General features: G+C 37.1%; 1 protein-coding gene and 1 long non-coding RNA gene across 2 annotated transcripts; both read left to right on the forward strand.

Moving 5' to 3' along the window:
• Positions 1–20,637: 20,637 nt before the first annotated feature.
• On the forward strand, positions 20,638–91,158 carry LOC103506984 (protein spire-like; the record flags this gene model as incomplete). The annotated part of the gene is made up of 5 exons (XM_008471413.2): positions 20,638–20,750; positions 21,128–21,331; positions 31,819–32,061; positions 33,732–33,864; positions 91,029–91,158. Coding segments are annotated over 5 exons (818 nt in total), but the record flags the coding sequence as incomplete, so codon positions are not given.
• Positions 91,159–101,613: 10,455 nt separating this feature from the next.
• Positions 101,614–104,512, forward strand: LOC113466491. The gene is made up of 2 exons (XR_003390876.1): positions 101,614–102,141; positions 102,973–104,512. It is a non-coding gene; the product is annotated as an uncharacterized LOC113466491 (long non-coding RNA).
• Positions 104,513–113,396: the final 8,884 nt, after the last annotated feature.

Here is a 113,396-nt window from a genome sequence, read left to right on the forward strand (position 1 = left end):
CCCCATTTCCAGCCCCCCCCCCCCTGAAATATTTGAGAGACATGTTAACAAAAGATGTCGCCGACCAAAAGTCAGTCATTGCTCAAGACTTACATCTCACATCCAATTTGCAATACCAGCATATTGAAAAGGTTCTGTGCAAAGATTGGAAAGAACTAGAAGACTTAAATCTGCAACGGCATTTACCTATTTTTAATTTATCAGATTAGAGAAAACAGTAATAAAGAGAACATTAAACTTTTATTTGTCAGTTTGAGCTCGAGAATCATAAATTGTGAGGAAAAAGGTCATTTCCAATGTAAAAAGTTTTGTAATGCTAGCTAGCATCAGTATCAGAACACTATCATTTGTGTTTCAAGTGCAGTTCTGTGCTGTGGAATATAATAAATACCTGATCCAAATGCATAATGTAAAGTATTAGATGCAAGATAAGAAATACATATACAGGCGAGGTGCGTTGATTAAACTCTATCTGGAAACCTGTGAGAATTGTGGATTAGAATATAAGACACGAAGAATGTGTTTCAATTTATTTTCATTTATTTTAAATTGGATGAACGAGAATAGATTGAACTTTTTTGACACAATGGTCATTCCCACCTGTTTCGGATTATGGGATTGCGATACAATAAACTCGCGTCTGTAAATCATTTTAAATTAAGATCATGGAAAGGTACACCTTACAGCCAACTCCTTTATACTCCTGAAAGTCCTTAGCCTAAAAATTTCATCTCTCTGATCTGATCTCTTGCATCTGATGTAAGGAAGACAGTTTATATCGCTTGAGAGAATTGTCATGGTAATTTCGCAACCTTCACTCTAGACACAGACATTAGGAAAGAATCAATGAACTGAACACAAAAATCGATATTTTTTCCTTCTAGTTAGTAAGTTCGTAAATTATTCATAAAAACCAACAGGCAACTTTTCGAACGAGAAAAAAAAACTGTTGACTCAATTTTGTTGAATCGCCCAAGGAGACAACACACGACATGGGAAGTTACAAGGTGATCTCAGAGTGGAACCAACATGTAAATTAGGAGGATACCACCACTTTGCACAACTGGTTTCCATTAACGAACTTAATGCGGTCCAATCTGTCATGTTGTTTTCACGTGGTAGGCAATGAGGCACAAAATTAAGTTACGCAACGAGAAAAACTTCTAGAAGTTACCATTCGGCCGTGTGCCATACGGTCAAACTGATTTTATGTAAATTTTGTAAATGTTTAATTTTCTTGTGCGCTTTAAACGAATTGTTGTTCCCTAGTCTTAATTAGAACATCCTTAATTGAAACTCCTACACAACAACAACAACAACAGCAAAGGCAAATTAATCAAAACACATGTAGGTACCATGTTTGGTAATTATGCAGAAGTCACGTCCGTGGAAAAGAAAAGCTCCTTTTTGTATTTAACCTAACCCTATAATAACACTAATCACTGCTCTATTTGTGAAAACTCCTTTCTTGCGTTTACCTAACCCTATAATAACACTAGTCACTGCTCGTTTGTGCCAGTTCCTTTGGTAGCAATATTCCACGGACGTGACTTCTGCACAAATACCCAGCCCGAAATAGAGTAAGTCTTCATACCTCCTATGAACTCATGATGTAGTTCTATCGCGTGGATAGGACATACAACTAATATTCCCCTATATTTAGATGTTTAGGCTTGAACAGATATTAGCAATATACAAGATACCACGCTGTCACTAACAATAGCAAGAACGTCACTATATCAGTTCCCATTCAACAATGAAAGTGTCCACCCGTGGAGCCAGTGTAGGAGTTACTGATGGCGCAACATTCACATCTCAAGGAGAATCAAGTGTTTACACAAAGCTGAGACACTAACCCATAAGGGCCAAACTTTTTTGTTCGTTGGATCTTGGTGAAATTTAACCGCTTCTAACTCCGGACCGCTACTGAGTGAATATATCAAATAGTAGTGAAAATAGGAAATTTTAAAATAAAACTAAAATAATTATCGAGGAATAATTATTTAATTAAGAATCTTTAAGAATTAAAATTAAAATTTTAAAAGACAATTTAGATTCGACATTCAACTGGTGAAAATATTTGGTGAGCTTTCGAGAATTCTCAGATTCTCATCATCGGACCTATATATGAGCGCTGGAGTTGAAGTTGACTTCAACCTTCAACTCCCGCGCTCGTAGAGTAAATATCTCTCTCGCGATTTTTGGTCTGATGATGAGAATCTGAGAATTCTCGAAAGCTCACCAAATATTTCAGTTGAATGTCGAATCTAAATTGTCTTTTAAATTTTAATAGGAAATTTCATTTTCTAACTAATAGACAAATCCCCGATGCACTCTGACTTGGAGCGACTCAGATATTGGCGAAAAAGAGAGAAGGGTTTGGTGTTTGGTCATGTTTGGTGTGACTTTAATGTAGGTCTCGGCTCTCATGGGCTAAAAGAATAATGGCCGTCAATTGCAATAGATCGGCGGTGAAGCGCGAAAGTGCGTGCGTTTTGTAATAGATCCGGTGCTCATGAGAAATTTGTAAGAAATATCAGATCTGTTTACAATCACTATCACCAGGTACAATCACACCGACGTGAAAAATTCCGCCTGATGCAAGCGCGGCTTTGCTCTAGTTTAGCAATCCTGGTGTTTATTGATGTTAATCGCATAACTTTATTAACTTCATTATCGTTTATGGTCTGATCATTGGTTTCGTTGAATGCTTCCATAAACGGGTTTACGTCAGCGTTCGTGGCATTGCGTAAAAGTTTGTCTTTCGGGTAGAAAGCTTTTGAAGTAGACTATTTTAGACTCGAATAGATACGATTATCATCTCGAATTTGACATTTTGTATCTTGATTACCTATCTCGACCCTCAGGTCCCCAGTCTTTACATACTGATAATGACGCTACGTATTCAATCACTACATCAATAGCAACATCGTATGATGTCCTTTCAGGAACCCATAATTTCCGAGACTGTTGATTTTTATCTGCGATCAGATCACTATCACTCTGTCACCACACTGTCCCTGTCCTAGATAGTCAAGTTGGTTCTCGCCCAATCAAAACCACTCCATTGATTAGCAGCATTTGAAAAGGCAAAATTATTAACATACATAATTCCAGCGTCGCGTCGGCCTAACAATGATTACATAATCGATTAGTCATATGACAGCATCCCACAATGTGAATTATATAACAACCATCATCAAGGTCGGTTCGTAATGTTATCATTCAACACTTAGCATAACTTAGATGGGCATGCCTTAGATATCTATAGATATTGGTGCTAGTTCATATCTATTAAAATCGTTGCTCTGGTATCTTTATTGGTGTATGATTTGAATACTGAGTTGCATTCAGATATGCAGACTGACAGCCTTGACCCCTGGCAGGTACTGATACTGACAGACCAAAGTTTCCAAAACTGCCCATGTTGTGGTCGTACTGTCGGTCGTAGAGTGTATGACCAAATGACCATATCCTACAGTGGGATTGCTGTCATATCTCACCAGTGACAAGTGACACTTTGGGAATGACAAGTTTCCAAATTCAAACTTGCGAAGAAAAACTAGAAACCCAGCAATTGATATGATATTCGGAGCTCGGAACAAAGAAACGTCCTTTTCAGTATGCGACAGATTTACTTACGCAATTCAGACACAGATTGCCACAACAGTAGTAGACATTTGACAAATCGTCCGCCCACTTCTCAATTTCAAGAGCAATTTGCTCCTGTCAGTCCTGTCTGAATAAATATCTGAAAATAGTTCACTATTTGACCATCCTAGTTCATCACTGTCACCTCTAGATAGCGTCATCAATCAGTGGAGTGATGGGTGCGAATATCAATAGTGTTGACATAACAGCCTCCATTCATGCACAAACACCGAGGTGTGTACATTATACATAGGTCATATTACTAATAGTGCTGCTTAGTATGAATGGGGGACGTTGTTTGTCTTTTGTTTTTAATATTGACCACTTCAAGTGTGCCATTGTCAAGTTTTTAGCCTACTAGAAAAGAGAGAACATTAAATTTCACATTTGTTCTCGACGAACACGACACGGTCGAAAACTACGTATGGCACCTCTATTACATGGTGTTGCTGTTTGTTGACGACCATTATTACTTCATTACTGTACAAAAGAAACTCCCCGATATAAAGAGAGATTTAGACCTCAGAGTTTGAGTATTAAGATGAGATGAAGAAGAAAGAGGAGAACGACAAAAATCTGGAAAAGAACACTGAACAACTTGGATAGTTGGATCATTATTGCTCCGTTAAGAGCACATCATCAAAGTTCAATGAAAACAAACGGACAATCCTTCACATAACGGACAAGTTTGAGAGTAATTCACTTTTGTAAAACCTCAAAGCTCTTTTTCTGCTATGAGAATAACCATGATGGAAATATAAGTGAACCTAGAATGTGTTGGATTCAAGGGTCAAGACAAGTACAATGGGCAAGATGTTAATAACCTCTGACCATTATTGCCAGAGAAATATGCTGTGAAACTCAACCAGCTTCACCCGTACATGTGGCAAAACCGCAAAACAGACTGTATGTCGTGGACTTGAAATCAAAACTAATAAGAATAACGTTGTAGCCACCGGTGATAACGGGGGGAATGGACGCAGCAATACATCACCAGGTAGTCAATCTTCTACGAGCTACTAGTGGTGAAACCATCTGTCCATCTAAAGGATCTAGTGAGCTCCCGAGAAAACCAACAAATTCTGGTGTTATCTTCTTTACAAGTTACAACCCTCTATTTCCACATGAAGGGAGAATCGTTCTGCTTGTAATTCGATATCCACTAATATCCGGAAATTATCAATCTGTAGTCCTTCTCCAAACATGAAAACAATGGGAACACTTGAAAACATTCGTCCTTGAGATTCTATCAACTACAGCCTAAGCTCACAGCATCCGCACCACTGACTTTATCTAGGTAAGAACAATATAACTTTTGTAATTGAAAAACCGAACAAATCTGAAGAAAGAAACGTTAACGCTATTATTTGTGAAACCTCCTTATTCAATCAATGTGGCAGATTCAGCGAAATCGGCCGAAGAAAGGTGTATAATGAGAGGCCAATTTGGACTTGATTGGCTACAACACCTATCACATTCACACTTCATCAATCTTGAGTATGAGAGAATTTGGGAATCTCGGATATTTGAGTTTAAATTTATTGGTTCTCGCGTGATAGACCTACCTTTTGTGTTTGCGGAAGCTTCAGATTATATTTTACGGTCTAGTTAGTCTATACTATCTGCTGGTATAGGAAGGAAAATTCTGAATATATGAAATAAGAGGAAAAAGCTCTTGATGCCTCTTGCCTGTCTTTGTCATTTAATCAGACTTCTTTGCGATAATTTTCAAGGTTCGTTTTCTTATTTTTTAAAAAGGAAGGTACTTACGTAAGACGTATACTTTCAGTTTATGAAGAGAATTTGAAAAAATAGAAAAGATTCTTCTTGCGTAACTATTCAGTCATGATGACGCCAATTTTCTGCTGCCTCTAATAAGGCTCAACTCAAGCTCACTAATACCCATAACTAATAAACCCAAGGATTTGAGAAATTAAAGAAAGAAAATAGTTTTCGAACAGGGCTTTAACCATTTCGCTTTGGGTTTTTAAGAAATTACGCCATTATTGTTGGTAATATCCTAGACTTTAATCTCCGAGTACGGATGAGATGCTTATTACGTCTGTCTGAGACGCTCTTCATAAAGCTTGTCTCATTACGAAGGATAATAAAAGTGAGTACTCAAGCTCCCAAGCCAGGTTTTCAGCACATGGGTTTGTATAAGGGCATCACTGTCATAATTAGACAGGATAGGCTTGAGCTGAGGACATAATTTGTGACATTGACACTGGTTGACTAAGTTCCCAAGGTCTTCCGCCACTAATTGCTGGTAGTTTTTACTCAGTAGTAGTCTTAAGTACACCGGTGTTTTTTTATGTTGACACGTCAAGTTTCCTTCTTGGATACAATAAACGAGTTACCAGGTTGTATCAGTGTGAACTGAAATTCTTTGCGCTTTATCAGGTTGTAAATTAGTGTTAGTGAGACACTGCTCGCAGTTGAACTTTAAGGTCATCTGTTGGCTTTTCAGAAATGGAAAACAAGTTTGCGTGTTCGTCTTTACCGGGAAAGTTGAATCAAGGCGCAAAGGTTGTATTGAATTGTATTCAAATACTTCAAATATTGGTGAAATTCTATGTAAACAAGCAACGAACGCAATTGAAGTAACTGAGGAACTTGATAAATGATCGAAATCGTGTCCTGATTCCAGCATTCTATTTTACTTGAAAGTAGAAATCAAGTTCATGCGGGTGCCTCATCACTAGTTACTTTCCTTCCAGGTTTAACAATCCTTTGTGTCAAGGTGTCAACTGTTGAGTTTGCACTGACCTTTACATCATTAAATCATTATTGTCCGGTTCCTATTCAAATGTCCCCTCACCTTGGATAATGAATCACTCCTCACAATGCTAACAGCAAATCATCAGGATTCTAAATTTAAATACAATTTCACCTACTTACCACAGCTCTTGTCACAAAAGACAAGATAGTAAGATTGATAAGAACATGGGTAAAGTAGTCCACCGTGCCAGTCTTTTGTAGAAAACTGTGTCAATTGTATGCAAACATATTAGAGAGAGAAAAGTCTGATCTCTTGTCTTATGGTTCGAGTAAAAACAAAACAAATCTTAATTAAAGAGAAGAATGAAGATATAGGAGTATGAAAAGAAGCATGAGACTTTGTAGAATCTACTGCATGATCGCAGGTAGAAAATGTTCACTCAAACTTGTTAGAGACTTTAGAGAGCCTTGGACTCGGCAAAGCAGAATTCTCAAGTGAGGAAATATGAAAGTCATCTCAATCAGTGTATTTTTTGCTGGTGATTTGGCTAATTTGGGGAATAGTGCACCATTAGTTGTCGGCCTGACAAAGTACTAAATTTGGCTCTTGTCATCTGTAATCCCCTTGAAAAATATCCTCGAAGATGATTCAAGTGTTAACAGCTTCTCATGTCATACAGTGGCGAAATGGCAAATGGTTTTGAGGAAACTTAGCAAAAAATGGAGTTTTGAGTATTTCCAAAGTTTTTTCGTCATCTGAAATATGCTCTGCCTCTTGGTTATTGTATTGTACGTTGTATGTCTTATGAAATTTTTCAAGAAAATGTCTCCGGCTCAATATTTCTCTTAAAGATGAATAGGTTGACTACTCCAATTTGTCATTAAAAAGCACTGCAATGGTGAAATAGTGATATGGTCATTTCATTGGCCAGGTTCAGCATCAGCAAAAGATGTGTCCGAGGGAGTATTGAGCAGTCTATCTGAAACAAGTTTATGATTAGCGCGCGGATTGCTATTTTTAGACTCGGAAGTAGCCAGGAGTCATTCTTGCCTGATATGTCGATGTGGGTGCTTGGGATACATCTACTTACTATTACTTTCTTCGGCGCATTCCTCAACTTTCATAGTTAAAGATGCTGCGAGCAAGTTCGATTGTCCTTCCCTTAATACTCTATCGATTCTGCCATTATGGTAATACTTGCGTGTTTTTTTTTGAGTGATACAAGTGTTTTTGTGTGTAGGACTGAGGAAGTGCATTATTGAGGACAGGATTTTGCAATTTTAGTCCAATTTTGAGCTGGAACTTTTAGTCTTTCTTGCTCAGCTAAAGTGAGAAACTTTGGGAATTATCAAATACATCTACCCACCAATTAATGTATACTCGTAGTTCGGGGAATATATGTACTTTCAATTTTCAATCCAATTTTATGTAACACGTTCACTTGTTGGCTTGTTACGATTTCATATAAGAGTACTTCAATGCTTGTCTTATATGAGGGCAAGTTCCCTTTCAATTCAAGATGAGCTCTCATTTCAAGGCCTGATTTCTTCGAGATTTACATGATTTCAATATTATTTATTATGAAAACAGTGGTAGCTTTATCAGTACTAGTTTCTTCAAAGCCTCGAACTAGAGTTACATAAACGCGTTATCAACTCTATTACGTGCGTCCTATTAATTATTTCAAAAAAGGCTCTTGTATTTGAAGTTGTACTGTACATATCCCGATGACTGATGACCAATTGCTTTCATTAATCATTATCTTGTTGAAAATACGAGTAATGATTCGGCCTAAATTGAAAAACCCCATGGATTACAGCAAAGAAGATGTCAATTTGATACAAGATATTTGAAACCCTAACAAAGGAGATGGGAATATCAATATTGATTTAAAAGTAAACCCAAAGTCCCAAACACCCTGTCTCATGGACTCTTCATTTGGATTTGACCATACAAACTCGTATGGATCTGAAACTCTTCTCACAGTCCATCGTGGCATCATGGTGAACATTATCCTTATCTTGATAATCCTGCTCAGAACAATAATGAGGTCGCTAAGGTCAGTATGTCTTCAAATTTGAATCTTATCCTTCCCATCAGGTAGATGGGCATCATTATCATTCAGTTATTTACCGGTAATGATTCTTCATTCAGTTCCTAGGCCAATTTGTGAGCGGATCTTTGGCAAACGGAATCTTTCTCTTGACTGAGTTAAATTCATTTTCTTTTTTTTTTTTTTTTTCGCGTCCTCACATTCTCTCCGCATAGTTGTGTTTGATCTTGTTGCTTGTTGTGTGACGTCACACATTTAGGTCTACTTCTTTGTTTCGGGTGTATCAGATGTATGTTTCTAGGTTCGTTTTTAGAAAACCTTTCTTCATGTACATTATTTTCTTTGCATCTTTTGCGGAAAACAGTTTAAACCTGCTGTCTTTTTCATCATGAACCTTCGTTTTAGAAGTCCGGTCAATTTTTTTACGCATCTCCCTTTCATGCATATTAAATACAAGCCCAGTAATATTATGGTTACTGGTCTGTTTTAACTGGAATTCTCCTTCGGTGACACAGTTTTCAACTTGGCACCTAATGTCAATATTCTCCAAGGTAAGACAATCTTTACCAGTGAAGAAATAGGAGATGGTCTCAAGTGAAGGCTGAAGTTCATTACAATATTCATGCCACAGTCAAAGGCACACATTGTAGGTCAGTATACTTAAGTGTGTTATTTAAACAGGTGATAAATCCATCAGTAGTCCAATTAGGTATTGGGCGTGCAAGTATTTGTATTGTGCCATGATTAGGAGGCACGATCTCTTTAAATAATGCTTCTAACGACGAGCTATATTCTAAAGGACGAGCTATAATTTAAAGTAAGGTATTTAATAAGACACTTTGTAAAGTCGTTTAAAGTTTCTTCTTTTTCCTTCGTAATGCTTAGGTGTAGACTTTATAATGCTTGGTGTAGAATTCCTTTCATTTTCTGCGAAAAAAATCCACGAAAAAAGAATAAATTTAAGATCGAGACTTTTTCTGACAAAGAATGTTGCACTGGAGATGGGTTGCTGAGTACAGCAGTATTATTTCATCATTGTATAAGTTCATATTTCAATTTGGTAATGTTAACACTGTAGAACTCAGCCTTAAAAGTCTTTTTAAGAAAATTTTGCACAGGCTGAACGTTTATCCACATTTATTTCGTATCCCCCTACAGCTATTTATCATAACAAATTCCCAATCATACCAACATCAGAATACGGGATCACTAGGGATAGAAAGACGTTCTTTGACGGGTCCCCATCGAAAGGAGTCAATCATCTGAATTTTAAGTATGGTAATGGTATGGTACCCAAACTAATTCAGTTCAACTGACGAGTATTACACGCCTCGATTTCGGCATACTCAGTAGTCCTCGGTATTGAACTTCTTTGTTCATACAGAATTGCCATTAAACCTCAACTTGGGCATTATTAGACCGAAGATTTCTCTAGACTAATTTGGGTACATGATGGGATTCCAGACTTCTTTATGCTAAGTTATACTTCGAATTCTAATACTCTTGTAGTCCACTTTCCCTCCCGCAATATTAATATTAGCCTTAAAGTCGCTTATGGTTAAGACATATTTATGGAACGAAAGGAGAACATTATGAGTTCAAATCCTGACCGAAGACCAATTAATGCTACAGGTTAAACTTTAAAGTCCAAGGATGTTCGTTTTGGTGTTGGAACATTTTGCTGTTCGACTGAAAGTTTGGATATTTCGAAATGTTGTATTTCATTAACAACAAAATTATTCTCTTTCTCCTCTCCTTCTATCAAATGTCTTCGAAAAAAAAGAGAGAAAAATCCTTTGGAAAAAACGAAGAAACCATTCCCATTTGAAATAGGATCGGCTAGGTAGTGAGGTGTGGTTGTGACTAATTATCAGTTCTAGTAGGAATCATATCGTGTTAACGTGTTGTAAATGTTCTGTGCACATGCAATCTCATTCAATTCATTGATCAAGAAAATTAATTGTCTGCGGATTTCCGAAAATAAATCCTACTAGACTCATTTAGAGACGGAAGTATGGTGAAAAGTAAAATAAACAAAATCAGACATTGAATTCTTGGATCGAATTTTTTGTTTAAAATAATTGAATGATTTCTATTTCTCTGCTGTCAGGTACTTGGTTATTGGGCGGTTTGATTGTAAAAAGTTGTTCGCGAAAGTAGGTATGTTGAAAGACAATATGATTGGCGGTATGTTGAAAGAATTTTGCCACAGTTATCAGTGTTTATTTTGTTAGAATCCTTAGATAAATATTAGGTGAAAATCTTGAGGTTGACGAAGATTTGGAATGATATCAAACAATCCCTTCATCCAACTATCCAACAACAAGATCCAAAGTTTTCCCTCATTGGCTCATCCTACAAGTTCAACTGTCATTGTAGCATTGCGTGTACCAATCTCACTATAGCTTCCTGGATAATGTCTGCCAACCAGTTGTCATGCGAAACGTTATGCCAGTTGTCATGCCAAACGTTATGCCCAAAATCGAGTCACGTCAAATCCCACTGAAAGCTCATAGCGTGACTACATCCAAGTAAATAAGTACAGTTGAACATAGCCATAACAGCATCCAATAGTCCGCTAGAGTAGGAAAAAATTTACTTATTTGAGTTGTGTATTTACATACATGTTTTGTACGTTATTTTGAGCTAACAGGTTTTCTTCTTGTGCCGTGTGTCTAGTGTCTGTTAGAGTGTTAGACGTCTTGGTATGTTTGATGTGTATTCTAGTAGAAAAGTAATGTGTTCTGTTGGATAGTGGCGAAGTGAAATTTGGTACCATGAATGAGTTATTTGAAGTTCTAGAGACTTTTGGTAAAAGAATATTGCTCTTATTGGATAAAATCAGGGAAAAGGCAATGTCAGGAAGTCGGAGGTTATAAATGCATTTTGTTGAAAACATATGGACAGTACACAATAATTATTCTACAACACAAACATCTGGAAGAGATTACATTGACAAAACAGATTCCCTAATGACTTTTAAGAAAAAGACAGCAAAGGAAACCTCTATGAATAGCCTCACATTGAAATCATGCTGTGAGGAAGTTGCGAATGATTTTCAGTGTCTCATTTGTACGTCTTATTCTACACACATTTTCGAAGATAAAAGGAAATTTTCTCTTACATATTGTCATATTCTCGCACGGAATTTGGTCCGATCCATAGCTAAAACTATCCGTTTAAGATATTTGAACTCGAAATCAAAAGTGATTCAAAACCATCCAGGATTCATACATATCGTACATAGATCCACACTGAAACGACTAAATATCTTGAGATAAGAGATCTGATCTATGGATATGAGAGTGACCACAAGGTGTTCTACATCTAGATATTCTGGATCCTAGCTCTCTACCAGACCAGATACCAGTGATATGGTACCAAGGCAGCATTCATATCTAATAATTGGATTAATTAATATTGGATATTATTGATTCCCCTGCAGTTGTGTGTTTTAACCCACTAGCGTTCTAGGTGACTCTAATGTGATGGGTAATTTTATATCTTACTTACTCCGTGTGCAACTGTGCATGAGTAATCTTCTCTTCAGTATCCATTCTTAGATTCGATCAATGTGTTGTCTTTCTGTGTTAGGTCCACCCGATGTGATAGGGCTAGGATTCACTAAATAGGTTGAATTTGCTGATGGAGTAAACGACATTTCACAATTTCCTGACCTTTGGAATCGTCTTGCTCCAGTACTTGTGGAAAGTGAATTGATCATAACCATAACAGCATAACACACATCATCCTCTTTGGTATAATGGAGTGGTAGATGTAAGGGTTAAATACAATATGCACCACCAGAGTTGTGGAGCACGTACAAAACCAATGCAGTTGAAGATGAAGAAAGTGATTGAAATTGAAAATGAAACATTAAAAAGTGAATATCGAAATCAGAAAGATTAAAAAGTAAAACCTCATTGAAACTGAGAGGATACCCGTCGATACGTCAGGTAAAACTTGGCTGGAATAGGTATTTTTTATTAATTGAAATATGGATAATTACGGAGCTATTAATTGAAATTGATTGTTTTACCCTGTTTCAATAAAGAATGAATGACTTGGAATTGAAAACGATCCAAGCAAATGAAGTTATGTCAGACAAATGCATGTTGCACCTTCCTGAACGTACAGAAATTCCCAATAATCTCTCTTGGCCTCGAACCAATGACCCGGGATTACGAGATCTCGTTGTGAACTAGTGTAGCTCCAATTCCTAAGCTAATGTTTTGATTTCAGCCACTCCTTCCAGTCAGTTGTGGAAGCTATTAGATCTTCAATGGTATTTTCCACTGAGCTTTTCTTACCACTGTCAGTCTCTTGATGTCCGCTTTATTCCACAATCAGCTGAATGTTCTTGGTTCGTGGTATCGTAGTTCTAGAATCTAGATCCAAATATATGTAGAAAGTAATAATATTGTGAGAGCTAGATACTTCAGATAGGGTTTAGACTGCTGGGTTCAAGGGTAGTATGAACAAGGTCCATTCGATTCATATTCACTCACAAGATCCGTTAATTCTGCGGCTAAAAGGGCATAGGTTTCACTGTTAATTTGCTGATATGTTGATTTCAATATTAAATCCCATATCACTTTTTAACCTCTTTACCTTCGTTGGCATCATCAATTACCCGCTCCTCGATTGTCCCCAAGGACTGAACTTCGTTGGGCCTTCAGCAGTAGATTGTCCAGATGATTAATCTTTCAGCGACGCTTGACTTTAGCTTGACTTCCGTGATCGGTGGGAAACTGATGTGTCCAAAGACGCTTTGCCGGTGGCAGGAGGAACAATATCAAGATCTTCTCGAAATAGAAACTCCTGAAAAGACCGTTCACCGTGATGACCAATGATCCTAGATGGATAGGATATGGCAGGTCATCTCAAAGGTTGAGTCCAATATACACGACTTTACAGCGAATCATCATGTGTGGGGAATTGTTTGACCATTGTAGTGGTTATTCCGTTACTGGAGTATTTGATTGTTGATGAACAGGTTGGTTTGATATGCACTCGAGTATGCAATGGCTGGGGTAAATGTGATGAAACAATACTGGACCTAAAGGCTAAGGGCACATTGGTTGCACTGTGCTATTCAGAAGTTCTGCAAGTTCATGCAAAACACCAATTAGAATTAACTTTACAAATGCGCACGGAGCCTTCAGCCAATCACAGATCAATATATCATCCAATAATGACCCCATGTCACTTTTGATGGTCATTTCTGATTTGAGCCATCGTGATATATCGGTTTCTTCTCAGAAGAAAACTATTCACCTCACTCCACTTATCGATTCCTTCGAGCATCTTTTCTACCATTGCATCAGAATAATTTGCACACTTTCATTACTTTTTCCATCATGTGTAATTCAATTGCGGTCTACACGGAATTTCACAAGGCTGGTAGGCGTTGTCGATTTCTTCTTTGAACCCTCTAATTAAGTAGTCATGAAATTTATTAGTGACTGTTTGAACTTGGTAAGTAATCTGCTGTTATGTAGCTTGATGTTCATCTCGTCATATAACTTCATGCTCAAATAGTGCCCACCTCATAAATCACATCCTCAAAGATTAAACAGGGAAAAGAGAGACCTGAGTTGATCTTGCCTCTAGTGTGGGCTTCAATATCCACGGAGGAAATGGGGTAATGGGGATTTATGGTATCGCTCGTATTACTTCTACGAGATTGTTATAATAGCCTTAGCCTTCCTTGAAAAGAGATTAGTGAAGTTCTCTGTGGCAATTAATATCTTGCGCTTGTATAGAGATGTCATTTGAGTAGTGTCGAAGCTACGGGATCGTGAAGGGAGAAAGAGGAAGGACGCAATTTCGGGTGGAAGGAAGCACGAAAGAACACATCCCATGGTTTTTGCCTACCTAAGTTGCCACTATTTCTCTGAACATACAGTGTGTCCACTTTTAATGTGCGCCATAGGAAAAATACATGTAAAAACAGTTTTTCTTGTCTCAAAAGTCCCCATTAAGTATTTTAGTTAAACCAAATATGTTAACTCATGTATTTTTATCTGAGGAATTCACTGGTGGTGATTTCATACACCTGGGACTTATAGTTAAAAAGTTAAGGGTTCGAAATCCGAGAAATTGTTATGTTTGAAACTCAACATTTTTGTACAATTGGATACTCTATTTTATGTATTTTTTCACGAGAAATTGATTGGTAATATTTTCAATTACTTTGGGCTTAGAGTTAAAAAGTTCTGGGGTCGAAACCGAGTAATTGTGTTAAGTTTGAAACGAAACATTTTTGTAGATAACTGAATAAATACTTTATTTTATGTATTTTTTCTCGAGAAATCGATTGGTGATATTTTCAAACACGTAATACTCAGTTAAAAAGTTTCGGGTTCAAAACCCGAGAAATACCTGATATTTTTTAATTAATTTTTTTGAGGGGGCTTCACGTCTCTTTAATTTCAGAGATTCTTCGAGACGGGGGTTTTACCCTCCAGGCGTTGGCACAAACCAAACCAACTACTCACATTAACCTTACCCAGCCTGAGTGGGACCGGTAAAAGCCAGCAGTACATGGAGTACTAGTACCCAGATGGGTCACCCATCCAAGTACTATCCACGCTCGACGTTGCTTAACTTCAGTGATCCAACGAGAACTTGTGTATTCAACGTGACAAAGCCGCTGTCACGTTGACGTGAAGCCCCCCTCAAAAAAATTAATTAAAAAAAATCAGGTATTTCTCGGGTTTTGAACCCGAAACTTTTTAACTGAGTATTACGTGTTTGAAAATATCACCAATCGATTTCTCGAGAAAAAATACATAAAATAAAGTATTTATTCAGTTATCTACAAAAATGTTTCGTTTCAAACTTAACACAATTACTCGGTTTCGAACCCAGAACTTTTTAACTGTAAGCCCCAAGTAATTGAAAATATTACCAATCAATTTCCCGTGAAAAAATACATAAAATAGAGTATCCAATTGTACAAAAATGTTGAGTTTCAAACATAACAATTTCTCGGATTTCGAACCCTTAACTTTTTAACTATAAGTCCCAGGTGTATGAAATCACCACCAGTAAATTCCTCAGATAAAAATACATGAGTTAACATATTTGGTTTAACTAAAATACTTAATGGGGAATTTTGAGACAAGAAAAACTGTTTTTACATGTATTTTTCCTATGGCGCACATTAAAAGTGGACACACTGTATATAGCCCCTTGTGTAACTGACTCACTCACTGACTCACTCACTCATACTAATTCTAACCCACTTCTAGATGTGCTAGGAAGATGCGGTTTTCACCATTGGATTCCTTATTTTTTGTAGGTACTGGGAAAAATCGGAAAATCCCGAAATTCCAAACCGTTCCCGAGATATTGACGTTTTTTAGTCCCCCCATAAGAAATACACAGGGAACAGAGTTTGAGGCCAGCAAAACTTTTCCTACGTTTAATATTTTGCTCTCGCTTTTAGTTTTCAGTTTTCATTTCTTCGAGACAAGACTCAGGGACGATATTAGTTTCCAGGGGCGAAGCCAAGGGAGCGCGAAGCGCGACCTCATGCACACCCCGCGAAGCCCCGGGAGCGCGCAGCGCGACCCCATGCATAACCCCGCGAAGCCCCCGGGAGCGCGAAGCGCGACCCCATGCACAACCCCGCGAAGCCCCCGGGAGCTGTATCCTTGTCACATTTGTGAACTACATACCAAATTTGAAGTCTTTAGCTTATACCGTTCCCGAGATATTGTTTAATTACACCGAAAACCGCCAAAAAGGTAAAATGCCGCCAACCGTTGCACCGGTCTTAACCAAAAGTTTCGTGTCGCATCCTTGTCACATTTGACAGCTACATACAAAATTTGAAAAAAATCAGGTATTTCTCGGGTTTGAACCCGAAACTTTTTAACTGAGTATTACGTGTTTGAAAATATCACCAATCGATTTCTCGAGAAAAAATACATAACAAAATACCGCCAACCGCAGCACCTATTTTAACCAAACGTTTTGTTGTATCCTTGTCACATTTGTGAACTACATACCAAATTTGAAGTCTTTAGCTTATACCGTTCCCGAGATATTGTTTAATTACACCGAAAACCGCCAAAAAGGTAAAATGCCGCCAACCGTTGCACCGGTCTTAACCAAAAGTTTCGTGTCGCATCCTTGTCACATTTGACAGCTACATACAAAATTTCAAGTCTCTAGGTCTTACCGTTCTCGAGATATTTTGTTTACAGACAGACAGACACACACACGGACCAATATCTGAAACTTTGGATTTAGGCTCTAGGGACCTCAAAACGTATTTTGGCACTAAAAACTGACCATCGAAATTTTGACCCGATTACATTACTTTCCTTCCTCTAGGATAAGGAAAGTAAAAAGAGGTTTGGTAAGCTGTTAGTCGACCCCGTTGATCGACATCGACTGAAAGTACTCTCCCTCGACAACATAGATTCACCTCGTCGGACGACCATGTGTGGACACAGCTGTAGAAGGAACTGTAACAAAGGAGAACTTATCGTCTCGAAATCGAAGAGAGGAGGGCAGGATAGGAAAAATCGTTGATGACTAGTCCTTAGAGAAAAGTAAAGTCGGTGAAAACGGAGGAAGGCAATTGATTTCGAAAGAGCAATTTTGGTCATGGATTAGAAACACTAATAATTCAATTCTACATCCGTTGATTTCTCTACAAAACTCTCCTTCCAATCTAGCTCCATCCTTCAAATGAGTTTCTCCGCGCCACTGTTGCTGAACGGGTCCTCATGCTGTGATTTCATCCGGGGGAGAGAACCTAAGCTAAAACAATGGGAGAATTTTATTGTCACACAGTTCCGACTATAAACTACCTCCACGAAGAAATCCATACAGTGACTCGGCACAAGTTTGGATGTCCCCCATATTTGGACATTGTCACAATCTCTCTTCTCTCATTAGCACGGGACAGATCGGACTAAATTGTCGCTTTGAATATGGAAAGTGAGCCACCCACTATCTTGAGTAGCATAATTATTGCTAGTAATCTGATAACAATGGGGGAGTTGTATTTGAATAAAAATCTGGTGTGAACATCACACGGCTTTCCTTATCCTATTGAATGGTGCTTATTAGGGTGTTCTGTTGTAACATTTACAATATCTCTAACCGTTTAGTCGATATAGCTGAAACGCGGTATTCGCGACTTGTTCGCGGTATTCGCGATTTGTTCGCGGTACTCGCGACTCGTTCGCGGTATTCGCGATTTGTTCGCGGTATTCGCGATTTGTTCGCGGTACTCGCGACTCGTTCGCGGTATTCGCGATTTGTTCGCGGTATTCGCGATTTGTTCGCGGTATTCGCGATTTGTTCGCGGTATTCGCGATTTGTTCGCGGTACTCACGACTCGTTCGCGGTACTCGCGACTTGTTCGTGGTATTCGCGATTTCTTCAGAGGATCCTGATTTTCTAACGAATTTTTATCGATTCTTTTTGTCGCCGAAAGAAACAGACAGAAGGCTTGATTTTCTCTTGAGTGCAGCAGATTCAACAGTTATTAGACTAGATTATTTGATAAGTATAGTGGTCGATCCACGACCGTTGGAACCGGATTCTTAACCGTAAACCATCGTGGACTTTTCTAACTTCCCGTTTTGGCAGGAGAATCTAGCTGGTCCTCCTACCATTCGTAATTTGTGCACGACAAATTAGAAACTCGGTACAACTGACCACCTACGAGGAATGTCATGGATCTACCTGGCCCAAGTTCGTCCAGCATCATTAATTTGTCTCCGACGAAGTTAAATTTATGTTCTGAAACGATGTTTTTAAAAAACAATTCCCATTAAAATGCTAATGAAAACACTCGAGACAGTTAAGGACAAGATAATCCCAACACCTAATGATGTCTTATCTGATAATGAACACATTCTAAGTGTTGTCAGTGACTCTATGGATCTTGTGAAGCACATAAATAAGGCTTGACTTTTCAAGCATAAATAAAGGCAAATTTAATAGTAAATTTGTGAAGCATAATGCAAACTAGAGGAGAATCTGGAGAACTTCTCTAATTAAGATGCTAGGGAAACTCTGTGAAGTGCATACCAGAGTGTGTTCCATTGAGGAGAAAGTATTTGTAATGAGACTAATGAGGGTGTAAAATTTTGAGGATGTTCAATCTGCAATTGATTATTTGAATTCAGTTACCCAACCAAAAACGATATTGTTTGTCTTGAGAAGATTAAATAAAGTATTTTGAATGCCAAATTTACTTTTTTGAAGTATACAGTGCATTCATAAAGTCCCCCCCCCCACCTTAATTTTTGAACCGATGAATTTAGAATCCTGAAATCGGTTCTAATCATCGGTTCAGAAATTAAGGTTGGGGGGGGGGGACTTTATGAATGCACTGTATGCACAAAATCTAATCTCAGAACTGGGTAGAAAAGCTCACATACTGAAGTCGTACAACATAAGATTGGAAGATCCTCTCCAGCAACAATCGACAGTAAAAACTCACAAACAGACTAAAATCAAGGATTCCAGAGCTCCAAAGAGACAGATGGTCCACCCTGTAATATGGACAGGAAGCAATGTCTATTATATTGGGCAGTCAATTGTGAAGCCGAGGTATGCTCGCGGTGTTTTGAAGTGGTTCAATGATGTTATTAGCGTTTGGTCTACTGTCTCGTTGGTTATTGTTTGTTTTGATTGCTCCTGGCTTGATGTTCTAAGCGTCAAAACGTCGACGTGAGGAGCTTATGTATGATATTTCCAGTTTGTATTGTTATTGAACCAGTCTCAATAGCACGACGTATTTCCCCTGCATTTATCAAAGCGACATCAGTTGTTAGCGCGGTGTATTCCTTTAAGTTGCAACGTTGCTATTGAACGCTGTGGATTTCGTATGCGGATTTTAATTCATGAAATTTAGCACATATTGACTGCAAAAGACTAGGAGACCCTTTAATAATGAAGGAATATCATTAGAAACATCTAAACAACATTAATTGGCCCTGAAGACGAGCTATTTAATGTTAAATATGGATTCTGACTATTCTGGGCTATAATATTGTTTTGAATAACTTGACCCTTTGGTCATTAATAATCTCCATTGGCGATTACCCCGTGCTGGTTTGTTATTGTTGCTGCTCTCGGTATTATTCGGACAATATGACCCTCTAGTTTATCTCATATCTGGTTCACTACCGTGTACATGGTCAATGTCATTTCCTCCTGCAGTGACATCATGTCATGCATTGCTTGCCGCATTGTCCGAATGATTTGTATGTGGGTCCAATCTGTCTACGATTTTTCATGTCTATCTAATAGTCCACTCTTTTCTAATATGTTTTAGTGCGGAGTCTATTAAAAATAGAACTTTGGTAGTACATATTCCTTCCGGGTATCTTGTTCTTTTTGTTGGAATTATGTTGAAAGAGGACCAGCTGAATCCATTTCTTGAATATTGTGTTTTAGTTTAGATCTTTAGCACGTATGCTTTTGTATGTTTTTGAAAGCCCCTAACTCCCTATATGTGTGTGAAATCAAGTGATGGAAACATTGGAAACGGTCACACTTTATCTTTATTCATTTACCTTTACAGACGAAATTTACAACCAAACGTTTCTTTTGAAAGCTTTGATTCTCTCTGGTGTATTTTCCCTTTGTTTCCCTTCCCATTGTCTTTTGTTTCCGTGTGGCCACCGTTTTTATTACCATTTATATTACATTTCCCATGGCGAAATTTTGCCTTTTGTTGCTGAAACGGAGCCAGCTCTCCTCTGATAATTATTTATAGTGGCTTTTGATGCTATTAGGTTATTGTTGGTCGTTCTATTATTATACACATTATCTACATGTAGATTTTCTATTTTCATTTCTCGTCCCCTCTTGTAATATTGAACTCTCGAATACCTTGAAATTTCTGAAATTTTCACTGAACACTTTACGTTCTTGTGCATTTTCTGGTTTCATAATTCTGCCGAATTCCTCCCGAGACCGAAATTCCTAATATTTTATCCTTTGCTTTAAAATACCGCGACAACGCGACCGATCGACGGTCAAACGCCCGAAGATTTATGCCGGGGTTTAGCAATTTTTCATACAATAGCCTTTTTAATTTTTTACTCTCCTTATTTTATTTATCTTTTCTCACTTATTCGATTTTCTCTTCCGTTTTTCAAAATCTCAACTCCATTTTCTCTCTCCTCTTTTATTTTCTATTTCTAATCTTTTTTCTTAATTTCTGTTTCAGAAAAACCTCAGCCGGAGACGGATGACGAGGGAATAGAGAAAGACGCGGGAGATGCGTGTGAATGTGATGATGACGCCCAGTCCCTAACCCTGACCTTTGTACAAATCCTAGAAGTAAGTAAAGTTACCATAAAAAAGTTTATACTTGGCCAAATGTAATCGATCGACGAGGAGAAACTATGTTATCGAGGCAGTGTGGACGGTTCAGTCGATGTCGATCGACGGCCAGTCGACTATGTGTGGAAACTGCCAAGGTCTTATCGTCCCGAAAGCGAAGAGAGAACGAAGACAGGATAGGAGAAAGCCAGCCGTTACGAGAACGAACCTTATCTGTTTGGGATAAAAACTGCCGCGGGTGGGAATCAAATCCGCGACAGAGTGGTTACAAGGCAGATGCGTTACCCTCCAAGCTAGCTCTAGACTGGCTAATGGCCAAGTATTTTTCGAAATTATCCAATCAATTAACTATGAATTTTTCTCTCCATTTTCAGAAATGTGCCAGTCACCTGGGTGTGAAGACGGCCGCGGAGGCTGATAGTCAATACAGGGCCGTGTGTAGGGCCCTGGTGACCGAGGCCCTAGAATTATCCATGTTCCTAGATGTGGTGCAGGCGCAGGGCACCACAGAGTTGCGGGGCAACACCCTCGCCCTTGCCTCTTCCTATGATCTCGACCAGCTCAAGAATTCCGATTGGGTGAGTGTCACCTTTATGCTTGCCATTGAGGCCGGAATTCAAAATCAGTATCCCTTCCTTTGCTTAGATTCCGATCAAACGTTCCTTACGATAAACGGTTTGGTTCATTCTGACTTGCGCAAAGTTTTCTTTTTGTAGTAAAAGTAAATTATTATTGAACTTGAACTTGTGCCCATCCTATGTATCTCCTCTATCTTATGATGGTATGCCTATATTTTTGTAGTTTTTCTGTCGTACAACCGTCCTTCGCACTTCTGTCCTGAAAGTAAGAAAACTATATCATCCTTGACCATCAAAACGGTACCTAACCCCTATACCCTATAAGCTCCTTCATGATCCCATGCCACTAAGTAGAATAGAATAGAAGATATGTACCTTGTTTATACTACCAGCATAGCACTGAAAGTCCCTAAGTACACTGAGGTTTAACCTGTAACGCAAAAACCACAAGTCCAGAACCTGAACTGAACGCATGATTCGATTTTCCCACGGACTTGACTTCAGAATCGTTCAAGTGAGCAATCAAGCGGATCTAATGATCGGTAAACACATATAGTAAATATCTTGTCCGGATATTATAGTTGAGATATCACTAGACAAGTTATAACGTCAAAAAAGATATAGGTGTGAATGTTGAAGATGGTACATCTGAGGCATTTGTCCTAATGGGATGTGATGGGAATCGGATCTAATGATCAGTAAACACATGCAGTAAATATCTTGTCCGGATATTATAAAGATATAGTTGAGATATAACAAGTTATAACCTCAAAAAAGATATAGGGGGAAATCTCTAGACAAGTTATAACGTCAAAAAAGATATAGGAGTGAATGTTGAAGATGGTACATGTGATGTGAGGCATTTGTTCTAATGGTGATGGGAATGGATCTTGCGGTGGTTTTGGGTTATGAAAAGGTCAAGTCGAGTTTGTCTTTTGACATGTACCTACATATTATCTAATAATGTGAATAATGAACAATGAGAAAAGATTATAAATGCCCAATTTTTAAAAAAATACTGAAATTTAATGTATTATTCGTTGCTGAACCCTATTCTTTTGTTAAATTTATGTACTTTTTTATGGCAGTTGTGCTACCGTCTTTTGGTACTTGGCAGCTCCTATATTACTTTTCCCTTGTTCTACCTATCTTCTTTTCGGTGGAAAAATAATAAAGTAAAAATCTACACGTCTACGTTCATATGTACATATTTATTGTGGGTCCAATCAGTTGAAATGCATCGATGAATAGCATACATATATCAAATCGACACGTGTGAACACTATGCGTGTATGTGACTATATACTTCCTACAATGTACTATTGTAGTATTCGGTGCTAGTATAGGCAGTAAGTTACTGGTGGCTGGTGGGTTATTGGTACTCACCATTCGATAAATTAAACTCCCATGTACCGGGTGTTTATAAATCGAATAAACCAATCCTGTATATTGTATACAGATTTTCAGTGTTACAAAATGGAGGATTTTGATTTCTGAGAGATGTTAAACGAATCAAGTGAGTTCTAAAAAGATTGAGCTCGATGATTTTTTCAATTTATTTCTGTCCGTTCTTATGCGACAAGTCTCGGACGGGTGGTCCGATTTAAGCTTTCGATGGCATTCGACAAAAATGTTCAAGACCAGACGTACTTTCCTTTCGTAATTTTACTAGTGGAAAATAAGGAAATGACACATTGCCTGGCATTGTACCATTTCCCACCATTACCACCTGGAAATTGCAAAAGGAAAATTCGAGTACACTAAGGAAATTTGTTGCTTATTTTTTGGTGCCTCAGGGATCTAAGATTGGTCCTTTCCGCTTTCAAAATCCCAATGTTAAGTACCTACTTTCTAGTTTCTTTGGATTCACAGTTCAGTGAATAAATAGTTACTTCGGATCCACCCTGTACCGCAACGCATGATTATTGCCTATTGAAATGCTCCTCTCTGTTATTACTCAGGAGACCTTCCTGTACTTAATAATAGGCCGGGTCAATACGCTTTTACCGATAGGTACATGTGAACTTGTACTTCATCCGTGATTGTTACCTTTTATTGCCTCGGTGGTAACCTAGGGCCGTTCACAGCTTTTTTTTTCTAAACTAGGGGAAAGCTCTAAGAAGCGTAACAGACGTACCCGGCTGCGGTGCTAACTCAAACACTAGGCCCTTTCAACATTTTTTAAACACTAATTTGTTGAAATGTGGAACTTGACAAAGTTACTGAGTCCTCCATCAAGGTACTAATTGAATGTCTTTTCAGCCAGCCTAGTTAGCTTAGTTGGTAGTGCGTCTGCCTTATAAGCGCTAGGCCGCAGGTTCGATTCCCGCCCGGGGCGGATTTTATCCTGATGGGATAATGTTCGTTCTCGGAACGGCTGGCTTTCTCCTATCCTGTCTTCCTTCTCTCTCCGATTTCGGGACGATAAGACCCTAGAGTTACAGTTCCCTCTGTCAAACCTCTTAAAAAAAAAAAAAAAAAAAAAAAATAGAGAAGTGGTCAATGTAATCAAATTAAAATGCTCTATCAAACCTCTTATATATATAAAAAAAATGTCTTTTCCCTTCGGAAACTGATACGATACCGATGGCACCATCTTGGATTTCCTATGGTTTAGTACAGACGCTACCACGCCGAAAGAGGGGAAATTTCGAAAGGAAAATACGACTTTTCTAGGTGCATATGTAGTCGTATTTCATTTTGCTGTCTGGCACAAAACTGCTGGTTCCGGGCAGCCTGGAGGAACGCAAGCCCCAATGGACCCTTCTAAATACGGCCCTGTCTGTGGTAGCCAATTAAAACGTGACTTTTTACACCTGGACTGTACGGGAGACTGATAAAAGAACAGAAGGAGAAGTTCACACCAGTTGTACAGAAGTTATTAGGAGTTCAGAAATAGAGGGAGTTCACACAAAAGAGATGGTGATTGTGTGATGACGAGAGCAAGTTCACGAAGGAAGAAGAAGAAGAAATTGAGGGACGGGCCCAGCTTGTTCAAGCTTCAAGCAAGACATCACTTCTTGAGAGTGTTTTTCAAGCTCTGATTTCCTAATTCAATCGTAGCTTAATTACCGGCAGATGAGGTATAGCAACCTCCGTAATTAAATTAAACTGTCTTCTCTGTTTTCACGCAGTCCAATCAGAGGTTATGGAAAGCGCTGCAAGTACGTTGAATAATACATTTTACTTTTCCTCTTAATTTGGTTTTTGTGTTTTGCCCAGGCATGGATTCGAACCTGTATACTTTACATTGAATAATACGGGAATGTTTTGATTGCTTTGAAATTTCTGATTTTGGCGTCTCCACTAATAATACTTACCTACATGCTGGGCTAGTGCTTAACTTTTGTCCTAAACTAGGGGAAAGCTCTAAGGAGCGTGACAGACGAACCGGGCTGCGGTGCTAACTCAAACAATAGGCTCTTCCCCCTCAATATTTTTTAAACACTAATTTGTTGAAATGTGGAACTTGACAAAGTTACTGAGTCCTCCATCAAGGTACTAATTGAATGTCTTTTCAGCCAGCCTAGTTAGCTTAGTTGGTAGTGCGTCTGCCTTGTAAGCGCTAGGCTGCGGGTTCGATTCCCGCCCGGGGCGGATTTTATCCTGATGGGATAATGTTCGTTCTCGGAACGGCAGGCTTTGTTACAGTTTCCCTCTGTCAAACCTCTTATAAAAAAAATGTCTTTTCCCTTCGGAAACTGATACGATACCGATGGCACCATCTTGGATTTCCTATGGTTTAGTACAGACGCTACCACGCCAAAAGAGAGGAAATTTCGAAAGAAAAATACGACTTTTCTAGGTGCATATGTAGTCGTATTTCATTTTGCTGTCTGGCACAAAACTGCTGGTTCCGGGCAGCCTGGAGGAACGCAAGCCCAGATGGACCTTCCTAAATACGGCCCTGTCGGTGGTAGCCAATTAAAACGTGACTTTTTACACCTGGACTGTACGGGAGACTGATAAAAGAACAGAAGGAGAAGTTCACACCAGTTGTACAGAAGTTATTAGGAGTTCAGAAATAGAGGGAGTTCACACAAAAGAGATGATGATTTTGTGTGATGACGAGAGCAAGTTCATGGAGGAGGAAGAAGAAGAAGAAGAAATGGAGAGAAAGAAATAATATTGAGTTTTGAGTTCTTTTCGTAGAAATTGATGAAAAAGGAAGGATTGAGGTCTATCCAGCTATGAAAGTATCCTTACACAATCATTAGTAATGTCATTATTTCCAAGTAATGATGATGAAAAATCAGAAAATCCGGAATTCCATTATTAGTAATGACATTACTAATGTTGTGTAAGGTACCTATATCGGGCCATTTTGACATCTCTAAAGTAAACCTATTCTTCTAAAAGTTTCCTGAAAAAAGATGGGTGGGTAGGTAGGTATCCACTGTTATAAAGGTAATAGTATTACTATCGTACAACATAGAACATACTCCGAGTATATCATGGTCAAGGAATAAAAGAGTTTCGTTTTTAGCCCGTCCTTCCTTTATTATTACGATAGTAATAAAAAAAAAAGGTATAAGGGACGGGCTATTCTATTCGCTTCGGTGTCGTCTGTCAGTCTGTCTGTCCCCATAGAAGGACTTATCCAAACCTGGTCGACCTATATATCAAATTAAAGGTCTTTTTACCAGGATCACGAAAATGGTGGTGTACAATGTTATCCGAAAAACAAAAACAACTGGTTTTTGGGGGATTTTTTTCACATTTTCTCACACAAATGAGCTCTGATGCCTCTGAAATTCGTCGCGACGACCTATGAACTCAAAGCGAGAAAGTTTTAGATAACACTTCAGTCGTTATTTTAAGACCGATTTTAGCGACACCTATGTTAAGCTACGCCGAGCAAGGCCAATAAATGGATGAGTGACTTAAAAGGAATAAAGGAAGAACGGGCTCTAGTCTTAATTTTAAATCAGTACATGACAGTAAAAATCAAAAATCAAACCAATAATAATAAACTGAATATTAAACAAATTAGGTAGGTGCATAGGTACTGATTTTCTTACCCCACGATCGAATAAACTACGGGCTAAAAAAAATTCACGATCGAATAAACTACGTGCTGAAAATTCCCGGAGGGACGGGCCCAGCTTGTTCAAGCAAGACATCACTTCTTGAGAGTGTTTTTCAAGCTCTGATTTCCTAATTCAATTAATTAACTCACCGTAGCTTAATTACCGGCAGATGAGCTAGAGCAACCTCCGTAATTAAATTAAACTGTCTTCTCTGTTTTCACGCAGTCCAATCAGAGGTTATGGAAAGCGCTACAAGTACGTTGAATAATACATTTTACTTTTCCTCTTAATTTGGTTTTTGTGTTTTGTCCAGGCATGGATTCGAACCTGTATACTTTACATTGAATAATACTTGAATGTTTTGATTGCTTTGAAATTTCTGATTTTGGCGTCTCCACTAATAATACTTACCTACATGCTGGGCTAGTGCTTAACTTTTGTCATTTTGATATCCCCACTAATTTGAACGAAGCTGACAATTTCCACCAATTTAACGATTTTGTTGATTGTTTTTAATATGTTTGTTGGTTTATTATTTTACTCCTAGAAGCGCCCATTTTGGGGAGTTTTCCAGTTCATAAAATGTCAGCAATTTTAAATCCATTTAAGCTCACTCTATCCTTCCTATAAAAATCTAATAATCTGTTGGATAACCCCCAATTAAATTTAATTAAATCCTTTTTGAACATACTTTCATAACCGTAATTCAATTTGGAATTCTCTCTGGAGCTTAAATTCAACATTAACCCAATAATGTTCGCTCTTCCCACTCATAATTTCTTTTCGATGTTCATAACTTCATCCTTAGGAGCGAAAAATTAATCTAGGATAGGAACAGGAAACCTATTTGCAAGTTATATTCCTGTGTCCTAATGAATGCAAAGCTGATGAAGGAATTAATCGAGGGAAAATGGAAATGCCAGAAAGACTAGGACATTAGGGAATTATTAATGAAGGAAAAGGGGAATGCCAAATTTGTGCAGAAACTTGTAATTAGTTCATTATAAAGTTCGACAAAAAGTATTTAAAACAACTTTGTGATGACAGCGTAGTGTAGGGAATGCTTTGTGATGCATTCCTGTGTTATAACGACTTTGTGGTGCGTTACATTTTGCTGATGAAATAACATAACTGCATTTTGCTTTAGCATGTCATTTGCATGACTTTGGAACGTGTTGTTTTTCCACTAGTTTTAAGTGAATTATCGAATTCTTTCATACTTAATTAGGTCCGAATTCCGAAACAACATGCAAAATCGTCCTAAAACTTATTACACTTTCGTTTAACTACTTTGACTTTGTCATAATATGCCTTTTATTGTATTTACAGTAAATTTATTTATAGTTAAATTAACTTGCCGAAAAAGTGAATAGCTATAGCTTCCCCTTTGAAGTAAATTTCACACACACCGTTTTTCAAAGGGCATCTAAAGAAAGGAGAAAAAATGGCACAACTGCATGAACAGTAAACACCTATTGCATTACCTCAAACAGGTGTAAGAGAGTCTTTAGTTCTGTTTGACTAAGCAAAACACTTCGTGTGCAGTTAGTCATATCTCTCACAATGTTTTGGTTTTGTATTATTAATGGTCTTTTTTTCTTGCATAAGAGCATTACAAAAACGGAGTACGGACCCAAAAAAAAAAAAAAATCATGACTCCTCAGAGTAGGTACTTAACATGAGATTTGGTTCAGATCAATCTTTGGCACGAGCTGTGAGCTGTGTTCAGTTACAGGTTTTGCTCAGGTCGTGAGGATTGGGGTCTTGAATGTTTGGTCTCGTTTTCTGCACTTTGAAGTTATCTTTATTTTGCGAAAAAAGGAAAAAGAAGAAGAAATCTTACAACTAAAACAACTGAACAAAAGATGTGAGATAAATCGTATTTACAATCGTTTTACTTTGAAACATTGAATCCTTACACTCCAAGTTTAGCTGTGATTTTTTTTTTTTTTTTTTTTTTTTTTTTTTTTTTTTTTGTTTTTCCAAGGACCAAATTACATAATGGGATCACTAAATTTCCAAAGTTTTTACCTTAATAAGGTGGTGAACTGTGCTGAAGGTGGCCTTGTGGGCCAAACTAGTCCTCCTCTTTATAATGAGTGTCTTTTAACAAATAACAAAAACAATCTAATAATTATAGAATAGAATAGAATAGAATAGAATAGAATAGAATATACCTTGTTTATCCTGCTCGAATGAGACTAAAAAGTCCCTTTACCCCAGCAGTCTAAACAAGGTCTAGTTTATTTTATGGGTTTAATATTGTACAATGCTTAGTTTCCATATGCCTTTTCCATAGTTTCCATAGAATCCAATAGTTTTTATACGAACTCCTAAGTTCGTTATTTCTAAGTTCTAGGTAGAACTCCCATGAACATAAATAAATTGGAGTTTCAAAGTAATTAATTTCTTTTTATCTTTACAGTTTACCTATTTTTAACAAGAAAAATATGAAAGTACTTAGTACCTAATGAACTTTAATGAATTCAATCATGTTGCTCATTGAGATTTAACACGTTCTTCGATTGTGTAGGATACATCGGCATTTTCTACAACACTTTCTGCAATACGTCTAATTAATTGGTTACTCCCATGAGTCCCATGACTACTTGATGAATGTGTTGTCTTGTACTCTGCCAAAGGCAGTGTGTAGATCACTAGTTTACGGAGGTGACTGGTCACTCGATCAAACGTTAAATAGACAGAAAGAAACCAACCATCAAAACCCAACTTTCAGAAATTTTTATAAAAAGAGTAGTAATTACTAGATATTTTCCTAGTCCTCCTAGAGTATAGTGAGTGTACAGGTCGACCCCACTTGAGTTGTCGACCGCACTTGAGTTGTCGACCCCACTTGAGTTGTCGACCCCTCTATAGAGTGGGAAAAAGACTCAGTAAAAGGAGAAGATAGTGTGTGTAGTTGTGTACAGGGAATGCCTTCCTTGACGTTAGTAGAAAGGAGCTACTGAACAGAGAAAAGTATGGTCCTTTTCTGCTAACTGCTGTCCAAGTATTCAATTAGGATAGGGTTTACAGTTTTTAACTACAAAAGGCAGTGGCATTTCGCATTTTATATTATCACCTAAAGTGCTCGGGGGTATTACAATTTTTCGAGCAGGAAGTGTGGAAGTCCTGTACGGATATCTATTGGATTCTAGAGGTGTTCTAGAGAGTTTCTATCGCAATATTTCAGCACTAATAAGAATAATAGCCCGGTGTCCCAGGTGGCAAAATCCAACCCACCCATATATTTAGTTATGAAGGCGTGACAACAAAAACCTGGTGCAATAATTTGTTAGTTGTGGTGCTGTGATCTAACAAGCTCTGGTGTAAGTGATGTAGTATCAACAGAACACCCGAAGTGTCAGCAATACATTTACTTTTGTTTTGCTGATGTTAATATGTATGTTGCACAAGATGTTTTCTATTGATTAAGGATGTATTGGGATAGAATGTAACTATGTAACTAAATTCATATTCTTCAATTACTGTCTAAATCTAAATACGGAAATTGGGTGTCTAAAATTCGAAGTATGTAAATTGATCCCCAACCCAAAAATTCCAATCAACTCACCAACCCCAGAATCCAAAGGCAGATCATAAAAGTTATCATTTAAATATTTTATTTACCTTCAAATTGACATTAAATATACCTCGTTTCTCTTCCTTTTGAAGGGAAATATTGGCAAAATCCGACTTGAAAGGGGTAAGTGCCTTAGAAAGTTTTGAAACCGCTGCTCTATGTAAAATAATTGTACTATTATTGTACATATCTGTTTATCTCTTCTAACAAAACAAAGTCCATAAAATCTGTTGTCGTCTTGTTTCCAGTTTTAATTGTTGATTGTCACCCCCCGCTAGGCTAGGGCTAAGTACCTCGGAGTCTGCTGCTATTGTTTCCAAGTCCGGAGATTTTTATTGCATGATTTGTTTAAAGGATATTGTTTGTAATCTTTATGTAACAAGTCCAGGCCTTACCAATCGGAGTTAGCCAAAGGTAGAGTGAACACAGGGTAACTTTCAGACCAGCTGACCAGACCATCATGTCTTGTCTTTTGAAGCCCTGCTTCTACTCTCCCAATCTTTCTTAAGTAACTTTTTTTTAACAAGTCGCGGGTTCGATTCCCGCCCAAAACGGACTTGCCATTATACTAGCTCAAACAGACAAGATTCGTTCTTGGAACGGCTGGCTTTCTCTTATCTTCTCTATTCGCTTTCGGGACGATAAGAGCTTGGTAGTTAGCAGTCTTGTCAGTGATCTCGAAGAAAAATTTCCCTTATTATTCGAGGTAAATTTGTATCAAAAGGAAATTTTCTGCCTTCAGTCGACAGTTAACAGTCAATTCATTTGAAGATTTCGTACTGCTCTGCTTCGTAGATTCGTAGAAGCTCAACCCGTCCTTTGGGGCTGGCCAGCCCCTACACCTAAGCCTCAATTTGGGCTTTTTGTGTGTGGGGTTAAGCTGTTTCCTAGCTAAGCTCGAAGATCCGAACGATCTTCAGGAGCTTTTTAGTTAGGTTGTGTCTATGGATATCTTGCTGAGGGTTGGCTAACCCTACAGTAAGTCTCCATATTGTTAGGGAGTTACATTCGAAGATGACATGAGTGGCTGTCTCCTCGCACTCCCCGCATAACCTACATGCAACTTGACCCTGGTATAGGCCCATTGTTTGTAGATGTTTCCTTAGTCCACAATGCCCGGTAATCAGGACTGCTCTGCTTGGTAACACCCGTCCGTAGATTTCTCAGTGTGGTTTCGGAATCTTTGGATACCCAGTACTTGTTCAAAACTTACATAAAAAGAATTAATAAAAAATGATATCTCCATAGTTTTTTCGTCGTCAAGACCATCTGTAGTAAAAACATGAACATTGTACATAAAGTACATGTACCCAAACATAGGTATAACAAGGAATACAACGATAGTAATCCTAAAGCTCAATATGGACATCCAAACAAAGCTCATAATTATCTATCCATAAATGACGAGTCTATTGGTTTAGCAAAATTTCAGCTGGTTTTATTGCCAAATTTGTTGTCTTTTCAAAGCTTGCCCATTTTAATTTTTACTTTCTTTTATTCCCTAAAATGATGGTTTTGTATCAGTTTACCAAATAGAATAGAGTGAGCTCGGTTCCTTCACTCTGGTAACTACTGTTGAGGATGAGTTTATTAAACATGGCAAGATACCATCACCCTAGTGTGTTGCTGGTCAACAAATTTCCCTTTTATTTTCAAATATGTGTTCCTCAAATGTAAGAGAAAGTCGTGTGATGTTCACACCAGATTTTTTTCCCTTTATTTCGCAATCATCCATCGACTAACTTAAGCTGTTCCAAAAACAGTATGTGGTGTGTTCCAATCAACCCTTAACCGAGATGTGCCATTCGTCTGACCAAATTTTTCTCTCCCATGATATGATTCTAACCAAAACCCTTCTCTCCCATGTCCCACAGGTTCGGCTATGGATCCAAGTTCTGCGCGAGCTGAGGCGAGGGGTCCAACTCAAAAAAGTCTGCCACACCCGAAATCCCATCGAATACCAAATGACACCTTACGAGATCCTCATGGACGATATCAGGTCGAGGCGATATAAATTGAAACAGGTCACTGTGGATGGCAGCATACCGCCGCGAGTCAAGAAGGACGCCCATGCCATTATACTAGAATTTATCCGATCCAGACCGCCCCTGAGAAAGGTAAGTATTTTATACATTAGTTTCTCAGAAGGCTACAAATGACATTTTTCAAAGTAGAATAGAATATACCTTGTTTATACTACCAGCATAGGACTGAAAAGTCCCTTTGCTCTCGCAGTCTAAGTAAACAAGGTCTTATATATTTGATTGGTAATAACATTACATTTTATGGAAAAATGATCATCAAGACCTGTTTAAATTTAAAAAAAAAGTATATCTGAGAATAATGAAATTACTTTTTAGAATGCACCAATCTGTATAAAATCTTCCAAGTCAATAGGTCATACTTTTACTTGACAAAAACCATCCAACTTTTCGTATCACACAACATATGTATTATGTTTGTATACGAGTAGTGTACTTGTACACGAACATTCTGTGTACGGATTTACATTTGCCCGACCAAATTTCGGCAAATTAAAAAGCATACAACACTAATTCAATTGTAACCATATCTAAGTGCACAAACTACGTAGGTACATACTTATAACTCTAGTAATCTAGTTTTTTTTCCCCTCCAGTATGTATTGTACATACGAACATACGTACATATTGTGAATTGGACTTTTTGTAAATACAGAGACAGAGCTTTGGAGCAACAAGAAACAATCAAAATTTCTCTTACGTATCTACATCTGACTTACACCTAAATAACCCAGTGATACAATGATACACCTGTTACCTGTTACACCTAGATATGTGTTACACCCCGCCATACATAATAATGTGGTATCCGAGATTTACAATTACTATGAAGATATCAGACAAGTTTTATTATTTTTTAATTCCATTTCACTTGCCGAATTTCATTATTGTTGCGAGAGTCCTTTTGGTGGTTCCTCTTTGAGAGGTGAGTGAGAGTTGGCGTTTTGCATATCGGGTATTCTTACTAGAAGTACTAAGAAAGATTATATCTCGAGAAGGTAATCACTAGACTCTTGTAGTGGTCAAGTCGCTCGAATGGCGATTTGGACGGCGCAGTGCGGGTTCAATCCCAGCCAAGGTTTAGAACCTTATCACAGTATTTATAGTAGCCTGATTCTCGGGTAAAGGTACTCTTAAGTGCTTTTCGAGCAGCACTAGTACCTATCTATTAGTATTAACTTTTATCTCTAGGGAACTGTCATTTTCTTTTCTCTACCTATTAAAAGGTTTTGCTGGAGTTACCTTATTGTTTTGTTAGAAGAAGCTTTGTGCTTCAAGGATTGAAATCACGAAATTTCGGGTAGTAATAATGGCACAAGTTCCAAATCATAATAATTTTGTTCATATAGTTCGAACATCCATTATGTTCATACTCTCATGAAAATCACACGCCTAAGATATGTCTGCTGTACCTACCAGTACACTCGTCAAATTTGTTTCGGAGGTAATTAAAAATTAACCTCGGTCTAATTCTAATTAAAAGTTCCAAAAATTACCCCACAGATAACTCAAAACAGTTGAATTAGAAGAGAGAGAGAAATGTGAAATTGACACCGAGGCGAAGCTTCTGACAGAGGCATTCCCTGCCATTTAACCCGGACAATCGTCGTTAATACCAAGAAAAGAAGAGTACCGCTTGAGTGGAAGAGCTCACCAAGTGAGAATCCTGCCACTAAAGCCTTTAAAAAAGTATGGTTTCAAAATTTCATCTTCATTCGTTCATCAAACTTTGTTTTCCATTTCAGGCCTCAGATAGAAAGCTTCCACCTAGACAGTACGAATCCACGCCTCGCGAGAGGCTCCTAGAAGACATCAAGAAGGGATCGAACCATAGACTGAGGCATAGGGAGTCCCGGCCCGACCGAACGGCACGCAAAGGTAAGTTGTGTTCCTTGGTGATGGGATTGGACAAGCTTTTGATTAAAATTTTATACTACCGAATTTGGTGGTGAAATTTATTAAAAGCATTACTGTACTCTAGAGTCTAGACTACTCTAGAGTTTGAAAATGGAAAATGTATGTAAATTAAAAACATTTTTCTTCTTCCATGTCCAAATTCGATTTTTACGTAACAAGGATTTGGGACTGGTGTTTAAAGAATGTGGGACACCCCGACTGGAATGGAATATTTGTGGGTCTCTCTGAATATTGTTCTGGCAGTTCTAGATAATCTAGAGCTTTTAAAAACAAATGCAGTTCTGGAAGCAAATTGGCTCAGTAGAATAGGAATAAGTGATTATGAAATTGAATTGAATAATCCTTCCATCAATCAGCGAATCTAAATATTTCAATGAAATAAACAAGTAAATAAATAAATAAACAACAAAAATAAAACCTTTCAATATATAAAACATAAAACCACATCGTCCACTGGTGAAATTAAATATTCAAATGAAGCGTGACAACAAAAACCTGGTGCAATAATTTGTTAGTTGTGGTGCTGTGATCTAACAAGCTCTGGTGTAAGTGATGTAGTATCAACAGAACACCCGAAGTGTCAGCAATACATTTACTTTTGTTTTGCTGATGTTAATATGTATGTTGCACAAGATGTTTTCTATTGATTAAGGATGTATTGGGATAGAATGTAACTATGTAACTAAATTCATATTCTTCAATTACTGTCTAAATCTAAATACGGAAATTGGGTGTCTAAAATTCGAAGTATGTAAATTGATCCCCAACCCAAAAATTCCAATCAACTCACCAACCCCAGAATCCAAAGGCAGATCATAAAAGTTATCATTTAAATATTTTATTTACCTTCAAATTGACATTAAATATACCTCGTTTCTCTTCCTTTTGAAGGGAAATATTGGCAAAATCCGACTTGAAAGGGGTAAGTGCCTTAGAAAGTTTTGAAACCGCTGCTCTATGTAAAATAATTGTACTATTATTGTACATATCTGTTTATCTCTTCTAACAAAACAAAGTCCATAAAATCTGTTGTCGTCTTGTTTCCAGTTTTAATTGTTGATTGTCACCCCCCGCTAGGCTAGGGCTAAGTACCTCGGAGTCTGCTGCTATTGTTTCCAAGTCCGGAGATTTTTATTGCATGATTTGTTTAAAGGATATTGTTTGTAATCTTTATGTAACAAGTCCAGGCCTTACCAATCGGAGTTAGCCAAAGGTAGAGTGAACACAGGGTAACTTTCAGACCAGCTGACCAGACCATCATGTCTTGTCTTTTGAAGCCCTGCTTCTACTCTCCCAATCTTTCTTAAGTAACTTTTTTTTAACAAGTCGCGGGTTCGATTCCCGCCCAAAACGGACTTGCCATTATACTAGCTCAAACAGACAAGATTCGTTCTTGGAACGGCTGGCTTTCTCTTATCTTCTCTATTCGCTTTCGGGACGATAAGAGCTTGGTAGTTAGCAGTCTTGTCAGTGATCTCGAAGAAAAATTTCCCTTATTATTCGAGGTAAATTTGTATCAAAAGGAAATTTTCTGCCTTCAGTCGACAGTTAACAGTCAATTCATTTGAAGATTTCGTACTGCTCTGCTTCGTAGATTCGTAGAAGCTCAACCCGTCCTTTGGGGCTGGCCAGCCCCTACACCTAAGCCTCAATTTGGGCTTTTTGTGTGTGGGTGATCATAAGTTTACTATAAAATGAGCGGAGTTTACTATAAAAAATCAAAAATCACTAGTTGAGTATCTCTAGGAGGTCATAATAAAACTGTCGTAAAACAAAAAGTGTGGTCTATTTTGAACACATTGCACCTTCTCTCGCCACAAATGAGCGGGAAGCTAAATGTGGTCCTCTGTAGTCATTTGAAGAAGTTAATCTATTCTAGCAGTAAGCGGACTACAAACACGGACTAATACTCCTTAAACGATCCCAGTGTAGTCTTTAAAGTGCTTATTAGATTTAATAGCTCTGTCGAATTAGGTGGCTTACTGCTCTGTGCCCATTTGGTAACGATTTAACCTCGATTCAATCCAAATTACTTCATAGAAACTTGGAAAAAAATCTTCAGCAGATCAGGTGTAATAATGAACTTCAAATTTAGCACCAAAGTAAAAACGGTCGGAATTTTTATTATAGGGCACCAATGTCCACCGTAGCATAAATTACATATGGCCACGGCCTGTGCTTACGAAATTTAGTCTAAAATGTCTTTTGTCTTAAAATGGCTTTAAAGAAGTGATTTGTTAAAACAAAGATATCTATTTTTGAAGTATTGACTTATTTACATTAAAAGTACAACAACTTCTTTCGCTTGTTCAACAATGAAAAAGAAACAGATTGGCATAGCAGTATGCTTTGTATTATAATTATCCAACGCTACGTCCTTACATGATGAATATGATCAGAGAGGGTGTAACAGAACGTCTGAAATGTAACATGATATTTCCATTATTTTTGACATTCCTGTCAGAAACAAACAAAGCTTTAATTACATATTTCCCTCCTGTTGCAGAGATCGCAAGATTTTTGCTATTGTCGTGTGTAATCCATTCTTAGATCTACTTTGTAGCAGTGGTGTGGGGTGAGTTTTTCAAGAGGGGAAGCTATAAAGAATAAAATAAACCCATATTAAAAGCTGATAAACCCACATTAATGGTGATCTGTTGTTGATGCTGCTGTTCTTGGAATCCAGGTTGAATAATCACTTAACACCGGGACACAAAATGAGTTGAAACTCCGTTTAAGTTTTAATATAAATAAATGAAATAATAGAAAGTAAAAATCTCGGACTAAGCAATCTAATTGGCTAAAAAAAAAATTGAAAATTTCAAAAATCAACCAATTAAGATTTCTTAATTCGAGAGTTACTTGAAAAGCGTTTGTGACCCCGGCCTTAATGTTTTCGGTAAGTGGTAAGTAGGGGGGATGGAAAAGCCCCTGTAGGGAGTAAGGGAACCGGTACGTTCCCACCTTCCTTGGAGGATACGTCACTGACTAGTAACAAATAAGGCAATGTTCGTCGGGCTAGTGTTTTTGCAGAAACAATATAAGGCAAAGTTGGGTGTACTTTCGTTATATGTAATTTGTCTTTTTGTCTATTCCTCATAGACAAGGTCTTAGTTGTTGGCACCAGGTCCAACATATAGGTCAAAATTAGCGAATAATCAGACTTTTAACACTATACCAAAAAAGAAATCGAAACAGCTTTTTTTTCGTTCTTATACCTGTTGAGTGTATTCTGGCGCGCTAATCTGTTGATAACTCTTTGCTATGTCTGAACATACTGAGCCAGTCAGCTGTCAATTATCATGTCCAATAAAGCACCTAGAATCTAGCTTGTCTAATAGCCATAAAGCCACCTCGTTATGCAAATTCCTGCCTAGCTCATCATGTGCTGTGGACCCATTCAGATTAGAATTTGGGTACGCTCTGATGACTACTAGGGTGGTCCAGCAGAAGACACTGTAACGTTGGGTCTCTCTGAATATTGTTCTGGTAGTTCTAGATAATCTAGAGCTTTTAAAAACAAATGCCATTCTGGAAGCAAATTGACTCAGTAGAATAAGTGATTATGAAATTGAATTGAATAATCCTTCCATCAATCAGCGAATCTAAATATTTCAATGAAATCAACAAGTAAATAAATAAACAACAAAAATAAAACCTTTCAATATATAAAACATAAAACCACATCGTCCACTGGTGAAATTAAATATTCAAATGAAACTGTCAGCAGATAAGGAACAAATAAAAATCCTGTAGATAAAAAAAAAAAAAAAAATCCAAGAGAACTTCTCAATGAAGATGTTAGGAATCTTCCAACTCTTCAGGAGACCTTTTATGATGATGCAACAGCAGCAAATTCCTCAAAACAGTGCCACCAAAAACGAATAAAAATATTTTACCATACTGTCACCGTGGAGACAGCATTATTAGGCGACTATAAAATCAGTCTCCTAGATGAACATGACTATAAATTGATCATAAGATTTACCATACTGTCACCGTGGAGACAGCATTATTAGGTGACTATAAAATCAGTCTCCTAGATGAACATGACTATAAATTGATCATAAGTTTACTATAAAATGAGCGGAGTTTACTATAAAAAATCAAAAATCACTAGTTGAGTATCTCTAGGAGGTCATAATAAAACTGTCGTAAAACAAAAAGTGTGGTCTATTTTGAACACATTGCACCTTCTCTCGCCACAAATGAGCGGGAAGCTAAATGTGGTCCTCTGTAGTCATTTGAAGAAGTTAATCTATTCTAGCAGTAAGCGGACTACAAACACGGACTAATACTCCTTAAACGATCCCAGTGTAGTCTTTAAAGTGCTTATTAGATTTAATAGCTCTGTCGAATTAGGTGGCTTACTGCTCTGTGCCCATTTGGTAACGATTTAACCTCGATTCAATCCAAATTACTTCATAGAAACTTGGAAAAAAATCTTCAGCAGATCAGGTGTAATAATGAACTTCAAATTTAGCACCAAAGTAAAAACGGTCGGAATTTTTATTATAGGGCACCAATGTCCACCGTAGCATAAATTACATATGGCCACGGCCTGTGCTTACGAAATTTAGTCTAAAATGTCTTTTGTCTTAAAATGGCTTTAAAGAAGTGATTTGTTAAAACAAAGATATCTATTTTTGAAGTATTGACTTATTTACATTAAAAGTACAACAACTTCTTTCGCTTGTTCAACAATGAAAAAGAAACAGATTGGCATAGCAGTATGCTTTGTATTATAATTATCCAACGCTACGTCCTTACATGATGAATATGATCAGAGAGGGTGTAACAGAACGTCTGAAATGTAACATGATATTTCCATTATTTTTGACATTCCTGTCAGAAACAAACAAAGCTTTAATTACATATTTCCCTCCTGTTGCAGAGATCACAAGATCTTTGCTATTGTGGTGTGTAATCCATTCTTAGATCTACTTTGTAGCAGTGGTGTGGGGTGAGTTTTTCAAGAGGGGAAGCTATAAAGAATAAAATAAACCCATATTAAAAGCTGATAAACCCACATTAATGGTGATCTGTTGTTGATGCTGCTGTTCTTGGAATCCAGGTTGAATAATCACTTAACACCGGGACACAAAATGAGTTGAAACTCCGTTTAAGTTTTAATATAAATAAATGAAATAATAGAAAGTAAAAATCTCGGACTAAGCAATCTAATTGGCTAAAAAAAAAATTGAAAATTTCAAAAATCAACCAATTAAGATTTCTTAATTCGAGAGTTACTTGAAAAGCGTTTGTGACCCCGGCCTTAATGTTTTCGGTAAGTGGTAAGTAGGGGGGATGGAAAAGCCCCTGTAGGGAGTAAGGGAACCGGTACGTTCCCACCTTCCTTGGAGGATACGTCACTGACTAGTAACAAATAAGGCAATGTTCGTCGGGCTAGTGTTTTTGCAGAAACAATATAAGGCAAAGTTGGGTGTACTTTCGTTATATGTAATTTGTCTTTTTGTCTATTCCTCATAGACAAGGTCTTAGTTGTTGGCACCAGGTCCAACATATAGGTCAAAATTAGCGAATAATCAGACTTTTAACACTATACCAAAAAAGAAATCGAAACAGCTTTTTTTTCGTTCTTATACCTGTTGAGTGTATTCTGGCGCGCTAATCTGTTGATAACTCTTTGCTATGTCTGAACATACTGAGCCAGTCAGCTGTCAATTATCATGTCCAATAAAGCACCTAGAATCTAGCTTGTCTAATAGCCATAAAGCCACCTCGTTATGCAAATTCCTGCCTAGCTCATCATGTGCTGTGGACCCATTCAGATTAGAATTTGGGTACGCTCTGATGACTACTAGGGTGGTCCAGCAGAAGACACTGTAACGTCGTGATTGACAGCGGAGATATGCAGAAGACACTGTAATGTCGTGATCGTGATTGACAGCGGAGATATTCATGTCATTTCTGCATGACGGCCAACAAGGGTCTCGAACCCGGAAGGTAACGAATTCACTCCCGTTGACCTTTTTCTACACGAGTTCACTCCGGCTCTTGGAAAGGTTCACAACGAGTTTCCCAAGATTAAAATAAAAGTACTTTGAAATTCATTCATTAAAGGCTATAAGGGCTTCAATTCAACGGAAGCTTTGCGTTGTTGGTGACCAAAACTGATGTTATTTGCAACTCTGAATGCGTCTTTGTCTGCTGCCAGTTCTTTCAAGTCCGTGGTCACCCAGTAAAAGATATAATAATTCTGGTCCTGCTCATTGAGTCTGAAGTTGCTCAACCAAAAAGATAAGTTGTTCGGCATCTGCATTTAGTGTGCAACTTGGACACTATGTAGCTGCTTAGTTTGATGATTTGCGTACGAAAGAAAAGTGGTTTATCACACGTGACCTAGATGCTTGGAAAGGAAACATGAGCTCCGTAAGAGGGAAATATGGACTGTTTGTTCATCTGATGCTAATTTTTTGGAGAAAACTATGTTAGAGAAAATGTGATCAATTGATTATATTAGACCTCCCCTCAAAAAGCCCATATATTCCCCAATATAATCTTAATGTAGGGGGAAATTTAGAACGATTCTCTTTCTAAATTTCTAATATGAGTAGGTAGTAATCCTTATATTTATATGTTGTGATTTGCAAACATTTACAGTCAACTTGTAATACATTCGTGGTTTTCTGGACTTGATAATTGTGACAATCTGCTGAAGACTGGTGTGGGGACCCAAAACGTCCAGTACAAACTATATCCCTAGTTTATTCTCACTTTTTTTCACCAATATATTCACTATCACTACAACAAGGTTTACCGTAAAACCCGCTCCGTAATCAGGTTACCAATTGTAATTCAAAACTCAATGCTAATCGATCAGCACAATCCTACATATTACCAATGTATGTACTCCAATTAACATACGTCTATGTAGTAGTTGCTCGTGATAGATAGATGTGGCAATCGCGATACCTAATGAGATATCAATGCCAATTTTTCCGAAATAATCGCCGAGTTCAAACATATATAGAGAAAAAAATGGTATCTCGGTTACTGAGAACCGAATGGGAGCCAAAGCAAACTGCTCCCAATAAGTTTTTGTCTGACTAACCGCAATTGTGGTCAAAGTTACCAAAATGTTCATGTTTTGACCCCGGGGGTCAACGACCTTTGAGCTTTGGCCAAAAATCAAATTTCCATGAACCACCAGACCACCACACGTTCCGGTTGTCGGAGACTCGTTGACTGCACAACAGGCCTGCACAGGATCAAAGATTGAAATGCAACAGTGGAAAATAATGACCTAGAAGAAAAACTCATTACTCGTGAAACTAATTGAGCTTTAGGGAAAACTACCCCTATAACTTTCCCCATTAAAATAGATAGAGAGAGATTTTAACCCCGTAGCTCCATGTAGTGAGAGATAAATAGACTAAAAATACTGTAATGTGACTTACTAGTCCTAGGTGCGAACTGATAACAGAGAATACATGAGCATACTTATTTTATAGCACCTCTCTAGGCTCAGCCAAATTGGCAGAAAATTTTGTTCATTTGGGGAATTTTCAGTCCTATTTGGGCATGATAAACAAAGAACATTCTATTTTATTCCTTTTGATCAGGATTAGCTGAATAAATAAAAGAAGTAGGTATGAAAAGTTATAAATTCTCGTAATAAAAGACGTCAAACATACATTTCCATCACGAATTCTCCATTGATAACACGATTTGTAGGTATGTAATCAGAAGCTCAGCCACTTGCGCAATACCATGTAACACCAAACTGTACTTGTTACTGATTAACGGAAACCTCCTGGTTTAACTCTATTGTTCTGGGTGGGGCCAAGGTAAGAGATAAGTATGGGCGAATATCCGTGTCCAAGCTCATATGGTTTTTAATCCACCTGTTATCCTTGCTGCGAAAATTAAACAAGTGACATCGGAGACTCCCAACAAGATGTGTGTCATGTGTTACAATTTTGCAACATGTGATTACAATGTACATAAACACAAACAGGTATCTACTGCTCCATAAATCCACAATATGTACCTATGTACCTACGGACGATTCATTTACCAGTGCACTTTAAAACTCGTAAAGACCTTCTGCGGTGTCGCCATATAGGCCCAATCGAGCCCAAAGGGAATGCAAAAATTTTTGAAATGTGGGAAAAATTTTCAATCACATTATTTGATTAAATTTAATATGGTGTTTCAGGATATATGTAATTAAATTTGATATTTATTTGTCTATGTTTATGTATGAAAGTTTCCATATGTAGTTAAAAACCATAGTACCTATCCCGTTTGTAGCCTTGCACATTGCATACCTCACGTATTACTAGGCGCTCATACAATTTTACGATTTCAACTGTTTTTTTTTTTTATGTTCTGGTTAATCGTTCTCATAAAACCTTCGATAAAAAGTGCATTTTATTTAACATCTAACCGCTAACCTCAGCGCGGTTCATTCAAGGTCACTACCTCCCCTCACATGGAAGTGTGTTTATGACGACCAGTCAGCTGTCAATTATCATGTTCAATAAAGCACCTAGAATGTAGCTTGTCTAATAGCCATAGAGCCACTTCGTTATGCAAATTCCTGCCTGGCTCATCATGTGCTGTGGACCCATTCAGATTAGAATTTGGGTACGCTCTGATGACTACTAGGGTGGTCCAGCAGAAGACACTGTAACGTCTTGATTGACGGCGGAGATACTTATGAACTTTTGTCATTTCTGTTTGACGGCAAACAATGGTCTCGAACCTGGGAGTTAACGAATTCACTACCGTTGACCTTTTTCTATCCGAGTTCACTCCGGCTCTTGGAAAGGTTCACAACGAGTTTCCCAAGATTATAAGTGTCAGAATTTGAAATTCATTCATGGAAGGCTGGAGAGGCTTCAAAGTGAACTTTGGGTTGTTGGTGACCAAAACTGATGTTATTTGCAACTCTGAATGCGTCTTTGTCTGCTGCCAGTTCTTCAAGTCCGTGGTCACCCAGTAAAAGATATAATTCTGGTCCTGCTCCTTGAGTCTGAAGTTGCTCAACCAAAAAGATAAGTTGTTCAGCATCTGCATTTAGTGTGCAACTTGGAAACTATGTAGCTGCTTAGTTTGATGATTTGCGTACGAAAGAAAAGAAAAGTGGTTTATCACACGTGACCTAGATGCTTAGAAAGGAAACATGAGCTCCGTAAGAGGGAAATATGGACTGTTTGTTCATATGGTAGGGGCGTATTTAGGGGAGACAAGGGGGCCCGGGCCTCCAATACCTGAACTACTGAAGTCTTGTTTTTGCTCCTTTCTTATTGCACAAACTTCTATTGGACTCTTGAGCCCTCTCGATAGAATCCTGGCTAGACCTTGGCAGTTACAGTTCTGTCTATCAAAAAACTTCTTAAAAAATTGTTCTAAATTTCCAATACGAGAAATTCATCTTTGTACCCCTTATAAATTGCATTCTCACTTTTTCCCACCAATATATTCACCATCACTCCAAGGTTTACCGTAAAAACTCGCTTCGTAATCAGGTTGGCAATTGTAATTCAAAACTCAATGCTAATCGATCTGCACAATCCTACATATTACCAATGTATGTCTCCAATTAACATACGTCTATGTATAGTAATTGCTCGTGATAGATAGATGTGGCAATCGCGATACCTAATGAGATATCAATGCCAATTATTCCGAAATAATCGCCGAGTTCAAACATACATAGAGGAAAAAAAAATGGTAACTCGGTTACTGAGAACCGAATGGGAGCCAAAGCAAACTGCTCCAAATAAGTCGGGTCTGGCTAACCGCAATTGTGGTCAAAGTTACCAAAATGTTCGTTTTGGCCCCGGGGGTTAATGACCTTTGACCAAAAACCAAATTTGCAAGGCCCACCAGATAGGGTTATCAGTTATCACAGACGCGTAGACTGCACAGTCGTGCACCACAGGCCTGCACAGTCCTGCAGCCTGCACCACAGGCCTGCATAGGATCAAACATTAAAATACAACAGTTGAAAAATTAACCAGAACCTACACATCTAATGATAAAGCTAGGAATAACTCATTACAAGTGAAACTAATTGAGCTTTAGGGAAAACTACCCCTATAACTTTCCCCATTAAAATTGATACAGAGAGCTACCCCTTCTACACCTCTTAATGATACAGCTGTCCATGGGACTTAAACATGTAGTGAAATATCAATAGACGACTAATAAAGCTCCATGTAGTGAGAGTTAAATAGACTAAAAATACTGTAATGGGACTTACTAGTCCTAGGTGCGAACTGATAAAATAGAATACATGAGCATACTTATTTTATAGCAACTCTCTAGGCTCAGCCAAATTGGCAGAAAATTTTGTTCATTTGGGGAATTTTTAGTCCTATTTGGGCATGATAAACAAAGAACATTCTATTTTATTCCTTTTGATCAGGATTAGCTGAATAAATAAAAGAAGTAGGTATGAAAAGTTATAAATTCTCGTAATAAAAGACGTCAAACATACATTTCCATCACGAATTCTCCATTGATAACACGATTTGTAGGTATGTAATCAGAAGCTCAGCCACTTGCGCAATACCATGTAACACCAAACTGTACTTGTTACTGATTAACGGAAACCTCCTGGTTTAACTCTATTGTTCTGGGTGGGGCCAAGGTAAGAGATAAGTATGGGCGAATATCCGTGTCCAAGCTCATATGGTTTTTAATCCACCTGTTATCCTTGCTGCGAAAATTAAACAAGTGACATCGGAGACTCCCAACAAGATGTGTGTCATGTGTTACAATTTTGCAACATGTGATTACAATGTACATAAACACAAACAGGTATCTACTGCTCCATAAATCCACAATATGTACCTATGTACCTACGGACGATTCATTTACCAGTGCACTTTAAAACTCGTAAAGACCTTCTGCGGTGTCGCATATTGTATTTCTCTTCTGCTTTGACGTTTTTAATAATATCTTCTTTCTTCGTTCCATGTCTATCTTTTCTAATATCCTTTACTAACCTATAATCTATATGCTTATCCTTCTCCCCCTTCTTTTACCCGTATTACATTCTGCATAGTCTATTTTTATCTTCCTTCGTGTCTCTCTCTCCCTCTCCCTTCCAGTTGGTTCCGTTTTGGATATCTTGATGCATAAAACATATTTGTTTTCAAATTCTTTATCTCCTCATATTTCCTTCATTCTCTACACACGTCACGTTTTATTATCTTCCTTGTTCTCCTTACTTTGTTTATGGCCACCTCTAAGTTGTTTTCCATGATGGAGTGTATTTTATTCCCATTTGCATGTGAGTGAGTAAGTAAGTAATAATAATAATATTACCCATACAGCACAAAAATTGGAATGGGATGTATTACAGTTTGAATGATCCTACTGTATTAGATATGTGGAAAAACAATTTGTTATACTCGTATCTCTCTCCCTTCCCATACTCCTATTTCCTTTTTAGACTTTGGGATATCTTCATTCACATTCCTTTCTTCTATTTTATCTTCTTTCTACATATTATATTCCATGTCTCTCCCTTCTTTAATATCATTAGTCAGCGTCTAGTCTATATGCTTCTCCCTCTATCTCCTCTCTTACCTAGTCTATCACTATGTAATGTCTTCATTTATCGTCATATTTCTCCCTTCAACTTTGACGTTTTTAATATCTTTTTTCTACATTATATTATGTCTATCCTTTCTAATATCATATAGGTACTAACTTATATCCTTATCCTTCTCTTCCCATCTTGCACCCGTATTACATTCTGCAAAGTCTATTTTTATCTTCTTTCGTGTCTCTCTCTCCCTCTCTCTTCCAGTTGGTTCCGTTTTGGATATCTTGATGCATAAAACATATTCATTTTCAGATTCTTTATCTCCTCATATTTCCTTCATTCTCTACACACGTCACGTTTTATTATCTTCCTTGTGCTCCTTACTTTGTTTATGGCCACCTCTTCCATGAGATGTTCTAAGTTGTTTTCCATGATAGAGTGTATTTTATTCCCATTTGCATGTAAGTGTGTTTTCCCCCTCGAGGTGTGTTTTTATATCCATTTTCCCCCTTTTCAATGTCTTCAAGATTTGCTTTCTTGTTTATATTGCTTCTTTTCAGTCCATATTAACCATTGGCATTGGGTACTTGTGTAGTTCCATGACGATGTGCTTCAGCATCACATTCTGTTTCTTGCATAGCACATAGCATACACAGAGTCAAATTCCAGGCGATCATACAATTCTTGTAATGCTATGAAAGGTCTTGCAAGTGGGTATTCAATTTTGCTCTTCCTGTTTCTTGTTCTGTAGTTTTTACATACAACCAGTTGGTATTTTTCTGGGGAAGGGGCTATTAAATATTAACCCCTTTTATGATAAAAAAAAATCACTATCAAAATACATATTATATCCATTTCATGTCCAAATAAAAAATACAATTCTATCAAAATATATTTATTTTTTCCTTTAGAAATAACTGGCATACGTATCTCAATCTTAATCACTTCTATCTTGAAGAGGCTTTCAGCGAAAACTAGATAAACGTGAAACGTGAAATTGGAAAATAGGGCAGTGGAAACTAGGAATTGGAACGGAGGAAAAAAACAAACGAGTGACGCATTCTAGCGTGGAAACTGAAAAGCTGAAAACTATCAATAAATCTAGACTGTTTTCCCGACACAATGTAGTCATGCTAGGGGCGTAGCAACTTCTGAGTTCTGACGGATGATGTTTTTACTTAATTTCAAAATATCGCCTATACCTATTCCTTTAACTTCAGATCTACATAGTCAATACCTTAAAGGTAATTAGGAGATGGAAATTCTGCAGAGTGCATTCAAAATAATAAATTTATGCCGCTGCAGTTCCCGCCTGGTTTGGCGAATTTCATGATCGTGCATTGATTTAATTAAAGTTGTTTTTCCCAAGTCAAGTAGAAATGTGATTATGTACAGGGTTTATTCGCGACCTAGAAAAACTGGAAAACCTGGAAAAGTCATGGAATCTGAAAATCGGCCAAAAAGTCATGGAAAATCGTAAAAATTTAAAGAAAACCTGGAAAGTCATGGAATTTGCCACCCGGTCAAAAATTAAAAATGTTCAAATTAAATATCAAGTTTTTTCCGAAAAACGGCCTGCGGCGCATTCCTCCTCTTATTCCTTGACGTTCTGCATATTACATATTTTATTTAAATGAACGGGTAATCTTACTGATTTTCAAGCATCTCCGCCCCCTAAATTTCTGGAAAACTCATGGAAATTTTCTGCAGAAGTCATGGAATTCCACTCCGGGAAAAGCGTATTATAAACCCTGATGTAACCTGAAACAAAGATGCACCATTATTTTAATTTTTTCACTTCTCTGGAGTCCGACTATTAGTTGAAATCTTCTCTAAAGTCCAAAGTGAAATTCGCTTCCAACTTTGTTGAATATTGACCCAACCAATTTCAGTATGTCTGTCCTCGATTTCCTACTCACAATACTTAAGAAGGCTTTAACCAATTTTGAATAATTTTCAGGGTATATGTCGTTTGGTGTTTTTTATTTGTTTTTAATCAGTAACGGATATGTATAACCTAGGTGTCTATAATAAATGATAATAATGACATAGTATCTAGAATTTTATAGACGACTAATTAATGCAATGGCATCGGCATAACGATAGGAGCTAGTGATATTGTGACCTAATAGATCTGATAATATGTACGTAATATAGCGATATGTACAAGTACATGATACCGTGTCACAGTCACACACTTGACGACAGGTAGGAAACAACAATAACAACACCTATCCGTAATCAGAATAATATGAGTCATCATATGCCGGCTCACAAAGTGTGTTTGTGAATATTAGGTTCATAATCAGATAATGATTTACCTACCTACCTGTCCTGAGTGAAACACAAACAATGAGATCAGTAGACTTGACATGCTTGCTTTTCAAAGGGTAGGAAAATGACATTCCCGATATTCAAAACAGTGACATATTGCTTTTATTTTATCCGATGCGATGGCCCTACCACCCTACCAGTGATCAGTTTTCCGAAAAGAAATGCACCTACATATACTGTATTAACAACTTGTTAATTTGTTAAGTGAGTTAAGTCCTAACAACTTAAAAAAGTTTCCTTCTTTGGTTAGCTCTAGCATCAGTAAATTTGTATTATCTGGTCCAATCAGTTCATGAAATCTCTACCACGCTGCATTGTGGGAATCCGCGCTTTGCATGTTTACTACTTTTCAAAATAACGTATTTTAGTCTCAATAGCTCTAGTACGCATGCGCAGCTGAGTATAACTTGTTCGTTGAGAAGTTGTATATTGTTAGCATGCTCTCAACGTTATTAAATTCGTCATCAAATGTAACCGAAATTGTAGACCTCTTCAGTGTTCTGTTTTAATAATGACTCTTAAAGGTATTTTTGTGACATACGAGTATTTTCATTACTTTTCGAATCATTTGTTGAACCAATTTCGTTTTTATTTTATAAGATTACTTTTTTAGTAATTTCTTCGACGTAATTTCAAAGATCGAAGAAACGTAATAGGTATCGTTCAAGGCCTAAGGGTTTGGTCTTATGAGCTACCTCCGCGACCAAACATTTCCTTTTTTGAAAACTGGATCTATTTATCTATAATCTATATCATCTGTGTTCGATATTCATCGGTTTTGTCGCTACGTTTTTCTAGAGCTAGCCATCTGACCATATGCCCACATTTGTATTTGTTCAACAGACCATAACTTGTTGGTCATTTTCAGTGAAGATTATTTAACGTTTCAACTTCAAGTGGATCAGAAGCTTTAGTTACATCAAAAATCTTCTGATTTTCTATCCGAAATTTCTAGGTGTTGTGGTTCTGGAGATAGAGCGATCAGTGTGTGAACTATGAAATGTGAACTGTGAATGAGTGAATGGATTTTGTTCTTATAATATAAGATTTACTTATCTGAGTTACCTGAACGATTCCTTTTCTGTGAGAAAAATCAGTCAAATACAATCCATAGTGTATACGGTATAGTGTGCTTAATATGTGACGACGTGACGTGTGTCAATGGCTCCATGTACTTAGCCTCTCGCACCTCTTTCGGTTCAAGGTCTTGCAGAGCTTTAATGGTAACAAAGATTTTATCAGCAAACTACTCGAGCACGAAGTAGAAGTCATAATGGAAGAAAAGACGTATGCCAATCTTCTATCCGAAAAAAAAAAAAACACTCTGGGCACATGTTCACTTGTCGGGCAAGAAATTCTGCCTGACATAAATTTTGCCAATGAGATTTTCATGAACTATGCTAGGTAACTTGTTTCTTGTTCTCTATGGGAGCATCTTGAACTTGAATCTCGTGGTTTCGACATTTTACTATCAGACTTACCTACATATTCCTTAATGAGCTCACATGATTTACAGACCAAAACCAATTCCCAACAGATGGAATTTTCATTCGACTTACCCGAGTGTGATTGGTAAGTTGTTGAACCTGCAGAACCAGGTTCAGTAATGAGCTACCAAGTCACCCGATAGTTCTTTGGTCATGAAGAAATTTTGTGGTTTATGTATGTCAGTAGCATATGTCATATCAGAATTAAATCAATGTTGACTAATGAAAAGGAAAATCAGGTGATACCCGTAACCCACATATTTGTTTTGATCTACCTCAAGGAGATATTGAAACTACGAGATGATCGTCTAAACAAGTTGATTCTAAAGATCTTGATCGAAGAAGATATTAGAATCTTCAGGTATCTCACGTACTTTCTAATTCGAATAGCAGACGGATAAATATTAATCCAAACCGCTGTATAATGTATTTCTGAACAGAAACAATCGAGGAGATATACAATATACACGATGCTATGAGAAGAATAGCTGATGTTATCGGTACAAACGAACACAGGAAGGAAGTAGAAAACTGTGCTAACAGTTTGCCAAATGGTTTCCCATCTACCTTGTCTGTCTCTAGATGGAAATACTGGTATCAGTTTCCAGATGGTGTCCTAATCTATACTTTACGTAATTGGAGTGTTCGGAATAGTTTGGATAGAGTTAGCAAAGTGACAATTCAATACTTTAATGGATTACTTACACTGAAAATGAAATTGCTTTTGCTCAACAAATATCGATGAAAACCATTAGAAGGAAAGCTAAATAAGCTCCTTCATAGTTCAGATAGATGAGAAATAAGTTGAAGAAAAGAACGACTTACATAAGCTGGTAATGTCTTCATCGTTGTAGCCTGATAGACAAACGAGGAAATGGGATTCACATGATGACAAAAATGAGTCGCACAAATCCCAGTGTTACTCACCCTAACATGTCCAACCTACTCAGACAATTAGACACCTATGCGTATCAGATCTAGACCAATTTGGTAATCTGGGGAAAAACGCTAGAGGCAATGTGTTGAATATTTATGTTTATGACCAGAACACACACCCACATACATGAACAATATCACACCCAAAAAAGCAAGTGGAAGACTAATTTTCACTACCTACAAGTTCTAAGTCACCAATTAAGTAGGTACCTACCAAGTTTGTTTGACAACGCAACGCCTCAGATTCACTCGTATTTGGTCTAAGTCTCTGAGCTGGAGTATAGGATTTGTTTTCAAACCGGTTTACTGGAAACACAATTTTATTCAAATTTGTGTATTCTGTTCAAGATCAAGTCTGGTTGGATATTTGCCACACGGCTTAAGCTCTCGTTTCCAAGCAGAGAAGCAACGTGAATACTTTATTAAGTAACGATTTTTTGCACTGTTTTATGGCTGAGATTATTTGCCAAGAGACATGGAAAAAAGTATTGACATTTTTTTATGTGAGCAACCGTGAACTTAAGATGAGCTTGGATCGGATCAGTACTCAGTAGAGATATAATTGAATGTCGATTTTTTCCAATTCAAGGTCTGTGGATTGTTTGGTCCGCGTGACTGGTCTTCCAAGTCATATGAAACTTTTGAAGATCACGAGGAATGTAGTTTAGTAAAATTTGAAGACATCACTGTAACTGTTTCTAGTTTTTATTACTTTTTTAATTATTCTAGTATTTTTATTGAGCATATCTTGTGGATGCCGTTATAAACAAGTCAGCTATAGTGGATGCTCCAAGAATTTTTAGATAAATGTATAAAATGTATAATTGACTCGGCCTCATCTTCATAACACAAGTCTCGTCCTTTTTTAACAGACTAGTGAAGCATAGAGAATACCTTTGACCACTGAACCTTTGACATTAACCTCTTCCATTGGATGTCTGCCAATAATGAAGTTCATTATTTGAAGTATTGTTTTTCGATTTGCAAATTCCAACCACATTGCAGATTGGTCAATAGCTCCACCGTGACCATTACACCTTCTACCACTTCAGAAGTTTCGGAACTCGAAATCACTCTCTCTAATATTACTCGGAATGCGTACAGATATATAAATCGGTATTTTTTTCAATTAAAATCCAACCGGAAACTATGTATATAAATCGAGAAGTCAGAAAAGTAATCTCGAATTCACCGAGAGAACGGCTTGTAAATTTGATGGTGAGTCGGTTGTCAAACATAATTATAACCATACAGCGTCAGTCAGTACAGAGATCATTGATGTCATATGGTATTGCGGTTTGGAGGAGCCCTCTGGTAGGCTATATCAATATTAGTGGACACGGTTGAATAACTTACTCACATGTAGACCAGGAGATTACTAGCGTTCTCTTCACATTTGGCCTCAGGGAATGGAGAAACTTTCACCCGTGATCACAATGAGATTTGAATTCTCAGCTTTGGCGAAGATTGAAAAAAATCGTTGTTAAAATTCCTCTGTCACTTGGACTGAACATGTGCTCAATTTGAACGGATGAATGAATCATGTAAAAGCTAAATGTTTCTTGTTTAAGGTTGAATGTTTTATGTAAATCTTTTACATTGTGTTCAGAAGATGGGAACAGGAATGTTCGCAATGTTTGCATTCCTCCATCATGTATGTTTTGTTTTGTATGGCTGACTTCTGAACTGTTTTGTTCGGGATATTGTTGAATAGTTTCAATTTCTAATTTTGTCAAGTTAAAAACCAACAATTTCTCCAGTTTTCTCTATAATAATGATGTGTGATTTCAATACTCACTCGTTATTCTGTATTCATAGTTGGGAATTGGTTTCGTCTTGTTTGTTTAATCCTAACACCTTCCTTGTCTTTTTTCAGTCTTGTTTCATCTTTTTTGCGTGTTTCAAAACACCCCTAGTATAACTAACTTGAACCTCTTTGTTTTAAAATTTAACTCTTTGTTTAACTGATAGCTTTCTTTCCAAAAGACTTGACCGCACTTAACAGCAACTCGGTTAACTCAAATGAACTTTTCCTTACCGTGTCCGGGTCGGTTTAACTACGATAACCATGGTTTTGACGGTCGCCAATAACTCTTTGCCCATGATGGCCGATCTTAACCTCGATAAAACCGCGATACCGGATATCGATCACGGGAACGGTGACTATTGGAATCCGGACAAACATTCGGGTAAGTAGAACTCAGAATAGAATCTTTTGTACATACCTTGAGCTGTGTCCACACCACAAATGGTCGACGGCCGTCGATGGTCAATCGACGAGGTGAATCTATGCTGTTAAGGCAGTGTACGGTTTCAGTCGACGTCGATCGACGCAACGGTCGTCGACTATGTTTGTACATATCTTACGTAACTTTTTGTACATATCTTATGTAACCTTTCATGTTGAGCTCATGCCACAAGATATATATACTAAAATGGAATAAAAAAATTTAATTCTTGTTTTAGTTCCAGAGTATTACATTTATTTTAGAAATTAGAACATTCTTAGTATGTGTATTGTGTATGTATTTTATCAGATAGCTGTGTCCACACATGGTCGATGGTCAATCGACGAGGTGAATCTATGCTGTTAAGGCAGTGTACGGTTTCAGTCGACGTCGATCGACGCAACGGCCGTCGACTATGTTTGTACATATCTTATGTAACCTTTCATGTTGAGCTCATGCCACAAGATATACTAAAATGGAATAAAAAAATTAATTCTTGTTTTAGTTCCAGAGTATTACATTTATTTTAGAAATTAGAACATTCTTAGTATGTGTATTGTGTATGTATTTTATCAGACTGTCCGATTTTCCATGAATAGTAGTAGGTATAATTATCATCTTCTGCCTGTACGTCACTGCTTTCAGGAGACAAGTGCAATCACGGTTTAATTCAAGTGCAATAATTATATTTGTTCCATTTGTATTTGTTTTGAAATCAATAATGACATCATTATCTCAAGCTCAAGTATATCCCGCGCCAGTATTGATTATACCTGATTTGGTCGTGGCTTGAGTCTTTTTCTTTACGACAATCATTTTAAGATTCGAACCAATCATAACTGCTTTAATTGGTCTGAAATCCCGTAGTTTCATTTGATCCCCCGTATCGTGGATGTGGAAATACGCGAGTTTATTGCCATTTTAGGGGTCATTCTAAATTTTAATACTGCCTGATGTCCTGTCAGGCCCACTACTACTAATCACTATCCAACAATCAGCATTGCGAAGATAAACTGGATCAACCCGCAACATTTCCGCATGACATCCCCCAAAAGATGCCTGTAAGACCATCTGACAGACCGTGGTCTCAGAAATAAGTCTTCCATGTCATAACCTGCCTCGGCGGCGTAGTGGTCAAGACGCTCGCCTGGTAATCAGGAGGGCGTGGGTTCGATCCCAGGTATGGAATTTTATCCTCATTTATTTGAGAATTTGACCACGTAATAATGGAGCTCTAAGGGTTAGGTGGTAGAGAACGCCTAAGGCATCTCTAGATGGAAATACTGGTATCAGTTTCCAAATGGTGTGTGTCCTAATCTATACTTTACGTAATTGGAGTGTTCGGAATAGTTTGGATAGAGTTAGTAAAGTGACAATCCAATACTTTAATGGATTACTTACACTGAAAATGAAATTGCTTTTGCTCAACAAATATCGATGAAAACCATTAGAAGGAAAGCTAAATACAATCTGAAACTATTTAACGTGACTGTTCCCGTTTTGAAAGGAGTTAATTTGTTTGAACTTAACTCCGTTTTACACATGGCCTTCCTCTATTCTCAATCTGTGGAGTTGCAGGGATTTTGATATGGGAAGATTGGGCTACAAATACTATGCTCCAACCTCTAACACAAGTTACAGAGGGACTGCATGTTTGTTACCGTTCTAAATTTCCCTCCAACCAATGTGGTAATGCCTCACTTTGTACATCCTGCTGCTTTGCGTTCAATCCAAGAACCTTTGCCACAGTAAATCTGCTGTTCTCTACTGCCGTTGTAGCCTGAGAGACAAACGAGATCATTTAAAAGAAAGTCACACGATTGACTGATATAACTTTGCTTTGTTGCTTTTGTTATATTTTGTATAGGACGGACAGATGTAATACTCGAACCATTGATGTTGTAGGTATATCCGGAAATGGGATTCACCATGATGACAAAAATGAGTCGCACAAATCCCAATGTTATTCACCCTAACATGTCCAACCTACTCAGACAATTAGACACCTATGCGTATCAGATCTAGACCAATTTGGTAATCTGGGGAAAAACGCTAGAGGCAATGTGTTGAATATGTATGTTTATGACCAGAACACAATCACACCCACATACATGAACAATATCACACCCACAAAAGCAATTGGAAGACTAATTTTCACTACCAACAAGTTCTAAGTCACCAATTAAGTAGGTACCTACCAAGTTTGTTTGACAACGCAACGCCTCAGATTCACTCGTATTTGGTCTAAAGTCTCTGAGCTGGAGTATAGGATTTGTTTTCAAACCGGTTTACTGGAAACACAATTCAAATTTGTGTATTCTGTTCAAGATCAAGTCTGGTTGGATATTTGCCACATGGCTTAAGCTCTCGTTTCCAAGCAGAGAAGCAACGTGAATACTTTATTAAGTAACGATTTTTTGCACTGTTTTATGGCTGAGATTATTGTGTTAATTATCAAGCGATGACTTCGTTCCAATGACTCCGCAACAATTCCTCGAGTCTGATAATTGTGGAACTAGAAAATGGTCTCCGATATCATCTCGTAGAACTCGTACGACAGTGACATTGCTGAAATATCTTCGACTTCTTGCCATTATTTACGAAACCGAAGAATACAACACAATTTATCAAGCGATGACTTCGTTCCGATGACTCCGCAACAATTCCTCGAGTCTGATAATTGTGGAACTAGAAAATGGTCTCCGATATTATCTCGTAGAACTCGTACGACAGTGACATTGCTGAAATATCTTCGACTTCTTGCCATTATTTACGAAACCGAAGAATACAACACAATTATAAATTTAGTTCCACTTATGTGATGGTCACTGGTGGGTTGATTCTATTGTGACATCTTCAGGTACACGTTCATCTATTTCCAGATCTTCGTGTACACAAGATAATGACTATTCGATATGGTCTTTGATCTTGACTTCTGGACCTGAAGCAGCAGTTGTATTCTTCGTGCACAATGTCTGATTTTCTGGACTGATTCAGTGAGAGTTGTCCTTTTCCCTATGCTTGTCCTATTGCTGTTTTAAAACCTGTGAATCTCTGTTTAAACTTTTGTGTATATTTGTGGCGCTCACTACAACACTCGACACTAAATAAAATCATTGTATTCTTCGTGCACAATGTCTGATTTTCTGGACTGGTCCAGTGAGAGTTGTCCTTTTCCCTATGCTTGTCCTATTGCTGTTTTAAAACCTGTGAATCTCTGTTTAAACTTTTGTGTATATTTGTGGCGCTCACTACAACACTCGACACTGAATAAAATCTTACATAGAAACCCAGGTTCTCATTTCTCCACAATTTCCATCTCTGAAGTATAAATAGCACTTCCAAATTCTTGGCCAGCACCTGAGAGCTATGTCTAACTAAGTCCCTTTACTCCAGCAGTAGGCTACTACTATTATTGTGGTCAAATTCTCAAATTAAATTGAGAATAAAATTCCATACCTCGGCTGGGATTGAACCCACGCCCTCCTGTTTACCAGGCGAGCGCCTTGACCACTAAACCACCGAGGCTTAGTCTGGCTGGGGGAATTTGAACAGAGAGTGTAGACCTGTTTAATCTGGCTAAGGGACTAACAGATAAAATTCCATACCTCGGCTGGGATTGAACCCACGCCCTCCTGTTTACCAGGCGAGCGCCTTGACCACTACACCACCAGGTAAGTGTGTTTTCCCCCTCGAGGCGTGTTTTTATATCCATTTTCCCCCTTTTCAATGTCTTCAATACTTGCTTTCTTATTTATATTGCTTCTTTTCAGTCCATATTAACCATTGGCATTGGGTACTTGGGTAGTTCCATGACGATGTGCATCAGCATCACATTCTATTTCTTGCATAGCACATAGCATACACAGAGTCAAATTCCAGGCGATCATACAATTCTTGTAATGCTATGAAAGGTCTTGCAAGTGGGTATTCAATTTTGCTCTTCCTGTTTCTTGTTCTGTAGTTTTTACATACAACCAGTTGGTATTTTTCTGGGGAAGGGGCTATTAAATATTAACCCCTTTTATGATAAAAAAAAATCACTATCAAAATACATATTATATCCATTTCATGTCCAAATAAAAAATACAATTCTATCAAAATATATTTATTTTTTCCTTTAGAAATAACTGGCATACGTATCTCAATCTTAATCACTTCTATCTTGAAGAGGCTTTCAGCGAAAACTAGATAAACGTGAAACGTGAAATTGGAAAATAGGGCAGTGGAAACTAGGAATTGGAACGGAGGAAAAAAACAAACGAGTGACGCATTCTAGCGTGGAAACTGAAAAGCTGAAAACTATCAATAAATCTAGACTGTTTTCCCGACACAATGTAGTCATGCTAGGGGCGTAGTAACTTCTGAGTTCTGACGGATGATGTTTTTACTTAATTTCAAAATATCGCCTATACCTATTCCTTTAACTTCAGATCTACATAGTCAATACCTTAAAGGTAATTAGGAGATGGAAATTCTGCAGAGTGCATTCAAAATAATAAATTTATGCCGCTGCAGTTCCCGCCTGGTTTGGCGAATTTCATGATCGTGCATTGATTTAATTAAAGTTGTTTTTCCCAAGTCAAGTAGAAATGTGATTATGTACAGGGTTTATTCGCGACCTAGAAAAACTGGAAAACCTGGAAAAGTCATGGAATCTGAAAATCGGCCAAAAAGTCATGGAAAATCGTAAAAATTTAAAGAAAACCTGGAAAGTCATGGAATTTGCCACCCGGTCAAAAATTAAAAATGTTCAAATTAAATATCAAGTTTTTTCCGAAAAACGGCCTGCGGCGCATTCCTCCTCTTATTCCTTGACGTTCTGCATATTACATATTTTATTTAAATGAACGGGTAATCTTACTGATTTTCAAGCATCTCCGCCCCCTAAATTTCTGGAAAACTCATGGAAATTTTCTGCAGAAGTCATGGAATTCCACTCCGGGAAAAGCGTATTATAAACCCTGATGTAACCTGAAACAAAGATGCACCATTATTTTAATTTTTTCACTTCTCTGGAGTCCGACTATTAGTTGAAATCTTCTCTAAAGTCCAAAGTGAAATTCGCTTCCAACTTTGTTGAATATTGACCCAACCAATTTCAGTATGTCTGTCCTCGATTTCCTACTCACAATACTTAAGAAGGCTTTAACCAATTTTGAATAATTTTCAGGGTATATGTCGTTTGGTGTTTTTTATTTGTTTTTAATCAGTAACGGATATGTATAACCTAGGTGTCTATAATAAATGATAATAATGACATAGTATCTAGAATTTTATAGACGACTAATTAATGCAATGGCATCGGCATAACGATAGGAGCTAGTGATATTGTGACCTAATAGATCTGATAATATGTACGTAATATAGCGATATGTACAAGTACATGATACCGTGTCACAGTCACACACTTGACGACAGGTAGGAAACAACAATAACAACACCTATCCGTAATCAGAATAATATGAGTCATCATATGCCGGCTCACAAAGTGTGTTTGTGAATATTAGGTTCATAATCAGATAATGATTTACCTACCTACCTGTCCTGAGTGAAACACAAACAATGAGATCAGTAGACTTGACATGCTTGCTTTTCAAAGGGTAGGAAAATGACATTCCCGATCAGTACAGAGATCATTGATGTCATATGGTATTGCGGTTTGGAGGAGCCCTCTGGTAGGCTATATCAATATTAGTGGACACGGTTGATTGAAAGCCTTGTGTCAAGGTATGCATTTTACCCCATATCGACCTGACAATACGTTCATTCATATCTTCGACAGCTCTATTACTAATGTACGTATCTCTCTCCCTTCCCATACTCTTATTTCGTTTCCACTATTGGGATATCTTCATTCACATTCCTTTCTTCTACTTTGACCTGTTGGATAATATGTATCTTCTTTCTACGTTATATTCCATGTCTATCATTTCTAATATGTATCATTATACAGCCTAACAACAACGGCCTATAATCCTTCAGCTGGTCCTTCTTTCCCCTCTTGTACACGTCTCGTCTTTTACTTAGTCTATCACTAATATCTTCATTTTTAGTCCGTCCTTCCTTTATTATTATATACTAATAATAAAAGGTATAGTGGACGGACTATTGTATTCGCTTCGGTGTCGTCTGTCGGTCGGTCGGTCGGTCTGTTCCCATAGAAGTACGAGTATTCTAAATTTTAATACTGCCTGATGTCCTGTCAGGCCCACTACTAATCACTATCCAACAATTAGCATTGCAAAGATAGACTGGATCAACCCGCAACATTTCCGCATGACATCCCCCAAAAGATGCCTGTAAGACCATCTGACAGACCGTGGTCTCAGAAATAGTCTTCCATGTCATATCGTCTTAACGTGTGTGACAGAAAAATCTTGAGCTTTTTCCACCACACACGTTACAAGACGGTACGACAGACCTAGGTCTGTGAGAACGCGGTCTGCCAGTGAGCGTGAGTGGCAGAAAACTTGGTGGAATCGGGGACGCAGGAACCAAAGAGTTCCCAAAGTTCACAGTGGTACCTGAAACATCAGAACAACCGACAGTTTCAAGTTTTCAGCAATCAGTACTATCACCTATCACTGGCTATTCAGTTCAGTCGAGATTAGTAAGCATACCGCGACACAACCTACGTTATTCGTGCGCGATATTTCGAGTATTTTGTTTGTAACCGTCTTGTCGGTACGTTCATCCTCGTTCGATAATTCTTTTTAGAAAACATTCAAAAGTAGTTTTTTGAGTTTCGCGAGATTTCGCCCCTTGTTCTAAAATTAAAATATATTTCTTTAAAATGTTGAATTTTAAACAGTTTCTATTTTTGTAAAGTTTACAAAAGATACCTTACTCCCGTGTAAATTTATGATTAAATTTAATCTTTGTTCAATAATTTTATTGTTCTATAGTTAATTTAATTAAATAACTTTAACTATTCACATAATTTAACTGTGTACGTAATAATCTAATGAATAAATAGGTATAACCAATTTATTAAAACCCTTACAAGGTATAATACTGTAACTCAGTAAATAGATTTTATTTAATTTATCTGTAAGTTACTTTTGTCATTATCCATTAGATTAATTAGCTACTTCGAAAGCCTCATTTCTTGTTTCTTTGTGTAAGTGATGTTTTCAGTTTGTTTGAAGTGTTCTTTGTTCAAGTGCCTGTCTATGATGTAATGAAATACCTGTTGGGAAACACAGAACCAACTTGAGTGTTGAAGCTTCAAATTTCAGTTCCTCAGAAGAAACCCAACCAAAGGATCGTGTTTTGGATATACTGGTGGATAGCCATTACTGCTAATCCTCTGAGGGGTTCTGACAAGCTGTGGGGACCTATGACCTTCAGCTAATATCCTCGTGTAAGATCCTGGACAATATCATGTCCGATCTTTTGGGATAAAATAATCCTAGATTTCCTTATATCGTGTTGTGGTTCTAGGAGCGATCTTGTTGGTTTCCTTGATTGGATTGTTTTCATTGGAGTGTGGAATTGTCCAACAAAGATTTGCAACAAATCCAAGCAGGAAAAACAACTCTTTAAAATTCATGTCACTTGACAACAGTGTTAGGTTTCATAATTCCGCTAGATTGCATCTTCATTATGACAAGGTTGGTAAACCATCAGAAACTTCTCACAGACTTTCCTTCATTCTCTCATGGTCTTTTCTTGAACCGAGAAAAACCGCACACAACAGCACCAAATTGATCCTGCAGATTCAATCAATCTTGTCAATTCCAATTCAATTCTTCGATTGATCCAATCGATTCTGTCAATTGAATTTTCTGCTTGGTAACTGACGTAATGATGTGATAACATTGAAATATGAAGACGTGTCCTGTCTATTAGACCATTATTCCCAGTTATGATGATGAGACGGAGACGGTTTATTTGAAATATCTATTGTACTGACAAGATATCAATAGGCAACCCATTGAACCCACTAATGGGATACATACTGAGCATATGGAAGATAGAGAGCCCCTAGGTCACTGACCCTGACCTTACCTGATGAAAATGTGGCGGAGATGACAAGATACCGGGAGAACTATTTATGGAAATTATGGTTTTTGGTAGTAGAAACTAAAGACATAAGAATTTTAGAAATTATCTCCCGTTTTGGGCTAGATTCGTATAAGCTTAACCCATCTTTTAGGGCTGTTTGTCCCTAAACCTAAGCATGAAATTGGGCTTTTTGTGTACGGAGAGTTGCTCCCTTTTGGTTTAGCCCAAAAGGGAGCAACTCTCCGACAACAAAAAGCCCAATTTATGTTTATGACCAGAACACACACCCACATACATGAACAATATCACACCCAAAAAAGCAAGTGGAAGACTAATTTTCACTACCTACAAGTTCTAAGTCACCAATTAAGTAGGTACCTACCAAGTTTGTTTGACAACGCAACGCCTCAGATTCACTCGTATTTGGTCTAAGTCTCTGAGCTGGAGTATAGGATTTGTTTTCAAACCGGTTTACTGGAAACACAATTTTATTCAAATTTGTGTATTCTGTTCAAGATCAAGTCTGGTTGGATATTTGCCACACGGCTTAAGCTCTCGTTTCCAAGCAGAGAAGCAACGTGAATACTTTATTAAGTAACGATTTTTTGCACTGTTTTATGGCTGAGATTATTTGCCAAGAGACATGGAAAAAAGTATTGACATTTTTTTATGTGAGCAACCGTGAACTTAAGATGAGCTTGGATCGGATCAGTACTCAGTAGAGATATAATTGAATGTCGATTTTTTCCAATTCAAGGTCTGTGGATTGTTTGGTCCGCGTGACTGGTCTTCCAAGTCATATGAAACTTTTGAAGATCACGAGGAATGTAGTTTAGTAAAATTTGAAGACATCACTGTAACTGTTTCTAGTTTTTAATTATTCTAGTATTTTTATTGAGCATATCTTGTGGATGCCGTTATAAACAAGTCAGCTATAGTGGATGCTCCAAGAATTTTTAGATAAATGTATAAAATGTATAATTGACTCGGCCTCATCTTCATAACACAAGTCTCGTCCTTTTTTAACAGACTAGTGAAGCATAGAGAATACCTTTGACCACTGAACCTTTGACATTAACCTCTTCCATTGGTTGTCTGCCAATAATGAAGTTCATTATTTGAAGTATTGTTTTTCGATTTGCAAATTCCAACCACATTGCAGATTGGTCAATAGCTCCACCGTGACCATTACACCTTCTACCACTTCAGAAGTTCACTCGAAATCACTCTCTCTAATATTACTCGGAATGCGTACAAAGAGATATATAAATCGGTATTTTTTCAATTAAAGTCCAACCGGAAACTATGTATAATTGTATATAAATCGAGAAGTCAGAAAAGTAATCTCGAATTCACCGAGAGAACGGCTTGTAAATTTGATGGTGAGTCGGTTGTCAAACATTTACTTTTTTAATTATTCTAGTATTTTTATTGAGCATATCTTGTGGATGCCGTTATAAACAAGTCAGCTATAGTGAATGCTCCAAGAATTTTTAGATAAATGTATAAAATGTATAATATTGACTCGGCCTCATCTTCATATCATAACACAAGTCTCGTCATTTTTTAACAGACTAGTGAAGCATAGAGAATACCTTTGACCACTGAACCTTTGACATTAACCTCTTCCATTGGATGTCTGCCAATAATGAAGTTCATTATTTGAAGTATTGTTTTTCGATTTGCAAATTCCAACCACATTGCAGATTGGTCAATAGCTCCACCGTGACCATTACACCTTCTACCACTTCAGAAGTTTCGGAACTCGAAATCACTCTCTCTAATATTACTCGGAATGCGTACAGATATATAAATCGGTATTTTTTTCAATTAAAATCCAACCGGAAACTATGTATATAAATCGAGAAGTCAGAAAAGTAATCTCGAATTCACCGAGAGAACGGCTTGTAAATTTGATGGTGAGTCGGTTGTCAAACATAATTATAACCATACAGCGTCAGTACAGAGATCATTGATGTCATATGGTATTGCGGTTTGGAGGAGCCCTCTGGTAGGCTATATCAATATTAGTGGACACGGTTGAATAACTTACTCACATGTAGACCAGGAGATTACTAGCGTTCTCTTCACATTTGGCCTCAGGGAATGGAGAAACTTTCACCCGTGATCACAATGAGATTTGAATTCTCAGCTTTGGCGAAGATTGAAAAAAATCGTTGTTAAAATTCCTCTGTCACTTGGACTGAACATGTGCTCAATTTGAACGGATGAATGAATCATGTAAAAGCTAAATGTTTCTTGTTTAAGGTTGAATGTTTTATGTAAATCTTTTACATTGTGTTCAGAAGATGGGAACAGGAATGTTCGCAATGTTTGCATTCCTCCATCATGTATGTTTTGTTTTGTATGGCTGACTTCTGAACTGTTTTGTTCGGGATATTGTTGAATAGTTTCAATTTCTAATTTTGTCAAGTTAAAAACCAACAATTTCTCCAGTTTTCTCTATAATAATGATGTGTGATTTCAATACTCACTCGTTATTCTGTATTCATAGTTGGGAATTGGTTTCGTCTTGTTTGTTTAATCCTAACACCTTCCTTGTCTTTTTTCAGTCTTGTTTCATCTTTTTTGCGTGTTTCAAAACACCACCTGTCTATTAGACCATTATTCCCAGTTATGATGAGACGGAGACGGTTTATTTGAAATATCTGTTGTACTGACAAGATATCAATAGGCAACCCACTAATGGGATACATACTGAGCATATGGAAGATAGAGAGCCCCTAGGTCACTGACCCTGACCTTACCTGATGAAAATGTGGCGGAGATGACAAGACACTGGGACAACTATTTATGGAAATTATGGTTTTTGGTAGTAGAAACCAAAGACATGAGAATTTTAGAAATTATCTCCCATTTTGGGCTAGATTCGTATAAGCTTAACCCATCTTTTAGGGCTGTTTGTCCCTACACCTAAGCATGAAATTGGGCTTTTTGTGTACGGAGAGTTGCTTCCTTTTGGGCTAAACATAAATAAATGGGTTATTTTCGATACTTTTTACACCCACCCTATAGAAATATTAGATGTTCTCAGGATTTTCTAGAAGAAATCAAATAACTGGGCGTAAACTTCAAGATCAGAGGTACTCGAAGTGTTGAACTTGATAGAAAAGATATTTAGGTGTGTCTATTTGTTTCATGTTACAATGATGTAACTTGTAACCTCATCTCACTCTGTAATTCTCAGTTTTGTCCAATTTACAAGCTTAGATTACTACTTGTAACATTAACCATCTACACATGAATCTAGACATTCCTATATGGATTAGTTTTTGTCCAACAGAACATGGTCTTACAACATATGATTAGTAAATGTCACAAAGTAGATAGAAGCACTTAACGAACTTTGGAAGCGGAAGATTGATGTGAACCAGATTTACATGCTTAGATTACTACTTGTAACATTAACCATCTACACATGAATCTAGACATTCCTATATGGATTAGTTTTTGTCCAACATACATGGTCTTACAACATATGATTAGTAAATGTCACAAAGTAGATAGAAGCACTTAACGAACTTTGGAAGCGGAAGATTGATGTGAACCAAAATCCAATTTACTAAAAATTTGTTTTGGTGAAGTTATTTAAACTGTTTGAACAATTTTTGCTGAAAAAAATTGAAACGTCAACATTTGCTAGCTCTTGTTCACATTGCAGATTGATTGAACACCGAAAAAGTTATTTTAGAATTGAACTTTTTAAAATTTGTTCTTTAAAGTTGTTGGACACACGGAAAGTTAATGGCCATAATGTTGTTTTTTTAACGACTTGGGAGAATGCATTCACCTTGAGGCAAGGGTAGTTAGTGCAGTTACTATAACTTATTAGAGAATACTTTTCCTTTCAAATTGCAGATTACAATGAGCTCTTTATGTTGAAACCCATAGGCTGTTCCAATGTTCCATCCATGATCATGTTGCTCAAGATTAAACTTTTGTTCACTATATACACTGCGGATGTGTAACTTTCAATGGTTAAACAGCTTTCAGGTAGTTATAAAGATATCAGATATATAATTCAGATATCGATTCCCATCAGATATACGTAATGCTATTGATCAATTAATACATGACACTTAAGTTGCAATTATCGTTGATACGGTTGACGGGCAATTACCAATGAAGTATGAGTACCTACCACTTAGTAGCTAGAACTAGATACCAGCTTACTAATAGCTCGTTTAAAATAGGTTTTAATTGCTTCCAGGGGATTCGCAATTTTTTTATTCCAGTGAAATTCAAACGCAATTTCATATCGTTTAAAAAACGAAATTACCAATTACGAACCAATCTGTTCCCTTCAAATCATGATTCTCTGCAAGTTGTGATTTACACCCATATTTATGAACAAAATGCTGGCTCTTAATTTCGTGCTAAGCATAGTCTCAAGGCATTTGATTGGTCAATTTTGACTTGAGAAATGTGGTACAATATGGGAATGGATTCATCATCAACTGGATTGCCCGGTTTTTTGCAAGCTTGAGAGATGTACGAGTCTGTTCTCGCTGAATGCTCGGAGCTCTGACTAGGTCAAATAGTTCTGCAGCTGAAGCTTCTCTGAAAGTTTAAGGTCGAATTGTACACATAAAGCCCACTCCGAGGCTTGGATGTAGGGGCAAACAGCCCTAAAGGTCAGGTTAAGCTTCTACGAATATTAGGGTCGAATTAATGGTCGAGTCGTGAGGAAATACTCAAGGATACACTTGAGTAGGGATCTAGAATTCATTGTTACTATTGAAAATTCTAGTAATAAACACTTTGCACGTTATTAGTACTTCGATATTGGTAAGCAAGTCCAGTTTAGGTCTAATCACAAGGCACCTCGCATGATTTCTTGCCTGGTGCATATTTCCATTTCCATCAACGTGAGATGTGTTGATTTGATCTAAATACGTCTCCTTGAAAGTTATTTACGTAGCAAACAACTCGATAACCTCCCTTAATCTTATGATGTGAACTTTGGAAATGGCTGTACCCATGACTCCCAGGAGGCAGTCTTGTAGGGCCATGGTCTGCAAAGTTATTCAATACCAGTCTATGGAGAGGTGTTAGGTAATAAACAATAAATTGTCCTCATGTAGATCAACTATTCCGTCCTCATTTAGATCACATCACAGCTTTAAAACTTGAAATTAAGTTAACAAATAAGCCAAGATGGAACCTTAATTGATCACCCTTTGTGTTCACTGACAGAAAATTCGATTTTGTTCAAATTACACACTAAAATTTTCTTCAACATTCAACAATATCCTCGAACCTCCTGACCCTTGGATGGTGAGACCTCGCTGGTTAGAATTTTACCACTGGACGAAACCCTCTTCTCTTTTTCAAGAGTGAATATCAGCTCACAATCTTCAGAAGACTCTGACATTAATCATTGCCATTCAGGTAATCTCAATTTAATTGATAAAGGCGCTGAACTTTAAGTCGTTGTGCGGTTGAATATGATTCAGCAAGTTGAAGCTAAGGTTGCTCTTGATAGATGAATTCAAGATTCAAGTGTAAACTGAACTCTCTTATTTGTTAGGTTTATATTAGACATCCTATGTATTAACATTATTCTTACCGTTTCTATTATTACTGGATACTAGGACTCTTTGCCCATGATGGCCGATCTTAACCTCGATAAAACCGCGATACCGGATATCGATCACGGGAACGGTGACTATTGGAATCCGGACAAACATTCGGGTAAGTAGAACTCAGAATAGAATCTTTTGTACATACCTTGAGCTGTGTCCACACCACAAATGGTCGACGGCCGTCGATGGTCAATCGACGAGGTGAATCTATGCTGTTAAGGCAGTGTACGGTTTCAGTCGACGTCGATCGACGCAACGGTCGTCGACTATGTTTGTACATATCTTACGTAACTTTTTGTACATATCTTATGTAACCTTTCATGTTGAGCTCATGCCACAAGATATATATACTAAAATGGAATAAAAAAATTTAATTCTTGTTTTAGTTCCAGAGTATTACATTTATTTTAGAAATTAGAACATTCTTAGTATGTGTATTGTGTATGTATTTTATCAGACTGTCCGATTTTCCATGAATAGTAGTAGGTATAATTATCATCTTCTGCCTGTACGTCACTGCTTTCAGGAGACAAGTGCAATCACGGTTTAATTCAAGTGCAATAATTATATTTGTTCCATTTGTATTTGTTTTGAAATCAATAATGACATCATTATCTCAAGCTCAAGTATATCCCGCGCCAGTATTGATTATACCTGATTTGGTCGTGGCTTGAGTCTTTTTCTTTACGACAATGATTTCAAGATTCGAACCAATCATAACCGCTTTAATTGGTCTGAAATCCCGTAGTTTCATTTGATCCCCCGTATCGTGGATGTGGAAATACGCGAGTTTATTGCCATTTTAGGGGTCAAATTTTCAACTCGAAAAAAATGTTTCGAAAATGAACTTTCACAAAAAACTCACAACGTTGCTTGTTTGTTTGGGTAATAAATTTGGATTCAAGGTTTTTTGTGTTGTTAAATATAAAATGTACATTGTGTTGACCATTGCAGTCCTCCATTATTATATTATTCCGACTGTTGTGTTCTCTATTGAATTGAATGGAAGCATATTCATATATCACATGAGTCCCAGCAGGGGAATTATGAAATGTTTCATTTAGATTGGTTGATCCCGTTTCATTTAAAAGTTGTGCTTTAGCATCTGAATTGTTCTTACAGGGTTCCTACACACGATTATAGTAGTGGTCTTTTTCTGGACAACAATCGAAGTGTCTATTCCCATCTACTGATGGACAAATTAACCATTTAGATGTTAAAGCAATAAGAGTTCTTTTTAATGACTCTATAGATTACTAGCTGAATTCCGTCGCTTCGCTCCGGAATCCCGCTAGTTCATCCCGAGGCATGGCCAAACTTGTGGAAAAGGCATGGCTCTTATTGGGATGATATCTTGACCGTCACCTGATGGACCTGGAATATCAGGAAAACCTGTTCTGTTCCAACTTAAAACCCATAAGAACCCTCAAATGATGAATACTCGAACAACTGCTCAACAAAAACATCAACAACAGTTGTTACACCAACAACATCCAACAAACCACATAGTATTCCACGTTGTCTGCCAATCAAGATTAAAACTCTCACCAACAACTGCACCAAGAACTGAAATAATAAGTTGCCTTCCAATCGATGTGAATATGAATGTTCTGAAACATGTGCTTTGCGCCATTGCATCAGTCGATAGAACTCATACAAGATCGAGATTGTTTTTATGTAACGATGCTAATTATTATTATTATCACTATCTTACTGACGTATATCAATGACCTGAATCAGAAACTGGATTTTTAAAATGTAACAGAACAAATTCACAGGGTGTCTACCAGACTGGAAAACCGGGAAAACCGGGAAAAGTCAGGGAATTTCATGGAGACTGGAAAAGTCAAGGAAAAGTCAGGGAATTTCACGAAAAAGTGCCAAAAATCGAAAAAAGTCAGGGAATTTTTCAAAGCCTTAAAAAAAGACAAAGAAAGATTTCAATTAAAAAAGTATGCAACCATGAAGGGGCAACATATAATCTCTCAAAAATTTCGCCTCGCGGCGCTGAAATTTTGTCTCTTCATGAAAAAGTTTTGTGAATATTTCAAAGCTTATAAAACGAGAAAAAGACTTTGGTCATTAAAAAAAAAGTATGCAACCTTGAAGGAGCTACTTAAATTTTCTGGAAAAATTTCGCCTGCGGCGCTGTCATTTTGTGTTCTATAGAAATGTATTGGGGGGAATAACTATACTCGTCTTTTACAGTATTTAATTACATAAAAAACTGACACATGAAAGGTTACATACCTACTTACTGAAAAGTTTCTTCTGCGGCCCTGAAGATTACACCTTTGACAAGTCTGCTTCTCTTACTATTTTAGACCAAAATCTTCAAAAAATTCGCCTGCGGCGCCAAACATAGGAAAAAAAGACAAAGCTCCCATTTCTCCTGAGCTTCTAAAAAGGCTGCAAAAGTATGATGAGACACATTAGAGCGAAAAACAAGAGTTCGAATAGAGTCCTCTTTTTTTGTCATTTTCCAAACAAAACAAAAGAACACCTAGGTACCTAGTCTTTTGTCTTTTCTTCCTGACGAAAAAAATAGATAGATAGGTACATGTGAGATCTGAAGAAAAAGAGGGAAAAAAATATGGGAATATATGACGAAAGAGGGAATTTTTGTGTGAATGGAGAATATTCAGTGCATTGACTTCACAAGGGAGGGAGCTTGGGGAGAGATAAAAAAACTAGGTCGCCAATCACTGTAATTATACAGGCGGCTCTGCGGAGTTTTTCTCCTGTCGATTATTTTTATGATAAAAGTAATCTTTCACATACTATTGTGGCGCTCACAACAACACTCAACACTAAATAAAATCTTACATAGAAACCCAGGTTCTCGTTTCTCCACAATTTTCATCTCTGAAGTATAAATAGCACTTCCAAATTCTTGGCCAGCACCTGAGAGCTATGTCTAACTGATGAGTTCCAACAAGAACGAAACGGAATAAAATCTTACATAGAAACCCAGGTTCTCGTTTCTCCACAATTTCCATCTCTGAAGTATAAATAGCACTTCCAAATTCTTGGCCAGCACCTGAGAGCTATGAGCTATGTCTAACTGATGAGTTCCAACAAGAACGAAACGCGTCTTAGGCTGCTCTCAGGTGTTGGCTAAATATTTTAACTTCTTCTCGTATGTATATGTATTTTTTACTCACTGAGTAAAAAATACATATACATACGAGAAGAAGTTTACTCAGTGCTATTTTCGAAATTTCAAACTGAATTCTACATAAACTCTCTCGAGAAATATTAATTTGAATTGACACCGTGTATTAATTAAGGCTGCTCTCAGGTGTTGGCTTAATATTTTAACTTCTTCTCGTATGTATATGTATTTTTTACTCAGTGCTATTTTCGAAATTTCAAACTGAATTCTACATAAACTCTCTCGAGAAATATTAATTTGAATTGACACCGTGTATTAAACTGGAAACACGAGCTTACAGATTTTCCACACATGTAACTTCTTTCCTTCTTCATTATAATTATGTCCTTGCTTTATACTCTTTTATCTCTTCGTAGAAGCTTAATCCATCCTTTAGAGCTATTTTGAGTATGGGAATGAGTTTAATCTCTTGTTTTTTTTTTTACTTTTAAGCATATTTCTAGCAAAATCAATACCGCTCAAATATTGTGCCTGGCAATTCACCATTATCCTTTGTGGTCCATATATTTCACTAATGATTTGGAAAACCGGATTGGAGTACACGGTATGTCACTCGGCACAGATAACCTCTCCGAAGTAATCATGAGTGATGCTGATGACAGACACACGACTGATAATTACTGGAGCACAAGACTTACCAGGCCGGTCAGTATACTGACCAATCTAACCATATAAACAGAATTACAGAACTTGGAGCAGAATCACAGAAGATGGAGTATATAACAGACGATAGTTTCATAACTGGAGAACCGTTATGTCCGACAATGGCCCCATATTCACAGCCCAATGAAAGGAGTGGCTGGGACTTTGAAGAATTTCAAACAGAAATGTGGTAACCGTTATGTCCGACAATGGCCCCATATTCACAGCCCAATGAAAGGAGTGGCTGGGACTTTGAAGAATTTCAAACAGCAATGTGGTACAATATGGGAATGGATTCATCATCAACTGGATTGCCCGGTTTTTTGCAAGCTTGAGTGCTTGAGAGATGTACGAGTCTGTTCACGCTGAATGCTCTGAGCTCTGACTAGGTCAAATAGTTCTGCAGCTGAAGCTTCTCTGAAAGTTTAAGGTCGAATTGTACACAAAAAGTCCACTCCAAGGCTTGGATGTAGGGGCAAACAGCCCTAAAGGTCGGGTTAAGCTTCTACGAATATTAGGGTCGAATTAATGGTCGAGTCGTGAGGAAATACTCAAGGATACACTTGAGTAGGGATCTAGAATTCATTGTTACTATTGGAAATTCTAGTAATGAACACTTTGCACGTTATTAGTACTTGGATATTGGTAAGCAAGTCCAGTTTAGGTCTAATCACAAGGCACCTCGCATGATTTCTTGCCTGGTGCATATTTCCATTTCCATCAACGTGAGATGAGTTGATTTGATCTAAATACGTCTCCTTGAAAGTTATTTACTTAGCAAACAACTCGATAACCTCCCTTAATCTTATGATGTGAACTTTGGAAATGGCTGTACCCATGACTCCCAGGAGGCAGTCTTGTAGGGCCATGGTCTACAAAGTTATTCAATACAAGTCTATGGAGAGGTGTTAGGTAAAAAACAATAAATAATTGTCTTCATGTAGATCAACTATTCCGTCCTCATTTAGATCACATCACAGCTTTAAAACTCGAAATCAAGTTAACAAATAAGCCAAGATGGAACCTTAATTGATCACCCTTTATGTTCACTGACAGAAAATTCGATTTCGTTCAAATTACACACTAAAATTTTCTTCAACATTCAACAATATCCTCGAACCTCCTGACCCTTGGATGGTGAGACCTCGCTGGTTAGAATTTTACCACTGGACGAAACCCTCTTCTCTTTTTCAAGAGTGAATATCAGCTCACAATCTTCAGAAGACTCTGACATTAATCATTGCCATTCAGGTAATCTCAATTTAATTGATAAAGGCGCTGAACTTTAAGTCGTTGTGCGGTTGAATATGATTCAGCAAGTTGAAGCTAAGGTTGCTCTTGATAGATGAATTCAAGATTCAAGTGTAAACTGCTCTCTTGTTCGAGTGTGGAACTGAAATTTCTCTCAAAATGAATGCCTACTGATGTCTACTATAATAACTGATTCATTAGTAGTAACTACAAATTGTTTGTGTTTCAATGAATGAACCACAATTGAAGGTTACTGTGGATTCTGGAGAGCTTTGAATTGAATGAATGAACACTTTGAATTGAAAATAAACGCGTACGCACGTCACTACATTACAAGTGTACCCATTGGTAGAGTCAGTAGAGTGAATCTTGTATGAGCCAAAAAAAATAAAAGTCACTACATTACGAGTGTACCCATTGGTAGAGCCAGAAGAGTGAATCTTCTATGAGCCAAAAAAATAATGATAACAGCATAGAATACATGGGGCCCTTCTCTATTGCCATTAAAGTCAATAAAAAAGACAGTGTCAAAAAGGTTTCATATACGATTTTGGCAACGGTGTCTCCGAGACTTGTTGGCCTTTTTCCAAAAAGCTGACTGCGTTTCTAATATCGAAATTTAATGCTCAAGTTCCTGCAACTATTGCTTACCACATGATCATAGACGTAATTGATATGGACACTAATAAAACAAATGGCAGGTAATCTATAATTTATTGAAGTTTCCTTACAGTGTTGTCAAGTGTAACTCGGAAAACTCTCTTATTTGTTAGGTTTATATTAGACATCCTATGTATTAACATTATTCTTACCGTTTCTATTATTACTGGATACTAGGATACCTAGTATCCAGTAATAATAGAAACGGTAAGAATAATGCTGAACTCTCTTGTTCGAGTGTGGAACTGAAATTTCTCTCAGAATGAATGCCTACTGGTGTCTACTATAATAACTGATTCATTAGTAGTAACTACAAATTGTTTGTGTTTCAATGAATGAACCACAATTGAAGGTTACTGTGGATTCTGGAGAGCTTTGAATTGAATGAATGAACACTTTGAATTGAAAATAAACGCGTACGCACGTCACTACATTACAAGTGTACCCATTGGTAGAGTCAGTAGAGTGAATCTTGTATGAGCCAAAAAAAATAATGGTAACAGCATAGAATACATGGGGCCCTTCTCTTTTGCCAGTAAAGTCAATAAAAAAGACAGTGTCAAAAAGGTTTCATATACGATTTTGGCAACGGTGTCTCCGAGACTTGTTGGCCTTTTTCCAAAAAGCTGACTGCGTTTCTAATATCGAAAGTTAATGCTCAAGTTCCTGCAACTATTGCTTACCACATGATCATAGATATAATTGATATGGACACTAATAAAACAAATGGCAGGTAATCTATAATTTATTGAAGTTTCCTTACAGTGTTGTCAAGTGTAACTCGGAACTTGCTCTACGGCTTATCGTTTACTCGATTACACTCTTGTATTATGACAGAAATGTCTACAAATTAACTTTGCGGTTTCGCCGTGTTGCCACATAATTTATGCATTGATGTCATAATTATGAGTCTTACCTCTCTATTATCTAATTGGATCACAAACCTATCGCTTAGGTTACTTTGTCATTTCTTATTTCTTGTCGTACTTGGTACACTTGCATATTCATTATCTGATTACGCATTACGACATTAATTTTAGAGTATGGTAATAGTTCTGGAGTATTGGAATTCTATTACCTGTTATTAGAATATTTGTTAGTAGGATATCTTTCTATCAAAATAAATGTACCAACTCTTTTACTTCCTCTTTTGTTTACTTTACTTACTAAATGTATTTTACTATTTGTAATCTACGACATTAATTAGAGTATTAGAGTATGGTAATAGTTCTGGAGTATTGGAATTCTATTACCTGTTATTAGAATATTTGTTAGTATGATATCTTTCTATCAAAATAAATGTACCAACTCTTTTACTTCCTCTTTTGTTTACTTTACTTACTAAATGTATTTTACTATTTGTAATTTTGTATAGTACTTCTTCAGGTTGAAGTTGGGATTCTTATTGGGATGATATCTTGACCGTCACCTGATGGACCTGGGATATCAGGAAAACCTTTTCTGTTCCAACTTAAAACCCATAAGAACCCTCAAATGATGAAAACTTGAACAACTGCTCAACAAAAACATCAACAACAGCTTCTGTTGTTACACCAACAACATCCAACAAACCACATAGTATTCCACGTTGTCTGCCAATCAAGATTAAAACTCTCACCAACAACTGCACCAAGAACTGAAATAAATAATAAACCTTATTCCAATCGATATGAATATGAATGTTCTTTAACATGTGCTTTGCGCCATTGCATCAGTCGATAGAACTCATACAAGATTGGGAATGTTTTTATGTAACGATGCTAATTATTATTATCACTATCTTACTGACGTATATCAATGACCTGAATCAGAAACTGGATTTTTAAAATGTAACAGAACAAATTCAGGAGATACGTCGCGTCGTACAACGAATACAATCACAGGCATTACGATTGTGTGTGCAGTATAATATGGGTACGTGTATGTACATTTCTCCTTACAGTTTTTATGTATCCAAAATTTATTGTTATATTTTCCACATTGACATTCTAGAAGTTCGTTATGAAGATTACGTAACTTGTAGTGTAGAGTGCGCAAGTCCGCATCTTCCACAAGTTTCCATCTCGAAAGTTCAAAGTTGAAGTACAATTTCTGAATTAGCTAGCATCTAAGACCTACATACCTAAGTCTAGCCTTTAGTTCTGGTAACAAATGTGTACATGATAGAGGGTGTAATATTGAAAAAGTATGCCCTAAAAAGTGACGGTTTTGATCTGTTCTTGGTGACGATAATGAAGTCGAATGAGATGTAAAAGATGAGTAACTACACATCACACATACTACTAAACACACCACACATACTCGACATATTACTATGAATGGCCAGAAGCGTGCCAACCTTATTAGAATAAAAGCGCACTTTTATTACACTAATGACCAACCTGTCTTACCTGCCTCTATTAGTAACTCAAGTTGATGATTTCTAAGTGGTCTTTGTAACTTTCAGTGTTCACTTTCTTCAATGGAAAAGTTATGTGAGACGTCGTTCATGTCTTTAGGACATCATGTGTATCTTCACTGATTCTCGGAGATAATACTAGAGTTTTAAAGCAGCAAGATCTTCGAATAGGCAATTATGTTCATCTTATAGGTGGTACAAGTCGCCAAATGGTGTTCAGTCCTACACACATAAAGTACTAAATCTTAAATGAGGCCCTAGATTCTGTGATAAAAATCTTAAGGAAAAAATTACACATCAAAATAAGGAGTGGAAGTGACAAACTGTGTGGGTTGTTTTCAAAACCTGAAAGTAAAAGAATGACCTTTTAGAACTGAAATACGAATTTTAGACCATGGATTTGGTTGTTTCTGATGGTTAACGGTTGTAGAAAGTAATAATTAGCCAGCCTAGTTAGCTTAGTTGGTAGTGCGTCTGCCTTGTAAGCGCTAGGCCGCGTACTGATTCTCGGAGATAATACTAGTAGAGTTTTAAAGCAGCAAGATCTTCTAATAGGCAATTATGTTCATCTCATAGGTGGTACAAGTCGCCAAATGGTGTTTAGTCCTACACACATAAAGTACTAAATCTTAAATGAGGCACTAGATTCTGTGATAAAAATCTTGAGGAAAAAATTACAAAATAAGGAGTGCAAGTGACAAACTGTGTGGGTTGTTTTCAAAACCTGAAAGTAAAAGAATGACCAAAACAACCTGAAAGTAAAAGAATGACCTTTTAGAACTGAAATACGAATTTTAAACCATGGATTTGGTTGTTTCTGATGGTTACTTAACGGTTGTAGAAAGTAATAATAATAATAGTGCTTGTTTATACTGCTCGCATAGGACTGAAAAGTCCCTTTACTCCAGCAGTAGGCTACTACTATTATTGTGGTCAAATTCTCAAATATTGAGGATAAAATTCCATACCTCGGCTGGGATTGAACCCACGTCCTCCTGTTTACCAGGCGAGCGCCTTGACCACTACACCACCGAGGCAGGTATGTAAACATTTGCTTGAAACTGTGAGCTGGTGAAACGTCAAATTTTGCCAAAAAATAAAAATAAATAAAGACATCCATGAAAATAATCCGTTTACACATGAGGTTAAGTATTTCATCTGTTGAAGAAGCAACAAGAGATGCCGAAATTTCTAATCTGCCAGATGACACAAATCTCTACCTAGTCAAAATTGACTGTAAAAAAATGACACAAATCTCGTCACTTATTCACGGAATTAGAACCTATACAGTAATACGAATTCATACAGTCGTACTTCTCAGCTGTCCATATTCTAGAAATCTAGATTCTAATATTTGCATTTCTAATCTATTCCATGACAGCATGACATCCCAACATCACTGCTACATAATCCGTGCGAGTTTTATCTTCTAGAAAATAATCCGTTTACACATGAGGTTAGGTATTTCATCTGTTGGAGAAGCAACAAGAGATGCCGAGATTTCTAATCTGCCAGATGACACAAATCTCTACCTAGTCAAAATTGACTGTAAAAAAACGACACAAATCTCGTCACTTATTCACCAAATTAGAACCTATACAGTAATATGAATTCATACAGTCGTACTTCTCAGCTGTCCATATTCTAGAAATCTAGAACGAGAGATATTCTAATATTTGCATTTCTAATCTATTCCATGACAGCATGACATCCCAACATCACTGCTACATAATCCGTGCGAGTTTTATCTTCTACTTCCGCGGATGATATTGTGGTATCGCTTCCTTTTGACCCAAAAACGGAAACAACTGATAGCGCTGTAAACAGTTCACTGGTAACCCGCTGTCGCTGATTGGGGATATTGTTCTTATTATTCTATCTCTCGTACCTCCTTTGATCCGTTTTGAAATTATGAAATATCTATCTCCCTTTGTTACTTAGGATTTTGACATGTGACTTTTGAAATTTTTCTATGGTTCATCCCCTAATTTGTTCTAATTTTTAAAGACAGTTTTGTTTCTCAGTTTTAACAACTGGTAACCCGCTGTCGCTGATTGGGGATATTGTTCTTATTATTCTACCTCTCGTACCTCCTTTGATCCGTTTTGAAATTATGAAATATCTATCTCCCTTTGTTACTTAGAATTTTGACATGTGACTTTTGAAATTTTTCTATGGTTCATCCCCTAATTTGTTCTAATTTTTAAAGACAGTTTTGTTTCTCATTTTTAAATCTGCAACCAAATCCGGATCAAACCCTTGATGCCTCAAACCTACGTGTTTCTAACAGTAATATTTCCGTATTTCAACCAAGTTTCGATAAAAGTTTTATAATGTTTGACATAATATGCATTTAAAAACTTGGGACATTTCGCTTAAGCTAATATTAAAACTATGTGTTTCGAGAATTCAATATCCCCATCTGTCCAATTATAAGTTATGATTATATCTATAACCCCCACCAATTGCTATGAATATTTTAAAACTTGACACCGGCTGAACTTTGGGACAGTCTCCAATGAACTTTTAAGATCTGCAACCAAATCCGGATCAAACCCTGGATGCCTCAAAGCTACGTGTTTCTAACAGTAATATTTCCGTATTTCAACCAAGTTTCGATAAAAGTTTTAAAATGTTTGACGTAATATGCATTTAAAAACTTGGAACATTTCGCTTAAGCTAATGTTAAAACTACATATGTGTTTCGAGAATTCATTGAGTATCCCCATCTGTCCAATTATAAGTTATGAATATATCTATAACCCCCACCAATTGCTATGAATATTTTAAAACTTGACACCGGCTGAACTTTGGGACAGTCTCCAATGAACTTTTAAGCAAAAATGACCAAGGTATCATTTAGATATGAGGAATCTTGAACGTTTTAAAAACCCCATCTCTAATTTATCATCTCATGTGAAAGCAACTTTTGCCTTACATAATATCATTAAAGGTGGTATTTCTGATGAAAAAAGTGATGGACCATCTTGTACCTTTAACAGCATTTTAATGCAATTGATTATTACCTATACCTGATCATTAATTTCAATAAAAATGCTTATTCTTACCTTTGTTACACTCGTATTACTATTGTAGAAGACAAAACGAACCTCTCGTCCTCCTTTCATCAGTCCTTTGGTAGGTGTGATTGTTCGATAGATGTTTTATCCTATTCACTTGCTCTGCCAGTCCTTTGGCGGCCTATGTTTATTAAGCTAAAGTGGTTGTATCCTAGTTTAAATGGCCCAAAGCTCCATTCACTCTGCTACTAAGAAGAGGTTTTGAACCTTTAGTCCTAGATATAGTTAGAGTAGACTGTGGCAAAGATATTGTATATTTTGCTCGGACAAGATCTATAAGACACTTTTTTCCTTCAATGCTTATATTAAACAATCTGAGTTAGAAATGGACCAATGAGATTTGCTTACTCCAAAAGTTACATTTGAACCATCTTCAAAATTTCGATGGATCCTCACTTATTTGATAATTTGACTTACCTAACTAACTTATTTGGTCTGAGATACCTATTTAATCTGAGCTGTCTAAGGCCAGCCATACACGATGAGTTTTATCTCATGAGTTGAACTCATGAGTTGAACTCATGAGTTAAAACCTATCGTGTGTGGGTGTTTTCTATTCAGTTTGAGATACATACCTATTTCGAGTTTTTCGGATACACGATACATTGATGAAATACAAAGTAAAGAAGCTGGTCCCAGCCTTAAGGAGTGTTGACACACCCCCTGATGATGTTCTTCTGCAAAAGTGTGGACAGTGGACCTAAAGGCATTGGTTTCATTTATACATTTTGTTATTGCTTTGGGAACTCTTTTCAATTATTGGCTGCAGATACTGCAGGACAAAAGTCTTGCAAAATAAACATATTGAAAGAGAAACTACCAGAAGTGTAGGACCATTCATATTAGCTCATCTTGGGAGTTTGGGAACCAGGACTGATCAGTACCAAACTCTAAACTAATCATCCGTCAGTTTGGCTATTTGGTTTACTAAGTAGTTACCAATAATAATTTTACATATCCTTATTCATGTCTACTTTGATGTTAGCCTTACTTGTTTACTTTTGGTATTAGTGTTACTAATCCGCCTAAGATACCACCAAGTGGACATTATACAATGTATGCAGACAATTCCCTTTTCTAGATGAGTTACTTTCTATTTGGTATTCAGTATTATCTGTTTTAAGTATTCACAGTTTTTGGTTCTAACTTGTTTACCATTTCCAGTGGTCTCGTTAGAGTTAGACTATAATGTCTATGATTATGTATGATGTATGTTGAACTTGTTTGAGGTAATACATCCTTTCCTGGCTTTTGATTCCAATTAATTATGACAGATTTGGTAATCGGTTCAGTTTGAACCTTTAAATTAATACTCATTGCATCAGCGAAATACATACTTGTCTAGAATTCTCCAGCTATTGCTGTAACAACAGTTTTGAAGAATTCATACAAGATGTTTAAAGTTCACATGAAATTGAAGTTAATTTAAGTAATCATACTCATGGAGATGGATTTGTACAAATTGTTAATTAGTATCTTATTATGTATCAGTAATATCATTGTACTTTATGGCAAAGTTTACCAGGCAAATATTTACCATGGCATGGCATAGAAACAAATATCACGTAATATATTGGCAATAAAGGCATTTTCAAATAGCTCAGTCCCCGATCAAATATTTCGTAATAGCGCGGTCAAACTTTCTTGACTTGGCGGGGCGGAGCGCTACCGCGCTCCTTAATCCGTCCAGATATCATCATGGCGATGGCGGGAGAACACGATTTTGCGTTTAACTTCTTTGCCCTGAACCGTAATGAAACTGAAGTCAGGAGATACGTCGCGTCGTACAACGAATACAATCACAGGCATTACGATTGTGTGTGCAGTATAATATGGGTACGTGTATGTACATTTCTCCTTACAGTTTTCATACATACAAAATTTATTGTTATATTTTCCACATTGACATTCTAGAATTTCGTTATGAAGATTACGTAACTTGTAGTGTAGAGTGCGCAAGTCCGCATCTTCCACAAGTTTCCATCTCGGAAGTTCAAAGTTGAAGTACAATTTCTGAATTAGCTAGCATGTAAGACCTACATACCTAAGTCTAGCCTTTAGTTCTGGTTATTTTATTTATCGTATGGACGTTTTATTTTTTTCAAAGGATATACATAGAATATTTTTTTCAAAGGATATTCAAAGGATATTTAGTTCTGGTAACAAATGTGTACATGATAGAGGGTGTAATATTGAAAAAGTATGCCCTAAAAAGTGACGGTTTTGATCTGTTCTTGATTTTGGCCTGTCAGTCGTTGACTACTAGGGCTTTCCTTTCACTAACGAGGACAGTCATACTAAGTTCCCACAGATTCGCAGAACTTTAATAAACACTAATCCAAGTAAAAGTGGGTAATGCACCAATAATACTTGCAGACAACGCCTATTATTTCAGAAACCAGGAAGACTTGGTTCAATCTCTCACGCACAACTGATTGCCGATTGGGCTCGTGAGGAAATCGAGTCATGGTAAAAAGTTCCCACAGATTCGCAGAACTTCAATAAACACTAATCCAAGTAAAAGTTGGTAATGCACCAATAATACTTACAGACAACGCCTATTATTTCAGAAACCAGGAAGACTTGGTTCAATCTCTCACGCACAACTGATTGCCGATTGGGCTCGTGAGGAAATCTGCCTTCTGTTCTCATTTCAAAAGCCGTGAAGGTCAAATAGTTCAGTCCCCGGTGAAATATTTCGTAATCCGTCCAGATATCATCATGGCGATGGCGGGAGAACACGATTTTGCGTTTAACTTCTTTGCCCTGAACCGTAATGAAACTGAAGTCACGACCAAGCTAGACGTAACAGGCAACTGTACTTTACAGAATTTCGTACTAAAGTTGAACAAGTGGAAAATATTTTATTTGATAAACTCCGGAACTGTTGATAGATTGTCCTCCAAAATACGTACATAAGTGTATCCAGTTTCAAGTTAATCGGGCCGGTAGAAATGGCTCAAAATATGCAAAGTTATTCAATACCAGTCTATGGAGAGGTGTTAGGTAATAAACAATAAATTGTCCTCATGTAGATCAACTATTCCGTCCTCATTTAGATCACATCACAGCTTTAAAACTTGAAATTAAGTTAACAAATAAGCCAAGATGGAACCTTAATTGATCACCCTTTGTGTTCACTGACAGAAAATTCGATTTTGTTCAAATTACACACTAAAATTTTCTTCAACATTCAACAATATCCTCGAACCTCCTGACCCTTGGATGGTGAGACCTCGCTGGTTAGAATACTTTACAGAATTTCGTACTAAAGTTGAACAAGTGGAAAATATGATTTTATTTGATAAACTCTGGAACTGTTGATAGATTGTCCTCCAAAATACGTACATAAGTGTATCCAGTTTCAAGTTAATCGGGCCGGTAGAAATGGCTCAAAATATATTTACAAGATTTGACTCTTATCTCATATGTACAGAGATTTCAAATTAAATAAAACCGTTTAAAAAGGGAATGAGAGTTCCGGAAACACAGGCTTTTAATTAAATCTTGGTTTTCTAGTCTCTTGATATTTCTAAAAGCGTCTTGTGGCCATATGCCACATTTCTTACGCCTTGTATGACTTGTGAAAAGTGAATGAGAGTTCCGGAAACACAAGCTTTGGTCTCACCTAATTAAATCTTGGTTTTCTAGTCTCTTGATATTTCTAAAAGCATCTTGTGGCCATATGCCACATTTCTTACGCCTTGTATGACTTGTATCAAGTTGTATCTGCTTTGTTTATCTGGATATCTGGTATTTCATTTAACCCCATGCTATATTTACCATGACTTATTAGCCTCTTATTATGGAGACCACTTTCTTTTTTTCATGACATTGAAATCAATTTCGTATTCATGAGAACTTAACAATGTGTTTCAATAACATGAAGTCTAATGGGTAAGATTAGCGTTACTGATACCAAGCGGCTACTGGGTTATTATTAGTTGTTACGTAAGTCGGTACATTATCTACATAAAGTACCTATGTATACTCGTATTATAGGTACTCTTGTTTAAAGTACTTATAGTTTATAGGAGAAAATTACTGGTAAATTTATGAGTATATTAGAGTAGATTTCTGGAAGATTAATCTAGTATTACTAGTTATCAGATTTAGTAGATTTGTTTCAAGTTCCATTCGACTTGGTAGTTTTAGATCAACATTTTATCTATCAGCTTATCACCTGTCAAATACCTGTTGAACTTTTAGTAAGTTATGCATTTTGTCAATGTAAATGTCAACTATGTAGGTATTTTTAGTGATGTAGTTTTCAGCCTTGAGTCCTTGACTTGCCTTCATGGTCCTTTCCATTTCCATCTACCTATGTAAATTAGTTATGTATTAATATATTTCTCCGAAGATTCTAAGAAGGCATGTTCTTCAAAATATTTCACCTCAACACCTCTTGCTTGACAATTATTTTATCGAATTTTTCCATCTAAAAATTTCATGTTGAAAATCTCCATTTTTCAATTCCATTCTTTCCTTCAAGGTTATTCGTTTCACCTCAATAACAGGTAGGTAACAGCTCATGCTTAAGAAAATCTTTGAATCGATTTATTGAATTTTTCCATCTGAAAATTGCAATAATCCTCATTTTCCAATATTATTCTATCCTTGAAGTTTATTCTCATATTCCTTCAGAAGTTAATGGTACTTCTTCCACACGTAAGCAACATAATTCTCAGTCTATTTCTTCTCTTGCATGCACCTCATTTTTCCATGGTGCTGCATTTGTAGCTGAACAACTTGTGCATGTTAATATCAGCAGCCACAACGATAAGACTTGCATGCAAAATTTGCTAAGTTTACCTCGTGGATTGTAAATCATGGGTGTAGTTATTAATGTACGTTGGTGTAGTCAGTTTTTATTCAGAAATTTTTACTACGATTTTCTTGTGTATTATGAGTTATGAGTAATATAAAATGCAGTTATGCATGTGAGTTGTAAAGTGTAAGAGCTTCTATGTCTTACCTACGGATAAGTTGGTTTCTACTGGTTATTTGTTAGGTATGCAAATAGTTGAACTTTTAGTAAGTTATGCATTTTGTCAATGTAAATGTCAACTATGTAGGTATTTTTAGTGATGTAGTTATCAGCCTTGAGTCCTTGACTTGCCTTCATGGTCCTTTCCATTTCCACCTACCTAATTATGTAAATTAGTAATTAGTGTCAACATATTTGATCCATTCCCCGAAGAAAGAAGACATTTTCTTCCACCTCACTACCTCTTGCTTGACAATCTTTAAATCACTTTATTGAATTTTTCCATCCGAAAATTTCCGGAATTGAAGTTATTAATTTCACCTCCATAACTCCTGCTTAAGATCTTTAAATAGATTTATTGAATTTTTCCATCTGAAAATGGCCTCATTTTCCAATATTATTCTATCCTTGAAGTTTATTTTCATATTCCTTCATAGAAGAAGTTAATGGTACTTATTGCACACCAAGCCAACATAATTCTCAGTCTATTTCTTCTCTTGCATGCACCTCATTTTCCATGGTGCTGGTGCTACATTTGCAGCTGAACAACTTGTGCATGCTAATATTAGCAGCCACAACGATAAGTCTTGCATGCAAAATTTTGCAAAGTTTACCTCGTGGATTGTAAATCATGGGTGTAGTTATTAATGTACGTTGGTGTAGTCATTTTTTATTCAGAAATGTTTACTATGATTTTCTTGTGTATTATGAGTAATATAAAATGCAGTTATGCATATGCATGTGAGTTGTAAAGTGTAAGAGCTTCTATGTCTTACCTACGGATAAGTTGGTTTCTACTGGTTATTTGTTAGGTATGCAAATGTATCAATTTTCATCATGAAAACTTTGCCCTTGTTATGAAAATATACGAGTATGTGAACTACTCGTAATAGTGTATAATTAATAATAATTTTCGTTATTTTTGTATTGATTGCCTAAGCTTAGATTTTTGGATTAGTTGTTTAAACAAAGTTTAAGCTCCCTACTTTTACTAGTTTACAATATTTTGGGCTCTGGCAATATAACGGATCTACATCTGTTCTAATGTAGCAATCATACTTACTAATCCATCTATTCTTACAACAGGAGCACACACACAGTTCTACGAATATCCATCATAATTCTTACATATTCAATAGATATAGGTTCCAGAGTTTTATTTTCTCCATCTTTCCAATTTCAAGGCTTACTAGAGCACGAAATGTAGAAACAAAAACTCGCACAACTTGCAACCAAACTGTTATATATTCTTGTTCTACGACTGTTGTTGGTGGTGTTATCGAATTTATGATTTATCGTAGTTGTAGTTCAAGTAGTCAGTTGTGAAAGCTTAAGCCTTTGGTGAAGTTTGTGGTTTTGATTTATGTATGTTTATGCTGAGTTTCATTGTCAAATTAGTTGTTTCTTTTTTTTTAAAAAGGCTTTAATTGCAGGATTCTCACACTGTGAGCTCTTCCACCCAACCAATGTCTTTAGTTTCTCCCCTCAATGTCTTTAGCAGGATTATCTGTGGCAGAAGGCTTTAATGCAGGATTCTCACACTGTGAGCTCTTCCACCCAACCAATGTCTTTAGTTTCTCCCCTCAATGTCTTTAGCAGGATTATCTGTGGCAGGTAGCAGGACGTTGGCTTGTCTCAAACTCCTAATCTGTTCCATGTAGGTTATTCGGGTTAAAATATCGACTTCTAGTCTGGTAGCTATTGTTTGAAATTCTTGACCGTGACGTCATCTTTCCAAGCAAAAAGTTACGGAGAACTTGACCAAATTGTATACAGGGTGGTCGTTGGACTAGGAGTTCCCCAATAAATCCAACACCCACCCCACCTCTATGAAGTTGTGAGGTCTTTGAAGCATTTCAACTTAGCTTTGTTATCTCAGGTAAGGGACAAGACTCATGGCTCTCATCAACCTTATACCAAAGGATGAAAGTCTACCAAAAGCTTCAAATAGATGGGAAATCAATTGGAAAAAATCGCAAAATTCGGATTTTACGTTGTACATATCTAAGTGTGCATAATTATAAACTCACATTATGTTTTTGACTGCTTCTTCGAGTTTCCACCAAATACTTTTCTGTGCACCACTAATGCAATAACACCCTGTGTTTGGTATGGTCATTGTTTGCACTGCAGTTATGTTTTGTATTGTTGTTCACATCTTGATCATCTCCGTTTCCGCTCTTCATCTTCATCATAAAATGGAACTCAAAGTTCCTCTCCTAACGGAGATAGGTTCCAATATCCTATTATCTATTTTAAGTATTCACAGTTTTTGGTTCCAACTTGTTTACCATTTCCAGTGGTCTCGTTAGAGTTAGACTATAATGTCTATGATTATGTATGATGTATGTTGAACTTGTTTGAGGTATGTATCTTCTTAGCCTTCTCATTCAGAGGATCAGCAAATAATTTGCTAATTTGCTAATCTTTGGTTCATACAATGTTAGATCTTCGCATCTTCGTATTGTCTAAATTGTCTTTGAACTCTAGAGACTCGTTATCCCCTTTCGACTTTTCTTTGCTGAGCTCCTTGGGTAAAAGATAAAAGTAATTTTTACACTTGCTAATTTGCTAATCTTTGGTTCATACAATGTTAGATCTTCGTATTGTCTAAATTAATTGTCTTTGAACTCTAGAGACTCGTTATCCCCTTTCGACTTTTCTTTGCTGAGCTCCTTGGGTAAAAGATAAAAGTAATTTTTACACCTAGGTACGATTAGATTTATTTGTGATTTCTTTGGATCTGGTTCTGGTATCTTTATCGGTGCTTCTCCAATTTGCCTGACCGATTTACTGGAACGGGAACAGATGAACATAAAGTGGGAAATAAACATCCAACAACTTCTATATAATTGAGGAATAAACTTCCAACAACCTCAGAACGTTCCTAGATATGGGAACAAAAGTTGGATCTCTGATCATTTTACAATCATGGTATTGAGTGTCATTATGGGAGTATTCTTAATCTTATATCAAGGTACATAGCTTGATCATTTCAGACTGATTTTATGGTGTATTGAGAGTCATTATATTAATATTTTATCAAGGTACATAGCTTAACCACCTAGCTACCTGACTTAATCCATAGTGGTTGCGCCGTTCGCCTGGTAACCAGAAGGGCGCGGGTTCAATCCTGGAAGTTGATGATTTGACCAAATGACCACATATAAATAGAACTTTAAGGGTTTCGTGTATAGAGAACACTTCTGGTATTTACTTCACCTAATCAGAGACAAAATCGTAAATGATGCACTTCTCCTAGGCACCATATAAAGATGGCCTAGTAACCAATTCTATTGCATTTGTAGACAAACATATTGAGAAAGAAAGTAGAAGAAGTATGTGATAATGATGCCCTAATATGGCATATAGCCATATAGCACTGAATATGTGAATAGAATATGGCACATCAGATGAAGTATGAAGCTATGAAGTGACGATAATGAAGTCGAATGAGATGTGAAAGATGAGTAACTACACATCACACATACTACTAAACACACCACACAAACTCGTATGAAGTGACGATAATGAAGTCGAATGAGATGTGAAAGATGAGTAACTACACATCACACATACTACTAAACACACCACACAAACTCGTTTATCGGTGATACCTCTGAACTGACAGAAAGCATTTTTCATTTTCATATGACTTTCTCCCCCATAGAAAATCCTACAGTTCACTGAACCACTAGTAATAACAGTTACTAATAATTCATCATAATTAATAACTCTGCCGTGGATAATCACTTGGACCTCCTCAGATCTCTTTGCTGCTTGATGGCTTGATCATCACTTTATCATTGGGATAATGACCAGAAGTATCTTGAGTATCCGCTCCAGATAAGCTGTCAGATGTCCTCTGCTTCCTTTAGTGTTAGGGAAAAACAATAGGATTACGGTATTAGAGACTAAGAGCTAGTTTTAGTACATTCTTTGTTTCACGAAGTCTGCCTTATCGGTGATACCTCTGAACTGACAGAAAGCGTTTTTCATTTTTGACTTTCTCTCCTATAAGGACGCTTCTTTCAGGAAAATCCTACAGTTCACTGATCCACTAGTTATAACAGTTATTAATAGTTCATCATAATTAATAACTCTGCCGTGGATAATCACTTGGACCTCCTCAGATCTGTTTGCTGCTCGATGGCTTGATCATCACTTTATCATTGGGGGAATGACCAGAAGTATCTTGAGTATCCGCTCCAGATAAGCTGTCAGATGTCCTCTGTTTCCTTTAGTGTTAGGGAAAAACAATAGGATTACGGTATTAGAGACTAAGAGCTAGTTTTAGTACATTCTTTGTTTCACGAAGTCTGCGAGTACATACTATGGAGCGAGTATTACAACTTTTACAGTATTACATGATTTTCTTTTCTACTGTTTTGTAATAAAACAAATTCGCTATCAGCTATTTGCTATTATGTACAATTTAAGTAATTAAAATAATTTATTAACATACCTAATTAAGAAGTGTACTACGAGTTACGACTAAACAACTATACACCGTATGGATTATTGTTCATCAACGCTGTTCTCAAACTTATTTATTAATTTCAGTAAATTACGATGATAACTAAAAAAAAAAAACTGAACTTGCTCCAATTCCGGAATTCCAATAAACCTACTTAGATATTTACATAATAATAACAACCAATATTAATAACATCAATAATGACAGTCACTTAACTACTGCTGTTCCATTATTCTTACCGACTTCTTAACAGGAGTCTCGTGTCGTTCTTGACTATTCGAATAGTACCGTTTTCGGTCTAGGGCAAACGCTCGTAATACCTATCTCGATCTCGGTGTACCTATGAACTATATCTAGGAATATGTGCAAAAACTCGCACCTCGTTAATTGGAAATGTCACCTTCTCGTGCCATTATATCGAGAATCTATTCTAGAATCTAGATCTTCCTAACGAGGGAAATTAGAACCAAACCACAGTGACCTGAGTCCTTGAATACGAGATGTAACATTTTGTGTTCACAGTTTAACATTTTGAGACAGCACCTAACCCTAACCTTTTCCAATACAATGACACTACTTGAATGCCACTTTTGTTTCCAAGGTATCAATTTTGTGATATGGAAGGTGACAACCAAAGTCCTTGGATGTGAAAACTTCTTTTGATATGAGACTTTGACCTTTGGTATAAAACTTTGGTTTTGTTCATTTAGAACACACCAAAAGCTTGTTCAACATCTATGAAGCAAAGCACTGCCTAAATGTCATTGCGGTCACATTGTACATTCTGCATTGTAATGAAGGGGTTGACGAATAACTAGATGAGAGTCCTTGAAATTGGTTTTGTCATTTGGTCTGAAACATGCTGTGTCCATTTAGACATCAAACCAAGGTTTCTCAATCTTGCGCTACTTTAATGAAAGACAGGGAAAAAACCATTGCGAGATTATTACATCTAAATGGTATGGACAAGAAAAAAATGTAGAAATCTAACTAGTACTGAGTCAATTAAAATTAAATTATTATAGAAAATGGTTTAAGTCAAGTTTGAAAAAAGAGAAAAGTTAGAAACTTCGAACATCTTTTCTTGCTGAAGGTAAATTCTGAAGTTATTTCTGTAACAGTGTGCTTTATACTTACTCTTACTCCAAGGCCATTAATTCTGTCTTCTACATTTTCTTCCTTATTCACGTTTTTCATGTCTACTATTTTAACGCAGGTTAATTTAAATATCTCGTCGTTTCATAAAAATAAATGAGGGATTAAGAAAATTACTCTTTCATCACTTGTGAGTTCTGACTTGTGATTTAACATAAAATTACCCATAATGCTTTATTGTTATGGTAACAAGTTCTCAGGAGTAACGCAAGAGCAGAAGAGTGACTTTGGTCAGTTACCAAGTTCTGAGAAACATCTGAAGACTTGCTACGGCCGAGAAAAGCACTTCTAAGTTCTTAGATCTTATGGACTGGAGAAATACTATGAAATCTCTCACTAATCAGTCTTTAATTCTGTCAGATATTTCAAATACTGTGAAGTACTTTACTAGAATTGTATTATCATCAGTAGAAGACTTACCTATCCTTACCAGAACTTTATCGTCCATTCATCACCTATTGTATTTGTTTTGGCCAAAGTACCCACACTGTCTTCTGCAATATCGTGCGACCAAGGGCCTGGACCACTGTCTTTAAACTTGGTTTAAGTTTATCTCTTATATTAAACAATCTCTTATATTAAACAATCTCTTATATTAAAAAAAATGATCAAGGTATCATTTAGATATGAGGAATCTTGAACGTTTTAAAAAACCCCATCTCTAATTTATCATCTCATGTGAAAGCAACTTTTGCCTTACATAATATCATTAAAGGTGGTATTTCTGATGGAAAAACACAAACTCGACATATTACTATGAATGGCCAGAAGCGTGCCAACCTTATTAGAATAAAAGCGCACTTTTATTACACTAATGACCAACCTGTCTGAAAAAGTAGTGGACCATCTCTTGTTTGTTGTGCCTTCAACAACATTTTAATGCAATTGATTAGGATGCACTTATACGTATAGGTACTCATTTATTTCACTACTAAAAGTATATGCAGAACAGAAATGCCAATCTTTTCTTTGTTATAGTCGTATTACTTGGAGAAGACTAAACGAATCTCTTGCCCCTCCTTTCATCAGTCCTTTGGTAGGTGTGATTGTTCGATAGATGTTTTATCCTATTCACTTGCTCTGTCGGTCCTTTGGCGGCCTATGTTTATTAAGCTAAAGTGGTTGTATCCTAGTTTAAATGGCCCAAAGCTCCATTCACTCTGGTACTAAGAAGAGGTTTTGAACCTTTAGTCCTAGATATAGTTAGAGTAGAGGAGTAGACTGTGCCAGAGATATTGTACATTTGTACATATATATTTTGCTCTCTGGACAAGATTTATAAGAGACTTTTTTCCTTCAATGCTTACATAACTTTAATAAGTGAGTTTCACATGATTCCAATATTGTGTCTAGAAGTTATTTATTGGCACACAGGATATAAGACATTCAGCGTATATGAAACATATCAAGCATACTAGTACATTATTATGTATTTATACCGTATTACCTACTAGACATACTGTTACAAAAAAAAAAAATCCAATTCAAGTATAAGTTGATCATTTGGTGTGCGACTTGTTGCAAGTTTCCGGAAAGTTTGGAATAAATCCGCTCCTAAATCAGTGCGTAACTTACTTGCATCTCGTGTCCAGAATACATAAGTACATAACCGATTCCGCATTTCTAATCGACTGACCAAAGCCTAATAAAGTAATAAATCACCGCCTAATATATTAATGTATTCAAAGTCCATCTTGAGTATTACTGGTATGTTGAATCTAGATATAAGTATTCAGATACTAGATCCGTGCCATGAACTCGAGAAACGACAAGGCATTTCTTTGGATTATGCAATGATTTTAAATATTTCAGTAATTCATTAATCTCAGCTATTCAGTTTGAGATACATACCTATTTCGAGTTTTTCGGATACACGATACAAAGTAAAGAAGCTGGTCCCAGCCTTAAGGAGTGTTGACACACCCCCTGATGATGTTCTTCTGCAAAAGTGTGGACAGTGGACCCGGGCATCATTTTTGTATGCCCAATATACCCATCAGTCTATTTCATCATAACTCATAACTCGTGCTGCTTTTTGACGTGTAAAGTTTTTTACTGCTGTTGCAATAAAAACCCGTCGAATCTACATAATGGCATGTGCCTCGCGAAATCGTGCATGTGTTATCAATACGCTATCACCTCAGTACAGTAATACATGGGGCCATTATCAGTGTAATAATTGTTAGCTAAATGTGTAATAATAGTTATCAGGGTATTAAACAACTTTTACTACATATGTATGACTCGATATGTTGCACCTATTAGCATAATATTATACTCTGTAATATTTTACGACTTTCGAGCAATTCAGAGCTCATAATATTGTTCCTATTCTATACGTATACGTATACATTCGTTGTTCAATATTGTTCCAGAAGTAGAACTTTTTGTATTTTCAATTTCAATGTTTTGCAGCTGAATATAGAAGTTCTAAAAATAAATTTACAAAGGGTGCGAAAACATGAGGAATTTGGCATATGTAAAATGGAGAAGTGGAGAAATACAAAAGAAAATGAAATCATAGCCAGGAAAAAATGAGCGTGGAAATTTCTCACTCATGTTGGCTTCAATTTCTATGACTCTTTGAATCAATCAGCATTTCTATTCCCATTCAAAAGCACTTCTAAAGCTGTTCAGCATTCCATTGTTAATTTCATTGAAGTGTGCATCTGACGGGAAATGAAGAGAAGAACTAAAAGAAACCCCAGGAATGTTTCACCATTGACTCCTCTTTGTGTTTCACCTTTACTTTTTCGTCGCGTCGCATACGTCTTTAAAAATTTTTCATACCAACATACAATTACGTACCTTCATATAAGTGTCTTCATTACTCTTGGAAAGAGGAAGAAAAAAAAGACACACACACACACATAGCTTAGATTTTCATTTTCTTTTTATTTGATGTAATGGATTTTTTAGAATAAAATAGAATTTTTAAGCTTCTTTATAAAGCTTTTTAATCGACTAAGAATAAACTTGTAATAAACTCGGTTGATATTATTTCGCCATGGATTCTAAAAGTCTTTTTCACAATGGAATGACTCAAGTCTTCAACCACTTATGTTTCCTGTGACACCTTCGTAATCCCAGTCGGATTGCGTTTTCATTAAAGACAGACAATCTGTTTCATTCACTGTTTTTCTAATCTGTCTGTTTTATTCTTATGTTTCAGTCGTATCGTACGAATCGGTCATGACACCCGACATTAACGATGACTCGCCTCCGAAACAAAAGAAAATCATCAAGGTGGACTTCTCCGCTCTCGAAGTAAGTACCTATGCTATGGATTACTATTAAGCAATGTTGCGCGTGGTTAGTATACGGTTGGTCATCATCTGCGCACTCGCATGTTGGGTAGTTTGTTGCCAATCTATGGATTACTATTAAGCAATGTTGCGCGTGGTTAGTATACGGTTGGTCATCATCTGCGCACTCGCATGTTGGGTAGTTTGTTGCCAAATGGAGGATAAAACGCCCATCACTAAACACCTCAGCATCAGTTATGCAGGAACAGGGCTAATATCTGGAGCACTTCACCACGAAGGCTGGTATTTAATACATTTCAAATCATATTCTTGAAAGGACGATAAAGTAGTAATCTAGTCAAGTGGGAACGTCTTCCGACGGAGAAAATGCTATTTTTAACATACGGGAAACGAAAGAGGAAGCAATAACAGATGTTCGGGATTGCTAACATAATGCAATCTCGAACTTTTCCAAATGAAATGCATAAACACAACGAAATACTTGAACTCTTCCCAGTTATTTGGCTTTGAATAGATCCTCTGAGTTGTACTATAAGTATTTAGCTCAAGTTAATTAGTAATTTATTATCTTGTTGCAAAAATGGGGATATCCCCGTGGATTTATAAAATAAATAAACGAAATGCATAAACTTTGTACTCCTTGTAGAATAGAATATACCTCATTCGTTGGATGTGTGATGGTTTGCTATCTATATTCTTCTTATTTGATATTTTGATCTTTCTCTTTCTGTATCTTCTAGATATGTAGATTATCTTATCTACCATTCTTCCTGTTATTTTATCTCTTAGCATAGTAGCATAGACTAGTACATAGCTTCTAGCATAGACATCTCCGGTCTGCCTTTTCATTTGTCGATTATGTAAGCGGGAGAGAACGAACGAGAAAGCTTACATGACATTTTACTTTTGCTAACCCTCTACTTTGTGACCTTTTTCTTCTTCTCCTATTCCTCTTCTTTCCTGAAAATTTCAGTTCCACTTCACATTTGCCTCAATGGAGCAGTTGCAAATGGGTAAAAATTATAAATAAATGGTCGATTCCTATGTAAAAAGTTGGGAAAAATCCAAATCTGCGGTCTGGTGTGAACATCACACGACTTTCTATTACATTTGCGGAATACGTATTTGAAAAAAAAAAAAAAATAAAAAAAATGAAAATAGCCTGAGCCTTCGGCGGCCAATTTTCGACCAAAAATTTCCTACCTTAAAATACTCCCCGTGTAATGAGGGATCATTAAAAAGTGTCCAAAAATTGAACTTTTTTTTTGCACACCAAACACCAGATTGAGGATAATTGAGCGTTATACAAAAACCCAGAGAAATGAAAGTGATCTTGTAAATCTTCTCAGGCAGGTTCAAGAGAAATGACAGAGTAGTCCCAGACTGGACTGACTAGGACTACCAGTCGATTACCGGTGTAAGTTAAGGGGCTTGGAGGAAATATTGAGCGGTCGGCAGATCTCATTAGAGACGTAGGTAGGTACCGGTTAGCAGTCTTAAAGAATATGGATCGGGTGAAATGGTGATACTTCGTCAATGGGAAGACTGGACCAAACTAGTCATTAATTAAACGACCGACGCGGCTTTAGAAGGCAAATTTGTAGCTCTGACTGGACCAAACTATAGTCATTATGGGTTAATTAAATGACCGATGCGCGACACGGCTTTAAAAGGCAAATTTGGTCTCCGATCCGATTTCACAGGCACTAGAGGGCACTAGACTAGTGCCCGTGATTCCTCACGAAAAAGGGGAAAACAAAGTCCACCCAAGGAAACAGAAGATGACAAAAGTGCTACAAAAGTCCCAAATAAATTTTCACCTTTCGTCAAAATCAAAAGTCCCTGACATCTGGGTCAAAGGATACACACAGGAATGCGTATCCTGACCTGGCAATGACCTTTGATAAAGGAGGCTGTGAAAGAAGGTGAGAGGAAGAGGTCCTGAGGGAAGAGGAAACTGTGAAGGTGAGAGGTGGAGGTCCTGAGGAGGCTGTGGCACACATTCCCATTTTTAATACATTTCAAATCACATCTTGAAAGGACGGTAAAGTAGTAATCTTATCAAGTGGGAACGTCTTCCGACGGAGAAAATGCTATTTTTAACATACGGGAAACGAAAGAGGAAGCAATAACAAATGTTAGAGATTGCTAACATAATGCAATCTCGAACTTTTCCAAATGAAATGCATAAAAATAACGAAATACTTGAACTTTTCCTAGTTATTTGGCTTTGAATAGATCCTCTGAGTTGTACTATAAGTATTTAGCTCGAGTTAATTAGTAATTTATTATCTTATTGTAAAAATGGGGATATCCCCGTGGATTTATAAAATAAATAAACGAAATGCATAAACTTTGTACTCCTTGTAGAATAGAATATACCTCATTTATACTGCTTGTACAAATAAGACCTTGTAGGAGGTACCAACCCGTTCAGTGAGTCTCGACAGAAGCATTTAACGGTGAGGGTTGTGGGGGACTAGTGACGTCACTCGGGAAACACCTTTGCGATGACGTCACGTCTATCGATTATACCTCTCACCTCCTTCCCTGACCTTCCCGCACCTCCATGACCTTTATTTCACCTCCCTCCGTGGCAGCTGTGACCTTTATTCCCATTCCGACCTGCGTTGACCTGGACCGAGATACATTGTGAGGAAATTCAGGTCATGGGAGGAACGGGGATTCCAACCTGCGGTCAAAACTACCTGATTATGGTCAAATCTCAAGGGTTGACATCCAACCTGCGGTCAAGCATTTTTGCTGTAAAAGATCAAAAATTCAATTTTAATTTTCTGTTCTAATGACAGAGTTCAAATATGTGTGACGTCAGACTTTACGCAGTTGTTTTTTTCGTCCTCTAGGTAGCGCCAGTATGCAAGCACGCTTGCGGAGGAGCAGAAAGAAATGCGCAGAAACGTATGCGCACAAGCACATTAATGTGTTGCCTGCGAAGGAGCTTTGCTCGGGACATTTGATAATGCAATTAATTTTCTCTTCATAATATATTAAGTATATGTATTAAGTAATATTCCACCACTACTATTATTGTCTACAGATCTACCTGAAATATTAGAGATTCTGAACTTGACCGCAGTTTGGATGTGTAGGGGAAATCGAATGACCGCAATTTGGATGTGTGAGGGTGATCGAATGACCGCAATTTGGATGCAACCTTTTTGTACCTGTGCTCCCTGACCGCAGGTTGGATGCAGCCGGGAGGAAACAGATGATGGGAATGTGTGCCACAGCCTCCTCAGGACCTCCACCTCTCACCTTCACAGTTTCCTCTTCCCTCAGGACCTCTTCCTCTCACCTTCCTTCACAGCCTCCTTCTTCTTCACCTCTTCCCTCACAGCCTACTTTATCAAAGGTCATTGCCAGGTCAGGATACGCATTCCTGTGTGTATCCTTTGACCCAGATGTCAGGGACTTTTGATTTTGACGAAAGGTGAAAATTTATTTGGGACTTTTGTAGCAATTTTGTCATCTTCTGTTTCCTTGGCTGGATTTTGTTTTCCCCTTCTTTCCGGTGAAATCGGATCGGAGACCTAATTTGCCTTTTAAAGCCGTGTCGCGCGTCGGTCATTTAATTAATGACCAGTTTGGTCCAGTCTTCCCATTGACGAAGTATCACCATTTCACCCGATCCATATTCTTTAAGACTGCTAACCGGTACCTACGTCCTACCTATTATAACCGTCTCTAATGAGATCTGCCGACCGCTCAATATTTCCTCCAAGCCCCTTAACTTACACCGGTAATCGACTGGTAGTCCCAGTCAGTCCAGTCTGGGACTACTCTGTCATTTCTCTTGAACCTGCCTGAGAAGATTTATAAGATCACTTTCATTTCTCTGGGTTTTTGTATAACGCTCAATTATCCTCAATCTGGTCTTTGGTGTGCTTTGAATTTCAATATCTTGCAATCACGAGATCATCCAAAAGTCTTACTGGAAGAACGAACTGAGCTTGAAGATATGCTTACCCAAGTAAGCGCAACTGAACTATTCAATTTCTTTTCCTCTCTTTCGCCTTCTCTACTTCCATCTTTCACCCTTTCTCCCTCCCTCCCTGTTTCTCTCCCACCTTTTCTTCTAGCTTCCTACATTGATATTTTAAGCATGCTTACCCATGTTCCTAGACTTTCTGAGTCCCTTATGTAGATATTTTCCTTGTTTCCCAATAACTTTCGAATGGTTAAATCCGATTTCGATGAAATCTGCCAAAAATATTCAAGACATGGAGGAAAATTTTCTTATTATCCTTGACACTGAACTACTTGTCTTTTGCTAATCTCCTCTAGTTTCAGCTTATCTTCTATCTGGAGATCTTAATCGGTCTTGTGACTACTCTTCCTTTTTTCTCGCTTGACTGATAGAAATTTGCATCTAGTTTATGTACCTTTTATCTCGCCAAGTAGAGTAATGTCCACAAAAGGGTAATTTAATTGTGTGCTGATTGTTTTAGAAATATCAATGAACTTACAGACCTCATTAAATGTAGATATTTCCGTCTCCGTCCCTCTCTTCCTTTCTCTCTCCATCTCCCTTCCTTCCTACTCGTATATCTCATTGACTATCTCTCTCCCTCCCATCTGTCTTTTCTTTCTTGTATTTTTTATCTCTATCATTCTTTTTCTTCTTTTGTATCCCCAACTGTTTATTACCTTCATGTTGGTCTCCAATTTGTCAAAGTCTGATAAATTAACATTGGGAGTAGACTAAAAGTATCCACAGAAAAAATTGGGTGGAAACGATAGGTTTTGACCTTTTCAAAAATGTCATCTTCTTTCAATTTTTTTAGCTAATTTTTTGTTCTATCTATTTCTTTTTTCTTCAATTTTTTTTCCAAATATTTCTTATCCTATTATTTTATCTTCCTTCAACCATTTCATCTTTCTTTAGGTAGCATTTCATGATCTTTCAAACATTTCATTTTCCCTTTTCAATACTTTCTAATCTCCCACCTCTATTCCTTTCAAAATTTCAAAGATGCACTCAAACCTTATTCTTTGTTTCCCCTCCCCTGTACTTTCCTTTATTCTCTTACCCTCTCTCTTTCCTCTTACTCAATATCCAGACCTTGGACCTTATCTTACCCTTTTTTCCTCGAAGCTTCTTAATATTGTTAACTGTCCACTCTCTTTCTTTACTTTTCTTATCATCCTCTCTTTCCCCTTCTTGTTATTTCCTACCCCAATTTTTCACCTTTCTCTCTCCCTCTCTCTCTCCCCCCCTCCCTTCCCTCCATGACCACGTCTTTTCATTTTTCATGTACCCCCCTTTATTTTCGTCTTTCCGTCTAGTTCCCTTACTATTCCCTTATTTTCACCCACAGGATTAAAATTTTCCACCTCTCTCCCGTTACGTATTATTTTCAGTAGTGAAAGTTTCTTTCCTTTCAAAGGTTGGTTGTGTGTGTTGACGCTTTGTTTTCGTAAAAAGAAAAAAAAAATGGTAGTTCAGTGAACTGAAAAATCACTCGGAAGCTCGGAACCAATTGGGGATCAGAAAGTTAAAAAACTAATCAGTAAATAAGTAAATTAATGTCTTTCCTTTATGTGATTTCACTTTGGCCAAATTTCATCGAAATCGGACAAATTTTTCGAGGATTCTCGTGGAACAAACAGAAACGCAGACAATTTGAAAGGATCGCGGAGTTAAAATTTGGGATACACATCGTTTGTTCACAGATAAAATAACCAAAAATAACGTTTTTTCCGAAGCTTTACAAAAGAGGTTCGTATTGTATTGGATTTCTAGAGGCTCTTACTAGTCCATTGTTCACAAATTCACAATAGATAGGTTCCCGTCTTGAGTACTGAAAACATTATATTCACGCAAGTAGGTGAAGTAGGTACGGTTTTTAGAAATAATTTAATTAAATTAAGCTCTCTCTCTCTCTCTCTCACACACACACACACACACACTCACACATAGCACACACTCTTACTTACTCTCTCACACACTTTCTTCGAATGTACTTTTACTCGTAATGACAATTTCTGTCTCGGCTTTAATATTGAACCTGTTTCTTTTTACATTGTAGGTAGTGTGGTAGTAATTTTATATTATTTTTGTCGTTGTGTTTGCTATTTTCGTCATTTGAATCATTTGATGTCTTCCCTCTGTAGAGCTTTAGATGTTTTTGTCTTTGCCTTTTTCCCGTAATAATCTTTTTTACAAAATATTGCGTTACCATTTATTTTCCCATTTTTTACTTTACCTGTTATTTTGCTTACGACAGCCTTGCCGTAAGCTGTCACTGAATGTTGGACTGAAATTTGGTGAAAATTGTTACTAACCGATAACTTGACCTAGAGTTTTGGTTGAGTTCGAATTTTGCCCCCGCAAGAGGCAGAGCTATCTTGGAATTGTTCAAATTTGTGTAAGTTAAAGGTAATCGCACACTCTACCGCACCAAATGGGCCGTATTTTCTTAGTTTTGAATTTCCTGTGTGTAATAACGAAAATACTAATCGTTTGGTCGATGTAGGGTGCGTTTACCATAATAGCTCAATCAAAAGGCAAAAAACTCTCCCGTTTTTCACTAATTTTGTTGAAATGACTCATTTTGTTTTGCAAACTATTTCATTTAGACTGCGAACATTAATGTGTACCCCATGTTTTTCCCATTTCATATTTTGCACGTGATAAATAATTTTTGTATATTTCGTTGTTGTACATTTCATTTATTTGTAAACTTTGTGTAAATAAATACTCGCCTTACATTTTATATTTAATCAAATGTATGTGTATATTTCTGTGTAATATAATTTTAATTTAAAACCTAATACCTATTAGAATCAAGATGTTACTTCTTGGAAAGCCAAAGTGAATGTACCTAGTACCTACCAAAAAATAGAAAGTACCTAATAAGTATCAATACCTATTAATCTTGATTTTCATTGATTTTATTTAACAAAATTGGTACCTGAGGTTTATTGATAGTTAGGTATAATTTTCTATAGTAAACGTTTAAAGTAGTTAATGTGAGATCAATATAGGCTTCATTTTGGCTAAGAGTAACAACAGACGTAATATTGGATCTAAGGGTGGAAAGCCAAAGTGAATGTACCTAATTACCTACCAAAAAATAGAAAGTACCTAATAAGTATCAATACCTACTAATCTTGATTTTCATTGATTTTATTTAACAAAATTGGTACCTGAGATTTATTGATAGTTACGTATAATTTTCTAGTAAACGTTTAAAGTAGTTAATGTGAGATCAATATAGGCTTCATTTTGGCTAAGAGTAACAACAGACGTAATATTGGATCTAAGGGGTGTCTCCGTTAATTTTAGGACATCCTGTAAAATGGACGGGTGTTGGTTTCCAAATCTTCTAAACTTTCTTTCTGTTGGTCTTCGGTTCCTACAGTTTATTTATGTTTATTATTTCAAAAAAGCCCTTACTACGGTCAATGTAGGGTGCGTTTACCATAATAGCTCAATCAAAGGGCAAAAAACTCTCCCGTTTTTCACTAATTTTGTTGAAATGACTCATTTTGTTTTGCAAACTGTTTCATTTAGACTGCGAACATTAATGTGTACCCCATGTTTTTCCCATTTCATATTTTGCACGTGATAAATATTTTTTGTATATTTCGTTGTTGTACATTTCATTTATTTGTAAACTTTGTGTAAATAAATACTCGCCTTACATTTTATATTTAATCAAATGTATGTGTATATTTCTGTGTAATATAATTTTAATTTAAAACCTAATACCTATTAGAATCAAGATGTTACTTCTTGGAAAGCCAAAGTGAATGTACCTAGTACCTACCAAAAAATAGAAAGTACCTAATAAGTATCAATACCTATTAATCTTGATTTTCATTGATTTTATTTAACAAAATTGGTACCTGAGGTTTATTGATAGTTAGGTATAATTTTCTATAGTAAACGTTTAAAGTAGTTAATGTGAGATCAATATAGGCTTCATTTTGGCTAAGAGTAACAACAGACGTAATATTGGATCTAAGGGGTGTCTCCGTTAATTTTAGGACATCCTGTAAAATGGACGGGTGTTGGTTTCCAAATCTTCTAAACTTTCTTTCTGTTGGTCTTCGGTTCCTACAGTTTATTTATGTTTATTATTTCAAAAAAGCCCTTACTATGGTCATTATTTTGAATTAAAAAAAATCTCCTTACTGTGGTGAAATAAATCTAGATGAATAAAGTACATCAAACCCAAGTTCTATCAATGTCACAGACGGTGAAAAGTAAAGGGGGGGTTTCTGTTTGAGTGCGTACACATCTTTGCCGCACCAGCTTTGCGGCAAAATTCCAAACATTATGCCGCGAACACTCCCGCGATAGACCTGCGGCAAAATTTTACCGATCTTAAAACATTTAATGTGTAGAACTTCTACCTGTATTATTTTCGAAGAAAAAAAAAAAGGTTCGGTCAATATTCTCGGCCTTGACTACATAGTATTCAAACCCAGTCTTTCTACTTCAAAACCCAATTTTTATGCTAGGTTGATCAGAGTCCTGTGTTTCTTAATTAGTTTGGCCCGCGGAACCCTTTTCAAAAGGTGAACATCTTTGCGGAACCCTGAACTTTCAAGATTGCACTCCCCACTCCCACCCCCCTTATTATAAAAATACAACAAGTTTTCTTTGTTACAGTTCCCTCTATCAAACCTCTAAAAAAAGCTGTGATCCCCCTTAAGATAAGATAAGACCTTAGATGTTACAGTTCCCTCTATCAAACCTCTAAAAAAAGCTGTGTAAGATGAAATACCTAGTCTAAGATGGTCATTTGGCCCCGCCCGACCCCATGTCTATGAGCTATCATGAGGAGTGCCGACCTGCCCCGACTCAGCCCATGTCTTTACCGTTCAGTATTATCAACAACAAACGGTAAGTTAGTACACTGAACACTGACTGACACCCACATCTGTGTACCTAGTTAGCTTGGAGGGTAGCTCGTCTGCCTTGTAAGCGCTAGGTCGCAGGTTCGATTCCCGCCCGGGGCGGACTTTATCTTAAATAAGGATAGTTCTCGGAACGGCTGCAGGCTTTCTCCTATCCCTGTCCTCTTTTCGATTTCGGGACGAATTAGACTTCAGCAGTTACAGTTCCCTCTACGGCTGGCTTCCTTCGCTCCTCGCTTTCGGGACGATATGACCTTAGCACTTACAGCTCCCTCTATCAAACGATCAAACCTCTTGAACAAGGAAAAAAAGCCAATTTTAGTCATTCAGATGTTAGGAATTGATACTTTAGTGCAACTTGAGAGCAGTATTTTGTTCTTAAATATGGGTGTGAGTACTGTGAGTGTGAAATATGGGGCTGTATGAAGAACAAATATTACTTACCCTGTTTAAAGACAAAACTGACAATGTAGGTGCAACGTTATTTTGGCAACAAACATCGTAGTGCGTCTTTTATTAGATGGGCAAGACACAATACAATTGGGTGCTGGGTCAACACGAGAGCACCAGAAATAAACCCGGTGATAAATTTACAGTTGAAACAGGTATGAGTGCGAATTTTTTGTCGATGGTTGGCATCGACCACATGACCTTCTGCGGTTGCATAGCAAGCACAGGCCTTACATTACAAACGTACCCCTAACTTCTTTTGTCTTTTCGTCTCTCCTCACAGATCTCGGTTGTCCAAATCAAAAACCCTCGGCCGACCGAAGGAGAAGGTTGAGAAGTTGAAGGGACTCCAAATGATCGTATGCAATGACTGCAAGATCATGGTTCTCCAGATAATCAAATCCTCCAGGTGCTCTAGGACACAAGTGTTGCGGAGTCTAACCTTGGATCTATCTCCTGTATACTAGACAGAATACATTACTTTCCTTCCTATAGGATAAGGAAAGTAAAAATAGACCATACCTTGTTTATACTGCCTGCATACGATTGAAAAGTCCCTTTAGATCGCGGTTTTGTACCGGGTTGAGTTCGGACTTTTTGTTTCTACAGTTTAGCATGGGAGTGGTAAATGCCGAACTATAGAAACAATATCCTGTCTCAACCAGTCCGAACCAAACCCGGTACATAACCACGACCTTACTCTCGCAGTCTAAACAAGGTCTATTCGGCACCAAAAAAGGAGCTTTGTTTAAAAACGAACCTTTTCCAAAAAGAACCTCTTATGGCCAGGACCAGAATTTGAGTTTGAACTTGAAGTTTAACTCTTGGAATAGGCAATCTCATTGGTTGAGCTCAAACTTTTTAGCCAATCAGATTTGCTTAATTTAAGAGTTAAACCAAGTTTAAATTCAAATTGTGGTCGCGGCAGTTAAGGAGCCGTTTTTATGTCACCTACTCCATGAGATAGAGTCATTTCTAAAAGAAATTATCTTAAGCCAGTTGGATCAAACAATCTGATTGATTAATATTAATAGGAAGATGTGTTGTTATTTCAAGATGTGAAGGATAAATATTCCTTCTGTCCCCTCCCCCTTTTTATTTACCTATTATTTTTGTTGTCTACCTACAAATTAATTTTGCCATTATAAACAATCTGATTGATTAATATTAATAGGAAGATGTGTTGTTATTTCAAGTTGTGAAGGATAAATATTCCTTCTGTCCCCTCCCCCTTTTTATTTACCTATTATTTTTGTTGTCTACCTACAAATTAATTTTGCCATTACCGCGCTATCTCATTTAAAATGTACAAACTGTCCGTCCTTCAAACTTTTTTTATTTCTCCATAGATATTGAGTAGGTAAAAATTCCCGGATCCATTGACTTTATTTTTTCATCTTTTACAAAACTGAATAGTGGATTTTTTCACCTTTTTTTTTAACATGTGGACATGGGTGCCTAAATTTATTTTGGTTAAATTTGTGATGAATTTTTTTGAGATTTTATAGGACATTTTTCTTAGCCAAGATAGATCGTTTTTTAGTCCAAAAGGCATATTATTGAGTTTGTAAAATTACAAATTGACATCCTCAAATTTTTATTCAAATATTAGCTCAGTTGAGTTTTATTTCAGTTAACTATATCAAATTTTACATGAGTTTTATTTAATTGTTTGAACAGGTAGTTCAATTATAAATTATTACTTATTTTCGCTCATGAAACATTGAAATTTTTTCCATTGAATGTTTTATTGTTTGTTGTTTTGAAGGAAGACAACCTTCAACTTGAACTTTCATGTTTCATCTATCTTTGCGAGGTCCACATTTAATTTACTTGTATTTTTCCAATATTCAGTTTTGTCTCCTGAATCCAGTTTTGTTCTGACATTTATTCGACTTTCTAGCTCTTAGATATGGGAATTTTGGATTTTGACACATTTCAAAATTGGGCTTGTGAGGTAAACATACTTACCAAAAGTGAAAAGTTTTTGGAGTGCAGTTTTTTAATAAAATTTGAAGACTTTTTGGAGTGTGACAATGACGTTTCCTAGAATCCAAATTTATCAATAACATTTTGTAAATATTTCAATTATTGATTGATATACAATATTTTGGTGCAAACTGTAAATTGTAATTTACTGCAATTGTTATCCTAATATCGAACTTTTGCTCTCATATATGTTCATGTTCAGTAATAGGGCATCCCATATGTTCAGATTCAGATTGTTCAATAATAGGGCGAATTATGGCCAGAACTTCAATTCGAGTTTAAACTTGGTTTCAGTTAAACCGATTGTAAGTAATCTGATTGGTTGATTTTCGGATAAAAAATTAGCCAATCAAAAATCGGTTCAACTTCGGATAAAAAATTAGCCAATCAAAAATCGGTTTAACTTTGGATAAAAAATAAGCCAATCAAAAATCGGTTCAACTTCGGTTAAAAATTAGCCAATCAAAAATCGGTTCAACTTCGGATAAAAAATTAGCAATCAAAAATCAATTGTTTGAACAGGTAGTTCAATTATAAATTATTACTTATTTTCGTCCATGAAACATTGAAAATTTTCCATTGAATGTTCTATTGTTTGTTGTTTTGAAGGAAGACAACCTTCAACTTGAACTTTCATGTTTCATTTATCTTTGCGAGGTCCACATTTAATTTACTTGTATTTTTCCAATATTCAGTTTTGTCTCCTGAATCCAGTTTTGTTCTGACGTTTATTTGACTTTCTAACTCTTAGATATGAGAATTTTGGATTTTGACACATTTCAAAATTATGAGGTAAACATACCTTTGGTAAGTGCAAAAGTTTTTGGAGTGAAGTTTTTTCACAACATTTGAAGCGTTTTTTGGAGTGTGACAATATATGACGTTTCCTGGAATCCAAATTTAATAACATTTTGTAAATATTTCAATTATTGATATACAATATTTTGGTGCAAACTGCAAATTGTAATTTACTGCAATTGTTCTATCCTAATATCGAACTTTTGCTCTCATATATGTTCATGTTCATTAATAGGGCCATCCCATATGTTCAGATTCAGATTGTTCAATAATAGGGCGAATTATGGCCAGAATTTCAATATGAGTTTAAACTTTATTAAAGTTAAACAGATTGTCAGCAATCTGATTGGTTGATTTTCGGATAAAAAATTAGCCAATCAAAAATCGGTTTAATTCGGATAAAAAATTAGCCAATCAAAAATCGGTTTAACTTCGGATGAAAAATTAGCCAATCAAAAATCGGTTCAACTTCGGATGAAAAATTAGCCAATCAAAAATCGGTTCAACTTCGGTTAAAAATTAGCCAATCAAAAATCGGTTCAACTTCGGTTAAAAATTAGCCAATCAAAAATCGGTTCAACTTCGGTTAAAAATTAGCCAATCAAAAATCGGTTCAACTTCGGATAAAAAATTAGCCAATTAAAAATCGGTTCAACTTAAACCGAGTTAAAACTCAGATTGTAATTCCGGCCATGATTATGTTAGGTGATATAAATATTTTGTTTCCCTTGTTAATATTATACATAACTAAATGAAAATTCATCAATAAGTGACCAATTTAGTTCCCAATTAAAATAGACAAGATATTTTATTTATTTTTTTAGTAGGTTTTCAAATCATTTCCTTGTTTTATTTGAGTTATGTTTTGTGCTTATCATGGTTTTCAAGTTGACTTCCATGGAAATTTGTTACCAACATTCTATGTAAAATTGTAGAATTCTCTTAAAATAACCAAATTGAATAATTTTGCTAGGAAGAATCAGGCTGAAGGTTTTAGGTGCTTTTTTTACAGACTTCCTAGTAATAAAATGTCCCAGCTTCATGTTTTGTAAAAAATCAGAATCTTCAGTATGGTATTTCTTTTTATATCCCTTAAAATCAATCATAAAAGTAAATAGCCATTTGCAAGGAGGAGAAAAGATACCTAAGTACGTATGTACAGCCCACAGCAACAGTTTCTACTAAAGAACGACTGAACCATTTATAGTAAAAAAAAATTAGAGAAAAGACTCAGAAAACGGTAACCGTTTTGAAAACGCATGCATATTATGTCTCTTTTTCCCTTTATTTAGTACCAGAAACAATGAAAATATAATTTATTTTATGCATATTGAAGTGATTAAAATTACTAAAATTAAATCTACTGTCCCATCAGAATAAAAGAATTATTGAGGATACCCTCCTGTTAGGGCGACCACAATCTCGGTTCCTTTCCGATCCTAAACCGTGTGAACACACCCTCTACCGCGCGCGTGTAAACGCACATTATCTCGCGCGCGCATCAGCTGACCTCCCTGTCCCTAAAGTGACGTTAAACGGCTTAAAAATAATAATGCCAACCTAGTTATCTTGGAGGGTAGCGTGTCTGCCTTGTAACCGCAAGGTCGCGGGTTCTATTCCCACACAAGGCGGATTTCATCCTACATGGACAAGTTTCGCCCTCGGAACGGCTGGCTTTTTTCTATTCTGTTTTCTTCTCTCATCGATTTCGGAACGATAAAATCCTTTCCAGACGGGGATCGAACCCGCGACCTAGCGCTGGCAAGGCAGACGCGCTACCGTCCAAGCTAAGGCCAGCCACTCACTATCAAGTCCGCCTGTCAGGTCTACCTGATCAGGTCCGCCCGTCAGGTCCGCCTGTCAGGTGTACCTGATCAGGTTCGCCTGTCAGTTCTACCTGATAGTGAGTGGCTGGCCTAACTAGGCTGGCGATTTTAACTTCGGTGCCCTCACGTGAAAAATGCAAGCGTTCAGTGAATAGTGAAATAAATCTAAAACAATTTTAATCCAATTTTCCATTTACCTACTCGCAGTCTTTTGTTTCCTGGGACAAAGCATCATAAATAATATAGCTAGATAGATTGTAGGTACGGGGGAATATGGTGGAAATGTGAGGAAATTTATATTTTATGGAAATTTAAATACCTTGGTATCTTTCCTACCCAACGCTACCTACCTTTCCCAAATATAGCCACTCATACCTTACCTATCTACCAACGAAACCTACCTTCCTATCAACCCTAACTACCTAGGTACTTACCCTACATAAGTAACTACCTCTATTTTGGAACAGGACATTTTCCCCCCAAACTCAAATGTACCGAAAAATTCAAATTACCTCCATGCACGGATTTTTTTCTCCTGTTGTAAAGTATAAGAATTTTTTATTTCCTTTCCCCCCCCTGTGGTACCCATTAGTAACCCGTCCTCATTGGTTGGAATAATAACGTTACTGACTATCGACACGCGAACCCAAATTCCAACCTAACAGGAAAGCAATAAGAATAATAATATTTTTCAAAAATGCCTCAGCCTGTTAGCCCTACTTACGAAGGGAAAAGTATACTGTAAATACCTTCGTAAAACTGAAATTGAATAAATAACCTATCCGGCTTTCATATCGTTAAAGCCAGAAACGATCTTTCTGTTTTACGAACCAATATTCCTCTATTAGTGTTCTAAAGACAAAGAGGCTGAGTGAACCCCAAAGGCCAAAGGATTGGTAACAGCTCTCTCTTTCTCTCGCTTCCGCTCTCTCTCCCTCCTCTCTCTCTCTCTGTCTCTCTCTCTCTCCCTCCCTCCCTCCCTCCCTCCTCTCTCTCTATCTCTCTCTCTCCCTACAGAAAAGGTATAAATAGGTACCTATTATTTTAGGGTAATAAAGTGGCTGAAAGGGAAAAAATGTCAGCGAAGTAAATACCTAGGTAGCAATGGAACTATTTATAAGTACCATTATAATGTAGGTATACCATCTACCTGAATTTCTTCTTTCAAAAGCAAAGTTCCAAAAGTTCGTCCGCTTTTTAAAGTTCTTAATTTTCCTATCCAAAACTTCTTGACTTTGCACGTCAACTTTGTGTCGAAAAGTTCGACAGAATCGAATTTATTCCTCATCCCTTTTTTAATCTTCTCTCTTGATTGGCTTCCCACCAGGAAATGACTTACTTTTACTTCTAATCTTTTTTCGGCAGATAATCCTGCCTCGGTGGTGTAGTGGCCACCTGCCTCGGTGGTGTAGTGGTCAAGGCGCTCGCCTGGTAAACAGGAGGGCGTGGGTTCAATCCCAGCCGAGGTATGGAATTTTATCCTCAATGTAATTTGAGAATTTGACCACAGTAATAGTAGTAGCCTACTGCTGGAGTAAAGGGACTTTTCAGTCCTATGCGAGCAGTATAAATAAGCACTATTATTATTATTAAAGGTATAAATAGGTACCTATTAATTTTAGGTTTTTAAAGTGGCTGAAAGCTGAAAGGGACAAAATATCAGCGAAGTAAATACCTAGGTAGCAATAGAACTATTTATAAGTACCTATTATAATGTAGGTATACGATCTACCTGTATTTCTTCTTTCAAAAGCAAAGTTCCAAAAATTCATCCGCTTTTTAAAGTTCTTAATTTTCCTCTCCAAAACTTCTTGACTTTGCACGTCGACTTTGTGTCGAAAAGTTCGACAGAATCGAATTTATTCCTCATCCCTTTTTAGTCCGTCCTTCCTTAGAGTTCAATTACCTCTTATCTCTCATCTCTTTATCTAAATCTCATTTTTATCTCTATATCTTATCATAAGTGTGCATAAAATTTCCAAAACCTTGGGTTTTTTGTCCTTATAGTAAAAATTTTCATTGTAATTTCACGCGTCATTTGAAGCGTCATCGCCATTTTGGTTTATTTATCAGCTTTTAGATGCGACCGGTCTAATCGGTCATTCCTCCTCTTCCTTGTCAAACGGGATAGGGGTGAAAAGAGAACTTGAAAAACAAAAAGTTCTCCCAAATTTCAAGTCAGAATTGTTTGGAATAAAAATCGCATTATTCTACATTATCGGCTAAATGTTATCCTTTGAAAGGACCATTATAATAATCTTTTATGCTCTCAAGCTCTCATTTTAAAACAGTGGTGGAAACCTTGCACTAGATATTCTGATCTTTTGAGCAAAATACAGTTTTGTTGCAATTTACCTATTTTGGGGACTGTAGAAATATTTCGCCCGCGGAGCGGTACAAAATTTGACAAATATAAACATGAAGTGTATAGAAATGTGTGTGTTTTGACCTAGACATTTCCCTTAGGGGCCTTACGCCTGATGCCTAGGGCCCCGCGTCTGTTTTCTAGGGTCTCCCGGGGCCCCTATCCAGCACTGACGCTAAACTTTCCTACCCAGCTCCTAATCTTCTCTACCCCTTTCCTCTAATCTTTTATATTCAGCTCCAAGTCATTATTGACATCATTAGCTCTCCAAAATGGCGTAGCGCTGAAAGGAGCTTTCTAAATAACGAGGATGAGAGTGAATATCTCGTTAGGGTATCTACACACGAGTTGTAAGTTAACATCAGTAAATTAAAAATAATAATAACTAATACTGATTTTGAATATTATACATATAGTTCATGCGAGATAGTTTGGATTAACTCCTAGCATTTACTCAAAAGCTACAAATAAATACTTGTACCATGTTCATCATAATAATAAAAATAAATAACAATAAATAAAACACAAGAGGATTTGACAGAGGGAACTGTAACAAAGGAGGTCTTATCGTCCCGAAATCGAAATGGGAAGGAGGACAGGATAGGAGAAAACTAGCCGTTCTAAGAACAAACCTTATCTGTTTAGGATAAAGTTCGCCCTGGGCGGAAATCAAACCCGTGACCTAGCGCTTACAAGGTAGACGCGCTATCCTCCAATCTAACTCTAGGCTGGTCCAAAATTCTTTGATCTTTCTTACTTTTTATTGGCTGTATAGCGAATGTCGATTTCGATCGACGTCACGTGGTCTCACGTGACGTGAAAACAGTGTACCACTCGTGAACGAAATTAGCTACTATATTATGGGAGAACTTTAAACCATATCTTTCTGACTCCCCATGACTTCGCGTGACGTGAGGGTAGTGTGTTTCTACCTTTACTCTCATCTCATCAGCGCGAATATCGTTACTTTCCATTTACATCGTTAGAAAGTTTGAGGGTAACTCGTTTAGTCCTCGGTATTTATCATTTGTCTGAAAGCTTTCTTATGATGTGTGCTGTGCAAAGGGGTACTTTACTCATTGAAAATATTATCTTGTCCTTGTTTCTTTTTAGCTCATTTGCCTTCATGAGAAGATTCCTCTCTAGATCTTGATACCTTCTTTCACAGTGGTGTAGTGTAGTGGTTAACGCGTTGGACTTCGGATCTGGAGGTTGGTGGTTCGAGTCCAAGACACGTCATAAAATAAATTTATCTAGGTGTAATGATTGCGGAACGATATTTCCGACAAGCATTTAAGTATGCCTTTAGCCAGCCAGTTAGTTTAGTTGGTAGTGCGTCTGCCTTGTAAGCGCTAGGCCGCGGGTTCGATTCCCGCCCGGGGCGGATTTTATCCTGATGGGATAATGTTCGTTCTCGGAACGGCTGGCTTTCTCCTATCCTGTCTTCCTTCTCTCTTCGATTTCGGGACGACTGCGTCTGCCTTGTAAGCGCTAGGCCGCGGGTTCGATTCCCGCCCGGGGCGGATTTTATCCTGATGGGATAATGTTCGGGTGGCGCGTCTGCCTTGTAAGCGCTAGGCCGCGGGTTCGATTCCCGCCCGGGACGGATTTTATCCTGATGGGATAATGTTCGTTCTCGAAACGGCTGGCTTTCTCCTATCCTGTCTTCCTTCTCTCTTCGATTTCGGGACGATAAGACTATAGTAGTTACAGTTCCCTCTGTCAAACCTGGCTGGCTTTCTCCTATCCTGTCTTCCTTCTCTCTTCGATTTCGGGACGATAAGACCATAGCAGTTACAGTTCCCATCGTAGGCTTTCTCCTATCCTGTCTTCCTTCTCTCTTCGATTTCGGGACGATAACTAGCAGTTACAGTTCCCTCTGCTTTCTTCCACCTGGCTTCCTTCTCTCTTCGATTTCGGGACGATAAGACCATAGCAGTTACAGTTCCCTCTGTCAAACCTCTTTAAAATGGTTCGATTCCCGCCCGGGGCGGATTTTATCCTGATGGGATAATGTTCGTTCTCGGAACGGCTGGCTTTCTCCTATCCCTCTCTTCCTTCTCTCTTCGATTTCGGGACGATAAGACCATAGCAGTTACAGTTCCCTCTGTTAAACCTCTTTAAAAAAATTCCTTCTCTCTTGATTTTGGGACGATAAGACCATAGCAGTTACAGTTCCCTCTGTCAAACCTCTTAACAAAAAAATACATGTGTTTTTTTTTTTTATCCTGATGGGATAATGTTCGTTCTCGGAACGGCTGGCTTTCTCCTATCCTGTCTTCCTTCTCTCTTCGATTTCTCTAGCAGTCACAGTTCCCTCTGTCAAACCTCTTTAAAAAAAAACTTGATATTTGCATTCGCTTAAAAAAGTACAGTTACGGAACGGCTGGCTTTCTCCTATCCTGTCTTCCTTCTCTCTTCGATTTCGGGACGATAAGACCATAGCAGTTACAGTTCCCCCTGGCTTTCTCCTATCCTGTCTTCCTTCTCTCTTCGATTTCGGGACGATAAGACCATAGCAGTTACAGTTCCCTCTGTGTTCCTATCCTGTCTTCCTTCTCTCTTCGATTTCGGGACGATAAGACCATAGCAGTTACAGTTCCCTCTGTCGGCAGGCTTTCTCCTATCCTGTCTTCCTTCTCTCTTCGATTTCGGGACGATAATCGCTTTCTCCTATCCTGTCTTCCTTCTCTCTTCGATTTCGGGACGATAAGACCATAGCAGTTACAGTTCCCTCTGTCAACTTTCTTCCACCTGGCGTCCTTCTCTCTTCGATTTCAGGACGATAAGCCCTTAACAGAGGTACAGTGACGCTAAACCTTTAAAAAAGTTTCTTCTTTCACAATTTTAGATCTTCCAAACATAGTTTCCTATGTACTACTTGGTATGTACCTATGTATTTACAATTCTACATAGAACATGAGCCTTTAGGAAGTCAGGTATATCCCTGTGGCCTATGGGTCTGTGGTGTATTTGGGTTTTATCCTTTATTTTCTCAACCTCACTCTCGTATTCTCTTTGAAATCATTGTTTCAACTTGCGAGAGGAAGGAAACTATTTTATTCTCTTTTCGTTTTTCGCGTTGACAATAACCTTTCTTTTAAAACCTTTCAGCAGTTTTGCGTATGTATCAGATAAAACCTTTTGTGCCTTCCCGTTTTGCTGAAACAAAGTACCTACCTAGTTACCTACTCGTGAGGTAGCAAATAATTCATATCCTGTCAGGATAGCAGTATAAATACTGGGTAGTACAGACACATGGCTCCAAGTACCTTGGCGTTCGCGCGCCTTCCGGCAAGCTTGATTTTTGTGACACCATCCGCCACTGGTCGCTACTCGATTAAAATAGCCACTGAGTTGTCCTCACTAGGCTGAGTGCACCCCGAACTTCAAGCACAGAGCCGAAAAAATTCGACCCTGCCGGTAATCGAACCTGGGACCTCCGGCGTGCAAGCCTAGTGTGATACCCACTCGGCCACGGAGGCTAAATCTCAGGAGTCTACAACACTTGAGAGCATGGTAAATTATGCAGACTGTAGCCTATCCTGAAGAGAATAGGGGAAAAAAGTGAAGGCAAGGAAGAGAGAGAAAGAGACAGGAAGAGAGAGAGAAAGAGATAGGGAGAGAGAGAAAGAGATAGGGAGAGAGCGAGAGAGAGGGAGAAAGAGACAGGAAGAGAGAGAGAGGAAGTAAGAGAGCGAGAGAGCAAAAAAAACTGTATTGTCATGGAAAATAATTTGCAACCATGAAATAATGTATGAAGAGGATATAGGTAGAGAGAGAGAGAGGTTGTGAAATTTCTGTGGTAGTAATAAAGGTTATAAAGGCTTTGTAAAATTTCTACCTACGTAAAAGGCACTCCACTTATTAAAATTGCTGCCCTAGTAAGACCTTTACCTTAGTAAAATTCAAGACCTTTACTTTGTTCTTAGTAATAGCATTTAATCGGATACCTTCACACTGGAAAAAAAACTAGGGTGCAGGAATCCCTATCGAGTGAGAGGGTTCCAGAACTCTAATATTGAACTCTATATCGGGAAGCTCGACACTATAATATAGCTTATATAGCATTCCAATAACCTAAATCAGGGGAAGTAACCCAATAATAGAGTTCTTCCACCCTAACTTGTGCCAAACCATCACTATTTTTTTTCTCAGTACCTACACTTCTCAGAATCCTCCCTAGTAAACGAACTACTTTCCCTTCACAAAACTTTCTGTCCTTAAGAGAACCCTATGTTTGGCCCCATACCTACCTCAACAAAGAATGAAGTGGATTTCATTTCTAGACGGCAATAAATTGTGACGTCAGAAGAAAAAAAGCATTAAAAATAGAAAGTTTGTTTTGTTGTTTTCAAATGTCGAGAACTTGGCCATTAGGTCATCCTCCCACGCAAAAAGAAGAAGAAGAAACTAAACGAAACAAACAAATGGAAAGTAAAAAGGACACAGTTGGAAAGCAGAATGAGGGAGAGTGTGAGAGGATAGAAAAGAAAAATAGGAGAGGGGAAGAAAGACGTGAGAACGAGAGAGAGAGAGAGAGAGAGAGAGAGAGAGAGAGAGAGAGAGGTGAGCTGAGAAGAGAGGGGAAAGGAGAGAGAAAGAGGAAAAAAGAAAGGGATAGAGGGGATGGGAGAAATGAAAGGGAGAGAGGGAGGTGGATAGAGAGTGGAGAGAGAAAGTGTCTATTTCCCCTCAGCTTTTCCTTCTCTTGGGAAGGAAGGAAACATCAGTTTCACCACAGGGAGTCCATTTAGCCATATTATACCATACAATCCATTTAGCCATATTACACCTTGCAGTCCATAGAGTCCATTTAGCCATCACATCATACAGTCTGTATACAGTAGGTATAAGACATCCGAAAATCGATAGATCGATAGTAAAATAAAGAGGAAGAGAGAGAGAGGAAGAGAGAGGGAGAGAGAGAGAATAAGACGGAAGGGCGAGGGAAATTAGGAAGCTGAGAGGAGAAAGGAAAAGAAACGAATAAGGAAGGTAGAGAGTGAGAATGAATGAAGGGCAAGAGAGAAGTATAAGGGAGAAGGAGGGAGAAGAGGAAATGGAGAGAAAAGGAAAGGATGAGGAAGATTTAATGAGAAAGATATTGGAGAAGGAGAGGAGAAAAGAAGAGAAGGAGGTAAAAAGGGAATGGAAAGAGACGGATATAATTAAAATTTAGTTGAATCTAAATAAAGACAGGTAGCGGGGAAGGTAAATCTGGGTATATTTATGAGATGGTTATTTATTAAAAGTCTGCCGTATAGCTCGATATTTTACTTTGACTGTGTTTTTATTTGATTTAACCTTGTCTGTTGGGATACGGGATATAAATCTATTTGGATATAAATCTATATTTCCGACCATGATGGATGGATGAGTATCTGAAAAAAAAATCGAAATTTTATTAAAAGCATTTTTTTTTTTTCCAAGTTTTCTGTTAATTCTGTTATGCCGAGGCATCGAGTAGCACGACATTAACTTTTTTGGACACTCTGAAGTTATTGGTCATTTATCATTACATAGTTTACTATTTTCTATTTTTACTTTTAAAACATGCTGCATATTTTCCCTAACAATAAAATTTATGAAAGTGGATTCGTGAAGGACCAGTATAGTTAGTAGGGATATAGCACCTACTCCATCTCTTCTATACCTTGTAGCTAGACACTATCTGGACCTATGTAGGTATTGATGCAAGATTATCCTAGACCCCTATAGTATTACATGGTGCATTTCATATAAGCCTTATTATACTATTTTTGACACATTTACTTCCATGCTTGGTAGGTATTCAGATCAGAATTTCCTTTTCCTCATGAATCACTGCTGAGTCAGAGGGAAAATTCACAACTTCTGTGGGCATCACTTGTAAGTGCCTCCTTTACTGATCCATCTGATAAAACAACGATGATACACTCATCTTTAAAAATTAAAATAATAATAATAATAATAAT

The sequence above is a fragment of the Diaphorina citri genome, unplaced genomic scaffold, assembly GCF_000475195.1.
Source record: "Diaphorina citri unplaced genomic scaffold, Diaci psyllid genome assembly version 1.1 scaffold279, whole genome shotgun sequence".
NCBI classification, from domain to species: Eukaryota; Metazoa; Arthropoda; class Insecta; order Hemiptera; family Psyllidae; genus Diaphorina; species Diaphorina citri.